Source organism: Bufo bufo, chromosome 2, assembly GCF_905171765.1.
Source record: "Bufo bufo chromosome 2, aBufBuf1.1, whole genome shotgun sequence".
NCBI classification, from domain to species: domain Eukaryota; kingdom Metazoa; phylum Chordata; class Amphibia; order Anura; family Bufonidae; genus Bufo; species Bufo bufo.
This window is the reverse complement of record NC_053390.1, coordinates 166,553,934-166,698,112: the sequence shown is the minus strand read 5'-3', so window position 1 is coordinate 166,698,112 and position 144,179 is coordinate 166,553,934.

Sequence of the window (144,179 nt, the reverse complement as noted above, 5' to 3'; positions counted from 1 at the left end):
AATCATAATTTTTCAAGGGTGTGTATGATGCCCTCCTATATGTGTAATAAAGGGTATATTGGAGTGCCAGTTCCTTGTAATTTTTGGCAGCCCCTTCACTTATTGCATAGGCTTTATGAGTGTAGGAGTCCCACTACCTGAACAATTGTGCCACAATGTGAATGAGGCCCTCCTTTTATTTGATATACAGGTTGTATCGGAGTGCCAGTTCCTTGTAATTTTTGGCAGCCCTTTCACTTAGTGCATAGGCTTTATGAGTGTAGGAGTCCTACTACCTGAACAATTGTGCCACAATGTGAATGAGGCCCTCCTTTTATTTGATATACAGGTTGTATCGGAGTGCCTCTTCCTTGTAATCTTTGGCAGCACTTGCATTTTATATACAAGTAAATATACAGGAAGGAATGTTTCCTAACAATTTTTCCACTAAAATCGATTTTATCTTCGGTTTTGTGCGTATTATTGTCAGTCTGTAAAATTGGCGTACTACTCAGACAACATCGTTCCCAGCAGTGACCTGGGAGTCCAAGATGCATCCAGACATCCTCCCCATGCTGTTCCCCAAACCATTTCAGTGGTGTCTCCATCGATTTCTGACCTTTTCATGTGAACCAGACACCCTCTCCTCTTCAGAGCAGTGGGTGTCTGGTTTAATGCTCGGGTTCTCCCCTTGACTATAATTGTGCTCGCATCCCAAGGTGTTCTACTCGAGCACCTGAGCACTTTGGTGCTTGATCAACACTAATCCTCACCCAACCTCCTGCAAAGGGCTGAACCAGAATTGTTAACCTTGGCTGCCATCCATACACAGCTATGCTGGATATAATACATGGCATATTGGCATAATAATACATAGCATGACATTACATAACATTGCAGAACAAACCATTTACAGATATCCCGTGTATTGTTGATCGCGAATATTCTAATTGCAAATTTTTATCACGAAAATTGACAATTTTCGCAATCAAGAAAATACTGACTGGAAATCACGATTATAGGGATTATGATTTCACATTGAAATCTTTGCAGGAATTTGTCTTCACATAATCCGTAACACATCACGTTTTCTGCACCAGAACTCCATAGTAATACATTAGGAACTATTTATGATGCAGATTTTTATGCCATATGTGAAGGCTGCCTCACACTACAGTTACACCTGTGTGATAATGACATACACAGGACAGGAACTGACAACTTTCTTTCTTTAAATGGATATAATATAGGTTCTCACTTATTATATTAGAAAATTAGAAACTTTATCATCATGCATTTTTTCTTATAAGCAAGCATAAGCCAGATTCATTTCTAAAGGTGCACCCAGAAGAAGAACCTCATTGTGGAACTATAATACAGAAACTGGCTACAAGACAAAGGGGGAGATTTATCAAAACTGGTGTCAAGGAAAACTGGCTTAGTTTCCCTTAGCAACCCAATTGGATTCCACCTTTCATCTTCCAAAGTAGCGCTGAAAGGTGGAATCTGATTGGCTTAGTTGCCCATAGCAACCAATTTCCCTTTACATCAGTTTTGATGAATCTCCCCCAAAGGGTGAGATTTATCAAAGATCAGTGTTTTACATCGGTCTTTAAAATCTCCAGCGATGCCTGAGGATGCGACTAATTTATAACAGGACGCAGGCCTCGTCATATATTAGGGGCATTCTCTGGAAGTGTGTGTGCCAGAATGAAATCTACGGCATCTCTGACCTGTCGTAAATTTCTATCTTCATGAAAACAGGTGTAAAATGAAGATAAATGCGCCAGACGCATCTGTTCCTGCCCCTCGTCGTGCCCCCGTTTTTTTAAAGTGGTGAGGTCGATGCAGAAATGCCACTTGTGAGAAAATTTGTCATAAGGGTCATTTAAAAAGTCACAACCAAAAAAGAGGCACAGGGAGATGACAAATCTCCTCCAAATTGTCTTTGCTGCCCATAGAAACCAATCGTAGGATAAATTACATGTATCAAGAGCAGAATATAAAATGAAAGCTGTGCAGTGATTGGTTGGGCAAGAAAGACAGCTTCATAAATCTCTCCGTGTGTCTTTCATGGGCAGAATGGGAGTAATTTAGTAATGGACACCAACCACTGTCACCATCATACACTGGAATTAGGTTAATAAAATGCATTTGAGGAACACATTGCATTTGAAAATGAAAAGGGCTCTAACAGGCTTTGGACCCAAGGATGACAAGTGGTTAAGGCTGCCGGGCAGCCTGTATTTGTGGGAGGGGCTGAGGCCATGCCCCCTTTGCCTTTATAACCTCGGCGGGATTTACAGGCGGGACGTGCAGCCAGGTACTTCCGGGTGACGTACGCATGCCTGGTTCCCTGCACGTCCCGTACCTTCGTTGTTCTGGTGGGGTAAGTAGATTAAAGTACTGTCCTGGCGTGGACACCGAGGAGGCCGCAGGTAAGAGGAGAATGCCCGGGCCAGACCCGGCGCCGGCGGCGGTAGAAGCGGCTCTCCCGGCGCGTCGCATGTACTCACCATGCCGGAAGCGGGAGGAGCGGGGGACGGGGCCGCAGCATGTCGGGATTCTGGGGGCGGGCTGAATGACTCAGGCCCGCCCGCGGCAAGTCGCGTGTACAGTGTTCGGCGGTCGGCCACGTGTTGCTGGGCACGCATGGCGGCTTCGCCCCCCCAGGTCCTTATCACACAACGGTACGGCTGTGCAATCCAGTGTGGGTACTGGGACGCAAACAGCTACATACTGGTGGCATTCCCTACTCCTGGCGTCTCATGGCAGGTTTCTCCATTCTGACAAGGAGTCTCTAGACCGAGGTGGCTGAGAATTGAAGGGGAAAAACTTTAATAAAAAATAAATTTAAAAAATAAAAAATAAAACTCCCGATTGATTCCGACCACAAGTGTATTTTATAGAGGCGTATGTTCGGAACATGCCGGCAGTGTATGTATGTTATGCAGAGTTGTGGGTTCTTGGCGTGCCTGCGATATATGTGGGGGCACAGTGCTGTATGTTCTTTGCAGGTCTGCAGTGTACGTATCATGCAGCGCGGTAGGGGTGTTATTTATGTGCCTGCAGTGTATGTATATTATAGAGGGTAGGTTCCTTACATACGGGAAACAGGTCCTGTCCTGCGGGTGCCTGTGGTATGATTGTGGTCCTCGGGTCAGTCCGGTACGACACTCCTGGTTGGGGTCGTAACGTCGGTCCAATCTGGGCGGTGTTTGTGTATGAGCCGGCAAAAGCTTCTATATGCATGTTATGTTCAGATCAGTATTTATCCCGCCTATTCATATGTACTGAATTTTAATGCAACATCGTATTTTCAGTGGCTGCGCTCGGGTCACATAGCTGACGCTTCACGCCGTTTCAAGGACATCCTTTACCAAACAGTAGGTGGTATGTCTGGACTTTTATACGTTATGTTACATGTTATTTCCACAGTGGTGTTAAGGTATTACCGGGATCAGGCATCTGGTGCGGCCAGGTAGCATGGTCCACAAGGCATGTTATGTAACTGGTTGCGGCTGTCCATGTTCACATCAGCGTGGGGGCTGAATCCTTGCATGGCACCAGGGGAAGTTAGGCGGCTATCACGATGGCACCACTGAGGTATGTTCGTCAGTCCTCGTTGCACGTCTGTCTAAGCGTTCACTCGCTATGTCACGTCCGCCACTGCGGCAGCTTGTGGTCTGGCCTGGTCCCTCAGGCTATGTGCATCCATGTTTTGTTTCTTGTGTGCCAGAAGCAGTCGGGCGCAGTGTCACGTCTCCCGGCCGCGATGGCTTGTTGTCCTTCCTGAAACATCCAGGGCAGTATGCTTGTTATACCCCGGGGTGTGCTTGCTTGAAGCGTTCAGGCTTTGCTACATCTGCCGCCCCGGTGGCTTGTTGTCCTGCCTGGAACGTCCAGGTTGTTATACTCGTGATTCTTGTTGCACGTCTGCTTGAAGCGTTCAGGCAATGTTACGTCTGCCGCCCCGGTGGCATGTTGTCCTGCCTGGAATGTCCAGGTTGTCATACTCGTGAATCTTGTTGCACGTCTGCTTGAAGCGTTCAGGCAAATGTTACGTCTGCCGCCCCGGTGGCATGTTGTCCTACCTGGAACGTCCAGGTTGTCATACTCGTCAATCTTGTTGCACGTCTGCTTGAAGCGTTCAGGCAATGTTACGTCTGCCGCCCCGGTGGCATGTTGTCCTCCCTGGAACGTCCAGGTTGTCATACTCGTCAATCTTGTACACGTCTGCTTGAAGCGTTCAGGCAATGTTACGTCTGCCGCCCCGGTGGCATGTTGTCCTCCCTGGAACGTCCAGGTTGTCATACTCATCATACATGTCGCACGTCTGCTGGAAGCGGCTTGGTATGTCACGGCTGCCGCCCGTGGGGGCATGTCATCCTTCCAGGTTCGTCCGGGTTGTCCTATTCGTCAGTCTTCGTCGCTTGTCCGCCTGTAGCGGTCAGGCTCCATGTGTTCGTCTGCCCATGGTGGCGGGTTGTCTGGGCTGGTACCTCGGTAAAATTCCAGTGCATTAAGGTGTTCATTCAGTATTCTTTGTTTATACGGCAGCAACGTTAGGAGGATTCAATTCCTTCGCCCTTTCAAAACAAGGCCTTTACATCCATCGGTGGGTCCGGTCCTCCTTTACGGTACCTATTCCATTCTCGTCCACTTCCATAACCAGGTGAGTATCAGCTCTGGTCCTCAGGGCGCCGGCCACAGTCTGATGGTCGGTCCCCCCAGGGGTCAGGTTTGGGCTCCGGGGTGTCCGCGGTACGCTTGGTCTCCTCACAAGTAACAAAGGTTTTGTTCTCAGGTGGTGGCCCGGGTCGTAGAATCAGTCGGCGTGAGGGTACTTCTAAACCCCGAAACGTGTCTAGCCTAGACAGGACCCCAACATTTGGACCACTTGGGAAGCTGGAGATTTGACTGGAAAGTCGCAAAGAAAGAACCATCTGTCACACGAAAGGTATACTTGGAAAAGAATGTGTAAGGCCTGATTCCATGGTGAAGGCCTGAATACATGTGCCAAACAATTGCCGGTGTGCGAGTTTACTACGAGATATGGGCTGCAAACTCAGAGGTTCATAACTGCATCTTTGTTGACTTATCAAAGGAGACGGTAAGACCGTACGATTTTATCCAGCAATTATTATCCAGCGATTTAAAAACTGCATTACTATTCCAGTGGGACGCTGCTGGTGGATGCTATTAGCGGGACGCCGCTTGAGTTTGTTCTTTGATTGCGTATTGAGATTTTGCTTATTTTCGGATATCCCTGTTATATATCGAAATGGATGTACATAAAGGACATTGGATTATCGCCCAAAATTTTAAATATTAGACTTTACCTTAAGAATATCTGCCGAATATTCGTACGAATTATTGAATATTCTATTTTATTCCTCAAATTTTTGTATTTTATATCTTAGTATTTGCCATATTAGACCACTGCATATTGTGTTTTATCGTGTAGTGGATAGGTATTTTAAATCACAGTTTTATATTATCATTGTCAGTAAGTACAGTTATTCATGCTATTATGTGTTAATACATTTCAAACGGTCCAGATATCCTGAGAGTGCCCAGTTACTTTTGTTCTAGCCTATCTATATCAGGTCACCGATTTGGGCCACAAGTATGGGGCCTCGGCGTTTTATGATTATCATCGGTCCTTCGCGGCTAAAGCCGCAGCCTCCCTAGCACAGTTTCAATTCATGACCAATTGGGCTGTGCTAGATATGGAGCTTTTCTGCAGGCATTTTGCAGGTCTCCGAGCCCCCACTTGTGGTTCGTGCCAGTCCATTTTCCATGCCACTGAATGGTGCCCCAACGAGGCGGCCTCCCATCCAGATAGAGCCCTTCCAGGTACATCAGGAGTCCCCAGGGGTCCAGCCCTCATGGACAAGTTTGGCAGGCCGATTGTGTATCTGGGCAAAAGCCAGATATGCAATCATTTTAACTTCGGTCACTGCATGTTCAGTGGGTGCAGGGCCCTCCACGTGTGCACTGTCTGCTTTCGTGCACATCCCAGGTCCACCTGTCCTAAAAAGTCATCTAAGCAGGCGTGACTGACCGACATCAACATTGATCTCCTGGGGGCACTCCTAAAAGGTCATGGTGATCAACAGTTTGTGGTACATCTGCTTACGGGTCTGTCACAAGGGTTCCATACGGGGTTGGTGGCCCTTCCGCATGCCAACTGGGAGTGTGAGAATCTCCTCTCTGCCAGACAGGATCCAGAGGCTGTGCAAGCTGCGATTTCCTTTGAACTGGACAAAGGGTTCCTCATCGGTCCGTTTGATTCAATTCCCTTTGAAGTATGGAGGGTCAACCCCATTGGAGTGGTGGCTAAGAAGGACTCAAATAAAAGAAGACTTATCTATGATCTCTCGGCTCCTCATTCTTCTCACATACCCAGTATTAACTCCCTCATACCATCGGAAGAGTTTAGTATGAAGTACTCCTCTATCGATGAGGCCATTCAATTTATTCTCAAGGCAGGCAGGGGGGCCTGGTTGTCCAAGACAGATATTGCTGACGCCTTCAAAGTGCTCCCGTTCCATCTGCAACTGTGGCAATACTACGGCATCAGGTGGGCAGGCAGGTACTACTTTGCCAATCGCCTGACGTTTGGCTCAAAAAGCAGCCCATGGCTGTTTGACCGTCTGGCCCAGGCCCTGCACTGGATCCTGGTCGAACATGGGCAGGCTCCCATGTGCATCCATTACCTAGACGACTTCCTGCTGGTGGAACATCCTTCCCGGCAGCCCTCCAGCTTATCCTCCCTGCTGGAATTATTTTCGGCACTTCAGGTTCCTGTCGCCCCAGGGAAGACGGTAGGTCCGTCCAAGATGATCACCTTCCTAGGGGTCATTCTGCACTTGCTGAGGTTGGAAGCAAGGCTCCCCGAGAAGAAGTTGCAGCAGATCCGGTTAGCCATCCTGGAGGCGTCCAAGTTCTGCTTCCTGACCAAGACGAACCTCCAATCGTTACTGGGCCGGCTGAACTTCGCCATGAGGGTCATGCCCCAGGGACGTACCTTTGTTTCCCGGCTCTTGCTGCTCCTGCCATCAGCCCCAGAACAAGACAGTGTTATTCGGTTGGACCAACAGGCCATGGCGGACCTGTCCATGTGGAGTACATTCATGTCTTCATGGAATGGGGTAAGGTTGTTAATTCCCCCCTGGGACTCGTCCTCTCCCACGATTTATTCAGACGCGGCCGCATCCAAGGGCTTTGCAGCCATATTTGGCAATCACTGGCTGGCCGGTGCCTGGCCGTCCCAGATCACGGTGGACAGGGAGGCTCTTCGGTCATCCCCCCTGTTGGAGTTATATCCTTTGGGGGCGGCGGCCCATGTATGGGGCCACGAATGGTCAGACTCGAGGGTGTTGTTTATCACCGATAGTCAGGACTTGGTTGAGATCATCCGTAGTGGCAGAGCAAAATCCCCTAAAATCATGGCCCTCAGGCGCAGGTTGGTTTGGCTGTCCATGGTGCATAATTTTTGCCTTTTTTAGTGCTCCCACATTCAGGGTTCCAGGAATACGGCTGCTGATGCGCTGTCCCGGTTTAACGCTAATGTCTTTTTTCAGAATATGCCACACGCAGACGCAACGGGGGCGAGCATTCCAGCTTACAGCGACCTGGTGTGGGATTAACGTCATTGATCAGGACAGCAAAAGACCTCTTGCACCAGAGCCTTTCTGAGAATACAGTCAGGAATTATCGCACGGGCTGGAACCTTTATAGGGATTTTGCCAAGAATCACCCACAGGGCAACGTGGATGACGTGTCATTCGTGATGGCGTTTATCGCGCATTGTCATGCCAACCTCGGACTCGCTCACAACACCATCCGCCTTTACTTGGCGGGAATTCAACATCAGTTCACATTGAACAACCCTGCCCGAGTCTCTTTTTTCACATCGCAGGCCATCAAGGCCACGCTCCGGGGCATTGAGAAAGCCAGTGCAAGTAGGCCGGTGGTCCGTCAACCTATGTCCGGCTCCTTGTTTAGGCAGTTGTCCTTGGCTCTGGATGGTAATCCTTTTGGGCCCTTGGTTAGCACCGTCATCAAAGCCGCCCTATACCTGGGGTTTTACGGGTTCCTCCGGCCGGGGGAATTCACCACTGCCGTCCGGAACAGCCATCATCTCCAGAAGCAGCACTTGACCTGGCATCACGACCATTTTGTACTGAGCATCCTGTCTACCAAGACCGCTCAAACAGGGCCTCCAACTCTGGTGAGGTTTTACCCCTCGCACAACGACTGGTGCCCGGTCAATGCGCTGCGGCAATTGTCTTTGGGGCTGCAGGCGGCAGCCTCGGGTAGTCCTCTACTTCCCTTTAAGGGGGGTCCATTGTCCACCTCTCAGTTCATGTCGCATGTCCGCTCCTTGGTTGCAGGGTTGGGTCAGGATCCAAAGACCATCTCGGGCCACTCCTTTCGTATTGGGGCGGCCTCACCAGCTTCTAGGCACAAAATACCGCCACATGTCATCAGGAGCATGGGGCGTTGGAGATCGTCTTGTTTCTCCAGATATGTTCCAAATCCTCAATCAGAGATTCGTGATGCATTCTGTTCACTTGCCCTGTAATGCTACAATAAAGTGTTTGACAGTATGATTATGTCTCCATTTTTGGCCACTTTTAGGCCTACCCTCGCTCTGGGCTCCCGGCATTAACCAGCGTTCGGTAAGCTCCGATTAGTACGTTCAAGGGCCGTCGCCCTGACCACAAGTGGTTAAGGCTGCCGGGCAGCCTGTATTTGTGGGAGGGGCTGAGGCCACACCCCCTTTGCCTTTATAACCTCGGCGGGATTTACAGGCGGGACGTGCAGCCAGGTACCGCTCCCACCCTCCCCTTTTTTTTTCAGTTCTATTGGGGTAGGCCCACTTTTAGGCCTACACTCGCTCCGGGCTCCCGGCATTAACCAGCCTTCGGTAAGCTCCGATTAGTACGTTCAAGGGCCGTCGCCCTGACCACAACTAGTGTTTAGCGAATCAAAGCATCTGAAGTGGAATTCAATCTGAAGTTTAGGAAAAATTCTATTCTCAACAAATCCGAATTTCCTTGCGCTTCGTAGTAATGAATGTTTGTTTTGTTTTTTCTAAAATGGCTGCTGCACGTGTTACATAGTGAAAGTAAGAAGCTCGGGAATGCTAGATGATCCAATCCGCAGATAGCCATCCTCTGTAATGTCACAGCCCTATAAAAGCCTCATTCCACGTGGTCTCCGCCATTTCACTGTGAGCTGAGCATAAGGAGAGATGTGACAAGCGCTTATGCACTAGGGACAGTGTTGCAGAAAACAATTAATAGAAGAATATTGGATAAGGAGAGTGCAGGGAGAGTGCAGAGAGATCGTAGAGAGAGTTTTTTTAGACTGTAGTGAGAGCATAGGGAGACAGCAGGAACACTGCAGTTTAAGTGTAATCCTGTGTGCATCTTGTTGAACTGCTGCCACATTCGTAGTTAGGGTCCATTCACACGTCCGTAATTTGGGTCCGCATTCGTTCCGCAATTTGCGGACCCATTCACTTTCAATTGGGCTGGAACGGATGCGAATCCGCATTTCCGGAATCCACATCAGCATTTTCGGGATTCGCATCCGTTTTTTCGGGATCCGCAATTCCATTCCTGAAAAAAATAGAACATGTCCTATTCTTGTCCGCAATTGCGGACCAGAAAAGGCATTTTCTATTATAGTGTCTGTGATATGCGGTCCGCAAATTGCGGATCGCACATTGCAAGTGTCCGTGTTTTGCGGATCTGCAATTTGCGGGTCCGCAAAACACTTACGGACGTGTTAATGGACCCGTAATCTGTTAGTTTATACATAGACTTACTGTGCTTCATTATTAAAGGGCGGTCTAATATATTACTGCGTTTATCTTGTTCAACTGTTGCCACATTCTTAGTTAATCTGTGAAATTACTGATACAGTTACTGTACTCTATGGTCAACAGGGCCTGGGCCCTCCAAAGGAACGGGCAGTGGCAAAAATGTTGCTGTAGCCGGCACAAGTAGCAGCAGAAGAAGGGGAGTTGGTAGCAGCCGTAGCAAGAGGCCAGTGCTGCCACTGTCACCCAGTGGTTGTGTTTTGACCAGCAATCCAGCTGTACTGAAATTGTTGACTCGCTCTTCAAGTAACAACAGATACACACAGCCAGGAATCAGTGGGTTCCTCTGACACCAGTCCTGAACATGCATCTTGCTTTTGCTGCTCCTTCTGCCAGCCAAGTAATGATAGCCGTCGCCTCTGCTCCTCTTTTTAGCGAAAATGAGTTTTGTGAGGATAGTTAGCAGTTACAGACCAGCACAGGCTTCGAGGAGATGTCCGCTGCAGACTCCTTTAGGCGTGCAACTACTCGGATGGGAGCACTTGTTGTGAGAGGTCAGAGACGTGCGCAAAAGACAGGTGAGGGTGACACAAGTGACAACCAAACAGATGTAGATGATGATGTAGCCAATCGCACATAGGAGTCAGGTAAAGAGGGCGAGGGGGCATCGTCATCAGAGGGCGAGGGTGACAGCATGCCCTTGAGACAGCAGAGTGGAAGCAGTGGAAGATCTGCAGCCCAATGCAGGAGGGGTACACCGTCTGCTACTTGGGAGACTACCTGTGAGGAACACACAAGCAGTGCACGGGTTCATAAAAGCAGCGGCATGTAGACATCACGCCGTGGTGGAGGGAAAATGCTATACTCGCCAGTGTGGGAATTTTTCACCAAGTCTCTGGGGGGGAGTTACTGTAGTGTGGAAGTATGAAGAATGTGTGGGCAGAAGGAGAGGCACGGCCAGGGTGCTAATGTTGGCACTACGGCCCTGCGTCAATACATGTAACGTCACCATAAAGTGGCGTGGGAAAATCATGCCACTTGTTTAATGTTACAGGCTGATGCAGCAAATTCTGTATCTCCTACTGGCCTGCCATCCCTTTCCAGCATTCAGGGCTCGACAACATCAGCAGAAGGAAGCTGTCATTGTTTGACTTCAATGTCGTCTATTGCTCCTGATGCTCCTCCTCTTACTCCTCATCACTTGTATCAACAGCAATTGATCACTGAGGCAATTGCAAAAGGACAACAGTATGTGTGAGCTCATCCAACGGTGCAGAAGCTGAACGTGCAACTAGCCAAGTTGCGGGTACTACAGTCCCTCCCTTTCATGTAGTTGACTCTGCACATCTCAGAGAACTGATGTCTTCTGCCCACCAAATGTGGAGAGTCCCAAGACGTTATTACTTTTCCAAAAAAGCTGTACCAGCCCTGCACATGTACCTTAAGCAGAATGTGGGCCAGTTCTTGAGTCTCTCAGTGTCTGATAGAGTTTACACCAGCGCTGACGTATGGAGTTGTAACTATGGTGAAGGACAACATATGTCGTTCACAGCCCACTGGATAAATGTTGTTCTGGACCAGGAACACCAGCAACTTGGCCAGGTGATGGCAATGATGCCTCCATGTTGTAATGCTGGGATTTCTGTGCCAATGTCCTCATCTGCTTCCTCATCCTCCACCTTGTCCTCACTGTCCCCTCTAGGCACAGTTCAGTGGTCCTCCAGCATTTCACCTATGAAAAGCTGGTGTTGTCATGTGGTTCTGCACCTGGTCAGCCTTGGTGAACGGAGCCACACTGGGGAGGAATCGCTACGCATCATCAATAAAGAAATCGAACACTGGTCTCCTCACCAACTAGAAACCATGGTTACTGATAACGGGAAAAACATTTTGTCTTCGCTGCATCAGTGGAGACAGAAGACGTGGCCTGAGTCCTGAGGAGGATGAACTGGCAGAGGAGGAGGACATAAATGCCCAGGAATTTTATACACAACTACAGTAGGTGGTTTATTTGCCCATACAATAGGAGAGGAGCATGAGGAGCTGGAGCGCGATGACAAAGACACAGACCGTGGCAGTATGCAGTCATGGATGGAGGCAGGGAGGCCCGCCAAGTCCCTTGCGCAAATGGCCAGATGTATGCTCTCTTGTATGATTACTGACCGCTGCATTGTCAGGATTTGGCAGAGGAATGACTACTGGATATCCACATTGTTAGACCTTTGCTACCATTTTTTAGACCTTCAGAGAGCCAGCTCCCGTCCTCAGGAAGGTCTGAACAGGGGGACCCTCTGTGCTCACACTCTATTTACATGACTGGTTGGGGAGTGCAGGAGCAGCACCAGCTGTATATGCAGCAATTTCAGTTTGGAGTCTATGATGAGCAGTTTTCTTCAGCCGCCTACTGAAGAAACCACCCAGCAACAGCAGGACATGCAGCAGAACCTCAACCAGCAGGTGGTGAAATACTTGGACTGCACCCTGTCACCTATGATCAAAGTTCCCCTTGACTACTGGGCATGCAAACTTGCGGCCGCAACTTGTCGAGTTTGCCATTGGCATGCTTTCCTGAACAGCCAGTAGTGCAGCAGGGGGCTTAGTTATCCCTAACAGAACTCGCCTTTCCTCCCTAAATGTTGATCAACCAGGATTTCTAGACGCTGGTGCCTGATGCAACAGAATAGACCATTCTGCCACTGAAGATCATACTATAGTGTGCTGCCACACCGGATTATTCTATGCAAAATAGGCCACTACTTCTGGCCATGTCCTGCTGCCACCATTCTGATGCCAGCACCCACATGATGCCACCCGCCTGCTGCTTCTACTGCCATTCCCACAATGGGGCTTCTTGGCCTACTGATATGTAGATGCTAACTTTTTTAAATGATATGCATGCCACTGGGCCTTGCTATCACACTGCTGTTTTTGGGTTCTGCTACTACTGTGATCTACCACCATCTTGTGTGGTATGCCACTGCTGCTGCTGCCCCCCCTCCCCACTCTGTCATGGGGTGACTATTGTCATTGTCACTGCTGTTGCTCGCCTCCCTACTCTGTCATGGGGCCACTATTGTCCCTGTTTGTCCGTGTTCACATCACCAGTTATTTTTCCGTTCTTCTTATCCATCAGAAGAACAGAAAAAGAAAAAAAAAGGATCCTATATTTTGAGCATCCGTAAGGCCTCTTTCACAGTCAGTATTTGGTTAGTATTTGATCAATATTTGTAAGCCAAAAGCAGGAGTGGATCCAAAACACAGAAGAGGTGCAAATATTTCCACTACAGTTTATCTCATGTTTTGGACTAACACCTAATTTTTTTGATCAAATACTGATGCAAAATACTGACCAAATACCTACTGTGTGAAAGAGGCCATTAAAGTCCTGCATGCAGGACCTTTCTTTCCTTGTTAAATTTTTTTTATTTCATATGTAAATGGCCAAAAAGGATGCAAATTGAGCATAAGGCCTCTTTCACACAGTCAGTATTTTGCATTCGTATTTGATGAGAATTTGTAAGCCAAAAGCAGGAGTGGGTTCAAAACACAGATGAGATGAAAAATTATTTCCATTACATTTTATCTCTTTTTTTTGGACCCACTCCTGTTTTTAGCTTACAAATACTGATCAAATTCTGACCATCTGAAATAGGCTTTATGGATGCTCAAATTGCAGACTTTTTTTTTTTTTTTCCTGTTCCTCTGACAGATCAGAAGAATGGAAAGACAAACAAAGATGTGAACACAGCTTCACTGCCACTGCTGCTGCCCACCTTCCCTACTCTGTCAGGGGGACACTATTGTCTCTGTTATTGCCACTGCTGTATGCCTACATTCCCACTTTGTTATGGGGCCGCTATTATTATTGTTACTGCCACTGCTGCTGCTACTCTCCCCATTCTGTCATGGGACCACTATTGTCACTGTTACTACCACTGCTGCTGCTGTCTCTCTCCAAACTCTGTCATGGGGCCACTACTTGAATCTTGGGGCACTGCATGGTTAAGTCCACAGCGATAAATTAGACCTGATGGTAACAGTGACCTGTAATACTGATGTACAGTAAATCTACAGCTAACAGAAGGGATTAAAAAGCATGTGTTTGGACTGCTACAACATGCATTAAAATAAAAAAAAATTCTCCACTACTGTATTGGCACTGCCTCCATTTCTTTATTTCTTTATTTTTTAACTAAGGAGCCATTTAAAAACTCTCCCTGCAGTTTAAGCTCCAAGCCTTCACACTAAGATAGGGCCACCAAGTGGGATAAATATGATTAGGCAGAGTGGCTTGGGTATTTCTTGCCGAATCAAATTTTTCAAAACTTCGCTCTTCTCTATTGCCAACTGTTCAAAAATTTCTGGACAGTCCGTAAAAATAGGTCACTTTTTTCTTGTGTCAGTTTGTCCATAACAAATGTTGACAGTCCTTGATTTTGGTATAAGTTGTCCAGAAAAAAGAGAAATTCTGTTTGCAAACCCTGTTTGAACCCCTCAGGTACTGCATTAATGCCCATCCTGTGTCTCCTAGTGTCCATACTTCCAGTAACCCTCCAAGTCCACAATGTTTGTTCATTTATCCCTGATGCATTCCAACCTGTCTGTGTGCACTGCTCCATTGTGGAGGTAATCATGTTGTCTCGCCTGTGCTGGTTGTGCCTCACTGGAGCCACCTGCAATGCCATGGCACTGGTACTGTTCTTTAGTGATGGACGAACATCGGCCGTGAAGATTCGCGTTCGCGGCAGGGCCCATTTACTTTAATGGCAGGTGAACCTGAAAAACCTTCAGGTCATATTTGCAGCCAGCAAACACTAACTAGAAGTACACAAATAGTCCCACAACATGGACAGTGATATACCAGAGGGGGATCATTGGCAAAAATTCCCACAAAAAATATGTATTTTAATCAGGGGCCATTTTTATGCATCTTAAAGGGAAACTCTCAAAAATGTGCCATGCTGCAGCCTAGAAAATTTTTATTTTAGGCCACGGGAGTACGGGCCCCAAAAATTAGGCATTCACCTGACAGAAAATAACTTGTGATTATGTGGCTGGAGGTACATTAGGCGGTCATAGCTAAAAATTTTACTGTCGGCCAGTACAAGCCCCAAAAATTAGGCATTCACCTGACACAAAAGAACTTTGGCTGATGTGGCTGGAGGTACAGTAAGCTGTCACTGGATAAAAATGTAACTGCAGGCCACTGGAGTAGAGGCCCCAAAAATTTGGCATTCACCTGACACAAAAGAACTTGTGATTCTGTGGCAGGAGATACATTAGTCGGTCACAGGGAAACAAATGTTACTGTAGGCCACTGGAGTACTGGCCCCAAAAATTTGGCATTCACCGGACAGAAAAGAACTTTGGCTGATTGGGCTGGAGGTACATTAGGCATTCACTGGATTAAAATGTTACTGTAGGCCACTACTCCAGAGGCCCCAGAAATTTAGCATTCCCACGGACAAAAAATTACTTTGGCTGATGTGGCTGGAGGTACATTAGGTGGTCACTGGTTAAAAATAGAACTGTAGGCCCCAAAATTAGGCATTAGGCATTCACCTGACAGAAAAGAACTTGTGATTCTGTGGCTGGAGGCACATTTGGCGGTCACTGGATAAAAACAGAACTGTAGGCCACTGGAGTTTAGGCCCCAAAAATTTGGCATTCACCTGACACAAAAAACTTGTGATTCTGTGGCTGGAGGTACATTAGCGGTCACTGGATAAAGTTTTTACTGTAGGCCACTGGAGTGGAGGCCCAAAAAATTAGGCATTCACCTGACAGAAAAGGTCTTTTATGCCGCTGTATATACATAAGACAAGGACCATTCTTTGTGCTGGGTGGTGGCGGATATGTGTGGGCTGGCATGAGGAAATTCAATTACACGTGGTCGTCACGGGTGTTGAATTCCTCAGAGATCCATGCCTCATTCATTTTTAGAATGCGCTTAGTTATCGGTCATGATCCCCCCCCTGCTGCGATGAATGTCCTTTCGGACAGGACACTTGACGAGGGGCAAACCAAGAGTTCCATGGCAAATTTTGCCAGCTCTGGCCACAGGTCAAGCCTGCACACCCAGTAGTCCAGGGGTTCCTCGCTTCTCAGAGCGTCCACATCGGCCCTTAACCCGATTTAGTCAGACAACAGTCGGTCTAGGCGTTCCCTGAGGCTGTATCCGCAGGGCGGCTGTCGATGGGTTGGCTGCAAGAATGATCTCATATCTGTAGTGACCAACACATCTTCAAACAGCCCTCTTCTTGCAGATGCGGTAAGATTGGAACCCGCACCTGTTTCGCTGTTGGTGGAAATTTCTCTGCCAGCGCCCGCAACAGCAATATGCAGAATCTCTCGCAGCAAGGCCTGGAAATGCTGCATTCTGCCAGCCCTCTGTGATGCTGGTAACATGTCCGCCATTTTGTGTTTGTACCGGGGGTCTAAGTACGTTGCCACCCAGTACTGGTCCTTGCCCTTTATGCTTTTTATATGGGGGTCCCTCACCAGACACTGGAGCATGAAGGCCCCCATTTGCACTAAATTGGAAGTGGTGGAGCGCCCTGGCTCCTGCTCATCGCCCAGGAGAATGTTGTCCTTGGTCTCCTCCCCACAGCCACGGACAACACCATGGATCCCCGAAAAGTTTGAAGTCCTCCTCAAAGCCTACTCTTCTTACTCCTCCTCCTCCCCCCAGCCACCATCCTCCTCTAACTCCTGTTCAGACTCCTGCTGACTTGTCTCAGATGGAGTAGCCCCGCTGGGAATTTATTCAGCATTGCGACTTTCTCATCTTCCTGCTTCTCGACGGCTTGATCAATGACACAACGCAATTCACGCTCCAGAAAGAAGGCATAAGGTACGATGTCACTGATGGTGCACTGGCTGCGACTGACCAGTTTGGTGATCTCATCAAACGGCCGCAGAAGTCTGCATGCGTCGTGCATGAACAGCCACTAGGGCGGTGAAAAGAAACCAAGCTCCCCAGAACCTGTCCTGCTGCAGAGATCGTACAGGTAGTCATTAACAGCACATTGCTGCTGGAGCAGCCTATCAAGCATATACAAGGTGGAGTTCCAGCGCGTCGGGCTGTCGCAAACCAGATGTCTGATGGGCAAGTGGTGTCGCTGCTGAACATCAGCAAGACGAGCCATTGCCTGCGGCAAGACATCCTGGACCCTGGGGAATTAGGCAAACAAATCGCGGCATGACTATGGTTAAGGACGTGTGCCATGCTCGGCACGTGTGTCATTTTGCCCTGTTTCAGCGCGCTCAGCAGATTGGCACCGTTGTCGCACAACACTTTACCAACTGTTTGTAAATTGAGCGGGGTTAGCCACTGATTGGCCTGTGACCGCAGAGCTGAAAGCAGTGCAGGACCGATGTGGCTCTTGGCTTCCAGGCACATCAGCAGCACAGCATGGCAACTTCTCACATGGGATGTCGAATAGGTTCTGGGGAGCTTGGGGGCCGCAGCGGAAGAGGCGGTAGCAGTGGAAAAGGAGGAGTCAGCCGAGGAGGAGACGGAGGATGGAGTAGGAGGAGGAGAAGAAGAGGCAGGCCTGCATGCAATTTGTGGCAGTAACACCAAATCCACACGGGAGCCACAGGTTACATGCTTGACGGCCGTCAGAAGGTTCACCCAGTGGGCAGTAAAAGTTATGTACCTTCCCTGACCGTGTTTGCTAGACCACGAGTCTGTGGTCAGATGTATCTTGGCACCGACACTGTGTGCCAGAGATATATTCACTTGCCGCTGAACGTGGCCATAAAGCTCTGGGATGCCCTTCTGGGAGAAATATTTGCTCCCGGGGATCTTCCATTACGGTGTGCCAATGGTCCAAAATTTTGTAAAGGCCTCCAAGTCCACCAGTTTATATGGCAGTAGTTGGCGGGCTAGCAGTTCCGTGAAGCCAGCGGTCAGCCGTTGGGCAAGAGAGTTATCCGGCGTCATCATCTTTTTACGCTCGAACATTTGGGCCGTGGAAGCCTGCCTTATGCCAGATGAACGCGACAATGGCATGGTGGAAGGTGGAGTGGAGGACAAATGGGTGTAGAGAAAAGGAGAAGAGGCAGGACGTAGAGCGCAGGGAGTGTGGCTTTTTGGGTTCTGACATCGTTGCTCCCACTGGGCTCGGTGATGGGAGGCCAGGTGTCTTCTTAAGGCGGTCGTCCCTAGGTGAGTGTTGGGCTTACCGCGACTTATGCGTTGACAGCACAGGCTGCAGATGGCAACACTATTGTCAGCAGCTGACAAGTTAAATAAAGCCCACACTACGAAGCCATGTGCCAGCGTCCTGGAAGCGCCAGAAGTGACCGTGCATGGTGGATGGCTAGCTCCAGATACATTTGCAGTCTGCTTTTTGCCTCCTGTGCCCTGCGAGCTGTGCCTGTTTCTCCTCCTTCTCTTTCCTCTCTGCAGCTCCGTCTCTCCCTTTGAACTCCTTTCCTCTTCCTCTCTTGTGGGCACCCACATAATATACATCGACCAGTCATCATCACCACCACTGACATTTGAGATCTCGGAGTAGGCAGCAACACAGGGGACCTCCCTCCTTGGGCTGATCTGGGTACTGTCTTTAGACCGCTGGGTGACAGCCATTGCTACCTCCTCTTTCTCATCCGATGTCAAGAATGGCTGTGCATCGGTAAGGTCTGGGAATGGATGGGAAAATAATTCATTTGACTCATGTGGAGGGGCTATGGTGGTGGTGGTGGTGGATTTGGGGGTGCACACAGCTAAAGAGTGAGGAGGGTGCTGATACAGAGGATGAGGAGGGTGCAGAAGCGGTAGGCTGAGTGAGCCACTCAACCAACTCTGGTGCGTCCTTTGAAGTAATCGCATGCGCCTTCTCCAAATTCCCACTTAGGCTCCGGCCTGGTGCACCAGCCCGATCCCTACCACCCCTGAGGAACGGCCTGCCTCTTCCTCTGCCTGTCATTTTCAAAATAACCCTGTGCCTAAGTCCCTAGAGAAGAGCAGTATTTGTGGAAGCAGGTATATTGCAGGCCTCTATCAATATTTGGTGGAAGCAGGTATATCTAATGCCTTTATCAGTTTTTTGTGGAAGCAGATATAACACACCCCTCAATCAGTTTTTTTTGGGGGGCAACTGGTATATCACACCTGTTGCAATTAGTTGCTCCTATAGCATTTGTCCCTCTATATAGCTGCGGTATTGCAGCAGAACTGCACACAAGTGCTGCACAGTTCTAATGCACTATATAGAAAGTATATTATAGGTATATCACACCCTTGCCTGAATCATTTTTTTGGGGGTCTACAGGTATATCACACCCGTTGCAATTAGTTGTTCCGATACCGTTTGAACCTCTATATAGCTGCTGTATCACAGCAGAACCGAACACAACTGATGCACAGTTCAAATGCACTATATAGAAAGTATGTTATAGGTATATCACACCCCTGCCTCAATCAGTTTTTTTGGGGGGCAACTGGTATATCACACCAGTTGCAATTAGTTGTTCCAATAGCGGTTGTCCCTCTATATAGCTGCTGTATCGCAGTAGAACCGCACACAACTGCTGCACAGTACGTATTCACTATAATATACTTTCTATATTAGATATGTATATTATAAGTATATCACACCTATCGATAGCACACCTATACCAGTCCTTAAAAATACTTTTGTGACCCTATTAGCTAGTGTTTGGTGTCCCTAACAGCCTGTCCCTGCTCCACAAAGCAACCACACTGACAAAATACAGAATGTAAAATGGCAGCCATATCGGGTTCTGTTATAGGGTGGGGGTGTGTCCATGTGCTGAAACCTCTCAATTGGCTGTCCTGTCCCACCTGATGGATGTGTCATGGGTCAAAGTTCGGCACAATGCAAAATAATATGGCGCGCGCGAACATCACCATATGTTCGCATGTTCAGCGGATCGTGAATGCTCAAAGTTCGTTGCGAACCGACCGTCCCGCGAACTGCAAGGCCATCACTACTGTTCTTCAAGCAAATCATTAGTCGGTGTACAATTAGCTCTCAGCAGGTTTCAGGACATTTATGTGGAATGAGATACTGGTGACTAAATTAAGTAGAAAATGTAAAGGTCGCAGTGACAAGCACCCCTTGTGTGTCATCCAGTAGCTCATTATAAACGGAGTACTTAATGATTACTCTGTCACCCTCAGTGCAAGCCCTAAAACCTTCCTGTACTTTACATAAGGATTCAGGCATTTTAACAGATTATTCGGGTTATCGCATCACAATAGTCATTTTTACATATTATTGAGGCAGTACAAACTAACCGCTTACAGTAAAAAATATTCCCCAAGTTGTGGATAAGTCAGATAGAGATTTGCCGGTCTTCCTGTAATGACACAAATAGGTACTATAACACAGTGGTGCCTACAGGTAGCTTGGGTTTAGCTGCTGACTGACATGCAAGAGAGTGCAAAATGTTTTGAAGGTTTGAGGGAAGTTAGTAAGGTGAGGGCAATTTTCATAGAGCTGCTGAATGCATTCACTTTTTAATATGATTTTGTTTAAAATGTATTCATACAGTATACTGCCTCTGCTCTGCAGAAAGATTGTCAGTATTTCTCATCAGGAAGCTCTTTCTTGCTGGTACTGAATGTTAGAAGCCGTGAGAGAACTTCACACATCTTTCCACCTAAACACCTCCATATTTCATGGAGAGCAGTTAACAGGGATTTTTGGGACACAGCACCATCCTTTATTAGGCCCCCTGCACACGCATGTGTACTTCCCGTTGCCGTATTGCGGACCGCATTTTCGGATCCGCAAAACACGGGTGCCGTTCCATGGGCATTCCGCATCACGGATGCGGACCCATTCACTTGAATGGGTCCGCAAATCTGGAGATGCGGAATTGTACGGAACGGAAACACGGAACGGAACCCTACGAAAGCACTATGGAGTGCTTCCGTGGGGTTTCGTCCCGTACTTCCGTACCGCAAAAAGATAGAACATGTAGAACATGTCCTATCTTTTTGCGGAACGGCCGGATCGCAGACCCATTCAAGTGAATGGGTCCGGGATCCGCTGTGGCTAACCCACGCATTTTGCGGGCCGCAGCATGACCACGGGGTGCACACGTTCGTGTGCAGGGGCCTTAATCATATCTTGCCTGCAGAAAAAAGTTTACAACATACATTACTTAGTTACCATCTCATAATTTCATGGGTTTGGCACTCTGGAACCCGGTCACGTGATGCTTCTCTTCGGAAAATCCTACATCCGCCAACATCATGGTCTTTACCAGGTTTCTGGCCTAGTTTATAGAGGAGGATGTCATTTCTGCAACCCAAGTGGGGAGGTGCTGCGAATGAGGTCAGAACTATTCCTCTCCAGGATGCATGTGCAAACTCCTGAATTTACCTTATCTGCGCTGGAACTAGCAAGCTCCATGGTTCTGGCCCTGTTCACGGCACTTACCCCATGGTGGTCTGTAGAAGAGACATCCCTGTCTTTAATCCAGACTGCAAACCTGGTAAACAATCTAATGTCAGTTGATGGAGAATGTTCTGAAGAAGAGTGTCATGTGACTGTGTAGGATAAGGGGCCTATCCATACAAGTTTGAGACAAGCGTTTGTAGGAACACTCGTTAGTGATAATCTGCTTGTGTAAAAGTGCCTCTGATGAAGTACCCGATGAACTAGGCTCATCAAGCAATTGTCAGGAAGGAACACTTCCCTCTTGACAATTGAAATGTTCATCTGATACAGTCCCTAGTGCAAAAAAAATCACATTAAAGTCGTACAACAAATCACGTTAAGGTGACCATCTTGTTGCAGATTTAGTTAAGATAATGTTGGCTTCATCTGTATTACAATCTACAGTTCTGGAGAGCTGCAGGAGGGAGACAATTTGCATAGTTGGGTTTTGTGGCTTGTTCATGGGTGAACGGCATTTAACAGAATATGCTATTTGCTCTCTCACCTGCCAGGATAAATACTGAAGATCTCAAAATCAAATTCTTATGCTGCACATTAGAGATTATCGAATTTTTTAAAAATTTGATTCAGCCAGTTCGGCGAAAAAATTTGGTTCGATCGGAATTTATTTGCGCCATATCGCGTTAAAAAATGAATATTTCCTGGCTGCAGAGAGCCTTTATAGTGGTGTAGAACACTGTGCCTTGCAGTAACACGCATAGGGAGTCTGCTGTGGTAGTGAAATAATACTGTGAGTCAGTATGACATGCAGATGACAGGTGTCGCTCTGAATCACTGCACACCACTTATTTGAGCAGTCACGGGGCCAAAACTGACCAAATAACTCAAGTATGAACTCAGCCTTACAGATCGATGTTAGCGCCAAGAAGAACCACACTCCTTTTACACCGTTGTCAGCTGATTCCACATAGATGTCTACAGAACCTGTTCTATTAAACACTTATACAAGGTAGAGCCCCCCGACAGAGGGGAGAGGGTGTCAGCAGTAAGTTTGTGTTGAAGTCACTGATTATTTTGCCCTTCCTCTGATCCGTCAGAACAATAGCCCCCAAAAAACTGAACCTGTCTGTTGAGCACCGCTGAACGGCAAATAGGCCCTTATTTTTTTCCACTTATACACACCACAAAAGGTTTTAGAACATATAGCTGCACCACTGAACGGCAAATATATTTTTCTTTTGCCACTAATACACGACAAAAAGGGCTTTAGAACGTATAACTGCACCCCTGAACGGCAAATATATTTTTATTTTGCCACTAATACACGACAAAAAGGGCTGTAATTTTCGCACTTCACTACACAACTGCTAATAAGCCCTTTTATTCCCCCACTAATACAAGCCAAAAAATGCTTTAGAACATATAACTGCACCATACAAGGGCAACTAAGATGTAGAAATATAAATAAACCCTGTTAATGGCTGTATCAACCCAATAACAAGAACGGTTTGCTGGAATTATAGAGCAGTATAATTGCAATTTGAATCCCCAGTCAGTGCAGCAAGGTGTAATAGGATTGTTCCTATTACCCAGGCTGTAACCTCCCCTACTGAACCCTGTTCTACATCTAATGCTGTGGAATGATTCCTCCCTAATCCTTTCTGTACAGCTTGAATAATCTTTCCCTGCCCCTGTAAATCGTTTTTTTAGCACAATGAAGTTTTTTCTAGCACTGTCCTTAGTGCTTGCTGGTCTCTCCCTGCACTAAGTACACTGGAAAATAGCAGAATCCAAGATGGCTGAGGCTATTTATAGGGCTGTGACATCACAGGGCTGGCTGCTAATTGGCTGCATGCATTGCATTATAGGTGATCCCGCCTTCCCAGAGTTCCTTGCTCCATGTCCTCACATGTGCAGCAGCCATTTTAGGAAAAAATGTGATTCGTTACCACGAAGCGTGAGGAAATTCTGATTCTGTGCAAATCAAATTTTTCCAGAAATTTGGATCAAATTCCACTTCGTCAAATTCGATTCGCTCATCTCTATTGCACATCATGGACTTAAAATATACTTAACAAAAAATGGCTGATGGCAGCAAATTATTCTCATATTGTTACCAATCTTGAATCCAATGTAATTCTTTAATTGGTTTAAGTTAAGGCAGCATGTCCATATGTCAAACTAGGTACAGTAAGTACTCACTTAATATATTGGCATCTATGAGGCATTTCCAACCTGCATTTCAGCCAAGCCACATTTAGTTAACTTTTGATCTTTTGTTCCACAACAGCTGTGGCACAAAATATGTATTGGTTGGACCATGGCATTTCAGATATATTAATAAAGAATACAGAATGCAAGATCTAATTACCTTACTTCATATCACTTCCAACCCTAAGGAATGCATCCAACGTCTCAGCTATGAAATATTGGAGCTGCGTTCCTGAGCTTAAGTGGTGTAGGTTATTCATTAAACTGTCAGAAAATTAAGAGTGTATGATGTCAGAACATTACTACATTCTTAATTTCAAGAAATCACAGTCTTACAATCAGTTATCTTAGAAATCTGACAAATTGGGCAGCAAAAATAATATATATTATCAAGTTTGGATTTCTGAGACAGAGGTTACTTTGGTGTGCTTCAGAAATAATTAGCTGATCATTATTTATTTTTTGGTATTTGATGTAAAAGTATTTCTGCTTGTTATCTTTACATAGTCCCCTAATGCCTCATGTACATCATGGTACTATGTCTCTGTGCAACCTATAGGCTCTACTGTAGCTCTGTATGCCTCCAATTTTTTATATAGGCATACTGAGGTTTTTATTTATATTACATTCTACTTTACAAGCTCTATAAGCAAAATACAGTTGACTAAGGATCTGTACTATGGAGCTACTGGGACTGCATATAGATCTGCATTTCCTTACAAGAGCTGTCAAACAAATTTAATCCATGGTAAAGCCTTTGAATCCAGAGAAAATCTAGAGGATCTAACATACCCCCAACAAGTTTGCAAGGTTGGCAGATGAGGGGGATGTTAGTTCAGGGAGAGCACTGCTGCAGCCGGATACTTCCTCTGAACAGTCAGGGAATTGTCGGCTCCAGTAAGCAGGGGACCAGGAAAGCAGGGCAGGCCAGACAGGTGCTGGTAGTGGGAGACTCATTTATTAGGGGTACAGATAGGGCGATCTGTCACAAAGATCGGGATTGCCGAACGATGTGTTGTCTTCCTGGTGCTTAAGTTCGACACATCGCGGATCGGGTTGACAGATTACTGGGAGGAGCTAGCAAATATCCACCATTCATAGTCCATATTGGAACCAATGACAAAGTTAGAAGTAGGTGGAGCATCCTTAAAAATGATTTTAGGGATTTAGGTCACAAGCTTAGGGCAAGGACCTGAAAGGTAGTGTTTTCAGAAATACTACCTGTACCACGAGCCACACAAGAAAGTGGGAGATTAGGGAGGTTTACAAATGGGTCAAGAACTAGTGTAGGAAGGAGGGGTTTGAGTTTCTGGAGAATTTGGCTGACTTCTCTCTCGGCTACTGGCTCTATCATAGGGATGGCCTGCTCCTCCATGTGGAAGGTGCAGTTGTTTTGGCAGAGAAGATGGCTAGAAGGTTGAAGGAGTGTTTAAAATAGGGACTGGGGGAGGGTAATAGGAGGGGAAGATAGTGCAGATAGAAAACTGGGGCAATGTAATGGAACTTGGGGAAGATTGGAAGGAGGGACTGGAACAGTTCATAAGGAAACATGTAGGGTAAAAAATATACAAAAAGACTCTCAATTGTATGTACACTAAGGGTACTTTCACACTTGCGGCAGAGGATTCTGGCAGGCAGACGCAAATGGATGGCATTTGTCGGACGGATCCGTCTGACAAGTGCATTGAAATACCGGATCCGTCTCATCCGAAAAAATGTATCCGGTATTATTTTCTTCCACAGATTTAAAGGTCTGCGCATGCGTGGACCGGAAGAACGAATCCGTCAATGAGGCACTAATACATTTCAATGGAAATTAATGCCGGATCCGGCATTCCGGAAAGTGTTCAGGATTTTTGGCCAAAGAGAAAACTGCAGCATGCTGCAGTATTTTCTCCGGCAAAAAAACATAAGAGGGACTGAACTGATGCATCCTGATGCATAGTGAACGGAATGCTCTCCATTCAAAATGCATTAGGATAAAACTGATCAGTTTTTTTCTGGTATTGAGCCCGGAACTCAATATCGTAAAAGAAAAACACTAGTGTGAAAGTACCCTAATAAAACTGGGGAACTGGAATTAGTGATGTGTGAGGAGGACGATGACCTAGTGGGAATAACTGAGACAAGGAAGAAAATAGAATATGTAAAAGACAAATAAAAGTAGCCAAACTAGAGACAGAGAGATTCATTGCTAAAGAGAGTAAAACTAACCCTAAAATGTTCTTCAATTATATACATGGTAAAAAGTATAAATCTGAAGGTGATGGCCCTTTACAGAGTGATGAGGGAAGAGTTGTAGACAGCGATGAGGAGAAAGCAAAGCTATAAAAAAAAAAATGAGAAAGTAAATTCTCAGATGAAATGCAGAATGTAAAAGTAAATTGCCCATTAAAAGTGCCCTGTCTGACCCAGGAAGAAGTACAGTGGCGTCTTAAAAAGACCAGATAGCCGGGACCAGATGGCATACACCCCCGTATTCTAAGAGAATTAAGTAATATCTTATCCAGACCCTTAGCTCTGATATTTATGGACTCTGCATTGACAGGGAGTGTTCCACTGTATTAGCACTTAGAAAATTTGGCGTCAATATTCAAAAAGGGTCTAAAAACAGAGTCTGAAAACTATAGGCAGGTAAGTTTAACATCTACATGGCTTCATGAGGGATCAGTCATTTCAAACTAATTTAATCAGTTTCTATAAGGAGGTAATTTCTAGACTTGTCCTTGGTGAATCAATGGATGTTGTATATATCCTAGTTTCTCCAAAGCATTTGACACTGTACCACATAAAAGCTTAGTATATAAAATGAGAATGCTTGGACTGGGAGAAAATGTCTGTATGTGGGTAGGTAACTGGCTCAGTGATAGAAAACAGAGGTTATTAACCGTACACACTCAGATTGGGTCACTGTCACTAGCGGAGTACCTCAGGGGTCAGTATTGGGCCATATTGTCTTCAATATATTTATTAGGAATGCACATGGGAAGGAAAAATACAAGTCTCCGGTACATACTAAATGGTAAACACTAGGTAACACTGACATAAAAAAGGACTTAGGAATTTTAGTGAACAGCAAAAAATCTGTAGAAACCAGTATCAGGCAGCTGCTGCCAAGGCCAATAGATGGCATAGATGCCCGTGATGAGAACATAGTCCTGACACTTTACAAATCAGTAATCAGGCCACACATGGAGTACTGTGTACAGTTCTGGTCTCCTGCGAACAAGGAAGACATAGCAGATCTGGAGAGGGTTCATAGAAGGGCAACTAAAGTAATAACTGGAATGGGTGTACTACAGTACCCAGAAAGATAATCAAAATTAGGGTTATTCACTTTAGAAAAAAGAAGACTGAGGGGAGATCTAATAACTATGTATAAATATATCAGGGGTCAGTACAGAGATCTCTCCCATCATCTATTTATCCCTAGGACTGTGACAGTGACTGCCATCTTTTCGGAAAGTGGTGAGGTCAGGTTAGAAACGCCATTTCTGCCTAGACTGAGGAGCAATGGAGTATAAAAAGTCACAAACTCAGGGTTTTGTTTCTTTTACATTAGAAAACTTGTGTAAAGGGATACTAAATCCCCCCAATAAGTTTATGCAAAAGAATAATTTTTTTTCTCACACAAGTTCTGCATGTTTTATCGCAAGATTTACCCCATGGAAATACGCAACCAAATGCATGGCATGTATTGCAATAACTTTTTCATGCAGGGCTTGTCCATTTAAGTAAATGGCAATTATGGCGAAAAAAGATAGGAAGGCGCTCATAGGGTAGTAAGTTTGATAAAAAAATGTGTGGAAGTTAGACATCAATGGTTGTGCTCACCTTATTGTGTTGTGCATACGTAGGCACAATACTCGTGAGGACAAGGGGTCGGTGCAGCCGGTATCTCTCAGTCCTCGTAGGTGGAGTAGCCAATTCTCCAGAGGAATGATATAGAACACAATGGGGAGAGTTTTGTGTACTATAACAGTACACCAATTGATACCTTCTGGCGCAAAGACACGACCTCAGTAGATATAGGATCTTTTATTGATGAGCGAGAACGCGTTTCTGAGTCAATATACTCCTTTTTCAAGTTTAAAAAAAATCACAAAATTAAAAGGGGGGTTTTGTGCATGAATAAGAGAGGAGGGGCTGGAGTCCGGAACTAGGGGCGGGGCCCGGTGCAGTCACTGTACTCTTACACCGGGCCCCGCCGCTCACCGAAGTATTTATAAGCATGAATCGTTATTTCACAATCTGCTCAGTTACTGGGATTTTCACGCACAACCATTTCTAGGGTTTACAAAGAATGGTGTGAAAAGGGAAAAACATCCAGTATGCGGCAGTCCTGTGGGCGAAAATGCCTTGTTGATGCTAGAGGTCAGAGGAGAATGGGCCGACTGATTCAAGCTGATAGAAGAGCAACGTTGACTGAAATAACCACTCGTTACAACCGAGGTATGCAGCAAAGCATTTGTGAAGCCACAACACGCACAACCTTGAGGCGGATGGGCTACAACAGCAGAAGACCCCACCAGGTACCACTCATCTCCACTACAAATAGGAAAAAGAGGCTACAATTTGCACGAGCTCACCAAAATTGGACTGTTGAAGACTGGAAAAATGGTTTCTTAAACATGACAATGAGTTCACTGTACTAAAATGGCCCCCACAGTCACCAGATCTCAACCCAATAGAGCATCTTTGGGATGTGGTGGAACGGGAGCTTCGTGCCCTGGATGTGCATCCCTCAAATCTCCATCAACTGCAAGATGCTACCCTATCAATATGGGCCAACATTTCTAAAGAATGCTATCAGCACCTTGTTGAATCAATGCCACGTAGAATTAAGGCAGTTCTGAAGGCAAAAAGGGTCCAACACCGTATTATTATGGTGTTCCTAATAATTCTTTAGGTGAGTGTATATATATATATATACGTAACCACATATATAGTCAGAATTACTATTGGTAATATAAAATAAAATACTATGAGATATAATAATAATAATAGTAATGTCATATGTTCACAAATCCACATTGGATACTATCAATTAGAATGTCACAAAATGGTCGATAATAGTGGAAAACCGGCAAATCCATTTACAAGTACAAAACACTATATGATGTTAGGAGGGGGCACTGGACGGCTAACACTATGGACTATAGTTAATGGGGAATCTCATTAGCTTAGTATACATACATAAATGAATAAATATATAAATGAATAATTCTATAAATAAATCCGGATTCTCACAACTTCATGAGTAAAGGATAAATATGTATATAAATTGCAGATGATTCTAACGGTGTATAAAAGATGGCAGAAGAGGGAATTGATTAGTTGCATGATTGAGAAGCATATACAGTATATGTGAAAAGATATATAAATATATATTTTTATGGACTAACCCCATACAGGATGGTATTTTGGGGAATAAATGAGGGATATATAGCAGGGATGTGGACCCAGAAAAAGTACTAATGAAGTGACATGGAGCTAGAGATACAGAGCTGACAGGAGGGGATAAAAAAAATATATCTGCTGATGGTACCTATGGGGTCCGTGCTGAGGCTTGTTACGCGGCCTTGCACGTCTGTGAAAAAGCGTGCCTAGAAGAGCAGGAGGGAAGGGGGCGGAGTTGGAGATTGACAGCTGCTCGGTCTGTCGGACCGGAGCTGTCATTGTTAACACAGCGCATGCGCACAAAGGTGTGCTGAGCGCTGTGTTCAGTAGAAACTGCCTGAACAGCGTGCGCACACAGGGAGAGTTCTGGGCACTGTATTCGCTGGGCAGCATGATGGAGTGAATAGGACTTGTGTGAAAAATGATGGGGGCAAGAGGGGTGACTTGATTGTTTGACAGGGACGTTTGGAAATGATTATACGTTAAACTAGGGGAAATGAGTAATGAAATTGTAGACCAAAAACCTGATGGTATAGAGACAAGTATTGTAGGGGAGGATTGGGCTGGGGAAATAAGATTTGATAAATGATAATTGAATGTTGGATGGGTTAACTGATGACATGCAGAGGGAAGGGGATGGGGATAAGAAAAGAAAAGAAAAAAGAAACAAGAAAGAAACAGATCATAAGATGAGCCAATGAGAGTGGGGCAGAGGTGATATGTGATGGGGCCAATGGGAGATGTGGGGGGAGAGGGGGGGAGAATATGATTGGGGGGGATCCTTGCATGGTGTAAATGACGGCAAGGGCCGTGGGCAAAATGGAATAATGGCAAGTAGGGGAGTGGACTCATAAGGATAATATTGTATGATGATGGCGAGGGCCGTAGGCAGTGCGCATTATAATGAAGTGATGGCAAATGAGGGAGTAAACTGATAAGGATAAGGACATAGCCAAGGACCAGTAGTTGAGATACGATTGGTCTGAAAAAATTGCTCTCCAGTGATTCGTTTAGGCCGTACGGTTCTATGGTTTGTATCTTAAAAATCCAAAACATTTCTTTGCGTCTCAATTTCTGAAAACTGTTTGAATGGGTGGCTGGAATTTGTTCAATTGGTGTTATAGAAAGGTTAGTAGGGTCTTTGTTATGGACTTGGAGGAAATGTCTAGATACACCAAGTTTGGTAAAACCGTTTGTTTTATTCCAGCGGTGTTTGTTGATCCTTTCCCTCAACGTTTGGGTGGTGCGGCCTATGTACTGTAGTCCGCATGTACATTCTAATAAATAAATAACGTAGCTCGAGGAGCAATTTAGAAAATATTTTCTCAAATTGTTCTCCTGTAGTATTACTTGCAAATTTTGAGATCCGAGAGGAAAGATTCAAGCAACATTTGCAACAGCAATGACCACATTTGTAGCTTCCAAGTAATTGGGGACAAAAAGTGGTAAGGCTTGTTGTATTATTTTTGCAGTTCCGTAGCCGGCTTGGAGTGATAATGTTTTTGAGAGTTTGAGCCCTCCTGAATGTTATTTGAGGTTTTTGCCGAATGTGTTTTTTTAGAAAGGGGTCCGCTTGTAGAATATGCCAATGTTTACTAAGGGTATTCCGCAGGATATTGTGATTAGTATTGTATGTCGTGAGGAAAGTGGATTTAAAATTTTCGGCAGCTGTCATCTGGTTTAGTTGTACATGATGTAAGGCACTCTATTTGAGTGTGCTCCTGGGCTCACTGGTAGGCTGCTTTTATAATCTCCCTAGGATACCCTTTCTTTTGGAATCTTCTTTTGATGACTTGGCTTTGGTTCCTAAAATCTTCATCATTAGTGCAATTCCTGTGTATACGCTTGAACTGGCTAAATGGAATATTATTTTTCCATTTTTTGTGATGGGAACTCTGTCAATCCAAATAGCTATTACCGTCAACTTTAAAAAAAAAATTTGGGTGTTTTCTTTTGAGGATAGGACCAATAGGACCAGATCCAGGTATTCTATGGCTACCTTTGAGTAGTTTGCGGTATAAGTAACATTAAATGTATTGTTGTTCAGGTGAGATGTGAAGTTGGCAGCATCTTCTATATTTCCATCCCAAATTATCAATGTACCTCCTGTAGAAAATCAATTGGTTGTGCCAATGGTGCTTATTATAAATATATTGGGTTTGCGAAACTTGGCACAAATCGCGTTCCCATCGCGGTCTCTTTTGTTTGTTTGAATATTTAATTTTCAAAGGTAAAGATATTATGGTTAAGAGTAAAATCTATTGCATCCAAAATAAACTGGCTCTGTAGATCAAGTAAGGTTTTATCCTGTTAAAAAGCTGTAATGCACTTATGCCCGCTGTATGTGGAATGTTGGAATATAACGCTGAAACATCAAGTGTTATCCACATATAAGATTCTTTCCATTCGATTTCCTTAAGAGGAGAGATTAAACTTGCTGAATCCTTTAGGTGCGAGGGTAATTTCATTACGTATTTCTGTAATAAAATGTCAATATAGTGTGACGAATTGCAGGTTAAGGAGGAGATGCCGGAGATAATTGGTCTCCCCGGCAGATTATTGATAGACTTATGCACCTTGGGTAGATAATAGAAAAGGGCCAAATTCGGATGGTCCACTAGGATGTACTCTTTTTCTTTTTTTGATATGATTTGTTGTTTCTCAGTGGTTTCCAGTAGATGTATTAGTAGTTTAGTGTCTTCTTTTAGCGGATTCACAGCCAAGACTTGATAGTATTCTTCATCTCCCAAAATTTTGTATCCTTCAGTCAAATAATCACTTTTATCCTGAATCACGATACCGCCTCCTTTGTCAGCACTTCTGATCACGATGGACTCGTTGTTCATGATATCCGTTAGAGCGATCTTTTCCCTCTTAAGGTTATCAGGAATATTTAAACCTTTGTTAACCACCTAACCACTTTATGCGAACAGGTGAACCAAGATCCGGAAACTCTGGAACTCCAAACGACCCACTGGAACTTGAACCATATAAACTGGACACTGAACGACTCTGGTGTTACTTGCCAACGTAGAACTATCCGCATGACGATGAAACCAAGGAAACTCCGAAAAAATGGATCCCGAATGTATCAACCTAAAGGGAAGAAAAGAAAAAACGTGACGAATCAACACCGTCCTACCAAAGAGGGACAATCTGACATGTAGCTGGAAACATGTGCATACAACATAAAATGCAATTCAACATTTCACTTGAGATTATGTACTTACCATACCCAAGAAGGAATCAAGGGCGGGAGAAACCAAAGGGTGGGTCAATACTCGCCTCCGTGTCTTACTAAAATCCTGACTTTGCGTCGTAGAACTAGTAAAATACTACAATTTTATCCCAGACACGAAGGCTTCGTATTGCAAGTTCAAAGCTGCATGACCACCGTAGAGAAAACATGAAGCGACTGGCGAAAGTAAAAATCCCGAAAGGTGGACTCACGCGACCAATCGGCCGCCCTTAAGATGTCTTGCAACCGTGCCCCTGAAGCCATCATGGAGGTGGCCGAAGCGCTACGTGTGGAATGAGCCATAAAGACGGTAGTGTCCACGCCCGCAAGTGAAAGGATCCATTTGACCCAACGTGCCAAGGTGGTACTAGACACCGGAGCAAAGGGGGAACGATACGAGAGGAAAAGATTGGAACAGGCGGGAGAGCGGGGAACCGCCGTTCTGGACTCTGTATTCACGAAGGCAGGCAACCGGGCACAAAGCTGGCCTCGCCGGAAAAGCCGGATAAGAAACCAAGCGTGATGACGTCTTAGTACGTCTAGAGATGTGAAAGGTCACCCCATCTGGAGTAAACGACCTAGCTGCAAAATCCAAGTCTTGCACGTCCAAAACCCGTTTGCAGGATACCAAACACAAGAGGGAAACCAACTTGGCAGAGAGTTGGCGTAGGGAGAGATTCGTGTTGGAAGGCCAGGAAGAAAAAAGTGACAGAACACAGGATACATCCCAGGTGGACGAATACCTAGGTCTGGGAGGGCGAGACAGACGAGCCCCCTTAAGCAGGTGGCACACTAACGGGTGTTGCCCAGCCGGGCAACCATTAAAACCCTGGTGCGCCGAGGAAATGGACGATCTTAATGGTACGATAAGCCCGACCCTCCTCGAACAATGACATCAAGAATCGGAGGACGTCTGAAACAGGGGCTGATACGGGATCCAGGTCTCGTCCCATGCACCAGCCAGCCCATGCCTTCCAGGCGGACCGATATGATCATCTAGTTCCGGGGGCCCAAACATTGGCCAATAAGCGTCTAGTCGAGATCGGAAGTCCCTGGAAATCCCAGGGGACCCCGAAATCCTCCACGCCAGGAGGGGCAAGGAGCCCTCCATCAGAAGGGGGTGAGACTGACCGTGGGGACCCAACACAAGATCCGGAAGCACTGGCAATAGCTTGGGGATTCTATCACCAACTCCAGGAGTTGTGGAAACCATGCCTGAGACCTCCAGAACAGGGTTAATAGAACCAACTCGCCTGATTGGTGCCTGACTTGAAGAAGCACCCTGGGGATCAGGGCAAACGGAGGGAAGGCGTAGAGAAGCGAGTTGGACCAATCCTGGAGAAACGCGTCCACAGCTTCCGCCGCCGGATCCGGCCGCCAGCTTTAAAACCGTGGAAGTTGGGCGTTGAGCCGGGATGCGAAAAGGTCGACGGACAATGGGCCCCACAGAGAACAGATAGCAGAGAAGACTACCTTGAGCTTCTAATCGCTGCTGTCCGACCAGTGGCGAGAGCTCCAATCTGCCTCGATATTGTGGAGGCCTGGAAGATAGTCTGCCTGGACGAGCAGGTTTTTGAAAAAACAATAGTTCCAAAAGTCCTTGGCTAAACGAGCCAGCATAGCGGAGCGAGTGCCGCCCATGTGGTTGACATACCTCACAGCGAACACATTGTCCATGCGAAGGCATATGCACGCATTCACAGTATCGTTCGTAAAACTCCTGATTGCGAAGGATCCAGCCAGCAACTCGAGGGCATTGATATGGAGGTTGGACTCTTCCGGCGACCATAGGCCCCCAGTGGATACCCCGTCGCAGTGGGCTCCCCATCCTAGGAGGCTGGCGTCGGAGTGAAATCCGTCCGAGAGCCAAAGATGGCTCTTCCGTTCCAGGCCGACAGGTTGTGGATCCACCAAGACAGTTTGTCTTGCGTCTCCACATCCAAGGAGACCATGTCTGCATAGGAGGATCCCCTGCGAAGATGGGCAATTTTCAGGCGTTGCAGAGCCCGATAATGGAGGGGTGCTGGGAAGACCGCCTGAATGGATGAGGAAAGGAGGCCAATTATGCGGGCCAGGTGGCGTAGCGAAAGTTGGCGACGACGTAAAGTGCGTCGCAACTCTTTGCGAATCGCACGTACTTTTGCCAGGGGAAGGCTGAGGGATTCCGACTCCAAATCCACAAGGAATCCCAGGAATTCCATGCGCCTGGATGGGGACAGGCAGGACTTCTCCCGGTTGAGAAGGAAGCCTAGTCGCGAGAGGAGGTCTGTTGTCCTCTGAAGATGGGACATTAACATCTCTCAGCTCTGGGCCATGAGAAGGATGTTGTCCAGATAGATGATAAGACGGACACCCCTGCCCAGGAGCCATGACACTACTGGGCGCATGAGCTTGGTGAAACACCAAGGAGCCGAAGAGAGGCCAAAGGGTAGACAGGCGAAACGCCAGATCTCCTTGTTCCAGAGAAACCTGAGAAGGTCTCTGGACGGATCCGCAACCGGGACTGTAAGATATGCGTCTTGGAGGTCTAACTTTACCATCCAGTCCCCAGGAAGAAGCAGGTCCCGCAGGAGATGAATGCCCTCCATTTTGAAGTGCCGGTAGCGCACTAGTGCATTCAGAGCGCGGAGGTTGATGACCGGACGCATCTGACCTCCTTTTTTCTCGACCAGAAAAATGTTGCTTAATACCCCCAGAGAAGTGCAGGGAGCACGCTCTATGGCCCCTTTGCGGCACAGGGCGGTAAGTTCCTCCTGGACCAAAGCGCGGTCCGCAGAGGACAGGACTATCGGGTGGGGGTGCGGAATGCGATCTGGGGAATCTATCAGATCTATCTGAAAACCCCTGACCGTGGAGAGGACCCACCTGTTCGAGGTGATGATCTGCCAGGCAGGGAAAAAATGCCGGAGTCTGCCCCCTACAGGTGGATTGAAAGAAACATGAGGAAGCGGCATTCTTACCATACGGGCGTCTAGATCCGGGAGTGCCTCTGAAACCTCGGGAACGCCATGGTCTTCCACGGGAAGAGAAGAACGAGTTCTGCTGGCGTGACTCCTGAAAGGAGGATCCCTGGAAGCCAGACGACTGAGAAAAGGAGCCTCAGCCCCCGGTACGGGCCTGGTTGGATGACCGGCCGGACAGACGGCCCCTGACACTGCTGGCCCTGTTAGAGACCCGGCCCTGAAAAACTCTTCTCATGGAAGATTGTGCCTTGTCCAGGGCCGTGAAGGCCCTACGTAGCGACCTAGGTCTTTAATAAAAGAGTCTCCAAACAAGAGACCCTGGGCATCCTTGCCCAGCTCAGTGAGGGCAAGATTTGCCAGTTTGGGCTCTATTTTAAACAGGATGGCTTTATGCCTTTCAATTGACAGAGAAGTGTTGACACTTCCAGCCATACAAATTGCCCGTTGCACCCAACCTCGGAGCTCCTCCGGGTTGACCTGTTTATTTTCCGCTCTGGCGGATTCAGCTAGGTCAAATAATTTCGCCAGCGGGCCGAAAATATCTAGCAGCTTGTCCTGGCAAGCTTTAAACGCGGAATCCAGTCCGTTACGGGGGTTCCAACCTAGTTTGGCTAAGAATTGCGTCATCTTAGGGTCCACCGTAGGGGTATCGCAAACCTTATTGGGGACAATAGGTCTAGGACATTCCGCTTTAAGTTTATTACGGGCCGCCTTACTAAGCGGGCGGCGGACCCAGGACTCTAGGTAACTGGACACGTGGTCTGCAGGGAGCCATTCAGCAGACCTAGGATGGTGTAAGGCATCCGGGTCAAATAAAGGATCCCCAAAAGGGTCCGTGAGCACCCCCTCCGCGGAGCGTCCAGTGGGTGAGCTAGAAGGGGGGAACCATTTGTGGTGGTGGGTTAGAAGGACCCGGGTCCTCCATCTCCATGGCGCCCTCAGAATCGTGCGCGTACTCATCCTCAGCCTCCTCACTAGACCCGATTTCTGAGTCGGAGTCGCTCTCATATTGTTGTAGCAAATTTCCACTGCCGCGCCCGTTCTGCCAGGCGTGGTAAGGCACTTTTGCGTGGACGAGGCACGCTATCCTGTGGGTGAGACACGTCACCGCAGGGGGTTCACCATGCCCGAGCGTGAACTGTGTGCTGCCAGAGGAGTGTGCCAGGAGTGCCTGAGACAGTGTGTGGGAGATGGTGGCAGAGACCGAACCCATGGCAGAGTCAATGGCATCAGCCACTGCCTTCTTCGAAAACCGATGGGTCCCCAGAGGTGGTTAAGCTGGGGACGGATAGGGTACTGATTGTCCCAGACTGAAGGACAGCAAGGGCCTGGGGAGAAACGCCTTCCCCAGGAGGGGGTAGAGGAGTGGTCGGATCAGACATGATACCGCCACAAGATGGGAGAATCTAGGGATCTAACCTGATTAAAATAGGCTAAAAGCACAGAAGCAAAGCGCGATGCAGGGAGCGATGTCCGCAGGGCACGGCAGGTAGTGCGACCAACAAGATGGATGCCGAAGTCACGCGAGACTTCCGGCCTCCGGGACACGCGCGCTGCCGCGATCTCGCGAGACTTCTGGCGGTACAGCCGGAGCCATGGCGAGAGAAGCAGAGGGAAGCACGGCCAAAGCGGGGAGAGAGGCGCAGGGGGACCCAGACTGGAGGAAAAACGCACAGAGGGCCAGGGGCGGTAGGCGATAGGTGTACCCAAATAGCCGGAGCCATGGCGAGATAAGTAGAGGGAAGCGTGGCCAAAGCGGGGAGAGAGGCGCAGGGGGACCCAGACTTGCGGAAAAACGCACAGCGGGCCAGGGGCGGTAGGCGGTAGGTGTACCCAAATAGATAAGCAATATTAAGGGTAATACAATAAATCGAATCACAGTAAAAATACCAGTAAAAATACAAGCACTAGAGAGGAATACTCATCTCCTCCTGTGAGCAGCAAAGAAAGAGGAGAACTGTTAGGTGGAGCTGGTTCTTATACTGGCTGGGTCAGGGAGGAGTGGCCTGTTACCTTGGTCACTAGGTGTTTTTTCTCTTCCTGTGTCTGTTGCTGCTATATTTTAAGTAAAGAAAGAGAAAGCAATACGAAGCCTCCGTGTCTGGGATAAAATTTAAGAAAATCTTTTCTAAATTGCTCCTCGAGCTACGTTATTTATTTATTAGAATGTACATGCGGACTACAGTACATAGGCTGCACCACCCAAATGTTGAGGGAAAGGATCCACAAACACCGCTGGAATATAACAAACGGTTTTACCAAATATGGTGTATCTAGACATTTCCTCCAAGTCCATAACAAAGACCCTACTAACCTTTCTATAACACCAATTGAACAAATTCCAGCCACCCATTCAAACCGTTTTCAGAAATTGAGACGCAAAGAAATGTTTTGGATTTTTAAGATACAAACCATAGAACCGTACGGCCTAAACAAATCACTGGAGAGCAATTGTTTCTGACAAGTCCTATCTCAACTACTGGTCCTTGGCTATGTCCTTATCCTTATCAGTTTACTCCCTCATTTGCCATCACTTCATTATAATGCGCACTGCCTACGGCCCTCGCCATCATCATACAATATTATCCTTATGAGTCCACTCCCCTACTTGCCATTATTCCATTTTGCCCACGGCCCTTGCCGTCATTTACACCGTACAAGGATCCCCCCCCCTCAGTCCATCATATTCTCCCCCCCTCTCCCCCCACATCTCCCATTGGCCCCATCACATATCACCTCTGCCCCACTCTCATTGGCTCATCTTATGATCTGTTTCTTTCTTGTTTCTTTTCTTTTTTCTTTTCTTATCCCCATCCCCTTTCCTCTGCATGTCATCAGTTAACCCATCCATTCAATTATCGTTTATCAAATCTTATTTCCCCAGCCCAATCCTCCCCTACAATACTTGTCTCTATACCATCAGGTTTTGGGTCTACAACTTAATTTCATTACTCATTTCCCTTAGTTTAACGTATAAACATTTCCAAACGTCCCTGTCAAACAATCAAGTCACCCCTCTTGCCCCCATCATTTTTCACACAAGTCCTATTCACTCCATCATGCTGCCCAGCGAATACAGCGCCCGGCAATCTCCCTGTGTGCGCACGCTGTTCAGGCAGTTTCTACTGAACACAGCGCTCAGCACACCTTTGTGTGCCTGCGCTGTGTTAACAATGACAGCTCCGGTCTGACAGACCGAGCAGCTGTCAATCTCCGACTCCGCCCCCTTCCCTCCTGCTCTTCTAGGTGCACTTTTTCACAGGCATGCAAGGCCGCGCTACAAGCCTCAGCTCGGACCCCACAGGTACCATCAGCGGATATATTTTTTTTATCCCCTCCTGTCAGCTCTTTATCTTTAGCTCCATGTCACTTCATTAGTACTTTTTCTGGGTCCACATCCCTGCTATATATCCCTCATTTATTCCCCCAAAATACCAGCCTGTATGGGATTAGTCCATAAAAATATATATTTATATATCTGAGAAACATATATATGTGAAAAATCATGCAACTAATTAATTTCCTTCTTTGCCATCTTTTATACACCATTAGAATCATGTGCAATTTATATACATATTTATCCTTTACTCATGAAGTTGTGAGAATCCGGATTTATTTATTGAATTATTCATTTATTCATTTATGTATGTATACTAAGCTAATGAGATTCCCCATTAACTACAGTCCATAGTGTTAGCCGTCCAGTGCCCCCTCCTAACATCATATAGTGGATATGTACTTGTAAATGGATTTGCCGATTTTCCACTATTATCGACCATTTTGTGACATTCTAATTGATAGTATCCAATGTGGATTTGTGAACATATGACATTACTATTATTATTATTATATCTCATAGTATTTTATTTTATATTACCGATAGTAATTCTGACTATATATGTGGTTACGTGTATATGTGTGTATATATACTGTATATACACTGCTCAAAAAAATAAAGGGAACACAAAAATAACACATCCTAGATCTGAATTAATTAAATATTCTTCTGAAATACTTTGTTCTTTACATAGTTGAATGTGCTGACAACAAAATCACACAAAAAAAAAAAATGAAAAACAAATGTTTTAACCCATGGAGGTCTGGATTTGGAGTCACCCTCAAAATTAAAGTGGAAAAACACACTACAGGCTGATCCAACTTGGATGTAATGTCCTTAAAACAAGTCAAAATGAGGCTCAGTAGTGTGTGTGGCCTCCACGTGCCTGTATGACCTCCCTACAACGCCTGTGCATGCTCCTGATGAGGTGGCGGACGGTCTCCTGAGGGATCTCCTCCCAGACCTGGACTAAAGCATCTGCCAACTCCTGGACAGTCTGTGGTGCAACGTGACGTTGGTGGATAGAGCGAGACATGATGTCCCAGATGTGCTCAATTGGATTCAGGTCTGGGGAACGGGCGGGCCAGTCCATAGCATCAATGCCTTCGTCTTGCAGGAACTGCTGACACACTCCAGCCACATGAGGTCTAGCATTGTCTTGCATTAGGAGGAACCCAGGGCCAACCGCACCAGCATATGGTCTCACAAGGGGTCTGAGGATCTCATCTCGGTACCTAATGGCAGTCAGGATACCTCTGGCGAGCACATGGATGGCTGTGCGGCCCTCCAAAGAAATGCCACCCCACACCATTACTGACCCAATGCCAAACCGGTCATGCTGGAGGATGTTGCAGGCAGCAGAACGTTCTCCATGGCATCTCCAGACTCTGTCACTTCTGTTACATGTGCTCAGTGTGAACCTGCTTTCATCTGTGAAGAGCACAGGGCACCAGTGGCCAATTTGCCAATCTTGGTGTTCTCTGGCAAATGCCAAACGTCCTGCACGGTGTTGGGCTGTAAGCACAGCCCCCACCTGTGGACGTCGGGCCCTCATATCACTCTCATGGAGTCTGTTTCTGACCGTTTGAGCAGACACATGCACATTTTTTGGCCTGCTGGAGGTCATTTTGCAGGGCTCTGGCAGTGCTCCTCCTGTTCCTCCTTGCACAAAGGCGGAGGTAGCGGTCCTGCTGCTGGGTTGTTGCCCTCCTACGGCCTCCTCCACGTCTCCTGATGTACTGGCCTGTCTCCTGGTAGCGCCTCCATGCTCTGGACATTACGCTGACAGACACAGCAAACCTTCTTGCCACAGCTCGCATTGATGTGCCATCCTGGATAAGCTGCACTATCTGAGCCACTTGTGTGGGTTGTAGACTCCGTCTCATGCTACTACTAGAGTGAAAGCACCGCCAGCATTCAAAAGTGACCAAAACATCAGCCAGGAAGCATAGGAACTGAGAAGTGTCTGTGGTCACCACCTGCAGAACCACTCCTTTATTGGGGGTGTCTTGCTAATTGCCTATAATTTCCACCTGTTGTCTATCCCGTTTGCACAACAGCATGTGAAATTGATTGTCACTCAGTGTTGCTTCCTAAGTGGACAGTTTGATTTCACAGAAGTGTGATTGACTTGGAGTTACATTGTGTTGTTTAAGTGTTCCCTTTATTTTTTTGAGCAGTGTATATATATACAGGGAGTGCAGAATTATTAGGCAAGTTGTATTTTTGAGGATTAATTTTATTATTGAACAACAACCATGTTCTCAATTAACCCAAAAAACTCATTAATATCAAAGCTGAATATTTTTGGAAGTAGTTTTTAGTTTGTTTTTAGTTTTAGCTATTTTAGGGGGATATCTGTGTGTGCAGGTGACTATTACTGTGCATAATTATTAGGCAACGTAACAAAAAACAAATATATACCCATTTCAATTATTTATTTTTACCAGTGAAACCAATATAACATCTCAACATTCACAAATATACATTTCTGACATTCAAAAACAAAACAAAAACAAATCGGTGACCAATATAGCTACCTTTCTTTGCAAGGACACTCAAAAGCCTGCCATCCATGGATTCTGTCAGTGTTTTGATCTGTTCACCATCAACATTGCGTGCAGCAGCAGCCACAGCCTCCCAGACACTGTTCAGAGAGGTGTACTGTTTTCCCTCCTTGTAAATCTCACATTTGATGATGGACCACAGGTTCTCAATGGGGTTCAGATCAGGTGAACAAGGAGGCCATGTCATTAGATTTTCTTCTTTTATACCCTTTCTTGCCAGCCACGCTGTGGAGTACTTGGACGCGTGTGATGGAGCATTGTCCTGCATGAAAATCATGTTTTTCTTGAAGGATGCAGACTTCTTCCTGTACCACTGCTTGAAGAAGGTGTCTTCCAGAAACTGGCAGTAGGACTGGGAGTTGAGCTTGACTCCATCCTCAACCCGAAAAGGCCCCACAAGCTCATCTTTGATGATACCAGCCCAAAGCAGTACTCCACCTCCACCTTGCTGGCGTCTGAGTCGGACTGGAGCTCTCTGCCCTTTACCAATCCAGCCACGGGCCCATCCATCTGGCCCATCAAGACTCACTCTCATTTCATCAGTCCATAAAACCTTAGAAAAATCAGTCTTGAGATATTTCTTGGCCCAGTCTTGACGTTTCAGCTTGTGTGTCTTGTTCAGTGGTGGTCGTCTTTCAGCCTTTCTTACCTTGGCCATGTCTCTGAGTATTGCACACCTTGTGCTTTTGGGCACTCCAGTGATGTTGCAGCTCTGAAATATGGCCAAACTGGTGGCAAGTGGCATCTTGGCAGCTGCACGCTTGACTTTTCTCAGTTCATGGGCAGTTATTTTGCGCCTTGGTTTTTCCACACGCTTCTTGCGACCCTGCTGACTATTTTGAATGAAACGCTTGATTGTTCGATGATCACGCTTCAGAAGCTTTGCAATTTTAAGAGTGCTGCATCCCTCTGCAAGATATCTCACTATTTTTGACTTTTCTGAGCCTGTCAAGTCCTTCTTTTGACCCATTTTGCCAAAGGAAAGGAAGTTGCCTAATAATTATGCACACCTAATATAGGGTGTTGATGTCATTAGACCACACCCCTTCTCATTACAGAGATGCACATCACCTAATATGCTTAATTGGTAGTAGGCTTTCGAGCCTATACAGCTTGGAGTAAGACAACATGCATAAAGAGGATGATGTGGTCAAAATACTCATTTGCCTAATAATTCTGCACGCAGTGTATATGCATGCACTTTTTATTATTATTATTTATTTTCCGCCTTCATTTTATGATTTATATCCATACATGTGTGTACAATTTTAACCAAGTATTTATTAACTTTTGTGTGTGTGCACATATTTATGTGTATATTTATTTACTTATATATTTATGTGTATATATATATATATATATATAAAACTTATTCTTGCACAAAACCCCCCCTTTTAATTTTGTGGTTTTTTTTTTTACTTGAAAAAGGAGTATATTGACTCAAACGCGTTGTCACTCATCAATAAAAGATCCTACAGTATATCTATCTACTGAGGTTGTATCTTTGCGCCAGAAGGTATCAAATGGTGTACTGTTATAGTACACAAAACTCTCCCCATTGTGTTCAATTTAAGTAAATGGATCAGTGGAAAACTGCACCACACTGATGGACGGTCTGTTGCTGGGTGACTGTTTTATTTTTCAGGTTTTTTTTGTTGTAACTAATGACATCTGTGCAGAAAAAAATGCAAGAACTTTAAGGGACCCTGTTACATTAAACATAGTGTGCAGTATGAGCTGAAGGCACAAAGTTATAAAGCAGGAGTTTTGAGGAGGAAAGATTCAGTAAAACTTGTATGCCATTGATTTCAGTTCCTGCTCATTCTGGGCATTAATGTCAAGGAGACGTCCTATCAGTGATTGACAGCTATCTCTGTATACACAGTGTGGAGATTCGCTCTGATAGACAGGCTAAGCGGATACAGTACAGAGGCACAAGCCAGTTCTTAACTCCTTAAGGACACAGCCATATTTCACCTTAAGGACCATGCCATTTTTTGCAAATCTGACCAGTGTCACTTTAAGTGGTGATAACTTTAAAACGCTTTGACTTATCCAGGCCATTCTGAGTTAGCTTTTTCGTCACATATTGTACTTCATGAAACTGGTAAAATTGAGTCAAAGAAATTCATTTTTATTTATAAAAAATAACAAATTTACCAAAATTTTTGAAAAAATTGCAAATTTCCAAGTTTCAATTTCTCTACTTCTATAATACATAGTAATACCTCCAAAAATTGTTATTACTTTACATTCCCCATATGTCTACTTCATGTTTGGATCATTTTAGGAATGACATTTTAGTTTTTGGAGACGTTACAAGTAGAGTTGAGCGAACACCTGGATGTTCGGGTTCGACGAGTTCGGCCGAACTTTCGAAAAATGTTCGGGTTCGGGATCCGAACTCGACCCGAACTTCATCCCGAACCCGAACCCCATAGAAGTCAATGGGGACCCGAACTTTTGGGCACTAAAAAGGCTGTAAAACACACCCGGAAAGGGCTAGAGGGCTGCAAAAGGCAGCAAAATGTAGTTAAATCCCCTGCAAACAAATGTAGATAGGGAAATGATGAGTTAACATAAAATAAATAAAAATTAAACAATATTAATTGGAGTGAGGTCCCATAGCACAGAATCAGGCTTCAAGTCACCCACCAATGGAGAAGGTCACTTACTATTATTTTGACCACAGCACCCAGACAAAGGAGAGAGGTCCCACAGCAGAGAACCAGGCATCATATCACCCACCACAGGAGTAGGCCACCATTTAGTTACTTTGACCCCTACACCCAGACGGAGGAGAGAGGTTACACAGCAGAGAATCAGGCATTTAGATCACCCACCACAGGAGTAGGCCACCATTGAATCAGACCCCGGCAACCATGTCAGATGGCACAAGCATAAGCTTTATATCAATCAGCACAGGAGAAGGCGACTTTGACAGACTTTGACCCCTACACCCGGACGGAGGAGAGAGGTTTCAAAGCAGAGAATCAGGCATTTAGATCACCCACCACAGGAGTAGGCCCCAATTTAATGGGACCCCGGCAACCATGTCAGATGGCACAACCATCAGCTTCATATCAATCAGCACAGCAGAAGGCGACTTTGAAAGACTTTGACCCCTACACCCAGACGGAGGAGAGAGGTTTCACAGCAGAGAATCAGGCATTTAGATCACCCACCACAGGAGTAGGCCCCCATTGAATCAGACCCTGGCAACCATGTCAGATGGCACAACCATCAGCTTTATATCAATCAGCACAGGAGAAGGCGACTTTGAAAGACTTTGACCCCTACACCCAGATGGAGGAGAGAGGTTTCACAGCAGAGAATCAGGCATCATATCAACCACCACAGGAGAAGCCACCATTTAGTTACTTTGACCCCTGCACCCAGGAAGAGGAGAGAGGCACCACAGCACATATTCTGGCATCATATCAGCCACCACAGGAGAAGCCACCATTGAGTTACTTTGACCCCCGCACCCAGGAAGAGGAGAGAGGCACCACAGCACATATTCTGGCATCATTTCAGCCACCACAGGAGAAGCCACCATTGAGTTACTTTGACCCCCGCACCCAGGAAGAGGAGAGAGGCACCACAGCACATATTCTGGCATCATATCAGCCACCACAGGAGAAGCCACTATTTAGTTACTTTGACCCCTTCACCCAAACAGAGGAGAGAGGTTCCACATCAGAGAATCAGGCATCATATCAACCACCACAGGAGTAGGCCACAATTTAGTATATTTGACCCCTGCACCCAGGAAGAGGAGAGAGGCCCCACAGCACATATTCTGGCATCATATCACACACCACAGGAGAAGGCCTCTTTCAGTGATTTAGGCCTTTGGACCCAGACAGAGGAGAGAGGTCAGAGATTAGCTTCATATCCCCCAGCACAGCAGAAGACCGCTTTATTTGACTTAGGCCTCAGCACCCAGACAGAAGACAGAGGTAGCATGGCAGAGGTTATGGCTTCATGTCACCCGTTAGTTTAACCGGCCACTTTCATCTGGTTAGGCCCCGGCGCCCAGACAGAGAAGAGTTTCATTCAACTGTGGGTTTCATAAAATTTGTATCAAATAAAGAAGTGGCCCGTAGCACAACAAGACATGTTTTAGGCAGTTAATAAGGACTACTCTGCACAAGGGAGGGACAGGTCCTGTGGGATCCATGCCTGGTTCATCTTTATGAAGGTCAGCTTGTCCACGTTGGCTGTGGACAGGCGGCTGCGCTTGTCAGTAATGACGCCCCCTGCCGTGCTGAATACGCGTTCAGATAAAACGCTGGCCGCCGGGCAGGAAAGCACCTCCAAGGCATAACATGCTAACTCTGGCCACGTGGACAATTTCGAAACCCAGTAGTTGAATGGGGCCGAACCATCCGTCAGGATGTGGAGGGGTGTGCAGACATACTGTTCAACCATGTTAGTGAAATGCTGCCTCCTGCTAACACGTTCCGTATCAGGTGTCGGTGCAGATAGCTGTGGCGTGGAGACAAAACTTTTCCACATTTCTGCCATGCTAACCCTGCCCTCAGATGAGCTGGCCGTGACACAGCTGCGTTGGCGACCTCTTGCCACTCCTCTGCCTTCACCTTCCACCTGTTCCCCTGTGACATGTGGGAATGCTCTCAAGAGCGCCTCTATCAGCGTGCGCTTGTACTCGCGCATCTTACGGTCGCGCTCCAGTTCAGGAATTAAAGTGGGCACATTGTCTTTATACCGGGGATCCAGCAGGGTGGCCACCCAGTAGTCTGCACACGTTAAAACGTGGGCAACTCTGCTGTCGTTGCGCAGGCATTGGAGCATATATTCGCTCATGTGGGCCAGGCTACCCATGGGTAAGGACAAGCTGTCCTCTGTGGGAGGCGTATCGTCATCGTCCACCGTATCCCCCCAGCCACGCACCAGTGATGGGCCTGGGCTGCCACCCCCGCTGTGAACTTGCGTCATCCTCGTCCCCCTCCACCTCCTCCTCCTCATCCTCCTCGTCCTCCAGTACAGTGCCTTGGCTGGCGACTTGTGAACCTGTCCTCTGCTGCTTAAACAAACCTCCCTCTGAGCCACTTCGAACAGACTGGCCCGAAAGTGTTAGAAACGAGCCCTCATCCTCCTCCTCCTCCTCCACCTGGGCCACCTCCTCTAACATCATTGCCCTAAGTGTTTTCTCAAGGAGACATAGAAGTGGTATTGTAACGCTGATAACAGTGTCATCGCCACTGGCCATGTTGGTGGAGTACTCGAAACAGCGCAGCAGGGCACACAGGTCTCGCATGGAGGCCCAATCATTGGTGGTGAAGTGGTGCTGTTCGGCAGTACGACTGACGCGAGCGTGCTGCAGCTGAAACTCCACTATGGCCTGCTGCTGCTCGCACAGTCTCTCCAGCATGTGCAAGGTGGAGTTCCACCGGGTGGGCACGTCGCATATGAGGCGGTGAGCGGGAAGGCCGAAGTTCCGCTGTAGCGCAGACAGGCGAGCAGCGGCAGGATGTGAACGGCGGAAGCGCGCACAGACGGCCCGCACTTTATGCAGCAGCTCTGACATGTTGGGGTAGTGGTGAATGAACCTCTGCACCACCAAGTTCAGCACATGCGCCAGGCAAGGGATGTGCGTCAAACCGGCTAGTCCCAGAGCTGCCACGAGATTTCGCCCATTATCGCATACCACCAGGCCTGGCTTGAGGCCCACCGGCAGAAACCACTCGTCGGTCTGTTGTTCAATACCCCGCCACAACTCCTTTGCGCTGTGGGGCCTGTCCCCCAAACATATGAGTTTCAGAATGGCCTGCTGACGTTTACCCCGGGCTGTGCTGAAGTTGGTGGTGAAGGTGTGTGGCTGACCGGATGAGCTGGTGGAAGCAGTGGAGGAGGAAGCTGAGTAGGAGGAGGAGGCTACAGGAGGCAGAGAATGATGCCCTGCGATCCTAGGGGGCGGAAGGACGTGCGCCAAGGAACTGTCCGCCGGGGGCCCAGCCGCCACTACATTCATCCAGTGTGCAGTTAGTGAGATATAGCGTCCCTGGCCGTGCTTACTGGTCCACGTATCTGTGGTTAGGTGGACCTTGCCACAAATGGCGTTGCGCAGTGCACACTTGATTTTATCGGACACTTGCATGTGCAGGGAAGGCACGGCTGTCTTGGAGAAGTAGTGGCGGCTGGGAACCACATACTGCGGGACAGCCATGGCCATCAGCTGTTTGAAGCTGTCTGTGTCCACCAGCCGGAATGACAGCATTTCAAAGGCCAGCAGTTTAGAAATGCTGGCGTTCAGGCCAAGGGCTCGAGGGTGACTCGGGGGGAATTTGCGCTTCCTCTCTAAGGTTTGAGATATTGAGAGCTGAACGCTGCTGTGTGATATAGTGGAGACGCTAGTTGACGGTGGCGGTGGTGGTGGTGTCGGTGGCACATCCTCTGTTTGCTGCTCGGCAGGTGGCAACATTCCTCTCGAGGCGGAAGCCGAGGCAGCAGCGGTAGAGGGAGCAGGGGGAGCCTCAGCGAGTGCCTGGTTTTTAAGGTGTGTACCCCACTGCAGTTCATGCTTTGCATGTAGATGCCTGGTCATGCAGGTTGTGCTGAGGTTCAGAACGTTAATGCCTCGCCTCAGGCTCTGATGGCAGAGCGTGCAAGTCACTCGGGTCTTGTCGGTAGGACATTGTTTAAAGAAGTGCCATGCCAGGGAACTCTTTGAAGCTGCCTTTGTGGGGCTGGGTCCCTGTTGGCGATGTCCAGTAGCAGGCGAACTCTGGGGGCGGCGGCTCGTCTGCTTTGGCCCCCTGCTCCCTCTTTGGCTTCGCTGTTGTCTCGGTCTCACCACTACCTCTTCCTCTGAACTGTGAAAGTCATCGCCACGACCTTCAGTCCATGTGGGGTCTAAGACCTCATCGTCCTCTGCATCGTCTTCCACCCAGTCTCCCTCCCTGACCTCCTCCTGTTCAGTCTGCACACTGCAAAAAGACGCGGCAGTGGGCACCTGTGTTTCGTCATCATCAGAGAGTCGGTGACTCTGCTGTGGTGGTATTCCCATGTCCTCTTCATCTGGAGACATAAGTGGTTGTGCGTCAGTGCATGGTATGTCTTCCTCCACTGGGGAAGGGCTAGGTGGACGCCCCTGGGAAACCCTGGAAGCAGAGTCTTCAAACAGAAGAAGAGACTGCTGCATAACTTGTGGCTCAGACCGTTTCCCTGATATGCTTGGGGGTGATGTGACAGACTGATGGGCTTGGTTTTCAGGTGCCACCTGTGCGCTTTCCGCAGAAGACTGGGTGGAAGACCATGTGGTGAACGTGCTGGAAGCACTGTCGGCCACCCAATCGATTAATGCCTGTACCTGCTCAGGCCTTACCATCCTAAGAGCGGCATTGGGCCCCACGAGATATTGCGGTACATTCTGCCGGCTAGTTGAGGGAGTTCGTTCCCTACTGTGTGCGCCTGGGGCCGAACGGCCACGTCCTCTACCAGCAACAGAGGCTCCACGGACACCACCACGACCGCGTCCTCGTCCCTTAATAGTATTTTTCTTCATTGTTGCGATTCAACTCGCACCACAATGAAATATATTATTTTTTATAAGCAAAATCCCCTCACTGGAATACTTTCAGTCTTTTGACTGTATGGATTACAGATGGAATGACTGTTATATGTGAGTACCGCTTTCTTTGACAGATTCTAGTATGGGTACATATATGTTTTCCCAACCCCAGCACATTAGTTTGCTAATTCCAGATGTATGAAACGCAGGCCTAACTGTATCTAGTATATTGAACGCCAGATAAACTAACTTGGCCTTTTTTAAATAAAAAAAAAATTCCCTCACTGGAATACTTTCAGTCTTTTAACTGTATGGATTACAGATGGAATGACTGTTATATGTGAGTACCGCTTTCTTTGACAGATTCTAGTATGGGTACATATATGTTTTCCCAACCCCAGCACATTAGTTTGCTAATTCCAGATGTATGAAACGCAGGCCTAACTGTATCTAGTATATTGAACGCCAGATAAACTAACTTGGTCTTTTTTAAATAAAAAAAATCCCCTCACTGGAATACTTTCAGTCTTTTGACTGTATGGATTACAGATGGAATGACTGTTATATGTGAGTACCGCTTTCTTTGACAGATTCTAGTATGGGTACATATATGTTTTCCCAACCCCAGCACATTAGTTTGCTAATTCCAGATGTATGAAACGCAGGCCTAACTGTATCTAGTATATTGAACGCCAGATAAACTAACTTGGCCTTTTTTAAATAAAAAAAATTCCCTCACTGGAATACTTTCAGTCTTTTGACTGTATGGATTACAGATGGAATGACTGTTATATGTGAGTACCGCTTTCTTTGACAGATTCTAGTATGGGTACATATATGTTTTCCCAACCCCAGCACATTAGTTTGCTAATTCCAGATGTATGAAACGCAGGCCTAACTGTATCTAGTATATTGAACGCCAGATAAACTAACTTGGCCTTTTTTAAATAAAAAAAATCCCCTCACTGGAATACTTTCAGTCTTTTGACTGTATGGATTACAGATGGAATGACTGTTATATGTGAGTACCGCTTTCTTTGACAGATTCTAGTATGGGTACATATATGTTTTCCCAACCCCAGCACATTAGTTTGCTAATTCCAGATGTATGAAACGCAGGCCTAACTGTATCTAGTATATTGAACGCCAGATAAACTAACTTGGCCTTTTTTAAATAAAAAAAATCCCCTCACTGGAATACTTTCAGTCTTTTGACTGTATGGATTACAGATGGAATGACTGTTATATGTGAGTACCGCTTTCTTTGACAGATTCTAGTATGGGTACATATATGTTTTCCCAACCCCAGCACATTAGTTTGCTAATTCCAGATGTATGAAACGCAGGCCTAACTGTATCTAGTATATTGAACGCCAGATAAACTAACTTGGCCTTTTTTAAATAAATAAAAAATTCCCTCACTGGAATACTTTCAGTCTTTTGACTGTATGGATTACAGATGGAATGACTGTTATATGTGAGTACCGCTTTCTTTGACAGATTCTAGTATGGGTACATATATGTTTTCCCAACCCCAGCACATTAGTTTGCTAATTCCAGATGTATGAAACGCAGGCCTAACTGTATCTAGTATATTGAACGCCAGATAAACTAACTTGGCCTTTTTTAAATAAAAAAAATTCCCTCACTGGAATACTTTCAGTCTTTTGACTGTATGGATTACAGATGGAATGACTGTTATATGTGAGTACCGCTTTCTTTGACAGATTCTAGTATGGGTACATATATGTTTTCCCAACCCCAGCACATTAGTTTGCTAATTCCAGATGTATGAAACGCAGGCCTAACTGTATCTAGTATATTGAACGCCAGATAAACTAACTTGGCCTTTTTTAAATAAAAAAAATTCCCTCACTGGAATACTTTCAGTCTTTTGACTGTATGGATTACAGATGGAATGACTGTTATATGTGAGTACCGCTTTCTTTGACAGATTCTAGTATGGGTACATATATGTTTTCCCAACCCCAGCACATTAGTTTGCTAATTCCAGATGTATGAAACGCAGGCCTAACTGTATCTAGTATATTGAACGCCAGATAAACTAACTTGGCCTTTTTTAAATAAAAAAAATTCCCTCACTGGAATACTTTCAGTCTTTTGACTGTATGGATTACAGATGGAATGACTGTTATATGTGAGTACCGCTTTCTTTGACAGATTCTAGTATGGGTACATATATGTTTTCCCAACCCCAGCACATTAGTTTGCTAATTCCAGATGTATGAAACGCAGGCCTAACTGTATCTAGTATATTGAACGCCAGATAAACTAACTTGGCCTTTTTTAAATAAAAAAAAATTCCCTCACTGGAATACTTTCAGTCTTTTGACTGTATGGATTACAGATGGAATGACTGTTATATGTGAGTACCGCTTTCTTTGACAGATTCTAGTATGGGTACATATATGTTTTCCCAACCCCAGCACATTAGTTTGCTAATTCCAGATGTATGAAACACAGGCCTAACTGTATCTAGTATATTGAACGCCAGATAAACTAACTTGGCCTTTTTTAAATAAAAAAAATTCCCTCACTGGAATACTTTCAGTCTTTTGACTGTATGGATTACAGATGGAATGACTGTTATATGTGAGTACCGCTTTCTTTGACAGATTCTAGTATGGGTACATATATGTTTTCCCAACCCCAGCACATTAGTTTGCTAATTCCAGATGTATGAAACGCAGGCCTAACTGTATCTAGTATATTGAACGCCAGATAAACTAACTTGGCCTTTTTTAAATAAAAAAAATTCCCTCACTGGAATACTTTCAGTCTTTTGACTGTATGGATTACAGATGGAATGACTGTTATATGTGAGTACCGCTTTCTTTGACAGATTCTAGTATGGGTACATATATGTTTTCCCAACCCCAGCACATTAGTTTGCTAATTCCAGATGTATGAAACGCAGGCCTAACTGTATCTAGTATATTGAACGCCAGATAAACTAACTTGGCCTTTTTTAAATAAAAAAAATTCCCTCACTGGAATACTTTCAGTCTTTTGACTGTATGGATTACAGATGGAATGACTGTTATATGTGAGTACCGCTTTCTTTGACAGATTCTAGTATAGGTACATATATGTTTTCCCAACCCCAGCACATTAGTTTGCTAATTCCAGATGTATGAAACGCAGGCCTAACTGTATCTAGTATATTGAACGCCAGATAAACTAACTTGGCCTTTTTTAAATAAAAAAAAAATTCCCTCACTGGAATACTTTCAGTCTTTTGACTGTATGGATTACAGATGGAATGACTGTTATATGTGAGTACCGCTTTCTTTGACAGATTCTAGTATGGGTACATATATGTTTTCCCAACCCCAGCACATTAGTTTGCTAATTCCAGATGTATGAAACGCAGGCCTAACTGTATCTAGTATATTGAACGCCAGATAAACTAACTTGGCCTTTTTTAAATAAAAAAAATTCCCTCACTGGAATACTTTCAGTCTTTTGACTGTATGGATTACAGATGGAATGACTGTTATATGTGAGTACCGCTTTCTTTGACAGATTCTAGTATGGGTACATATATGTTTTCCCAACCCCAGCACATTAGTTTGCTAATTCCAGATGTATGAAACGCAGGCCTAACTGTATCTAGTATATTGAACGCCAGATAAACTAACTTGGCCTTTTTTAAATAAATAAAAAATTCCCTCACTGGAATACTTTATGGCTTTTCACTGTATGGATTACAGGTGGACTGGTATTAGTAGGGGTGACACAAGCACACCCAAGTCCCTGATGTAGGATTTCTATGGCACAGACCACTATTACAAGTGATTAATGGACGTTGGGAGAGATTGTGCTGCAGCACTAGTCCCAAGATGGCCGCCGCCTATCAGCCCAGTAACATGTGCCACAAAATGGTCTGCACAACCTTTAAAAAAAATAGCCTTGGACTGTGCTGCTAAATCGCTATTGGTCTGAATCCCAGGTGTAGATGTCTGACTTGTTTGGAGCTTTGGAATGCACACTGTGGCAGCTTCTGCTGCAGCACTACAAGTCGCAAAATGGCGGCCGGCGGTCAGCCCAGGTACATGTGGATGGAAAAATCACTCTGGCCACTCTAAAAATAGCCAATCCCTATCAAAAAAGCAGCTCAGCTGCAGTTGTTCAGATGAATCACAGGTGGAGGAGAGAAATTTGCTTCCAGTTATTCAATTATCCCTGCCTATTCTCGCCCTAGCATCAGCTGCGTCTATCCCTGTTCTATTCACATCGGGAGTGAGCACGTCCCGACGTGCGCACAAGCTTATAAAGAGGCTGAGTCACATGCTGCACTTGGCCAATCACAGCCTTGCCAATAGTAGGCATGGCTGCGATGGCATCTTAGGGCAAGTAGTATGATGCATGTTGATTGGCTGCTTTGCAGCCTTTCAAAATGCGCCAAAATACATGCCGAACGACGAACCCGAACCCGAACTTTTACGAAAAAGTTCGGGTTCGGGTCCGTGTCACGAACACCCCAAAATTCGGTACGGACCCGAACTATGCTCGAACTGTTCGCTCAACACTAGTTACAAGGCTTAGTAGTTTAGAAGCAAATCTTAAAATTTTTCAAAAACCAAATTTTTAGGGACCAATTCAGGTCTGAAGTCACTATGTGAGGCTTACATAATAGAAACCACCCAAAAATGACCCCATTCTAGAAACTACACCCCTCAAGGTATTCAAAATTGATTTTACAAACATTGTTAACTCTTTAGGTGTTCCACAAGAGTTAATGGCAAATGGAGATAAAATTTGAGAATTTAAATTTTTGTTCAAATTTTCCATTTTAATCCATTTTTTCCAGTAACAATGCAAGGGTTAACAGCCAAACAAAATGCTATATTTATTGCCCCGATTCTGTAGTTTGCAGAAACACCCCATATGTGGCCGTAAACTACTGTACGGGCACACAGTAGGGCGTAGAGGGAAAGGTGCGCCGTGTGGTTTTTGGAACGCAGATTTTGCTGGACTGGTTTATTTACACCATGTCCCATTTGAAGCCCCCCTGATGCACCCCTAGAGTAGAAACTCCATAAAAATTACCCCATTTTGGAAACTACGGGATAAGGTGGCAGTTTTGTTGGGACTATTTTTAGGGTACATATGATTTTTGGTTTATCTATATTACATTTTTGTGAGGCAGGGTTACCAAAAATAGAAATTCTGAAATTTCATCTCCATTTGCCATAAACTGTTGAGGATCACCTAAAGGGTTAATAAAGTTTGTAAAATCAGTTTTGAATACCGTGTGGGGTGGAGTTTCTTAGATGGGGTCGCTTTTATGGTGTTTCTACTCTAGGGGTGCATCAGGGGGACTTCAAAAAGGCCATCAAAATCTGCCTTCCAGAAACTATACGGCGTTCCTTTCCTTCTGCGCCCTGCCGTTTGGTCATACAGCAGTTTACGACCACATATGGGGTGTTTCTGTAAACTGTAGAATCAGGGTAATAAATATTACGTTTTTTTGGGCTGTCAACCCTTGCTTTATTAGAAAAAAACTGATTAAAATAGAAAATTTGCCCAAAAATTGCTGTTTTGGCACCGTTTTTATTTAATTTTTTTGACCGTGTTCATCTGAGGGGTTAGGTCATGGTGTATTTTTATAGAACATATTCTTACAGACGCGGCGATACCTAATATGTCTACTTTTTAAAATTTATTTATGTTTTACACTATATTATCTTTTTAGAAACAAAAAAAAACAATTCAGTATCTCCCTAGTTTAAGAGTCATTTTTTTTTGTTTTTAGCCGATTATCAAATTTTTTGCGGAATGAGAGGACGGTCACTAGTGTTGAGCAACAAACTGTTGGGCGTACAGGTTAGTTTGCTCCACCATTAGACTTACAAAGTGATCACTGAAAAAAAGACAAAAGTAGTCGTATTCAGTGACGCCCACTGTGGAAATCTGGATTCCTGGTTGGCCTACAAAATCAGGAATCACGGGCTCAAAACGCTCTGGGGTATACCAGACAAGTTCACCGACAGGGGGTTCCGGTGGATTTAACTGGTGATAAACTTTATTTGGTGTGCGTGTGTGGTGGGGCACGGGTGTTCGCGAACTTACCCTGAACCTAACAGACAAAAAAAAAAGGTGTGCGATGCGCTAAGAGTGCCGGCCACAGTCAGCGTACGCAAGAAAAAATAAATAATAAATGCTTGCGCCCCAAAAAAAGTTGTGGGGGGGGGGGGCAGGGGGGCAAGCTGCAGCACCCTTGTGGGGTCTAGGGTCACACAGCTGTGCTGTGGACCCCAGACACCCGATTTAGGGTGATGCAACAAAAAAAAATTTTTTTTTTTTTTCTTACTAACTTTCCCTGAATATCCCTGCCTAACCTAACCTTTCTCTAACCTTTCCCTAAATACCTGGGTGGTGCTGGGGGTGCTGGGGCACAGATGGGGTGCTGGCTGACGATCCCTGCACAGATGGGGGTGCTGGCTCTGAGATCCATGTGCAGTGCTCCTCTCTCCTCGGCTCCCGGACTGAAAAGGAGGAAGAAAGGAGCGCTGTAGTAATTTGAACTGCCCGGCCCTGCAGCCGACCAATCAGAGCCGATCCTGAGAGGTGATGTCATATCACCTCTCAGGATTGCAGGATGGTGATTGGTGGTGTATTATCACACCACCGATCACCATCCTGTTCCGGGTTATCGGGTCCCCAGAGATCACGGCGGTGATCAGAAATACACATGACGTACCGGTACGTCATGTGTCCGGAACAGGTTAAATCAAAAAGTTCAGTGTTTATTCACACATTAGCAAGTTCATAAAACAAAAAGTCACTTTCAAGCAAAAAGTCACCTTGCAGTATTGGTGTTAGTTCACACCAGGCGGGCTATTCTGCCACAAAGTCCATCAGCAGGCTTTAGTCGGCCTGTTTCCCCTCACACGGGTCTCAGCCCTCCACCCCAGCACAAGCCTCAGATGCCAACACAGAGATTCCTTCTGAACCCAGCTGTTTTTTAAAGTCAGCTAGGTGTTGCTAAACCCCAGACTGGCACTTAAAATCCAGTCCGTTGTTTGACCCCACCTGGCTGCAAATCAGCCCAGCAGCACACGTTGGGAGGAAAAAAACTGTTTTCCCAGACAACTCCCTTTACTGTGTCACAGAGGGAAGGCTGTCATCAATGATAGGGCCGTCTCCCTGACTCCAAAGCCCAGAATGAGCGGGGACTGAAATACAAGTTCCCATAAAACTATATATCAATCTGCTCAGCTCCTCCTGCTCTATAACATGCTGCCTGCAGATTGCACTGTATTTCATAGTGACAGGTTCCCTTTAACAGATTCGTCGAAAACAATGAAGCAGAAAATTGAGGGAAAAATGTACGTTTTCACTGACAGAACTCGCACGTGTTTAATATTGCTCAAGTGCATGAGCGCTAACTGAGCTAAAACCCATTTAAGCCATGCAGAATCCATTTAATGCTGATAGCAAGAAAAGTCCATAATGTTAAATGCAGGTCAAAGTGAACAAGGATTGTGAGAATCATGTGTCAACTGCTCTTTCACGTAAAGTGATTTGACATTAGCGTCATGGTGACTTGGCCGGTGATGAAATGTAAACCTTTAGCTCATGACATTTACTGCACCACAACAAGCAGGGGAAATACATAGTGATGGACGGACTATGTAGTATACACTGTGACATGTCTCGCAACATTTAGATAATAAAAGCGGATGTAGTACATTAAACCATTTGTCAAGCTGTGTATAACAATCTCAAGTATCTTTTTCTCCTAGCAGTTAAAAAAGAATGGAACATTTATTAATATTGGTGCCTTGCCACACCAAGTGTTTTCTGCAACTTTTTTAAACAGTGGTGCAAAACGTTCATAAATGAGTTGTGGCAGGTGCAGCTCTGGAAGCTAGAAGCGCTCATTAGATAGTATTCACCTGGGAAAATCAGCGGGGGGGCAACCAGGGGGGCAAAGAACAACATAGGGGGGGCGATTGCCCCCCCTCGCCCCCTCAAGCGACTCCACTAAGCGGCATCACTGTTTATTATCCATGTACTGTGACATGACTGTTTATTATTCTTGTACCATGACATCCAGTGCTGTAACTAGAAATCACTGGGCCCCACATCAAATTTTTGAACGAGCCCCACTCCCTCAGCAGCTTCTTTGCAACTCCCGACTCCTGTGCAACCCAAACTCTTGAGGCTAGTGAAGATCCCACTCTCAGATGAGGCCCGGTAGCCACTCCGTCCATTTCCTATTGTGTCACTTTATATAATGTCATTGTATAATACTGTTGAGAGGGCCCTGTATATAAAACCTTTTAGTCCTCCTCCTAGGTGGGCACCTTCTCAGTTCCCTTCCCCTGCTTCCCCTATAGCTACGCCCCTGATGACATCACTGTTTATTATTCATGTACTGTATGATCACTGTTTATTATTCATGTACTGTATGATCACTGTTTATTATCCATGTACTGTATGATCACTGTTTATTATCCATGTACTGTGGCATCAGTGTTTATTAGCCATGTACTAAGACATGACTGTTTATTATCCATGTACTGTGTGATCACTGTTTATTATCCATGTACTGTGACTTCAATGTTTATCAAAATTGAAAATTGAAATCCCCCCCCCCCCCCCCGATGCCAAATTCTCAACCTATTCCATTTACTCCAGTTCTACTGTTAAAGATGTACTTGGAAAGCATTACATACAGCACTACAAACATACAGGAGAATACAGCAATACGTACTTCTTACATCTAGTGATGTCTCCTCTGATGTAGACATTCACTTTCCTTATCTTCCTCTGTTTGGACCAGACAATCATGATGAATTATTTTAGCCATCTCTTGTTTGACAAACAGACATCTTAGTTTCCTACTTTTCATCATCCTCCCATGTTCTGAACATCCCATCCTGCCACCGCCCCCATATTGTGCCCATTGTGCTCCCCAATACTGTACTGCTGAAACAGATAATCCCCCTGAAAATACTAGTACCACACAAATAGTGCCCCTTTCAATAATTATTGGCACACAGTGCTCTCTAAAATAATGGGGCCTAGCAAATAGTGCCCCTAACACAAATAGTGCCCTAAACATAGTGTCCCCCAAAAATAATTGTGCTAAGCTGATACTGTGCTAGGATACCCCCCACAGCAATAGTGTCGGGATTCGAACCCATGACCAGCCACATCCCAGGCGGTAGCCCTGCTTACTAGGCTACCGTCCTCTCTGGACATTACTCCCTGAAACCTATTATGTAACCTCAGTCTTGCCAAGCCTTGCTCATCACCCTTGATTCCCCACACCTGGTACTTCCCTATATAAGTCCAGCCCCTTGCTGATTATTGAGCTCCTGAGCCTTGATCAAGCTTCTCCTCATCTGCTGCTCTTGCTACAACTGGAAGTCCACTGCTGACCAGGAATTGCCTACCGACTACTCTTCTGCTTGTCCCTATCTACTGAACTGCTACCACCGTTGCCATCCGGATTGTCTGACTACGCTTACTGCCGCCTGCCCTGACCCACCGCCTGCCTACCGACTACTCTTCTGCTTGTCCCTATCTACTACCTGCCTGCGGTCCTTGCCACTGGGCTCCACTCCTACCTCCAGCCAGCGGTCCTCTGACTCAGGTGAGCCTATAGGATTGTTACAAATAGTTTTCCCAAAAGTCTCACCAATAGTAATAATTCTCTCCCGAAGTGCACTTAGTGGTAACAGCAATTTCTGTACTTCCCCTTTAAGAGCAGGGATATGGTGTGTTAACCAACATACACTACTACTAATGTCCATTTGGACTGAATACCACCAATTTTCCTGCACCTACCTACTTAACTAAGACTTAACTTTTATTTCCTATTGATTAATATTACTGGTGTGAAAAACTAGTTAGGTTAAAAATTTCAGTGATCACTGGCCTTTATATGTCTCATAGTCCACCTTGTCAGGACTGTCACCTGACTAGGTTAAGAGGGTTGATGCACACTTATGCCACCAGGTCGCGCGCTGCCTGTGTATTCAATATGCACTGTGCAATTCTTTTCCCTAATAACACTAGGTCTCAGTGATTAACTGCCATAAAACTTAGAGCTTCACACTGCACCCCGACATGTTTCGCCGTAACTCTGCCCTAACCCCTGAAGACGCCGTGATACGGTGAAACATGTCGGGGGGCAGCGTGAAGCTCTAAGTTTTATGGCAGTTAATCACTGAGACCTAGTGTTATTAGGGAAACGAATTGCACAGTGCATATTGAATACACAGGCAGCGCGCGACCTGGTGGCATAAGTGTGCATCAACCCTCTTAACCTAGTCAGGTGACAGTCCTGACAAGGTGGACTATGAGACATATAAAGGCCAGTGATCACTGAAATTTTTAACCTAACTAGTTATTCACACCAGTAATATTAATCAATAGGAAATAAAAGTTAAGTCTTAGTTAAGTACTTAGTGGTAACAGTGCACCTACAGTGCCCCCAATAGTCATAATGTTCCCCTTTGTGCACCAGAAGTAGTAATGACTCCATAGTGCCCATACTAGTATCGTAATTATATTCCCCATAGTCCATCAGTAGTAATAAAGCTCACCATAATGCCCCCCAGTAGTAATAATTTGCCTTATAATGTGTACCTCCTAATAATGTATCCCAGCACAAAAAGTATCCCCTTATAATGTGTGCCAGTACAAAAAATTCTAAACTGTAGAAACTAGGTATGACGCCAGTTGCGCTTGCAACTGGGCAACATTTTTAAGGGTTAACCAATGGGTTTTTATTTAAATAATAATAAAAGTTAAATGTTAATTTATCGCATAACAAACACATAATTGGAGTGATAAATGGGAAAAGGAGTTAATGTAAGTTATGTAACTGCTTTTAAATAAATATATGAGTAAAGGTCTAATACCCTGCACTTATCAGGCTGTGTGCCTCGTCATCAATTAGGCACGTCCTTCCGAAGTGCATGGGTTATCAAAGACCAGTGCAAAATGCCGGTTTGATAAATGATCCCCAATAGAAGACCACTGGAAAGGGTTAACATTTGCTATTTGGGTTAATGTATTTTCTGTATGCTAGTGTTATTCCAAATGTTGAAGATGGTAGCACTATTTAGGTTATTGTGCCCTGCTCAGAAGGAGGAAGGTTGGACCTGTCCCCTCTGAGGGAGGAGTGGAGGGGTGCAGTGTAAGGCCTACTCAAAAGTGTCTCCACCCTCGCATGCTGAGGAAAAAATACCCGAGAAGATTTATCAAACTGGTGTAAAGTAGAACTGACTTAGTTGCCTGTAGCTACTTTACACCAGTTTGATAAATCTCCCCCACCATCTTCTGAGAGAGAACAGAATATATAGACTACTGAGGGCCAATTTAAAGGACTAGTACAAAGGCGAGACAGTAAGTGTAATCGCTTGTTTATGACAACAGGCCTTACTGCTATTGGAAAAGGTATATTGATTCAGCGCCCACCATGCTTGTACAATGGATTAGCTACCAGTAGGAGGATCTGCACCCTGCTGTGGGAGCTACAGTACACTGAGGAAGGGGCGTAAGACCCTGAAACGCGTCTGACATTACAGAGTGAGCGTGGAATCATCGAAAAGGAAAAAAGGAAAAAAGGAAGCAAGCGACAGCTTGAAACTAAAGGATAAAGGAAAAAGATCTGCTTGAATCCAAAGACTGAAGGAGCAGTCGACTAATAGTGACATCATCCGGTCCCCTAGCCAACCAGGTCACGTGGGACGCCATGCACAGGCCCAGCACACCACGCTGGTGTAAGGCCACCTGGGAACAGCGCTGCGGTGAAGCGGTGAAGAGGGGTAAGACCGGGCTCGTATAAGAGCATTACAACTCGCATGAAGAGACTGTGAGTAACGACACCTCTAGTCTAATACTGATTCTATCCGATATCCCTCAGTGAGCGTGCATGATTTTGTTGCCAGATACCGGAACTTTTGTTGCAACACAATTATTGCTCAGCCGTGCTTCGGCTGTATTGCTACGCCTAACGGGAATAGTACTCTGATTGGGACATGTGGATACTGCCGCCACGCTGCCAGATGGTTCAATAGAATTCACAGTGACTGTTTTATGCTATATTAGTCGCTTGGCACAGCGGCTTCACTGAGTGGTTGTGGACGCAGGAATCTCCATAATATTGTGTGTATGAGTGGGGATCCCATACGCCATCCACTACTTATGTGTAATATGTATGTTTTATGTTATTTTTAGGGGTATGGTTTTAGAATATTAAAGTATATTATTACTATCACTAACTGTGTTTCCCTTCTGTGTGTGCTTACACCTCATTTGTTCTTTGTGGTCCTGAGGGTGAGCACCTTATCCATACGGTGAGGGGGTGAGCCGCTGTATTCCTCTGTTTTACATCTTGCAGTTTTATATTCCTTGTTCAGCCTTGGGAAGGTTGTGTATATACTCTGGAGAGACTATACTGAATGCCACCACTGTCTTTATTTATGAACTATCTCAGTAAAGAACATTGTATTTGTTACCCCCATCTTGGCCTCATCATTGCACTGTCTACATGAGGGAGCCCTGCCTGCACCTAACACCAGGCAGGTCCACTAATACCAAGATGTGGCCCAAGAGAAGAAAAGGTGCTCCCTTTATTCACTGCTGCAGAGCCCCAGGAAGCGCCAGAGCGAGGACAGCCACTGTAAACCACTACTACTCCTATCTGTGCCACCACTACCACTCCTATTCTCACATCTTTCGACTGCAGGCTGCCTGATGCATATACAGTATTTGTGAATAGCCCTTTAAAATAAATGTTCTTCTAATGTATCAAACGGCAAAATCTCTTTTAGTAAAACTGTAGCAAAACAGATTAGGTGCAATCAATCAAACGTGAGTTAAAGCCATTTTAATTTTATACTGAAGCATGATTTATGTTGCCAGTATGTATTAAATGAAAATATACCACAGTCGCATGATTGATCAGAAATGTTTGCTAGTGTGTAGACAATCTGCTGCAACTCAGCAAACAGTAAGGGTGTTTCTACTTAATAAAGTAACATGCTCCATCCAAATGTACGATGGAATTGATATACAAAATGTAGCAGGCACAATATATTTTTAGAAACTAGAATATATAAAAGAGACAACCAGTTTTCCTGGAAAATGCCAGTAAACAATAGCGTTGTATATTTACAGTGCTTTTCCAGGCTAAACTGCAGGCAAAATGAAGACATGAAAAACATAATTTAAAATAGATCCATCACAGTACCAAGTCCGCATGTGTTTACTTAAAGGGAACCTGTCACCTGGATTTTGGGTATAGAGCTGAGGCCATGGGCTGCTAGATGGCCGCTAGCACATCCGCAATATCCAGTCCCCATAGCAATCTGTGCTTTTATTGTGTCCAAAAAACGATTTTATAGATATGTAAATGAGCCTTAGATGAGTCCTGTCTCCTCCATGCTTCAGAGATGAGTCCAGCGTTCTCTGACTCTTGGAGTGCAGCCATGCCCACTCTGAAGGAGGCCAGCACCGCCCCACATTCTCCGAATCTCCTCCTTGCTCCCTGACGTCACAAAGCTAGAGCGTCGTAATCTCGCGATGCGTGAGCTAGCGCATGCGCAGTTCGTTCCCTGAGGCTGATGCCAGCACAGGGAAGCAACACTATGCCGACACTGCGCATGCGCTAGCTCATGCATCGCGAGATTACGGCGCTCTAGCTTTGTGACGTAGGGGAGCAAGGAGAAGATTCGGAGGATGCGGTGCTGGGCTACTTCACAGTGGGCATGGCTGGGCTCTGGAAACGTTAGTAACAGCTCCTTGGGCTTCTTACTTGCCCCATTTACATATATATAAAATCACAATAAAAGCACAGAGATATAGGAAGAATGGATATTGCGGATGTGCTAGCGGCCATCTAGCAGACCATGTCCTCAGCTCTATACCCAAAATCCAGGTGACAGATTCCCTTTAAAGCTGTCATGTCTTCAGCAATATTTCTTATATTGCATATGTATCATAGCAGTGGTGGCGAACCTATGGCACGGGTGCCAGAAGCAGCACTCAGAGCCCTCTGTGTGGGCACCCGCACCCTGGAAAAGTCTATGGTGTACCAATATGCCTTAGACTTTTCCTGCCATTCATCAGCGCAGGGCGCACTATGAACATTACAGGCAGTGCACTGAATGTAGGCAGGCTATTATACCTGAATTATAAAGTACATGGAAGATATAAAATATTGGACTGTAGTATTCAGGTTAAATTGCCATGTTGGCACTTTACAATAAATATGTGGGTTTTGGGTTGCAGTGTGGGCACTCCATCTGTAAAAGGTTTGTCATCACTGTATTATACTTTGTGTTCCAGATGTAATTGCTCCATCTAGTGGTTGTCTGTGTTCAACCAGTTTAGTTAGCTAGCATACAATTCCCTCTATGTATCTGTCATATGACTTGGTGGTCATATTGGAGCCAATTTTTATCTCAGTACCTGCTGAACTAGCAGCATCTGAAGTAATTCTCTTCATCAAAGCCTAAGGCAGCATCACTGGTATGTCCAGATTACCATCTAGCATTTTACGTTTATATGTCAATGCATATTGTGTATATTATTCTTGTGCTGTGAATGTCGTAACAAAAAAATTTGCGATATGCAATTTTTTGGCCACCTTGCCACCCCCCCCCCCCAAAAAAAATATATATATCAAATAGTGATCAAATAGTTGTATGTGCCCCAGAGTTGCACTAATAAAAATTAAAGCCTGGTTCCTAAGGGGTTAAAGGCTATAGACACCTTTATATATTTTACTCACTTACAGTATAGAGCACAACATATTCCACAGCGCTTTGCAGACATTATTATCACCCCGTCCCCAACGGGGCTCACACGGGGAGAATATACAAACTCCATGCAGAAGAGGACTCCAGGACCCCAATTGTTTTCTCAGTTGGTCTTTAGTAAATAAATGTAATAGTTTTTCCTCTATAGCTTTCAGTTTCATCGCATTTGCACATTGTTGCTTTTCTTTCTCAGTGAATCAGCTGCTCTGACACCTCAACCTTATCTTTACTTTCCTAACAGCCCATACTTCCCTGCAAACACTCCCTTTAAGGTAAATTCTTATTAAACTGATAGGAATGTATATTAAATGAGTGTTTATAAGCTGTTAGGTGACAAAGGATAAGGGGTCGAGAGGCTCTTTGTTTCTTTTCCTTCTCAATGAAATCTGTCAGTCTGTAGATGCAGGGAAACTGAAAGCTGCAGAGGAAAATTGTTAAAAAGTTTTTAATAAAGATCAATTGGAAAAATTTATTTTACCCCAAAATTAGTAGAATGCTACAAAAAAGCCCAAAACCATCCATAACCTTTAAAACCTACAGTACAGTTCAGGCTAAATTTATCCTGTATATCACATGTAAATGTGTCTTCACAGTTTAAAATACATTTTTTCAAAATTCCAGTTGATGGGCCACATGAGTTTCAAATATGATACAATACACCTGTGTCGCACAAACTGCCCCTGAGCTTCACCTCAGCAAGCCACTCCCAGGAATGACACCAAGAAGTACTCTAGTGGTGTGAACAGTGGCTGAAAGAGAGAGCAATCACAACTTTTTTGTGGCATTGTAATCAGTTTTCAAAAATACATTTCACATGGCTAGACAACTCTTAATGCAGAACCCAGATGGGGCCCCAACCCAAAACGAATACAGACTCACAGAACAGACCCCAGAATTAATACAAACCCCCAGACTAGACCCTAAAATTAACACTGACCCCCAAATTCGTGCAGAACTCAGATCAGCCCCCAAATTCATACAGACCTATACAGATTAAATCCCATATGAGCCCCCAACTTCATAATGACCCTAGACCTCAACTATCTGTTTGAGGAAGGCACAGGATTGTGCCAAAATGCATCACATTTAACTAACGTGGCAATAAACGATTTATGCAAGCAGACTACGAATGAATGCTGGTCCTTCATTGCTACTATTCAAATCAAGTGCCTCACTGGCATGTGTTTTTTGCCGCTGAATATCGGAAAAGTGCGCCATGGCCGTGTAGGAAAGCCTGAAATGGCCACACACCTTCCTGGCCTGCTTGAGGACGTCCTGTAAGCCTGGGTACTTATGCACAAAGCGTTGTACGATCAGATTCAACACATGTGCCATGCACGACACATGTGTCAACTTGCCCAAATTCAATGCCGCCAACAAATTGCTTCCGTTGTCACACACCACTTTGCCGTTCTCCAGTTGGTGCGGAGTCAGCCACTGATCCACCTGTGTGTTCAGGGCGGACAGGAGTGCTGGTCCGGTGTGACTCTCTGCTTTCAGGCAAGTCAACCCCAAGACGGCGTGACACTGTCGTATCCGGGATGTGGAATAGCCCCTGGGGAGCTGGGGGGGTGCAGTTGATGTGGAGCAAAATGCAGCAGCAGAAGAGGACTCAGCCGAGGAGGTTAGCGAAGAGGATGGAGTAGGAGGAGTAGAGGAGGTGGCAGCAGGCCTGCCTGCAAGTCGTGGCAGTGTCACCAACTCCTCTGCAGAGCCATGCATTCCATGCTTGGCAGCCGTCAGCAGGTTTACCCAATGCGCAGTGTACGTGATATACCTGCCCTGACCGTGCTTTGCAGACCAGGTATCAGTGGTCAGATGGACCCTAGCTCCAACACTGTGTGCCAGACATGCCATAACTTCCTTTTCCACAATAAAGTACAGGTTGGGGATTGCCTTTTGTGAAAAAAAAATTTGGTCGGGTACCTTCCACTGCGGTGTCCCAATAGCTACAAATTTTTGGAAGGCCTCAGACTCCACCAGCTTGTATGGTAAAAGCTGGCGGGCTAAGAGTTCCGACAAGCCAGCTGTCAGACGCCGGGCAAGGGGGTGACTCTGTGACATTGGCTTCTTACGCTCAAACATTTCCTTGACAGACACCTGACATTGGGCAGATGAGCAGGAACTGCTGAAGGTGAGAGGCGGAGTGGCGGATGGTTGAGAGGGGGCAAGGAGGACAGCAGTGGTTGACGTGGCTGAAGATGCTGGACCAGGAGGAGGATGGTGGCTTTGAGTTTGTGTGCTGCTTGTACTCATCATGTGTTGATCCCATAGGCGTTTGTGATGTGAGATCATGTGCCTTCGCAAAGCAGTTGTACCTAGGTGGGTGTTGGACTTCCCACGACTCAGTTTCTTTTGGCACAGGTTGCAAATGGCATCGCTGTTATCAGAGGCAGACCCACAAAGAAATTGCCACACTGCTGAGCTTTGCAATGATGGCATTCTGGTGGTGGCAACAGCATGCGTTGATTGGCCTGCTGTCTGGCTGACCCCGGGTGCCGATACATGTTGTCTGACTGTGCCACTAGCTCCTTGTGATGACCTCCCCCTGCTTCCAACTAGTCTCCTCCTCCTCTGTCTCCCCATCTGAACTTTCCCCCTGTTCTTCTTCTCTTCGAGCGGGCACCCACGTGACATCCACGGACACATCGTCATCATCAACCGCTTCACTTGTATCTGACAACTCAGCAAAGGAAGCAGCAGCGGGTAAAACATCATCATCACACCGTACGTCCAGGTGTGTAATGCTGCCTGACTGAGACATATGCTTGTTATCTACAGTCGTGGCCAAAAGTTTTGAGAATTACATAAATGGCAGACTTGATATGTTAAAAGGAGGGTGATGCTTGAAATCATTGTTCTTCCATTGTTAACCATCGTGACCTGCAAAGAAATGCATGCAGCCATCATTGCGTTGCATAAAAATGGCTTCACAGGCAAGGATATTGTGGCTACTAAGATTGCACCTCAATCAACAATTTATAGGATTATCAAGAACTTCAAGGAAAGAGGTTCAATTCTTGTTAAGAAGGCTTTAGGGCGTCCAAGAAAGTCCAGCAAGCGCCAGGATCGTCTCCTAAAGAGGATTCAGCTGCGGGATCGGAGTGCCACCAGTGCAGAGCTTGCTCAGGAATGGCAGCAGGCAAGTGTGAGCGCATCTGCACGCACAGTGAGGCGAAGACTTTTGGAAGATGGCCTGGTGTCAAGAAGGGCAACAAAGAAGCCACTTCTCTCCAAAAAAAACATCAGGGACAGATTGATCTTCTGCAGAAAATATGGTGAATGGACTGCTGAGGACTGGGGCAAAGTCATATTCTCCGATGAAGCCTCTTTCCGATTGTTTGGGACATCTGGAAAAAGGCTTGTCCGGAGAAGAAAAGGTGAGCGCTACCATCAGTCCTGTGTCATGCCAACAGTAAAGCATCCTGAGACCATTCATGTGTGGGGTTGCTTCTCATCCAAGGGAGTGGGCTCACTCACAATTTTGACCAAAAACACAGCCATGAATAAAGAATGGTACCAAAACACCCTCCAACAGCAACTTCTTCCAACAATCCAACAACAGTTTGGTGATGAAAAATGCATTTTCCAGCACGATGGAGCACCGTGCCATAAGGCAAAAGTGATAACTAAGTGGCTCGGGGACCAAAATGTTGACATTTTGGGTCCATGGCCTGGAAACTCCCCAGATCTTAATCCCATTGAGAACTTGTGGTCAATCCTCAAGAGGCGGGTGGACAAACAAAAACCCACTAATTCTGACAAACTCCAAGAAGTGATTATGAAAGAATGGGTTGCTATCAGTCAGGAATTGGCCCAGAAGTGGATTGAGAGCATGCCCAATCGAATTGCAGAGGTCCTGAGAAAGAAGGGCCAACACTGCAAATACTGACTCTTTGCATAAATGTCATATAATTGTCGATAAAAGCCTTTGAAACGTATGAAGTGCGTGTAATTATATTTCACTACATCACAGAAACAACTGAAACAAAGATCTAAAAGCAGTTTAGCAGCAAACTTTGTGAAAACTAATATTTGTGTCATTCTCAAAACGTTTGGCCACGACTTTACATCCTCTGGCAATAATGGTTGCGCATCACTCATTTCTTCCAACTGATGTGTAAATAACTCCTCTGACAGATCAAGTTAAGCAGCTGTGGTGCTAGTGTTAGTGGTGGCGGCAGGCAGGCGAGTGGTAACTTGAGAGGTGCCCGAAGCTGAGCTGGAGGAGATGATGCGTCACGGTTCCGAGCGGAAGCTGTAGAAGATTGGGTGTCCTGTGTTAGCCAGTCAACTATGTCCTCAGAACTTTTCGAGTTCAGGGTACGTGGCCTCTGAAAACTGGACATTATTCTAGGGCCAAAGGAAATCACAGCACCACGACCACGGCGGCCCCTGCGGGGTGGCCTGCCTCTGCCTGTCATTTTTTTTCCGATTAGTGGTACTATGCGTGCAAGCTACTGTGACACCAGATATGAGTGGTGGGCACTGGCAGTAGTAGGCACAGTACACGCTGTGGGCCTGACACACCCGCTGGCAGGCAACTGCAATTATATTAGTGAAAAAATTGTTGTACTGTTTTAAATGCAAGTTACTGTGACACCAGATATGAGTGGTGGGCACTGGCAGTAGTGGGCCTGACACACACGCTGGCAGGCAAATGGAATTATATTACAGTGAAAAAATTGTTTTACTGTTTTAAATGCAAGCTACTGTGACACTAGATATGAGTAGTGGGCACTGGCAGTATTGGGCACAGTACACGCTGTGGGCCTGACACACACGCTGGCAGGCAACTGCAATTATATTACAGAGATTTTTTTTTTACTGTTTTAAATGCAAGCTACTGTGACACCAGATATGAGTGGTGGACACTGGCGGTAGTGGGCACAGTACACGCTGTGGGCCTGACACACACGCTTGCAGGCAACTGCAATTATATTACAGTGATTTTTTTTTTTACTGTTTTAAATGCAAGCTACTGTGACACCAGATATATATATTATTATTTGTAAATATAGAGCAACCAAAAATCATATGTACCCTAAAAATAGTCCCAGCAAAATTGCAACCTTATCCCTTAGTTTCCAAAACGGGGTCACTTTTATGGAGTTTCTAATATTAGAATTTCTTAAATTTCATCTCCATTTGCCAATTACTCTTGTGGAACACCTAAAGGGTTAACAAGGTTTGTAAAATCAGTTTTGAATACCTTGAGGGGTGTAGTTTCTTAGATGGGGTCACTTTTATGGAGTTTCTACTCTAGGGGTGCATCAGGGGGGGCTTCAAATGGGACATGGTGTAAATAAACCAGTCCAGCAAAATCTGCCTTCCAAAAACCACACGGCGCACCTTTCTATCTATGCCCTACCGTGTGCCCGTACAGTAGTTTACGGCCACATATGGGGTATTTCTGCAAACTGGAGAATCGGGGCAATAAACATTGAGTTTTGTTTGGCTGATAAACCTTGCTTTGTTATTGGAAAAAATGGATTAAAATGGAAAATTAGGCAAAAATTTTTTAATTCATAAAATTTCATCTCCATTTGCCAATAACTCTTGTGGAACACCTAAAGGGTTAACGACAATTGTAAAATCAGTTTTGAATAACTTGAGGGGTATAGTTTCTAGAATGGGGTGGTTTCTATTATATAAGCCTCACAAAGTAACTTCAGACCTGAACTGGTCCTTAAAAAGTGGGTTTTTGAAAATTTCAGAAAAATTAAAAAATTTGCTTCTAAACTTCTAAGCCTTGTAACATCCCCAATAAAATCTCATTCCCAAAATTATCCAAACATGAAGTAGACATATGGGGAATGTAAAATAATAACTATTTTTGTAGGTATTACTATCTGTTATAAGAGTAGAGAAATAGAAATTTGAAAATTTTCAACATTTTGGGTAAATTTTGTCTTTTTTTATAAATAAAAATGAATTTTTTTTACTCCATTTTACAATATGTGACGAAAAAACAATCTCAGAATGGCCTGGATAAGTCAAAGCGTTTTAAAGTTATCACCACTTAAAGTGATATTGGTCAGATTTGCAAAAAATGGCATGGTCCTTAAGGTGAAAATGATCCCGGTCCCTAAGGGGTTAAAAAAAACACCCATTTTTTGGAAGACTCTACATCTGGGGCCTTTGCTGCATTTGTCACAGTGAAATACAAGCTTTAAATACTGCAATTATATTTTGGTTTTAAAAATACACCCATTTTGGGCAAGTTAATGCATTTCTGACAGTCCAATATAAGCGTTAGATACTGCTGCTATATTCTAGTTTTAAAAATATACCCATTTTTTGCAAGACCCTACATCTGGGGCCTTTGCTGCATTTGTCACAGTGAAATACAAGCTTTATATACTGCAATTATATACTGGGTTTAAAAAAAAAACACCAATTTGTTTGCAAGACCCTACATCTGGGGCCTTTGTTGCATTTGTGACAGTAAAATACAAGCTTTAAATACTGCAATTATATACTGGGTTAAATAAAAACACCCATTTTTTGCAAGACTCTACATCTGGGGACTTTGTTGCATTTGTCACAGTGAAATACAAGCTTTAAATACTGCAATTATATACTGGGTTAAATAAAACACCCATTTTGGGCAAAATAATACATTTGCGGCCTTTGCTACATTTGTGACAGTGAAATAAAAGCTTTAAATACTGCAATTATATTTTGGTTTTAAAAAAAACACCCATTTTGGGCAAGTTAATACATTTGTGGCATTTCTGACATTTCAATATAAGCGTTAGATACTGCTGTTATATTCTGGTTTTAAAAATACACCCATTTTTTGCAAGACCCTACATCTGGGGCCTTTGCTGCATTTGTCACAGTGAAATACAAGCTTTAAATACTGCAATTATATACTGGGTTAAAAAACACCCATTTTGAGCAAAATAATACATTTGCGGCCTTTACTGCATTTGTCACAGTGAAATACAAGCTTTAAAGAGGACCTTTCACTTGTAAAAACTATGTGAACTAAGTATGCTGCCATGTAGAGCGGCGCCCGGGGATCTCACTGCACTTACTATTATCCCCGGGCGCCGCTCCGTTCTCCCGTTATGCCCTCCAGTACCTTTGCTCCTTAAGTTATAGTAGGCGGGTCTTCCCTTGTCCTGTGGGCGTCTCCTTCTCCTAGGCTGTAGCGCTGGCCAATCGCAGCGCACAGTTCACAGCCTGGGAGAAAAAAACCTCCCAGGCTGTGAGCTGTGCACTGCGATTGGCCAGCGCTGCAGCCTAGGAGAAGAAGACGCCCACAGGACAAGGGCAGACCCGCCTACTATAACTTAAGGAGCAAAGGTACCGGAGGGCATAAAGGGAGAACGGAGCGGCGCCCGAGGAAAATAGTAAGTGCAGTGAGATCCCCGGGCGCCGCTCTACATGGCAGCATACTTAGTTCACATAGTTTTTACAAGTGAAAGGTCCTCTTTAAATGCTGCAATAATATTTTGGTTTAAAAAAAACACCCATTTTGGGCAAGTTAATACATTTGCGGCCTTTGCTGCATTTCTGACAGTCTAATACAAGCGTTTGATACTGCTATTATATTCTGGTTTTAAAAAAACACCAATTTTTTGCAAGACTCTAAATCTGGGGCCTTTGCTGCATTTGTCACAGTGAAATACAAGCTTTAAATACTGCAATTATATAGTCGTTTTTAAAAAAAACACCTATTTTGGGCATGTTAATACATTTGCGGCCTTTGCTGCATTTCTGACAGTCCAATATAAGCGTTAGATACTGCTGTTATATTCTGGTTTTAAAAATACCTACATCTGGGGCCTTTTCTGCATTTGTCACAGTTAAATAGAAGCTTTAAATACTGCAATTATATACTGGTTTTAAAAAAAACACCTATTTTTTGAAAAACCCTACATCTGGGGCGTTTGCTGCATTTGTTACAGTGAAATAAAAGCTTTAAATACTGCAATTATATACTGGGTTAAAAAAAACACCAATTTTTTTCAAGACCCTACATCTGGAGCCTTTGTTGCATTTGTCACAGAGAAATACAAGCTTTAAATACTGCAATTATATACTGGGTTAAAAAAAAACACCCATTTTGGGGCGGAGCTAGCGCCGGACTGTGATGGCTGCTTTACTCTGAGCTCTGCTGAAACGACTCCCCTAGCACAAGCCAACAGCTGCTATAAGAAAGAAGGATGGTAAAGATCGGCAACCCCAAAGCAGGGGACCATTCCTCTACCAATAAATCGTTGCCAGCGAGCGGTGACATGGACAGATTTATCAAAAAAGCTGCCTCCTCATTTCTAGCGCGGGAAACAAATATGGCACTGACACATCCCCCACAAAGCAAACAAGCTCCTCACTGAGAAATCAGAGGAGGACAGCGACAATGAAGAGCCGCAAAGCAGAGGCGCACTGCCGATTACCAGGCATTATCTGAAGCAAGCCCTCTGCAAGGCAATGGAACCAGTCCTCAGCGAGATTTTAGCGCTTCGTCCTGACATGAGGCAAGTTGGGGAACGTTTGGAGGTTCTGGAGTCCCACCAAACCGCGATCCTGGCTCACCAGTCAGCTACAACAAAATCTTTTGAAAGGTGCAGTACCTACCTAAATGATTTGCACAATGCCCTGGAAGACCAGGAAAACAGGGGACGGCGCAACAATTTGCGTTTCAGAGGGATCCCAGAGACTTTGCCAACAGGTGACATACCTGCAACAGTTAAATCAATATGCAATTCCCTACTGGGCCCAGAAGCACCCCCTGATATCGTCATTGAGAGAGCCCATAGAGCGCTGCGCCCCAAGCCAAAGCCTGAAGACCAAGGGATGTGATATGCAAATTCCTCAATTTCCAGATTAAATCGGCGATCCAAGATGCCGCAAGAAACTGCGCGAATATATCATTTGAGGGCGCGCAAATTGCAGTGTACCAAGATCTCGCACCATCTACACTGAGAAAACGCAGAGCCCTAAAGCTGTTAACCGACTGGCTAAGATCCAACAAGACCCAATACAGATGGAACTATCTGTTCGGTCTCTCCTTTTTCTATGAGGGACGCTGCTTTAATATCTCTGCCTATACAGATCTAGATGCAGCATACGACCATCTGCAAATCCCACCGCTGAACATAGAAAATTGGGAACTCTTTCAAGACTTAGCGGCACTACCTGATGTCCCTACAGTGGCTCCCTTTGCTCCACAGCGTACGCCAAAAGCCCAGAGAACCAACAGAAGAAACCGCCCATTGACGCCGAAGAGACTGGAGCAGGAATCCTAAACGCTGCTTCATAACCAGCTCAGAAAATGCCTTTTCTCCCATATTAATAACCTTTTTTTTTTACTAGCAGGTTCCTTTTGCTCTTAAGGGACTTATTATTTTCTACAAGTGCCTGTCCCTTTAAACATGCTTTTTCTTAAAGGGGATAATACTATCCTCATATCCTGCTCCTTCTTTCCATCCTTATTTCCTTTCTCTTTAAGTGCTGGGGAAGTCATACTAGGGTCTCTAGACCATTCTACCCCCATTATGTCTTTTTCCTCTAATTGCATTGTTACTTCAATGTTTACGTTAGTTTATTGTTTAGTTTTTTTCTTCATTTTGTTTTATAGTACTAGGTGGTACTTGCAGTACAGAGAATCTTTACACTGGCTTATCAAGACATTCTGTGTTTCTCCTTGGGCCTTTGCTCGCCCCCGCGGGGGGCTGAACCTCTACCAACTCAAATATGCGTCTACCTGGATGGAGCCTTCACTACATAAAGGTACAATAAAATACCTTAGTCCCCATGGCTGATCTACATATAGCATCCTATAATGTCAAAGGCTTCAACTCCCTATCTAAACATAGTCAAATCTTTACTATGCTACGTAAATCTGGGGATCTGGGGCTAGTGTCCTGCTCCTCCAGGAGACGCATTTTAGATTTAATAAATACCCTAACCTATCCTTCTCACATTTCCCATTGTGGTATCATTGTGGGGAAGGGGGGGGGGGGGGTTCTTCAGCCTGGGGGGGGGGGGGGGGGGCATCGGTTTCCAGAGGAGAATCCCTTTCAAGTACATCAGACACATCCAGGATGAGGAGGGAAGGTATATTATGGTAAAGGGTCAGATTGGTCCTCAAATCTACACATTCATAAACATTTATATGCCGAACACTAAACAAGCTATCTGGCTCTCTAACATATTGCCTGTTATTGACTCCTTTAGAGAGGGAATTGTGATAATGGGTGGGGACCTAAATGTCACCCTTAATCCGCAACTCGACTCTTCATCTCATAAGTCTGCCCTATCCGTGAGCTCCTTAAAGACAATTAGAGAAGGTTTTTGGAGCTTACACCTGGTAGATTCATGGCGTTCCTTACACCCTAACACAATTGACTATACCTTTTATTCCCACATCCATGGTACATATCACCGGTTAGACTATGTTTTTATCTCAAAGGAACACCTTCAACTATGTGCTGAAGCCAAAATAGGATCCATTCACTTATCAGATCATGCCCCAGTTCTTATTTTGGTTCGTGTGCCAATACATTGTTCGAGACCCGCCAACTGGCGTTTAAATGAATCCATACTAGACGATGTTAAAACAAGAGATAAAATCGCAACCTTATTAGAGGAATACTTCTCCCTAAATCAGTACTACGTACAATCAGCGCAGTCACTGTGGGACGCACACAAACCTTTCATCGGGGGTCACTTTATTAGCATAGGTACCCACCTAAAAAAGGAAAGAGAGAAAAAGATAGACGCCATTCACTTAAAAATCCAGGCCCTTGAATCCCTACATAAGCGTTCTTTCTCAGATTCTCAACTACAAGACTATTAAACTTCAAGAGCGGAACTAAAAGCCCTTCTGCAAAACAAAGTTGCCAAATATTCATGATGCACAGGATTCATGATGCACAGGATGCATCTATGTTCACCAGCTCAATACCCCTTCTGGGGACACAATCTTTTCCTCTACACAAATAGCGGCCCAATTCAGGGATTTCTCCGAAAATCTAAACAACCTCCCTTCCCCACTTCCACCAGACATTCATGCTTCCCGTGTCTCTTCTTTCCTGGATTCACTCCCTTTGCCAAATCTTTCGGCTCCTCAGAAAAGGTCATTAGTCTCCCCTTTCACTGTGGACAAACTATCTAATGCTTTACATCAAATTCCTACAGGTAAAAGTCCAGGCCTTGATGGCCTCCCCGCTACGTACTATAAAGCATTCCAGAAACAGCTTTTGCCTCGCCTCCTTGATGTCTGCAACACTTCCTTAAAAGGGGGCACAATGTCTAGGGACATGACAACAGCTCACATTACCCTTATACCTAAGGAGGGTAAAGACCTAAGACAGTGTTCCAATTACAGGTCCATCTCACTCCTTAACATAGACCTCAAACTACTAGCAAAGATGCTGGCTATTCGCCTTGCCAATTTTATCCCTCAGATAGTACATGGGGACCAGGTGGGTTTTATTCACAACAGAGAGGGGAGGGAAAATACATCCAGGGTGATTAATATTCTATGCCACGCTTCCTATTCCTCTAAACAAATGCTCTTCTTGAGCACAGACGCTGAGAAAGCGTTTGACAGGATAAACTGGACATACTTGAGAGAGGTACTCAGGCGGTTTGGCCTTCCTGATCCCTATGTACAAGCTGTTTTTGCAATGTATTGGTAGGCCTCAGCTCTTGTCATGGTCAATGGTAACCTGTCTACCCCTTTCAGTATACGCAATGGTACCCGTCAGGGATGCCCTTTATCTCCATTGCTCTTTCTCCTAGCTTTGGAACCTCTTCTAGTTACACTGAGGGGTGATGCGGGCATCAAGGGGGTGAGGCTGGGGTCAAAAGAACACAAACTTGCCGCTTTTGCGGATGATGTCCTTATAATGACTACTAATCCATTATCCTCCCTTCCTATAATACAAAATCACCTATCTGTTTATAGCACAATCTCTAACTTCAAGATCAACAAAAAAAAAATCCCTTGTACTATGCTCAGGGATCCCCGATTCGACTAAGAAAAAATTAATGAAAGACTCTCCATTCGATTGGACATCCTCATTTTTGACTTACCTGGGAGTTAAAATCAGCCCTAGCATTCCTGCACTCTTTTCCCTCAATTACATCCCGCTACAACAATCATTAGGGGGTCTATAGTCTTAAATAAACACTAACCTTCCAACACTTTCCTGGTTTGGCTGTAAGAATCTGCTTAATTCCCTTATCCTACCCCGTCTCACCTATTTACAACGTGCGCTTCCAATTCCAATCCCCAAATCCTACTACGAATCCATCAGGAAAAAATTTAGAACCTATATTTGGAATGAAAAAAAAAACAGATTATCACTATCCCTTCTCTCAAGACCAGTAGGTAGTGGAGAAATAGGCCTCCCCGATCCGGAACTCTACGGTAAAGCAATGCTTTTGTCTAGAGCGGTGGAATGGTTAAGTTTCAATCCAGATAAGCAATGGGTCCCTCTTGAACAACATTTAATAGGCATCCCTTTGCGCTCCCTACTTCTAGGGTACCCTAGCTTGCCCTCTACTCCCCTTTCCTCATACCCTGTGTTTCGGGCCACTCTGGATGCTTGGAAATGGTTTTGCACCTCGCACTGTGCCGTGCCCTTTCCATCTCCTCTCCTCCTGGTTAGAGATATAGTGGGCACAACCACTCCAATTAGGCTCAATTCTACCCCACGGGAATTGAGGGACTCCTCTATCCCTTTTAACCTCATTCATGGGGCCCGATGGTAAAACTATGGGTATGAGGGAAATGGAGAAGGTTTTGAACCCCAATCCCTGTGGCTTACCGCTCATCCCTTTTATTAGGTCCTTTATGTTAAATAATAATTTAAAGGGTGAGCTTCTTCGTCCGCTGGGATAGTTTGAGTCTTTGATAACGGATCCAAAACCCCCAAAAAAGTTAGTCTCACAATTATACAACAGACTGAGGTCAGGCCCCTTACTCATAAAGCCAGCATTCATTTGTAGTTGGGAGAAAGACTTAAGTAGAGAACTTCCCCTTCCTATTCTCCCTAAATTTTTTAGGTCCATCCAAAAAGACTCAAGGTGTGTCAGGATACAGGAGAATAGCTACAAACTCCTCACTAGGTGGTATATGAAACCATACAGATCCTGCTTGTTTTCCAAAGATGCGTCTGATAGATGCTGGAGGTGTCATGGGGAAAGGGGAACCTTTATACATATTTGGTGGGATAGTCCCTTAATTAGGAGTTGGTGGAACGACATTTTCTCGAATCAGCAATCGAATCTGCCACACCTCCATACAAGCTTCGCCTTTCAAAGCCCTTCTTTCTTACTTTGAAGAGAAGGAGTCATCCCCCCACCTCCGATCTTTAAACAGCTGCTTATTGCGGCCCGTCTTATTATCCCAAAATTCTGGTTACAGACTTCCCTTCCATCAATTGAACAATGGAAACTGAAAATAGGCCAACTCTATCATTTTGAAGAGCTGTCAGCTTGGGAGTCACGTACTCATGTTCGATTTGTGAAGCAGTGGCATCTATGGTCTGCTTATAGATTTTCACTCAATACACACCCTCACTAACTGACAGTTGTTTACTAATTACTAGCTACACCTGTATTCTATCTCTTGTCTAGGCCGAGTGTTTTGGTGTTTTGGCCTCCTCATACCCAGGTCTTTTGAGACTTGATTTGTTGCTCCAGTTAAAATGAATTTGTCTTGCTCATGCCTCACCAATCAGGCGATGCAATGCTCTGTAACTGTTGCTTGATATATGTACTTCAGGTGTCTCTTATCTCACACAAACCTTGTGATGTACTGCTCTGTATGATTCTGTACTATTCTATACTAATGTTAATTTTTTACCTGTTTGGTAAATAAAAGATTTATAAATAAAAAAACACCCATTTTTTGCAAGACTCTACATCTGGGGTCTTTGCTGCATTTGTCACAGTGAAATACATGCTTTAAATACTGCAAATATATTTTAGTTTTAAAAAAGCACCCATTTTAAGCAAGTTAATACATTTGAGGCCTTTGCTGCATTTGTCACAGTCAAATACAACCAGTCAATACTGCAGTTACATTGTTGGTCCACAAATAAAAAAAAATTGTGACTGTGAAGTAATTGTATAAAATTCGCTTGTCATACTGTTGTGTGACCTCAAGAAATGTTTCATCTTTATGACACCGGCACTGCCTTACCCTCAGTGAACTTAATTGTTGAATATTGGCGGTTACATTGTCGTCTGACATAAACCATCTTTAAGTTTGGTGGGTGAACGCAAAGAATTAGGAGAGTGTCAAATAAGGGACATGGCCCCGGTCGTGGTGCTGCTGGTGAAGCTCCTGTTGCAGGTAGAGGTCGTGGTCGATCTGTGCCAGCTACACGCGCAAGTAAAACACCTTCCTAAGGTGCGAGTAGGCGACAGAACTTTCAGAGTTATTTGGTAGGGCCGAATGCGGCTCTACAAATGGTGAGGCCAGTAGATTGGGAGGCTGACAGTGCCCCCAGTTCCTTCACATTGTCTCCCACCCAGTCTCTTTCTGAAAGATCAGAGTTGGCACCTGCAGCCCATGTCCATTAGTCCTTCACCTCACCCCCTTGTAAATCAGCAGAGCAGGCTGAGCCCCAAGTCATGGAGCAGTCTCTTCTGCTATTTGATGACTCTGCTAGCAGGGTTTCCCAGGGCCATCCACATGGCCCTGCCCCAGAAGTGGAAGAGATTGAGTGCACTGATGCCCAACCACTTATGTTTCAGGATGAGTACATGGGAGGACCGCCGCAGCACGTCTCGGAAGATGACGAAACAGGTGCCAACTGCTGTGGCTTTCGAAAGTGTGCAGACAAGGAGGGCAGGGGTGAAGACTGTGGGGAAGATTATGTGGAGGACGGTTAGGTCCTCGACCCCACATGGAATGAAGGTCATGTGAGTGACCTATGTAGTTCGGAGGAAGAGGCGGTGGTCGCACAGAGCCACCAGCACAGCAGAAGAGCGAGTAGGGTGCAAAAGCAGAGCGGCCGTCCCCTAGACAGTACGCCTGCTACTGCTCACCGCAGCAAGGGACCGAGCACACCAAAGCCAGCTCCAAGGAGTTCCCTGGCATGGCAGTTCTTAAGACAATGTGCTGATGACAAGATAAGAGTGGTTTGCACGCTGTGCAATCAGAGCCTGAAGCAAGGCATAAACGTTCTCAACCTGAGCACAACCTGCATGACCAGGCATCTAAGTGCAAAGCACTAGCTGCAATGGAGTAGACACCTCAAAAACAAAGAAAGTTCTCTCGCTCCTCCTGCTTCCTCTTCTGCTGCAGTCTCGGCCTCTTCATCCACCTCTGGAGTGACAGTGGCACCTGCCACCCAGCAAACAGAGGATCTGCCAGCAACACCACCACCTGGGTCACCAAGCATCTCTACAATGTCCCATTGAAGCGTTCAACTCTCTATCTCCCAAACACTGGAGTGAAAGAGGAAGTACCTCCCTACACACCCACGATCCCTTGCCCTGAATGCCAGCATTTCAAAACAACTGGCCTTTGAAATGCTGTCATTCTGTCTGGTGGAGACAGAGAGTTTTAAAAGCCTTATGGCGGTGGCTGTCCCACAGTACGTCGTGCCCAGCCACCACTACTTTTCCAGGTGAGCCATCCCTTCACTGCACAACCAAGTGGGGGACAAAATCAGGTGTGCACTGCGCAACACCATCTGTGGCAAGGTGCACCTCACTACGGATACGTGGACCAGTAAGCACGGTCAGGGACGTTATATCTCCCTAACAGCACACTGGGTAAATGCAGTGGCGGCTGGGCCTGAGACGGATAGCAGTTTGGCGCATGTGCTTCTACCACCGAGGATTGCAGGGCGCTTCTCTTTGTTTCCTGTTGCTCCCTTCTCCTACTCCGCTTCCTCATCCTCTACACCTCCTCATCCGGTCAGCGTAACACCTTCACTACCAACTTCAGCACAGCCAGGGGTAAACGACAGCAGGCAGTTTTGAAACTTATCTGTTTGGGGGACAAACCCCACACCATGCAGGAGCTGTGGACGGGCATGGAACAACAGACCGATGAGTGGTTGGTGCCAGTCACCCTCAAGCCCGGCCTGGTGGTGTGCGATAATGGGCAAAATCTCATAGCAGCTCTGGCCTGGCACATGTGCTGAATTTGATGGTGCAGAAATTCCTTAAGAATTACGCCAATATGTCAGAGCTGCTGCATAAAGTGTGCTCCTCCTCCCACCGGTTGCTATTGCACATGGAGGTAACTAGGAGCAACACACTATATGTGCGGGGTCTGCGCTCCTGAACAGAAAATGCATAACGGCATAGGCAGGTTTAGCGTAGGACCCGCCTGAACTGAGACCACCTTGTCGCTTGGTAGGTGGGCTTAGATGTGTTTTGATCAAAACGTATTGACCAAGTGTCTCAGATTTTATCAAATGAATGAGGGCTTAGTCCATATGTTATGCTTGCATCTATAATTATAGTGCATTATTTTCTGTGATTATATATTTGTCTGTTACATTGTCGGGTGAAATTCACCAATTTTTACTGTGATATACCCCTGCTCTACCTAGTAGGCAGGGAAATACATTTCACTAATTTGTCTGTTACATTGTTGGGTGAAATTCACCAATTATTGGCTGTGATAAACCCCTGCTCTACCTAGAAGATAGGGAAATACATTTCACTAATTTGTATGTTACATAGTTGGGTGACATTCACCAATTTTTGGCTGTAATATACCCCTACTCTACCTAGTAGACAGGGAAATACATTTAACTAATTTGTCTGTTACATTGTTGGGTGAAATTCACAAATATTTGGCTGTGATATACCCCTGCTCTACCTAGTGGACAAGGAAATACATTTCGCTAATTTGTCTGTTACATTGTTGGGTGACAAATGCTCATCTTTTGCGCTAGAAAGTACATTTGCGGCCTACGCTTCATTTAGGACAGTACGAATGGTGAGGCCAGAACAAGTACAGACTATAGTAGATTGGGGGCTGATAGTGCCTACAGTTCCTTCGCATTGTCTCCCATCCAGTCCCCTGCTGAAAGATCAGAGTTGGCACCTACAGCCCATGGCAATCTGTCTTTCAACTCACCCCCTTGCAAATCAGGCAAGCAGTCTGAGCCCCAAGTCATGCAGCAGTCTGTTATGCTTTTTGATGACTCTGCTTGCAGGGTTTCCGTGGGCCATCCACATAGCCCTGCACCAGAAGTGGAAGAGATTGAGTGCACCGATGCCCAACCACTTATGTTTCAGGATGATGACATTGGAAGACCACTGCAGCACGTCTCTGATGATGACAAAACACAGGTGCCAACTGCTGCGGCTTTTTGCACTCTGCAGACCGACAAGGAGGGCAGGGGTAAAGAGTGGGTGGAAGATGATGTGGAGGATGATGAGATAGTAGACCCCACATGGAATCAAGGTCATGCGAGTGACCTGTCTAGTTCGGAGGAAGAGGCGGTGGTCGGTCGCACAGAGGCACCAGCAGAGCAAAAGAAGGAGCAGGGTGCAAAAGCGTCTGTTACATTCTTGGGTGACATTTTAGCATTTTTGCCGTGAATAAACCCCTGCTCTGCAAAGGTGACAGGGACCTAAATTTCCAAAAATCGTATGTTACATTGTCAGGTGACATTTTACCAATTTTGCCGTATACAAACCCCTGCTCTGCATAGGTGACAGGGACCTCATTTTTGTAAAATCGTCTGTTCAATTGGTGGGTGACATGAACACAGTTTTGCAGTGAATAAACCCCTGCTCTGCATAGATGACAGGGACCAAAATTTCAAAAAATCGTCTGTTACATTGTCAGGCGACATTTTACCAGTTTTGCCGTATACAAACCCCTGCTCTGCATAGGTGACAGGTACCAAATTTTAGTAAAATCGTCTGTTCAATTGGTGGATGACACGAACACAGTTTTCCCGTGAATAAACCCCTGCTCTGCATAGGTGACAGGGACCTAAATTTCTAAAATTCTTCTTTAATTGACAAGCGCCCCCTCCTTTTATTCTTGTCCCACATTTCAGCTCGATTACATTGCAGCCATTGACCTCCCTTGGATGTGGTATCCCTTTCTCACGCTCCTTCTCCGGTGTGGAAGCCTGATTCACCGCTAACCGTGATCAACATGGTAGGCGCAGAAAACAACATCGAAAGTTGATAGAGAAGATATCCAATTGGATTGTGAACGTCACAGGGACGTGCGACATGGTTGAGCAGTATGTGTGCACACGCCTTCAGGTACTGACTGATGGGTCTGCCTCCTTCAACTTCTTGATCTAAAAATTGGGCACATGGCCTGAGCTTGCCCTTTACGCCTTGGAGGTACTGGCCTGCCCTGCAGCCAGTACATTGTCTGAACGTTTGTTTAGCACAGCTGGAGGGGGTTATCACAGGTTATATTTCCCAATGTTTTGGGGTCTACCCAAATTTAAACAAAAAAATTAAATTAAATAAAGAACATAACCAAAAACCAGTGTAGGCTACCTCCTCCACCGTTGCTTCCACCTACACCGCCACATCCACAGCCTCCTCAACCTCCTACTCCATATGGACCTCCTCCTCCTAGATCAAGATTATTATTTTTTATTTTTACATATTTGATGTTATTTTAAGTCATTTCCCTATCCACATTTGTTTGCAGAGCACTTGCCATGCTCTTAACAACATTTTGCTGCCATTTGCAGCCCTCTAGCCCTTTCCATTACTTTTTTACAGCCATTTTAGTGCTCCAAAGTTTGGGTCCCCATTGACTTTAATGGGGTTCGGGTCAAGATTGGGTCCCGAACTCAAACTTTTTTGTGAAGTTCGGCCGAACCTGTCGAACCCGAACATCCAGGTGTCCGCTCAACTCTACTTGCTAGATTTCCTGTGAAAGTCTTATATGTTTCATTGGATCACTCATTCCTGTCCTTTGGCTGACTACTAGATCTTGACCCTTTGCTGCCTAACCTGAACTCTGCCTGACTCTCATATTGAGCCTGTGCTGCCCACCTGACCTTTGGCATGATTGTTGGATTTAAACTATTCTGCCTGCCCTGACCTTGGCTTGTTCCTTGATTCCACTTTTGCCTGATCCCTTTGTGCTCTGCACCGTATGTCTTGACCTCCATGGGTCAGCAGTCACTTGAACAGACAGTCTACTCCCAGAAGTGGTTCCACTGCAGCGGAGTCCATATCCCTGGATAACGGTTAAGACCGGGAGGGCTACTTATATAACACCCTTAGGAGTAAACCTAAGTCAAAGCTTTTCAAGTGACAGAGCTGATCCACATATTTTTCATAGCAGCTGCATGCTAATCGTGCAGCTGCAGGAGCCAGGAGCTCATTTTCACAGCAGGGTTCTCAACAGAGAAGGCAGAGATTGTTTTTTAATACCCCTGTGTTCCCCATTAGTGTTGATCATGAATATTCGAATTGCAAATTTTTATTGCGAATATCGGTACTTCGAGAATTCGCGAATATTTTGAATATAGTGATATATTCGTAATTTCGAATATTCTAGATTTTTTCTTAATCAGTACACATGATCCCTCCCTGCTTCTAGCTTGTGGGCCAATGAGAAGGCTGCAATATTTTTGACTTTAGGAGTAATGTTGATTGCGAATTTTCGTAATGCAAATTTTCATAATGAGAATTTTCATAATGCGAATTTTTGTAATGAGAATCAAAGAGATCGTGAAAACTCAGATCCGATGGTATATTCTAACCCCAGGCGTTCCCATGGTAACGGGGACGCTTGTCGGGGAGGAGTATGCCAAACAACTGTACAGATAAAAAACAAAAAAGACGAATATTCTAAAAACGAATATATTCCTTTTTTATAATATTCGTAATATTCTAAAACAAGAATATATAGCAATATAGCGAATATTAGAAAAAAAACTAATGTAGAACAATTTAGCTAATATAGTGCTATTATCTTTTTTTAAATAGTTGCAATTTTTTTCCAATCTGAACTTCAGATGAGAAAAAAACTACAACTATTACACAAAGAAGATTATAGCACTGTATTAGCTAAATTGCTCTATATTATTTTACTCAAATATTTGCTATATTGTTATATATTCATTTTTAGAATATTCATAATATTCTAAAACAAGAATATATAGCAATATAGAAAATTATAATATTACGAAAATTCGCATTACGAAAAGTCTCATTATGGAAATTCGCAATCAACACTACTCCTAAAGTCAAAGATATTGCAGCCTTCTCATTGGCCCACAAGCTAGAAACAGGGAGGGATCATGTGTACTGATTAAAAAAAAATCTCGAATATTCGCTATATTGCTATATATTCTTGTTTTAGAATATTATGAATATTCTAAAAAGCTAATATATAGCACTATATCGAATATATTAGTTTTTTTTAATATTCGTCTTTTTTTCCATCTGAAGTCATGATTCCTGCTTAAGTTATGTTTTAAACCCTTTTTTGTGTGTATTTGTGGGGGAAAAAATTACAGATTTTTTAGGGGTGTTTTCATTTCCTTTTTTATTTATTTATTTGATCTAACAGTATGTCAGACAGAGAAGGACCTTCTATCTTCAGCAGGACCTGCGCTGACGTGGTGAGCGCGATGACTTCAGCGAAGGTCCTTTTACAGGTCCTTCAAGAAGAACAAAGAGGATCCCTGCTGCGCGATCAAGGGGAGGAGGTGAGTAATGTTTTTATTATTTTTTTACCCTCCATTGACATTTAACTTTGGATTCAGTATTAAAGAATGCTATTATTAAAGAATGCTCTACAAATAGTGAAGCTTATTACACTGATGAGATGCTTAAACCAGTTCCAGAATGGGCTATTTCCCCACCATTAATGACCAAAAACAGTGTCAATTTTTAGTACATGTGGCTTTGAAAGCAATAACTTTAATTTAAATAATTTTTGCATACTTCTTTTGGTGATGAATGGGGCTTTATTTTTCAATTGTGTCCACTGTCCACTACAGTTGTTTTTATATGAGCGGTGTATTAAAAAAAACTGTTTTATTGACAGATGCAGAACATTTCTTGTTATCTTCATAGACCGCTATGGGCTTAAAATAAGGTTCTTCATTTAGTAACCAGTTTAGATGATTATTATTCAAGTGGACTATCATTTAAAATAACATTATAGTCTATAGCAGGCATCCTCAAACTGCGGCCCTCCAGCTGTTGCAAAACTACAACTCCCAGCATGCCCAAACAGCCTACAGCTATCAGCCTACAGCAGGGCATTGTGGGATTTGTAGTTTTACAACAGCTGGAGGGCCGCAGTTTGAGGATGCCTGGTCTATAGCATTAGAGATGGCCTTGCAGTTGGCCCGAAGGTCGGTTCGCGGCGAACTTTGCTCATCGCGATTCGCCGAACATGCGAACATATGGCGATATTCGCACCCGCCATATTCTTTTACATTGTGAAGAACTTTGACCCATGACACATCCATCAGGTGGTACAAGACAGCCAATTGAAAAGTTTCAGCACATGGACATAGCTTATAAATAGACATTCTGTCTTTTACATTCTGTCTTTTGTCAGTGTAGGGAGAGGTTGCTGTTAGGGACACAAATCGCTAGCTAATAGGTCCACAAAAGTCCTTTTAAGGACTGGTATAGGTCCAATATACTTTCTTTATAGTGTATTTGGGTACTGCAGCATTTGTTTGCTGTTTTGCTGCGTTCCCTCTGCTACACACAGTGAAAAAGTGGTGTGCGACAACAGTGCCAATCTGCTGAGTGTGCTGAGCCAGGGCAAAATGACACACGTCATGAATTTAGTCGTGCAGCAATTCGTTGCCAAATACCAGGGGTCCAGGACATCTTGCGGCAGGCCAGGAAAATCTCTGGCCATTTCAGAAGATCTTACACGGCCACGGCTCGCCTTGTTGACATTCAGCGGCGACACAACCTGTCCGTCAGATGTCTGATTTGTGACTGCCCGACATGATAGAACTCCACCTTGTATATGCTTGATAGGCTGCTCCAGCAGAAACGTGCAGTTAATGACTACCTGTACGAACTCTGCGGCAGGACAGGTTCTGTGGAGCTTGTTTTTTTTCACCGCGCCAGTGGCTACTCATGCGCGACGCATGCAGACTTCTGCGGCCATTTCATGAGATCACCATACTGGTCAGTCGCAGCCAGGGTGCCATCAGTGACATCGTACCTTACACCTTCTTTCTGGAGCGTGCATTGCGTTGTGTCATTGATCAAGCTGTCGAGGAGCAGGAAGATGAGGAAGTCGCAATGCTGTATGAATTCCCAGGGGGGGCTACTCCATCTGAGACAAGACAACAACAGGAGTCTGAAGAGGAGTCAGAGGAGGATGGTGTCGGGGCGGATGAGGAGGAGCAAGAAGAGCATGCTTTAAACCTTTCTGGGATCCCTGGTGTTTTCCGTGGATGGGGGGAGGAGAACGAGGACGACATTATCCTGGATGATCAGCAGGAGCCAGGCCACTACACCGCTTCCAGTTTAGTGTAAATGGGGGCCTTCATGCTCCAGTGTTTTAAGAGGGACTACCGTATAAAATCATAAAGGGCAAGGACCAGTACTGGGTGGCAATGTACTTAGACCCCCGGTACAAACAAAAAGTGGAGGAAATGTTACCATCACAGAGGGCTGTCAGAATGCAGCACTTCCAGGCCTTGCTTCGAGAAATGCTGCATTCTGCTTTTGCCGGCGCTGGCAGAGGAATTTCCACTCACAGAGAAACAGTTGTGGGTACCTGCAAGAAGAGGGCAGTTTGAAGATGTGTTGGTGACTTCTGATATGAGATCATTCTTTGAGCTGACCCATCGACAGGTGTCCTCCGGATACGGCCTCAGGGAACGCCTAGACCGACAGGTGTCCGACTAAATCGGGTTAACGGCTGATGTGGACGCTCTGAGAAGCGATGAACCCCTGGACTACTGGGTGGGCAGGCTTGACTTCTGGCTAGAGCTGGCACAATTTGCCATGGAACTGTTGGCTTGCCCCTCGTCCAGTATTCTGTCCGAAAGGACGTTCAGCGCAGCAGGGGGATCGTGACCGATAAGCGCACTCGCCTAGCTTACGACAGTGTTGACTACCTCACATTTCTAAAAATGAATGAGGCATGGATCTCGGAGGAATTCAACACATGTGACCAGTAGACCATGTTTGAGTCAAATTCCCCATGACAGCCCACAAATATCCGCCACCACCCATAACAATTCATGGTCTTAGGTAAATACAGCGGCATAAAAGGCCTTTTATGTCCATTGAATGCCTAATTTTTGGGGCCTGTACTGGCCGACACTTATTTATCCTGTGAACGGCAAATGTACCTCCAGGCACAGAATACAAAGTTCTGTGCTATCAGGTGAACGCCTGTTGGCTAATTTTTGGGGCCTGTACTGGCTGACACTTACTTATTTATCCTGTGAATGCCTAATTTTGCTGACTGGAATTGAAAATCAATGGGTCTGTAAACGTTCCGCTAAATTGTGGAACGGATGCGGACCCATTTTACAGACGTGTGAATGGACCCTATATGTATTTGACATGTATTTACTGGCTGATTTAGGCTGAGCTATTACACTAAAACAGAGCAATATTACAAAAACCAAAATACACGTTATAACTGTATAAACGATTTATATAACTTATTAGAAAAAATATATAAATTTTTAAGTCAACTTTTCCAATAGCAGGAGCATCTCCTGCACCCCCTTCATGGCCTGACGGTGCCTCTCCTCCATGGCCTTCATCGGCTCCTGAATGGCCCGTATATCCTGGTGGTGCTCCTTCTGCATTTTTGTTACTTTGGCCTTTAATGTCTTCAGTACTGTTGGAAAAAAATATATATGAACATTATTGGCAATTCTTATTTTGTGGTGCATATGACATTTTGATCGCTTGCGATTACACCTTTTTGTGATAAAAGTTGTTCAAAAAATGCCTTTTTGGAGAGTTTTTATTTTTTGTTTTGAAAGGTGTCCTCCTAAGGGGTTACTTGGTATGATATTTTTATACAGCTGGTTGTTACAGATGCTGCAAGACCTAATATGTTTCCTTATTTTTTTGTTATTATTGTTTTACACAATAAAAGCATTGTTGAACTAAAAACAATTCATGTTTTAATATCTCCATAGAAAAAAATTGAAACATAGAATGTGTCGGCAGATAAGAACCATTTGGCCCATCTAGTCTGCCCAATATATCTGAATCCTATGAATAGTCCCTGGCCCTATCTTATATGAAGGATAGCCTTATGCCTATCCCATGCATGCTTAAACTCCTTCACTGTATTTGCAGCTACCACTTCTGCAGGAAGGCTATTCCATGCATCCACTACTCTCTCAGTAAAGTAATACTTCCTTATATTACTTTTAAACCTTTGCCCCTCTAATTTAAAACTGTGTCCTCTTGTGGTAGTTTTTCTTCTTTTAAATATGCTCTCCTCCTTTACCGAGTTGATTCCCTTTATGTATTTAAAAGTTTCTATCATATCCCCTCTGTCTCTTCTTTCTTCCAAGCTATACATATTAAGGTCCTTTAACCTTTCCTGGTAAGTTTTATCCTGCAATCCATGTACTAGTTTAGTAGCTCTTCTCTGAACTCTCTCTAGAGTATCTATATCCTTCTGGAGATATGGCCTCCAGTACTGCGCACAATACTCCAAGTGAGGTCTCACCAGTGTTCTGTACAGCGGCATAAGCACTTCACTCTTTCTACTGAGAGAGAGGCAAGTGGATTACTGTACAGCGGTGGCGGCAAGAAGCGCACGGCGTCATAGCGAGTTAGCAACCAATGACGCCGTGTGCTTGGCCACTCTGCAGGACAGCAGCCTGGGTTTTTACGGTCCGTAGTTGTGAAAAAACACACACGTGTGCATGCGGCCTTACTGTTACATTTAGAAGATGGGATTGTATTACGACTGTATGTGGGTGGGGTCTGAGCTATCAGATATTGTCCAGCTAAGCAGAGATGTACCTGTCTAGTGAAATGACGGTATGGTATTGTAACGCACCAAGTTGATCAGTTAGGATCTCAACTGCGGAGGCAATGGACATCCACTATTACCCCACCGCCCTAGCGTTGGCTGTGAGAATCGCGGTTACTCAGTATGAACCCCAGGCGGCTCTCTCAGTCTTAAGCGGAGAGTTTGGGGTAGCAAAATCATTTACCGCTATCCAACTAATTAGAATTACTAATGGGGAGGAAGATCTCCCAATCCTGCAGGGGTTACGGGTTAGTATATAGCATGTCCTCAGTTCAGGGTTAGTATATAGCATGTCCTCAGCTGAGGGTTAGTATGTAGCATGTCCTCAGCTCAGGGTTAGTATGTAGGATGTCCTCAGCTCAGGGTTAGTATATAGCATGTCCTCAGCTCAGGGTTAGATCATCAATACCGACTCTCACCACCAGGAGACCTCTCCACTCTGAGTTCCAGATTAGTAACCAAGCCAGTTAACTGGTATATACTTGCGGTTAGTTGTCCCTGGCGAGGGAGCCAGCAGTGAGGGAGCCAGTGGCAAGAAGGTCGGAAGTCCTCCACGGCGTTATTAGGGTTCCGGTCCGGATTTAGGGACAGAGTCCTCTGATTCAATGGAGCTGGCAGGGTGCGCACTCCATTAGTGGAACACCCTGTACAGCTCCTGTCTCCTATTTATCAGCCGGACTGTAAGTGGGCGGAGCCACAAGACGGCTCGGCGGCCGCTGCGTTCCACGCTGGAGCGCAAGCCAGCGTATCAACACAGGCGGCCACTGCGTTCCACGCTGGAGCGCAACCCAGCGTATCATTATAGGCGGTGGTTGCGTTCCACGCTGGAGCGCAATCCCGCGTACTGTTACAGTACCCCCCCCCTTAAGGGGACCACTCCGGGGTGCCCCACTAGGGGAGGGTCGGTTGGGAAATCTTCTATGGAACAATCTTTGGAGTCTGGGAGCATGAACGTTTTGCACATCTTCCCAAGAGTCATCCTGGGGGCCATACCCCTTCCATCTAACGAGATACTGGATCTTCCCCCGTCTTCTCCTGGAATCGAGGAGCTGCTTGACTTCAAATTCCTATTCTCCTTGGACATCTATCGGGGGCAAGGGTCGAGGATCCCTTGATGGGAACGGCCTAGGTCTAAACGGCTTCAGTAGTGACACGTGGAATGTGGGATGTACCTGTAATCGAGGAGGAAGGGTGAGTCTCACCGTGTTGGGGTTAATAACCCTTTCTATCGGAAAAGGAATTTGTCTTCCCAATTTCTTGGAAGGTACCCCCAACCGAAGGTTTCTTGTCGATAACCAAACCGTCGATAACCAAAAGAATTGTCTTCCCAATTTCTTGGAAGGTACCCCCAACCGAAGGTTTCTTGTCGATAACCAAACCGAGTCCCCGACCTGGTAGGGAGGATTTTCTCTTCTACGACGGTCGTAGTAAATCTTCTGTCTTTCCTTTGCCCGTTGAAGGCTGTCTTTTAGCGTCTTGAGGGTAGTTTGCAAAGTAGTCAGATAATCGTCTGTGGCTGGAACGTTTGTGGGAAGGCTGATTTGAGGAAGAGACCTAGGGTGAAATCCGTAATTAGCAAAGAATGGACTATGTAATGTGGAGGAATTCGTGGAATTATTATAGGCGAATTCAGCAAGAGGAAGTAGGCCTTCCCAGTCATCTTGGAGAAATGAGCAGTGACATCTGAGAAACTGTTCCAGACACTGATTCACCCTTTCAGTCTGCCCATTAGTTTGGGGGTGATAGGCGCTAGACATTCTGTGGTCGATTTGGAATCTGGAACAAAGCGCTCTCCAGAATTTGGATACAAATTGCGAACCCCTGTCTGATATGACCTGGCTAGGAACTCCATGTAGCTTAATGATGTTGGACAGGAATACCTCGGCTGTTTCCTTGGAGGAGGGTAACTTCTTGAGGGCCATGAAGTGTGCCATCTTAGTCAGCAAATCTACTACCACCATGATGGTGTTGTTTCCTCTGGAAAGGGGGAGTTCAACGATGAAGTCCATCGAGACCCATTCCCAGGGTCTGTTGGCGATGGGAAGACTCATTAGGAGACCATAAGGTCGGTTCCTGTCACTTTTACATGAGGCACAGGTCTCGCACGTGGAAACGTATTCCTCAATTTGTTTGGTCATCTTTGGCCACCAGAAGTTCCTGCGTATCAGGGTTGTGGTTTTAGCAATGCCAGGGTGTCCCGCGAGGGGTGAATCATGGCAGAGTTTGATCACCTGAGTGGTGAGGGAGGGTGGTATATACAGTTGGCTGTCCTTGTAAAGGAGACCCTGTTGGTTCTGCAAAAGACCTGGGGGGGTGTTGGCATGGTCATTAATTAGAGCATCCTTGAGCTGGTTTTCCAGCGCAATGGTGGCGAGGACGAGTTTCTTCGGTGGTATGATCCATGTGGGGGCCGTGTCTGTGGTGCGAAATTCAGCCAGTCGTGATAGGGCGTCGGCCTTCCCATTTTTCGAGCCTGGTCGGTATGTAATTTGGAAGTTAAACCTGTCGAAAAAGAAGCTCCACCGTACTTGACGGCCTGATAGTGTTTTACTGGTTTTCAGATACTGTAGGTTTCGGTGATCCGTATACAGTACAGACCAAAAGTTTGGACACACCTTCTCATTCAAAGAGTTTTCTTTATTTTCATGACTATGAAGGCATCAAAACTATGAATTAACACATGTGGAATTATATACATAACAAACAAGTGTGAAACAACTGAAAATATGTCATATTCTAGTTTCTTCAAAGTAGCCACCTTTTGCTTTGATTACTGCTTTGCACACTCTTGGCATTCTCTTGATGAGCTTCAAGAGGTAGTCCCCTGAAATGGTCTTCCAACAGTCCTGAAGGAGTTCCCAGAGATGCTTAGCACTTGTTAGCCCTTTTGCCTTCACTCTGCGGTCCAGCTCACCCCAAACCATCTCGATTGGGTTCAGGTCCGGTAACTGTGGAGGCCAGGTCATCTGGCGCAGCACCCCATCACTCTCCTTCATGGTCAAATAGCCCTTACTTTCAAAGTTTTCCCAATTTTTTGGCTGACTGACTGACCTTCATTTCTTAAAGTAATGATGGACACTCGTTTTTCTTTACTTAGCTGCTTTTTTCTTGCCATAATACAAATTCTAACAGTCTATTCAGTAGGACTATCAGCTGTGTATCCACCTGACTTCTCCTCAACGCCACTGATGGTCCCAACCCCATTTATAAGGCAAGAAATCCCACTTATTAAACCTGACAAGGCACACCTGTGAAGTGAAAACCATTTCAGGGGACTACCTCTTGAAGCTCATCAAGAGAATGCCAAGAGTGTGCAAAGCAGTAATCAAAGCAAAAGGTGGCTACTTTGAAGAACCTAGAATATTACATATTTTCAGTTGTTTCATACTTGTTTGTTATGTATATAATTCCACATGTGTTAATTCATAGTTTTGATGCCTTCAGTGTGAATCTACAATTTTCATAGTCATGAAAATAAAGAAAACTCTTTGAATGAGAAGGTGTGTCCAAACTTTTGGTCTGTACTGTATATTGTGATGGGGTGTATTGAACCTTCAAGTAAATGCCTCCAGTTTTCCAAGGAACATTTTATGGCGAGGAGTTCCTTTTCCCCTATGGGGTAATTGAATTCGGCGGTATTTAGCGTCCGGGAGTAGAACCCGATAGGATGTAACGGGGTTGAAAAGGAGCTTCGCTGGGACAGGACAGCTCCTATGGGTGCCTGGGATGCGTCTACTTCCAGCACGTAATGATGGTTCGGATTCGGGAGGGTCAGTATCTGTGCCGAAGTGAACCTGTTCTTTAGTAACTCAAATGCTGATTGGGCGTCCTTGGACCAAACGAACTTCGTGTTGACACTAGTTAACCGGGTTAGTGGTTTAGTGGTAGCGGAGAAATCCTTGATAAATTTCCTATAGAAGTTTGAGAACCCTAGGAATCGCTGAAGAGCTTTCCTGGAATCCGGAATCGGCCAATTTTGGATGCAAGTGATTTTTGAGTGATACATCTGGATACCCTTGGGTGAGATTATGTATCCGAGGAAGGGAAGAGAAGCAGTCTCGAATATACATTTTTCCTGTTTGACGTATAACCGATGGACGCTTAACCGTGCAAGAACCCAGCGGACATGTTTCCTGTGATCGTGTAAGTTATCAGAATACACCAGTATGTCATCAAGATAGATGATTACACATACGTCCAGTAGGTCCCTAAAGATGTCGTTAATAAAGTTCTGGAATGTAGAAGGGGCGTTGCACAACCCGAAGGGCATCACTGTATACTCGAAGAGTCCGTACCGAGTGCGTAAAGCTGTCTTCCATTCATCACCCTTTCTGATCCTAATCAAGTTGTATGCGCCTCTCAAGTCCAGCTTGGTGTAGATTGTCGATGTTTGCAGTCTTTCTATGAGTTCGGATATTAGCGGCAGGGGGTACCGATTTTTGATTGTTACTTTGTTCAAGGCTCTGTAATCAATGATGGGCCTTAGGCTTGAGTCTTTGTTTCTTACGAAGAACATCCCTGCTGCTGCCGGGGAGGTTGAAGGCTGAATAAAACCTTTTCGTAAGTTCTCTTCCAGGTACTGTTTGAGGTGAACAAGTTCTGGTTGTGCCAATGGGTAAATTCTTCCAGTGGGTATCTCACTACCCGGCAACAAGTCTATGGGGCAATTGTAAGATCTATGAGGCGGAAGAGATTCCGCCTTCTTTGCGCTGAATACCTCAGCGAACTCTGCGTATTGGCTGGGGACCTGGTTCACTCCCACGTGCATGAGAGTTTTGAGAGGGAAGCAGGTCTCCATACAATAAGGTGAGATAAACTGAACTCTTCCCTGTTCCCATAGGAGGGTTGGCTGATGTAATCGCAGCCATGGCAACCCAAGAATCACGGGAAACAAGGGAGAGTGTATGATATCAAGGGATAAGAATTCTGTGTGGTTATTTTCGCATGTCACCAGGAGGGGTTGAGTCTGACTGTGGATAGGTCTAGAAGTGGTACCGTCAATGAAACTCACGGATATCGGAACGTTTTTTCTCATGTGGGGAATTTTATTTCGCTCTATCAGATGCATGTCGATAAAATTCCCCAAAGCTCCCGTGTCCACCATGGCTTCAACGATAGTCCAGTTTTGGTCCCACTGTAAGGTGAGAGACGTGTATATGTAACCACCAGTGCTATTATTTGTATTGCCTAAGTTACAAGACGTCCTGTTCTTACCTTCATGCTTCTTACGTATGGCGGGACATACATCAACTGTATGGTCGGTAGACGCACAGTATAAACAGAGGTTGAGGTTACGTCTCCTGGCTTTCTCCCTCTCAGTCAGAGGTCCTCGAATCGCCCCAATCTCCATCATCTCTACTGCAGGACCCGGGCTGGACGGTCTTGGGTTGGGCATGAAGCCTGAGACTCTCTCGGCTCTGCGTTCCCTCAAACGTCTGTCAATGGTGGTGGCCTTCTGCATCAAAGCATTAAGTGTATGTGGTAACTCTCCTCGGGCTAATTCGTCCTTCAGGGCCTCGGAAAGACCTAGACGGAACTGATTCCTAAGGGTGAGATCATTCCATTCAGTCTCCCGAGCCCAACGAGTGTATTCCGCAATAAAGTCCTCTACAGGTCGTCTCCCTTGTTTTAGGCCGCGTATGGCGGTCTCAGATTTTCTAACTGGAGATGTTGTACGGTCACATTGAGGGTCTCCACCCTCTTGGTGAGGGTGACGAGGTGTCCTGCAATCTCCGCTGGATCCATGTGGGTTCCACTAATATGTAACGCACCAAGTTGATCAGTTAGGATCTCAACTGCGGAGGCAATGGACATCCACTATTACCCCACCGCCCTAGCGTTGGCTATGAGATTCGCGGTTACTCAGTATGAACCCCAGGCGGCTCTCTCAGTCTTAAGCGGAGAGTTTGGGGTAGCAAAATCATTTACCGCTATCCAACTAATTAGAATTACTAATGGGGAGGAAGATCTCCCAATCCTGCAGGGGTTACGGGTTAGTATATAGCATGTCCTCAGTTCAGGGTTAGTATATAGCATGTCCTCAGCTGAGGGTTAGTATGTAGCATGTCCTCAGCTCAGGGTTAGTATGTAGGATGTCCTCAGCTCAGGGTTAGTATATAGCATGTCCTTAGCTCAGGGTTAGATCAGCAATACCGACTCTCACCACCAGGAGACCTCTCCACTCTGAGTTCCAGATTAGTAACCAAGCCAGTTAACTGGCATATACTTGCGGTTAGTTGTCCCTGGCGAGGGAGCCAGCAGTGAGGGAGCCAGTGGCAAGAAGGTCGGAAGTCCTCCACGGCGTTATTAGGGTTCCGGTCCGGATTTAGGGACAGAGTCCTCTGATTCAATGGAGCTGGCAGGGTGCGCACTCCATTAGTGGAACACCCTGTACAGCTCCTGTCTCCTATTTATCAGCCGGACGGTAAGTAGGCGGAGCCACAAGACGGCCCGGCGGCCGCTGCGTTCCACGCTGGAGCGCAAGCCAGCGTATCATCACAGGCGGCCGCTGCGTTCCACGCTGGAGCGCAACCCAGCGTATCATTATAGGCGGTGGTTGCGTTCCACGCTGGAGCGCAATCCCGCGTACTGTTACAGGTATGGGGTGTACAGATGGTTCGCCTCCCCGTGGTGCACCCTGGGTAACTCTAAATGAACCAGCAAATACTGGCGGTCTGACAAATACTTCTCCTGAGTCCTGACCAATAGGACACAAATTATAATCTATAAACTGTGTGTGTGTGCGGTATATAGTGTGTGTGTGTGGTATATAGTGTGCGGCATGACAATGGTTGTGCAATGTGCATGTGAAATATATTTCTCTGCTTTCCATACAAATATGCTACTAACATAGTGGGTGTGATTCCACAGGAATACTTACTGCAACAATCACTAATATCTAGTGAGACCTTATAAAATGTAAAGTTGAGTGCACTTAAGAAAAATTTGAATCGCAGAAGGTCGCACTGGCGATTTTTTTATAACACTCTTTATGCATATGCAGTGCGCCAGTCCTGCAGGGTGAGAGAATATGAGGTCACAGGGGTAGTTAACAAACCGAGGGTTGCTCTTTGTACTCACAGTTTTTATTTACCCTAGGCAGGCGTACAGCAGTGATGGAGAGGCTGGAACATGAATCCTCTGGGGCACTCTCTGTGTATAGGGACCAGGCCAGGTGGTAGGTGAGGTGCCCTGGGTGTTGGAAGTTTAATGTGCCGGTGGCAAGATCCCTTATAGTTCGTAAGGCCAGTGTCGGTAACGGTGGCACACCGATTTGTTGTAGGAATAATTGAGGTACACAAAGTTGCAGTGAACCAGAACTTCTTTTTACTGAACAGTTCAACTATTTACAGGTTTCAGTTAGTTCCACATGTACAATGTTGGTCACAGGCAGGCTTCACATAAGTGGCAGGCAATGTCTTTGCAAGATACTCAGAGGGAATAACACTTACAGAGCAGGCTGTATTTTCCTCAGATCCTGTCTGGCTTTCTCCAAGGCCCGTATGCCCTATAGCTGGCTTTATCCTTGGGTAGGGAAACCTTCCTCTGGTGTAAATCCTCTTGCTGTAAATATCCTTCTGCCCTTCAGCTTTCTACTTAGCTGGATAAAAGTGGCTCTGCACTGTACTTTTCAAGGTGCTAGATATCTTCAGGAGGCAACTTCTTCTCCTAGGTTAACTTCTGAGCTTTTTTTACTCAGCAACCTCAGGCAGGCTAGACTGAGCTACTTAGCCTCCTGAACTGGACTGCACTAACCCTTTCCTGTCTGGGCCTAACTATATATACTAGGGGGTTCCCTAGCTCCCTCTACTGCCTAGGAGGAGGAATTACACCCCTAACAGGCCTGGCACACAGGAGATAACATAAAATTATACATTACGATGCAATATAAAATACCATATCAATTCCCCACAGGAGGTGGGGCAACATGACCCTTAGTAGTGCCCACCCTTACGTAGTGGGACACTACATACACCGCTACTTTGAGGTTGCCCATCCTCGGCGCAACACAGGGGGCCCGCCTAGCTGGAAACTGTGACCTGAAAGACAAAAATGCAAAGCAGGCATATACAACAAACACTACATTTGCAAGGAAAATATCAGGTGCGGTGAAAAGGGGCGTCAGTCTCTTCACGCAGGATAGTACAGGGAACAGGGGTGCTGACCTGGTACAGCGTATCAGGAATAACCAGGATAGTCAATAATAATAAAATATGCAAATATAACATAAGTTCCTGGAGGCTCAAAAGAACCACATGAGTTCGTACCCAGGTCTTGTAGACAGTTAAACAGGGGTTTCCCGGGGGGAGTGACTCTGATCAACAATGTAGTCTCCGAATCTCACAGGTGGGTGCCCCCTAGTAGGCCGCGTGGATCTCCTTACTGGCAGAGAACTCTTCCTGCCTGGCTCAGGGGGGCCAGAGGAATCTGCAGGTTCTGGAGCCCTTTCAGGTATACCCTGGGACAGGTCCTCCTGGGGTTGAGGACTAGCAGGAACTGGAGCCGGTACCACCAAGTTCAACCAGGGTGTGAGGAACCAATGAAGTGGCTCTTTGTCATGTAACAGGTTCTCAACGGCCTGCATAGGATCAACAGGTTGGGCCGACGACTCTGGCTCAGGAGACTCTGGCTCAATGTCCTCTGTTGCAGTTTCTCCTTCCATGCAGGGCTTTAAACGGTTCCTGTGTACGATCTGAGAGCCTTTACCTTCCCTGGAAATTTGGTACACGTGGGTCTCAGCATTAGGAATAGCAGTAATGACGTAGGGAGTCCTCTCCCACTTACTGTCCAGTTTGCTGGTTCGGGGGTTATTCTTCAACCACACCACGTCTCCTATAGCAAGAGGTTCCGCATGAGCAGCCAGGTCATAGTCTCTCTGCTGCCGCTCTCGGGCACTTTCCATTGGCTCCTGAACAATCTCTTTGGCATTAAGAAGACGTCTTTGATGCTCCACCACCCAATCAGTCTTTGGTAGTGGGTTGATGACATCAGGTATTTGCACGTCCAGGGAGTGATCATGAGGCAGCCTCCCTTGACGGCCAAACATCAAATTGAAAGGCGTGTACCCGGTGGAGCAGTGAATTGTATTGTTATACGTGTACATAAGTTGTGGCAGCAGAATAGGCCAGTTACCGCTTGTCTCAGGGGGCACTGCTCTCAACATTTTGATTCATTTTTTCACAGAGTCCGTTACCTTGCGGATGATAGGCTGTGGTCCGGACCTTCTGGCAATTATGTAGCAGGCACAACTCCTGTAACAACTGTGATTCAAACGCAGACCCCTGGTCAGTGAGGTTTCTCTCTGGGCAGCTGTAGGGCAGAAGGAAATGCTTCCAGAATGCTTCTGCCGCAGTCTTGTGTCACGGCGGGGAGTGGGGGAAACCGTGCGGTGTCAAAGGATAAAGGGGATCAGCCTGGCCAAGTGATAAGGGAGCAGGTCACCTCCTACCGCATCCCTAATCCTCTCCCTGACTCCTCACCGTATGAGCGGACCCCGATGGTAGGACGGCTCATACACGGGATACCTAATATCCTGAGTCGCCCTGGAAATCCCTCACATAGGAGCAGGGGAGAGACTACCTGTTCATCCTCAACACGGAGGAACAGGAGTTTCTAACTAAGGCCAGGCTGCAAGCAGAGGGGAACACATACAGCATATGGAGATGGCAGGTAAGTGAAACCAGACACACTGACTGGAACCCGTCCACAAGTGCTAGTGTCCACACCAACATCAAAGGACACAGCACATACCACGAACCACACAGGGACCCAGGACACCCATAGCTGCAATAAATGTGAAACAGGGGACTGTCTAAACAACATGCTGGACACCAAACACTACCAAACATGTAACACCAAAAATAGACATACCAACACCCTGATCAAAACCCACTGCATACACAAAGGGGCAGGAAGGGAAGGAGACACTGTGATAACATTGACCAGCCTGGCCTTAGTTAGAGACTCCTGTTCCTCCGTGTTGAGGATGAACAGGTAGTCTCTCCCCTGCTCCTATGTGAGGGATTTCCAGGGCGACTCAGGATATTAGGTATCCCGTGTATGAGCCATCCTACCATCGGGGTCCGCTCATACGGTGAGGAGTCAGGGAAAGGATTAGGGATGTGGTAGGAGGTGACCTGCTCCCTTATCACTCCTTTTGGCCAGGCTGATCCCCTTTACCCTTTGACACCGCACTGTGGGGGGTTTCCCCCATTCCCCGCCGTGAAAGTATGACCACAAGGGTGGCCATCACTGGACAGATGGAACAGAGAACCACCAGCATACACCAAGGCTGGAGGAACACTGGGCTACAAGCATCCAGCAGAGACTAAATAGCCCAAGCATCCACACACACACACATAAACCCAGTATTCACAAAACACTAGGAAGGGAGTTAACCCTTCCAACACCAGACAAGGGAAGGCTACAACTTAAAAGGGGAAGTGCACACACAAGCATACTAAACCACATGTTACCACCGGCAACAGCATGCGTGGCAACCATGTCACGGCAATCACCCAGAAGGCCAAGACACTGCCACCGCATGCTCTCACAGCAACACGTTGCCGCGGGCAACCGCAAGTGTGGCAACAGTGTCACAGCGCAAACCAAAACGAAAAGCCGTGACATCTTGGCTGTCAGGTCTTTCACAGGCACTGCTACAACAAACTTAGTGAAGTGATCAATAATAGTCATGGCATAAGTATAACCTGAGCGACTTGGCTCCAAAGTCACATGATCAATAGCAACAAGCTCCAGGGGAGTTTTACTCACGATAGGGTGGAGAGGCTCTCTCTGGTCATGGCGCTCACTTCTCCCGACAGCACAGGCAGTACACTCCTGGCACCACTTTTCAATGTCTTCTCTCATCCCAATCCAATAGAACCTTCTGCGAATGGTGGCCTCAGTTTTCTGCACGCCGAAGTGTCAGGACCGGTTATGATACATCTCTAACACAAGACTAGCGTCTCGACATGGTATGAGGATCTGGTACACCCTATTGCAGGACACTGGATCCAGGCTCCTTCCTAGCAACAGGCCTTTTTGAAGGAAGAGATGGTGGCGAAGTCTCCACAATTTCAATAGTTCTGGGTCTGCACTCTTCCTGGGGACTCTCTCAGGAGTTCTTCCACTAGTAAGGAAGTCAAGCAGTTCACCGAGGACTCTACTTTCTGACTGGAGCTTAATCCACCTTTCTTGTTCGCCCCTGGACTCAGGATTAGTCGGTGGAGAGGGATCAGCAGCTGAGTGATTTTCAGTGTGAACATTATCTTGCTAAGCAAATTTGTTGTAAAACGCCGGCATCTCCACTTCTTCCCAGGCATCTTTTGGTTCATCTGGTGCTTCTGTAGTGGGAAGCCGAGACGGGGCATCAGCATTATCATTTGAGCGACCTGCCTGGTATTTCACAGTGAAGTCATAGTTGGCAAGGCGGGAGGCCCATCTTTGCTCCAGGCCCCTAACTTGGCTGTATTCAGATGCGCCAGGAGATTGTTGTCAGTGAAGGCGACAAACGGAGTGGCAGCAAGGTAGTCCTTGAATTTTTCAGTCGCAGCCCACACTAAAGCAAGGAACTCCAGGATCCCTCAGGGATCTGCTGGCGTAGGTGTAAGAGGCAGCCCTGAATCCACCAGCAGCATTTCCAGCACTTATATCTATGCAGACTGTCATGTTTCCCTCCGGCCACCAGAGGCCACTGTGACTAAACATGAACCTGATTTGTGCTGGCCAGAGGCTAAGAAAGAGTTAAAGGGACTCTGTCACCACTTTCTAACCCCCCCTTTTAAAAGTATTGTTCTCTCCATGGCGCCCTTGTGATTACAAAGGTGTTGTTATAACATAAATTCGCCGTCTCGTTTTGATAAAAATACCTTTTATCTAACCTGTCAATCTTGTGGATAAGGTGCCCAGGGCGTTTCTGAAGGTCTGAAGCTGCCGCCCGCTGACGCCCGCCGCCGCCGCCGTTGGTGCCCAGCTCCTCCCCTGATCCTTTCAGCGCCGACTGAATGTAAAGAAATCCGCCTCCGGCTCTCGCTCAGTGCCCCCTCCTCCTTTTCAAAGATCCCGCGCGTGCGCACAGGCCTGTGCCTGATGCGCCCGTGCAGACATTTAGAATCAGCCTCATTGAGCGAAGTGCGCATGCGCGCACTTCGCTCAACCTCCTCATAAGACGAGCACTGCAGCCAGCCACTCAGAGCCTGCCAAGCGCTGTATGGAGCCGCAGGCTCTGAGTGGCTGGCTGCAGTGCTCGTCTTATGAGGAGGTTGAGCGAAGTGCGCGCATGAGCACTTCGCTCAATGAGGCTGATTCTAAATGTCCGCACGGGCGCATCAGGCACAGGCCTGTGCGCACGCGCGGGATCTTTGAAAAGGAGGAGGGGGCACTGAGCGAGAGCCGGAGGCGGATTTCTTTACATTCAGGCGGCGCTGAAAGGATCAGGGGAGGAGCTGGGCACCAACGGCGGCGGCGGCGGGCGGCAGCTTCAGACCTTCAGAAACGCCCTGGGCACCTTATCCACAAGATTGACAGGTTAGATAAAAGGTATTTTTATCAAAACGAGACGGCGAATTTATGTTATAACAACACCTTTGTAATCACAAGGGCGCCATGGAGAGAACAATACTTTTAAAAGGGGGGGGTTAGAAAGTGGTGACAGAGTCCCTTTAAGAGTTTTTTCCGGGCTGTTGCAGAAGTTGCTGGAACCTTGCTGAGATAACAGGGAGAGATGGACTGCTGAGAGATAACAGAAAAAGACTGTAGCAGCAGGAGGCTATATTAGCTGAGATTTTCCTGAGGAGGACTTCACTGTGTGTGCCAGAGGAGTGGGACCGTGTATAGAGACCAGCCGGATCCTTCCTGCCAGAGGTGGAGAGCTGCATCTGTTGTGACCAGAGAGAGAAAGACAGACAAGCAAGTGACCGGACCTGGAGCCAGACTGCATCTTATTGGATCCAAGAGAATCTGCAGAACTGTGAGTGCCACTGTGACAACCACCCGCCAATCCCGTCGTACTATGCCACAGTTGCCATACAGGTCTCCACTAGAGACTTCTGGAGGCGAATCCACTGTGAGCACAGAAGACGTTTAAGATTGGTTGGTGTGCCCATACATGATACAATCACGATTGTATGTACAATCGGTAAAAATAAAATTACTGATTTCACGCTGGAAATCAACTTAATTTGCTGCCACCACTCTTCGTATTGAATCGGGGCGAAGAGACCCCGGCTAGCTAATCCTAAAGGGACGAAACGGTTATTTGCAACCTAGCTAGTAAATTAACAATTTATAAAAATAAAACAATTTGGTAGTATGTCTTCTGAGGACAGAGTTCTTAGCATAGATCAGTTCATCAAGTAACAAGGGCAAAACTGGAACGATGAAATCGTTAGTTTTTATTCTAAAACTATACACAAAAATATATATATTAAAGCTGACAGATAAATATACCTGCCAGTTGAACAGATTGGTTTGGATAGAAATAGGTAAGAGGTGGAAGGGAATAGAATGTCTGTAAGTTCAGAATTACCGTGGTAGTGTCCAGTAAAAGGCAAAGTCTTTGTATAATAATCCAAGATGGTGGGGTGTGCCCGTGTCCAGCGGGCGGTCGTGATGTTAGTCGACGTCAGATGGTAGAAGAAGGACACAGGACCTGAGTGTGTCACTGTTTTTACCCACTCTGAAGCAGGGAGTGGTTATGACACGTTCAGGTCCAGCCTTGTGTAATTGGAACAGGGGCAGTCCTTTGCCCCATAGGGAGAAAATCTGGCAGAATCTTTGCTTTGCCCATTTCTCCATATCCCGTAAGTCCAATCAAGAAATATAGTTGATTTTGATAATCAGTACAATTTTACGCATCATCTGATAACAAATACGACTAAAAGATAATACAGGGTGCCTGAGAACCTTTATATCTCAGAGCGGAATCTCTGATTTGCCCGTGGGTTTCCTAGAAGGTGGGTTAGAAGAACCAAAACCATCTCTGAAAAGATGGTTCCTTTCACATTTCCATAACCCATGAAATATTAGGAAAATATGGGAAAAATATGAAGCTTATGGATTGAAGGGGACTTTCAGGTCATCTTCCTTCCTGTACCAACCAGCTGTGTGATAAGGATCTGTCCTTTTCTTCTGAAGCTCGCTGCCCAGGCTAAAGGTGTGAGACCCCTGCTGGTATTGGAGACACTATGGCTGCAGAAAGACCAGGTTTATGAGGTTCTGTCATAAGAGAACTAGATTGATGGCTACTCAACTTGGCCTGGGCAGGAAAGGTTTGTCACAAGGTGGTGATAATGGCACCTCTGCTCTGTGAATTACTCCTTTAGTGAAAAGAGAAGATTTTTAGTAAAGGCTCTGGTGTCTCTGTGATTGCGAAATATGGCACATTTGCGATTTCCTAGTATCGCTGTGGATCGCAAAGCGTCACAGCCACCGGTGCTTTCCTGTGATAGGTTATAGAGTCAGGGACTTAGTCAGTGTGCTGCAGAAGCGTCCCCTGGGTAGCAGGGCTAGATAGGAGTATACTAGCTGAGTGTAGCCTGGACTCTTATGTGTATACTGTCGAACGCATTTATTCTAACTCGTGTTCATGTAATCTGTGTAAACCTGTTTATAACGTTAATCCGATTTTACGGCAGTTACATCTGGTTCTTTAATAAAGCCAGTTTTTGCTTCAGTCCCCTTGTCCGCTGTACTGTACTTGAATCCTGCTTTGCGGTCTCTCCCTCCTTTGACCGCTACATAGGCAATCACCCTCTCTTTGTTGTCTTGCACCTGAGCCAACACGGCTCCCAGGCCTCTTTTACTGGCATCCGTATAGAGGTGGAATGGCTTCTGATAATCCGGGTAACCCAGGACAGGGGGTTCGGTCAGCTTCTTCAAGAGCTGGAAGGCAATCTCCCATTCTTCATTTCATTCAACAGGGATAGGAGTCTTTGGACTCTTTTTGGGATGCCCCCTCAAAAGTTCCTGGATTGGATCCGCAATTTGTGCAAAATGTGGGATGAAGCGTCTGTAATATCCTGCAAAACTGAGGAAACTTCTCACCTCTTTCACGGTGGTGGGAGTAGTCCAATTGCGGACAGCAGCAAGTTTATCAGGATCAGGCTGGACTCCTTCTGCACTAACAACATGGCCCAGGTACTTCACAGCTGGTTTCAGCAGATGGCACTTGGACGGCTTGATTTTAAGGCCATATTAAGCGAGAACTTGAAACACTTCGGCCAGATGCTTTAAATGATCCTCATATGTCTTGAAGTAGATAATGACGCCATCCAAGTATAGCAATATAGACTCAAAGTTCTTATGGCCTAAACAACGCTCCATCAACCGCTGGAATGTCCCTGGAGCATTACACAGTCAGAAAGGCATGTAGTTAAATTCGAACAGGCCCATAAGCGTGGTGAAAGTGGTCTTTTCCCGGTCTTCCGGGGCCATAGGCACCTGCCAGTATCCACTGGTTAAGTCAAGAGTTGAGAAGCAGGCTGATGATCCCAGGGCAGTCAAAGATTCTTCAATGTGTGGCATCGGATAAGCGTCTTTGTGGGTGATTTGATTGATTTTTCTATAGTCCACACAGAACCTAATGCTGCCATCTTTTTTATGAACAAGAACTAGGGGCGCAGCCCAGGGACTGTGACTGTCCCGGATTATGTTAGAGTCCTTCATTTCCTGTATCCTCTCTTTTACGGACTGGTAGGTAGTAGGCGGTATGGGTCTGTATCTCTCCTTGATAGGAGGATGAGAGCCAGTAGGTATGGTGTGTTTGATTACACTGACCTCTCCATAGTCCGTGGAGTGCTTGCTAAAGGCCTGGTGGTGCTCCTTCACCAGATTCAGGACTCCCTCTGTTCTGTCTCAGCATCGGTTGTACCTGCGACAAGCTTCTTGTAGACCCAGTCTGTAAGGATGTGTGCGGCAGGTTGAATGATCACTTTAACAGATAGCTTACTCAATGAATAAAGACTCCAGAGGTGATTTTCAATGCTTCTTTATGCTTCAAGGTAGCAAGGATATAAACATAGAGGCTTTTTCATAGGTAAATTTCTAATGAAGTTACACAGCTTCCACACTCTGCAGTCTCCTCATAACAACTCTACAAAATGGAGTTACAGCAGGAAATGGAAGGTGGGAACAACCAACTAGCCAGAAACAGCAGGGGTGTAAGGATCATACCAAATAATATAGTAACATAACATGTAATAACAACTGCTAGACAGTAAAAGCTGCGTGGCAGCACACTCCCCGTCTGGTATCGTGAGATACCACTATACACTACATTATTTTCTTTTAACATACTATTAACATTGCATACAGTAACATGCTATTTAACCTTCTCAAGTCTATAAGCTAGCTATAGTAAAGGTCTTAAGTGACTACTTCACATAACGTTGAATCAGAATTTTTGGACGCAGGCATAAGTAGGACTGTCTCGGTGACGGGTCTCAGGAAGGTTTTTGATGCCCCATCCTTAACGATCCTGACTTCCACACTTCGGACTCTTCCTAGTAGAAAACCGACATAGGATCTCCCGGAGGGATCTATGATCTTGAGATAAGCCACAGCCGCTATAGCCTCGGTAGATGCATCACAAAAGATATGAATCTCTTTCCTCAGACTTCTTGAAATTGAAGTGGGTGAATAGCAGCGCGGGATATTAAGTTCTTCAAGTACTTTCATGGAGTTTCTCCATTTCTCCCATTTAGGCAGTAGGTCTACTGGCAGAGGGGCATCCCAATCTGTTACTCTCTCAGTAAGCTGGCGAAGTATGGATCTCCCTTGGACGGTAACTGGAGTCACAAAGCCTAGGGGATTATAAAGGCTATTACCAGTTGACAGGACTCCTCGTCTGGTAAATGGCTTCTTGGCGTCAGAGACCTGAAAGGTGAATGTATCTGAAGTTATATTTCAGAGAAGACCGAGACTCATTTGAGTGGGTAGGGCATCTACTCCCAAGTCCAAATCCTTCAAATCCTTAGCATGATCTTCTGGATTGAAAGACCTCATTACTTCACTGCTATTAGATGCAATCTTATGAAGCCTTAAGTTAGCAGTCAACAGGAGCTGTTGAGTTCTTTTTATCAGATTGACGGCTTCTTCAGGTGTTGAAAAGGATTTCAGGCCATCGTCTACATAAAAATCTCTCTCAATAAATTGCCTGGTGTCAGATCCGAATTCCTTTTCACCTTCCTGCGCTGTTCTTCTCAGTCCATAAGTTGCCACGGCAGGAGATGGACTATTTCCAAAGACATGGACTCTCATGCGATAATCTATCACCTGATCATTAACGTCATTGTTGCGGTGCCACAAGAACCGGAGATAATTTCTGTGGTCCTCTTTGACTATGAAACAGTGGAACATCTGTTGGACATCAGCTGTCACGGCAATTGGTTCCTTCCTGAACCGCATCAACACTCCTACAAGGTTATTTGTTAGATTTGGACCAGTTAGAAGAACGTTATTTAAAAAGGTTCCCTGGAACTGAGCGCTTGAGTCAAAGACTATTCTGATTTGCCCCGGTTTACGAGGATGGTAGACTCCAAAGGATGGAAGGTACCAGCATTCTTCACCTTCCATAAGGTCTGGTGCTGGCTCAGCATGAAGGTTATCTAAAATCTTCTGCATAAATGGTTTGTTACAGAGAGTTTTCTTAAGTGCAGCAAATCTGGTTAAAGCTTGTTGTCGATTGTTAGGGAGAGTAAGCCTTGGTACTCGGAAGGGTAATGGAGCTACCCAACTGTTGGAATTGTCCTTGAAGAACTCTTCATCCATAATCTTGATGAACTCCTTGTCTTCGACTGAAGGGGCAATCTTGTTGTCATCACAAGTAGTCTGATACACTGAATCACCAAGGTCCTTCTGAGAAGTGAGCTTGCAGTTTATACCTTGGAGTGCTTGATATGGAACTTCATTTTTAAAATCAAGTCTTTCCTTCACATAATAGTGCAATGGACATTTCATCGACCGATAGGCAACATTAGTTTTGTAGGAAGCTACATCCAAGAGCTTGTGAGATTGATCTAAACAGACTTCTCCTATTATCACCCATCCAAGATCAAGTTTCTGGGCCTGAGGAGCATCATCTGGACCGTTACATAACTCTCTTATTTTATGAACTCTAGGAATGTCTCTTCCTAGTAGAATCAAAATCTTAACATCCTTGTAAAGAGGTGGAATGTAGTCAGCAATGTGGCTCAAATGAGGGTGATGACGTGCAACTTCTGGTGTGGGGATTTCTTCTCTATTGTTCGGTAGCTGATCACATTCGATTAGAGTTGGAAGAGGAAACTCTATGTCCTCATATTCTGATGCCACTATGAAGCCATGGGCTCTTCTTCCAGAAGCATTGATCTTTCCTGCACATGTCTGCAAGGTATAGGACCAGGTCTCTCCATGAATGTTGAATAGATCAAAGAATTCTGTACTGGCCAATGAGCGATTGCTCTGATCATCGAGTATGGCATACATTTTTATGGAATTTTGTGGACATCCTTCAGGAAAAACCCTTACAAGACATATCTTGCTACAAGATTTGCTATGAAGCCCTTCTCCACATACCTCTGTACACCTTGTGGTTACGGGATTGGCACGTTGCTCAGTTCTCTCCCCGCCATCATCTGATGTATTTTTGGGGTTGCTGCCGGGTGAAGGTTTCCTTTTGAACAGGTCTGAATGAAGAGCGTCCACATGTTTGGCACTGCTACACAGGGAACATCTGATGGCGATCTTACAGTCTCTAGCTAAATGATCGGAGGATGCACAACACTTGAAACAGATATTATGCTCTTTGAGAAATGACTTGCGTTCTTCAATAGGCTTGTCCTTGAATGCACGACATTTGGAGAGAGAATGTGGCGCATTATGAATAGGACACTGTTGATTAAGATTGCTTGCCTTAATGTCTGTAGCCAAGACGTTGGATGCTATCGCAGTCTTCCTCACGGCAATAGGATGCCTTAAATTCTTAAATTTACTGTTGGTGGCAATATCCCTTGAAGTAGTTAAAGGAATGGTGGTTGTATCTGGATAGAAGAAGCTTGGGTCATTCTTGGATCTTGCAACCTTCTGCACGAACTCTGCAAAATAAAAAAAAGGAGGGAAGGAAACATAATGTTCATACTTATACTTTGATCCTACACTAGTCCACTTTCCCTGAAGATAACTAGGCAACTTTGCTACAATAGGATTTACGCCCTGAGCAGTGTCTAAATAGCTAAGACCTGGTAAACTAGGATCTAACTTAGCAATTTCAAGTTCATGAAGGAGGTCACCTAACTCTCTAAGCTTATGATTGTCCTTAACAGAGATCTTAGGAAAGTCGTTTAGTCTCTGGAATAAGGCAGATTCAATGACTTCGGGGCTCCCATAGTCTTGTTCTAGACGTTCCCAGGCAGCATCAAGGCCTGCTTTAAAGTTATAAATGTAAACAGATTTAAGTCTCTTTACTTGTTCTGAAGATTGACGCCCCAACCACTTTATTAGTAAGTCGAGTTCTGCTTGAGGTTCAATGTCCAAGTTCTTGGTTACCGCCTTAAATGTAGATCTCCAACTTCTGTAGTTCTCTGGGCGGTCATCAAATCTAGACAGTCCAATAGTAATCAACGCTCGTCGAATCATATACTTGCTGAACTCTGCAGCATCAGTGCTTTCGGTTTTTATAGCCACAGGGGATACTGATGGTGCACTGACTTGGACCATGGTTGGTATCAGATGTTGGCTGGTAGGTGAAGAGAAAGGTGTTGCAGATGGGTTCAAACTAGGTAAGGGTCTGTCGTCTGACGGTCTCTGAGCATTTGAAGCTGAAGAGAGCTGTATCACAGGGGGTATAGAGTTCATTCTGTAGTTTTCTGCTGTGCCCTTGTAATCTCTATTCACATAGGGTTGTGGTGGCACATGAGCTGCGTAGGTTGATTCACTTGATTTTGTGACATGCGGTAGTTGTGGAGTGTCTCTGTTAGTAGGTGTGTGTAGTTGACGAGCTTGATTTGGCAACACGTTGCCTTCTGATCCACTTGCTGGATGATTATGAGAAGAATCTCCAACTGTAGGTGGGACTGTATTGTCGTGGTTCTGGGTTAAGACAAACTGTAGGGTCCTTTCAACAGGGTCCTGACAAGCAGCCAAGCTGGGACATGCTGCTCCTTCTTCTTCCAATAGGGCTTGTTACAAGACAGATAATTCAGCTAAGGCTACTTCCTTTTCTTTATTCTTCTGAAGGATTTCTAGCTGAGCTTTGATGGCTGCTTCTCTTTCAGAACAAGCGGCTTGAACCTGGGCTGCTGCAACCTTCTGGCGAGCTTTGACTATTTGGTCGCTCAGTGTTGACCTTACAGAGCAGGACCGCAGTGACTTAGAAGAGGATTTATGATAGGAGCGGGCAGATATAGATGATTTTCCTGAGTGTCTGGAAGAAGCAGATTTACAGGATGTAGTTTCATGTAGCTGTGCTAATCTACCTTCTATCTGTGCCTTTGCTTCAAGATATGTGCTATGCCTCTGCTGGTCAGTAGAAGTAAAGTCCTTTAATTCCAATGCAGCTTCCTCTATGTTGGAATGAGACAATAGGGAATAGTACTTCTCAGAAAGTCTTTTATAGTTCTCAAATGCCTTCTTAACCCTTGAGAGAGCAGTGTTCAATTGCTCAGAATTGTTGCTAATTTCATTAGTGGTCTTTATACAACTTAAAGTCTTCTCCCATAATGCAGTCAGGTTACTAGATGTTTCTTCCTTACTTGCTTCATAAGCCTCCCTTGCCTTCAAGGATGGATGAGGGGCTCTAACAGGACGAGCAGGATGAAGTAAGGAGTCTGCTTTATCTTGATTAAATACAGGTAACTCTGTGGGATCTCTGTCAGACATAATGACAAGTGCTGTAGTTTTGGTGTCTTGTTAGAAATCTGCCAAAGCTCAGCTCTGTAGGTAGTGATTTCTGTTAGTAAGCAGGCTGAGCTGAGGAGCTGTATATTTGTGACAATGAGCCAGCTAGTGCTGCAACTGGTTCAGACTGGATAGCTCAGCTCAGTGCACAGTTCAAAAGGTACTTATGGCTCCCCAATAAAGGCAAAACTTGTATAAGCTGGTATTACTAGAGAAATGGGTTCACAGCACAGACCAGAAATCTCTGGCAGTAAAGGCTGTAACAGTTATGGAGCATTCAGTAGGTGGCTGGCTTCATATGCAGAGTAATGCTTCTGCTGACTGCGGCAGTGACACACAGGCATTGACTTTCAGTGCACGGCCTGAAGATGGCTTCCTGTCTTAGGGTGTTAGTTCTTCACACAGGAGCGTGGTTACTCACGTTTCTGAAGCTGCAGAGATAGCCATGTGATGGATTCTTCTAGAAATTTACTGTTCTTTCTCAGCATCGGTTGTACCTGCGACAAGCTTCTTGTAGACCCAGTCTGTAAGGATGTGTGCGGCAGGTTGAATGATCACTTTAACAGATAGCTAACTCAATGAATAAAGACTCCAGAGGTGATTTTCAATGCTTCTTTATGCTTCAAGGTAGCAAGGATATAAACAGAGGCTTTTTCATAGGTAAATTTCTAATGAAGTTACACAGCTTCCACACTCTGCAGTATCCTCATAACAACTCTACAAAATGGAGTTACAGCAGGAAATGGAGGGTGGGAACAACCAACTAGCCAGAAACAGCAGGGGTGTAAGGATCATACCAAATAATATAGTAACATAACATGTAATAACAACTGCTAGACAGTAAAAGCTGCGTGGCAGCACACCCTCTATTTGATCCTTCGGGGTGGATTCGTTCCCCACATGAAGTTCCTCCCACCAGGATACTGAAGAGGCGCTGCTGCTCTGTGCAGTTTGAGACGTCTCCGTGGCAGGCAGACGGATAGCATCCTGGAAGGATACCTGGAAAAGCTGAGCAACAGGGCAGTGCTTAGAGAGAGCAGCAGGGTGATCACTGAAATTAATCAAAACGGACAGGCACTTTACCTTGAGATACGGTCACCAGGCTCTTGGCTGCTCACATGAAGGGATGATTTTCAATTTGGATAGGCTCCACCAGGGCTTGATAGTCCTGGCCCTGGATCCCTAGTACAGCACGGCACCACAAAATGATCTGGGAATTCAGTTGCAGGATTACCGGCCGGTTATCCCGGATCCGGGCAGTGCAGATTTCTCCTTTTCCATTTGCAAATTTTTGCTGAGCACACAGCACACTGATAGTCTTTTGAATGACTCTTTTAGAAGCAGGTGAAGCTGAGGGTATGGATTGGTTCAGGGCCTCAAGTTCCTCAGAGTAACAATTTTTAAAGACATTAGTCCCTAAGATCACGGGGTGTTTCCCTTTATCTCCGGCTTGCACCACAATCACACCTTGCTGTGGTAAGGTGGCTTCTCCCACCTGGAGGGTAGGTTCCCAGTACCCATGGACTTTCACCGGCTTGCCGTTGCTAGCAATGATATCCAGACAGGATTCCGGTGGCTGGGTGAGGAGACTTGAATCCCAGAATTTGTCAAAGGTGGGTCGTTGGATGGTGGTGACCTGAGACCCAGTATCCAGCAGGGCTTCAAAAGGTATCCTGTTAATGCATATGTTATTTTTGGACGAGATCCCACGTATTTGGGCATCCAACTTGGATATTTGGACCTACTGTTCTACCTCCCGAGGGGCGGTCCTCGGCCTCGGGGGTGGCCCGTTTAACTGCCAACACGTTGTCTTAGTATTTTTTACAATAGGTGCAGACAGGCTGCTTGCGATTCTTAGACCGGTAACTCGGTGGTCCATCTGGTTCTTTGGGGTAGACCTCTTTATATGCAGGCGGGAGGAGCCTTTGAGGTAGGGGGCTTTCGTCTTCCAATAACAATGGTCTTTCCCATTCCTCTATTTTCCTGCACACCTTTTACAGGCTCTTAGTGAGATGGTTAACTTGCTCCATTAATGCTGCCACCACATCTGTTACTGGAGCCTGGGTGGCTTGACTGGCTCCGGACGTTTTCACATCAATAATTTTTGGCTGGCAGGCCTGAGGTTCAAGGGAGGCCACCAGCCCTGTGGGCGGGTTTTGACCCAGGATACTGATGGCCAGCTCTTTAAAATCCAAAAACGCACAATTGGGGTGTTGGGCCGACAGCATCCTCAGCTGGCCTTTTAAGTGTTCAACGTTTACACCCGCAATGAACTGCTCTCTGAGTCCGTTCCTGGTCCTCAGCCTCCCGGGGGTCCACCTGGACCACGGCCCTCAAGGTCTCTTGCAGGGACAAAGCAAAATCACGGAGTGACTCACCGGGCTGTTGCTTTCTGCTGAAAAATCGCATCTTAACTTACGACACAGTCCTGGCTTCAAACGTGGTGCCGAGGCGATCAAAAATCTGTCCCATGTTATTTTTTTCAGAGCTAGGCCAGGACATGACCTCCCTGCAGGCGGCCCTTCTAACTGTGCTAAGAGGATCTCCATCTGTTGCTCCGCGGAGATAGGATAGAGCCGGAATAAGGCCATGATCTGGTCCTTAAAGTGTTTCAGTTTGTGGGCTTCCCCGGAGTATCGCGGGAACCAGGGGGCCCCAAAGTAATATGGCATGGTCAGCGGCATTAGACTGGATGCTTCTGCAGCGGCGGGCGCCCTGTTCTCATCTGCGTGAATTATAGAAAGCTCGTTGGGGGCCACCTGCCGGGTTTTCCTCAGATGCGGACATGGCGTGGTCTATGGAGGCAAGTTCTGTAGGCAGACTCACGCTGGACTTCGCTCTCTCAGGCCGTTGCTAAGGGTGACCACAGAGTGGGTATGGCCCTTTAAGAAGTGGTGGAGCAGGCCAAAATCCGAATTGGATGTATTTTTTCCCCGAATCACGTCCTTTATCACTAACTATGGGCCTCCCCCCAGTCTCCCAGCAAGGATTGGAATCTTCCCGGTACTTAAATACAAAGGGGGGCGGTTAAAACCTTAAGGACTCAGCCCTATTTCACCTCAAGGACATGGCCATTTTTTGCAAATCTGACCTGTATCACTTTAAGTGCTGATAAGTTTAAACCGCTTTGACTTACCCAGGCCGTTCTGAGATTGTTTTTTCGTCACATATTGTACTTCATGACATCCGGTGATGTGCAGTCCAAGTCTCGCGAGGTACGTGATTACGTACCGTGCGGAGGTCCCACGCGCAGCGTCAGGAGATAGGCGCGGCCTCTCGGAGCTTCAAGATTCGAGGTAGGCGGTATCTTCTTTGTAGGCAGGACGGTACCTCCGCTTCTTTTTCGCGCCAGACGGACACAACGATGGCGCAACGATAATTCCAGTCAGCTTAGGCGGCCATCTTTAAGCATAAGGCTGTCAATTCACTGACAGCAAGCGGTGACTCAAAAAGCAGCAAACAGTCCACAATATACAGTTTTTCACACTGCGATTGTCCACAGTTCTTTGGCCCAACTTTTTCAAATAAACGGATAGGGCATTTATCACTTAATAGGCAATTATGGCACACAGTTCAGATTCCACTATGGCGTAGGAATATTTTGTATCCTGGTGGTGACGCCAAAATATGCAGTGCGCCAGTCCTGCAGGGTGAGCGAATATGAGGTCACAGGGGTAGTTAACAAACCGAGGGTTGCTCTTTGTACTCACAGTTTTTATTTACCCTGGGCAGGCGTACAGCAGTGATGGAGAGGCTTGCACATGAATCCTCTGGGGCATCTCTGTGTATAGGGACCAGACCAGGTGGTAGGTGAGGTGCCCTGGGTGTTGGAAGTTTAATGTGCCGGTGGCAAGATCCCTTATAGTCCGTGAGGCCAGTGCCGGTAACGGTGGCACACCGATTTGTTGTAGGAATAATTGAGGTACACAAAGTTGCAGTGAACCAGAACTTCTTTTTACTGAACAGTTCAACTATTTACAGGTTTCAGTTAGTTCCACATGTACAATGTTGGTCACAGGCAGGCTTCACATAAGTGGCAGGCAATGTCTTTGCAAGATACTCAGAGGGAATAACACTTACAGATCAGGCTGTATTTTCCTCAGATCCTGTCTGGCTTTCTCCAAGGCCCGTATGCCCTATAGCTGGCTTTATACTTGGGTAGGGAAAACTTCCTCTGGTGTAAATCCTCTTGCTGTAAATATCCTTCTGCCCTTCAGCTTTCTACTTAGCTGGATAAAAGTGGCTCTGCACTGTACTTTTCAAGGTGCTAGATATCTTCAGGAGGCAACTTCTTCTCCTAGGTTAACTTCTGAGCTTTTCTTACTCAGCAACCTCAGGCAGACTAGACTAAGCTACTTAGCCTCCTGGACTGGACTGCACTAACCCTTTCCTGTCTGGGCCTAACTATATATACTAGGGGGTTCCCTAGCTCCCTCTACTGCCTAGGAGGAGGAACTACACCCCTAACAGGCCTGGCACACAGGAGATAACATAAAATTATACATTACAATGCAATATAAAATACCATAGCAATTCCCCACAGGAGGTGGGGCAACATGACCCTTAGTAGTGCCCACCCTTACGTAGTGGGACACTACACATATACAGCGATTCAGTCAACACATTGCCATCATTTTGCTACACAATTTACCTTTTTGTCTTTCTTTGCAGTTTGTACTGGAGGTGTGGCTGCCTCCTCAGTCATGCACTCCTGACCACCCTGTCTGCCCTATAGGCTGATTTTAATTAGGTAGGAACCTACACTCCCTGAAGTGTATGGTAGCCATCATGGCACCTAACAGGTAGAATTTAGTGTTAGGAACCCGTCTAACAGAGATCGCCTTGACGTGCGGCAGACGGGCTAAAATAATTTTGTACAAAACAATTTGACAAGTATCTCTCACTTACAGTGTAGCACTTGTAATTATTATGCAATTTTGTACTCTATATTGCAGTGAGTTGTCGCATTGCATGTTTTTGTCTTTTAACATACAGCGATTGTTCAGACATGCAGGAGAAATGTAATCAAATACACTACTTTAATGTAAGATTACTTACAGTCACCAGGAGTTCTTCCTCTTCATTGCTGAACTTGGTTCCAACCATCGCATCCATGTAATTTCTAGTCGGTGCAAACCAGTTGCTGTAGGTCACGCCTTTCTAGCGCATGTGCTCTTGCGATTAATACTTTGCTGAAAATTCGCATATAAAAAAATAATGCTTGTAGATCGCAGATTTGCTTAATACCTCTGGTATGTCATTATTCATGTTGTGGGACTATGTGTGCACATCTATTAAGTATTTTGTGGCTGCAAATATGACCTGGAGGTTTTTCAGGTTCGCCCGCCATTAAAATGAATGGGACAAGCCGAGAACCGTCCCAGCAGATGTTCGTCCATCCTTATATAGCATAGGATAGGTCATCAATAGTAAAAGCCCGGACAACCCCTTTAACTGCTTATGACACTTAAGTGTAGCACTTCATCGCTTATTACAGAATCAGTGACCCTGGCTGCCTGTGTCATAGCGCAGGCAGACTCAAATGTTGTCATCACTAGGCATGATGATGTAGTCACACTGAATGTGACCCGGCTTAGGGGGTCATGCTGATGTCATGGCCACTGTCCTGCCCTGTACCATTGCTTCATAGGCCACAAAACTAGCAGCCTCGGACTACGAAGATGAACTGCAGGGGCACAGGAGCCAATGTTTCCCTTCCCTGCTGTTCAATTCTGGAGCCCAATACCGAATGATTCATGGCCCTGTACTGGTATGCGACCATGTGGTTGGAGAGCTCTGGTCTATAGCATAGCGTGAAATTTATAAATCTGTCTTTACCCTCTTGTTAAATTGGACATTGACTATTACTTATAATGTTGATGACCCATTAGCCTTAATAATCCCTGCCATTTCTGTAATAGACTTACTGTATATATCCTTTGAATATAAATTGCCACATTACGCATATCAGCACAATACAAAGAAAGGCCCAGGGATCAGAGCATTTGACTTCTTTTTTTATAGTAGGAAAATGCAATTGCAAATCACAATGCATAACGATTTGCTGTCTAAGCTGCTCTTGTGTTGCTTATAAAAAAGAAAAATAGAAAGTTAATGCAGCTAACACAGAATAATAACAAACTTGTTGGTGCAATCATTGGATTTGCAAGAGCAGTGTCAGTGAATGATCACAGGCTCAAGAATGCCCACATTTGTCACATGAAACATCAATTAGTCCAGAGAGGAGAATACCGTATAATAAGGGAACTACATGTAATTATAAGAAGCAAAATGTACAGTTGTCAATGCTTTAAGGGACGACATAAATTTGATTTCAATCGGCGAAGAACGAGGTCACAACTTGCTCCAGCTGATTTTCTTTTACATTTATTTAAAAAGGTAAATTGTGTAGCAAAATGATGGCAATTTTTTATTTTTTTTTGGCCCACTAGAATACTGTGCAGAGCAATAAAATAATAAAAAGGTATTCCCATCTGAAAAAAATTACGGAGTATTCTTGGAGACTCTCATACCTGTGGGGCCTTCAACTATTGGTAGGACAGGAAATCTGGTGGCGGTGAGCTGCTCCACTGTTGCATGTTGGTCCTCCCTCATGCACCTTTGTAGCCGACGTTTAACTCTTACATCAATGGCACATGGTGCTCTGCAGTTTCCACGTTTCTTATTCGCAATGGTGCCATTTGTCCACTCACGATACACTGTCACCACAGCAGCATGAGAACAGTTCACTAATTGCAGTTTCAGAAATACTGCCACATTTCGTCTGAAAGACAATAATCATCCATTTTTGTAAGGGCTCCTGCAAACGGCCGCATGCATTTTGCAGTCTGCAAAACGCGTATCCGCAAAAAAAAATGGATGACATCCATTTGACATCCATGTTGGGTCCGTTTTTTTTGCGGATCCATTGTAACAATGCCTGTCCTTGTCCACAAAACGGACCAGAATTCCAGTTCTATTTTTTTGAAGAACGGACATTTTTTGCGGACCCGTTGAAATGAATGGATTGCATACGGACCTGTAAAAATACGGAACGGAAATGTAAAAAAAAGACGTTCCGTGTGCATGAGCCCTAACGCTGATAAATGAACCCTTTTACCCATGACAGCAATGAGGGATATGTGTGCAGACAGCCTATTGCACACCTTATATACCCACCAAGCCAGCTCACCACACGTGATTTCCTTCATGAGCTACATGCTGCTGATGTCAAAAGTAGGAAGTGGTCATAATAATCTAACTCGCCTTTGTATTTGAGAGGTCTTGTCTGAGGGAGCCTGGCAGCAAGTGTTCGACATTCCTACAGTGCCACCACAGGTGCAATGAAGTGTTACAGATTAAAATCAATGGGCTGTGCATGGAATGCACAGATGTGTCTGATCTATCAGAATGAGAGATGATCATTGTTTGTGCTCTTAGCTATAAATCTTGGTGCTAAATTGGGGACCCCACCCTATTAACGTAGAATTACTAAACAAGATCTTTGAAAGACCAGACAACCCTTTTACGTTTTTATGTCTCTAAAAACTCCTAAAGTAAAAAATTCATCGCACTCGGATATATAATGCAACTTAAAGTAAATTATTTATTCCACCCACATGTAATTTTAAATGTACATGGCCTACGTTTTGGTCCGTCCCGGTAGTAGAGCACCGGAACTTCGGTAACGGTGGAGTGCCAGCCAGTTATATATATTTTGATCTAAAAACTCATAGACATGCCACCTATACATACAGTATACCAACAAAGTCAGACTGGGTCTAAGCATCAATTCTGATTAGACAATTTTTTTCTTATTTTTCTCTGTGTCTGCTTTTTTTCAAGCAAATAATTGGCCTATATGTTAAAGGAGTTTTCTGGGAGTACAATATTGATAGGCGAAATTAAAAAGTGTTGGCCTCCTCACAGCTTTTACATTGTATAGTGGCAGTGCTTGATATTGCAACCCAGGCCTAATTACTTGAATGGAAGTGAGCTGCACATAGTCCATATGAACGATGAATCTGACTTCACTCGTCCAAACAAGGCAACGCTCAGTTGAGTGTTGGGGCCTCTTCAACAAGCTGATGAGAATAGACTACCAAAGAATAGGAAAATATTCAGGCGGCACTCACCATTCGGTGCAACAGGCTTTTTATTCCTCCAGAATTGGTCGCTGAGTACCTCAAAAGCTGAACACATGAAAGCTGTAACTGGATGCATCAATAGCTGAATACATCGGAAAGCTGGGTACATATGAAGCTAAGTACATCAATGACTGGATACAAAAGCTGAGTACAAATAGGATGTGGCATGGAACGGACTTACATACGTGCAGTGAGTGAACTTCGGCGACTGCCGTTTCGTGCGTCAGTGCTTCATCTGGTCTTTAGTTTAACTGCGCCTCGACGCCAGTTATTAAAGCGTCGGCTCCCGTGTCTCACATCTGTGACGTCACCAGCTGCACCGCAAAACCCGGTGCTCCCGTCTGATGTCACCTCGGAGCCGGTGCTATGTGGTGTGTTAAAACACAAATATAAAAACGAAGAATCTCTTTCAGACGTACTAAATAGTCATAGAAACACTTGCCAGTCTATTTTATCATTTAAGCCTAGCGGACCCATTGCTCCTGTGCACAGGATCCACTTGCTCTCTCTCCTCAATAGTTTGCGGTGCCTATCTCCTCCTTGTGAGGGGTTCTGTACTATTTCTATGCCTGCAAATTTCAGTACATTGACATTTCCATTATGTTCAGAGTTTACGTGATCTATTACACGTGGGCATCCCTTGCCTGTGCTGATGGAAAGTATATGTTCCCTAATCCTTTCATTTAGACTTCTGATGGTTTTGCCGATGTAGAATCTGGCACATATGCAAATTAATAAATAAACAACAAACTTGGTTTTACAAGTAATTAATGTTTTAACCCTATGTTGGATTCCTCCAAAGTATAGGGTTTCCCATTGGGAATTAAATTTGCAACATATGCAGTCACCACAGCGGCGATTGCCCTTAGGTCTCCACCCGTCTAACCAGGTTTTTTGTATTTCCTCCCTAAAACTGCTACGTACAATCCTATCTTTAATCATATGGCACTTCCTAAATGCGATAGTAGGGCGGGGGCCTTTTATATTTGTAAGATTGTCATCCTCTTCCAAAATGTCCCAATTACTGCGTATCGTATCACTCTTTTACTGTGTTCTGCCATGGGACTAAATTTGAAGGAGAAGACAAATGACCTTGAGTCTTACTGTTTCTGTTTCTTCTTTACACTGTCAGAAAGGGGGAAGGTTAGCAGTGCCACTCAAAACTGTTTTCTTTAAAAATTGTCATAAACATGGACATTGCTATTTCTCAAGGAGCAGAGCACACAACGAATTTATCCCCAGCTATGGAAGTCACCACAGAAGAACTGCACCTGGGTGTAATAGAAGACAGAGAGGGGCGGACACATACTTTATGCAGTGTAATCAAAAAGACGTATATGAAACACTAAGCACAAAAGCCCTAGAGATTAAGACAACACAGTTGGCAGAAAAGGAAGTACGCCTATACTGGACAGTCAGCTCTCTCAAATCTTATAGAGACAGCAACAGAGTGCCAAGAGACCTGCGAATTTACAAAGATATGTCACAGTATCAAGAAGACAAGGGATTTACAAAGGAATGGCAGGCCCTACACCAGGACTTTTTAATGAGAGTACTAGAAACTGTACTAAAAAGAAATGAGGAGTACCTAATGGTAAAAGATGACCTATCAAAGGCAAGAGGAGAATTGCAAACATGCCTCACAAAAAGCCTGTTACAAACATATAGTAAACGCCTTGAAAAGAAATTAATAGTGATCCAGGGTGAAATAAAAGAAAAGAAACGGGATAAGTTCCTTAGAGATAAGCAAGATTATGATCACGGACGAACCTTTGATTGGAACCAAAGGAAATTAAGCCAAAAACGCCAGCAACGACGTCGGGTCAAGAGTGACTTTTGGACAACAGACTCCAACTCCAGCATCTCCGATGACCCAAAGGGCGGAACAAGTGCAAAAGGAAACAACAAGGGGGCCCCCTTTTGGAGGAACACCAGACGATAATAGAAGAAGATGAAAGTCCTGTTATGCCTAATTTGGTAATCAACTTGACCGACTCCGTGCTTCCACCAGACTGTGAGATAGTCCTCAATAGGGGGCTCAATTACAGTCTGGTGGAGCAGTTTGACCCAGTCAGCTTTGAAATTGATCTCTTCAAAGACATAAGAAAGTTAAATCTAAATAGGATGTTTAGGAATGTGACAAAAAAACATGCTAGCAGATATGGAAGGAGAGATAAAAGCGGCCATAGGACCCTTGGGGTTCACGGTGACCGCTGGTTTCAATCCAGCTGAAATATCCTGTTTAGAATGGATGGCAGACATGTCACTAGAAGCACCTACACAGGTACAGAAACAAGAGCGTTTTAGGGGGGAGTCTCTTCCACTTTCTGGCCCCCCTTGCCCGCCAGTTGTAGTATAGAAATTTTTCAACGTAGAGTGCTAGAAGGGATTAAGGCTTTGATCTATCCCCAAGCACCGAAAAATATAGATAAAGGAGAAGAAAAGGCACTCAAGTGGCTACAATCTTAAAACAATCTAGTGGTCAAACCGGCGGACAAGGGTGGAAATGTAGTGGTAACTTGATGACCAAAGATTACTATATATTTGAAGCACGAAGACAGTTGGAAAATGTTCAGGTGTATGAGGAACTGAAGACAGCCCCATATATAAAATACAGGGGCAATTAAGAAGTCTTCCATTTAAATACACTCAGTATGAAGTACTGTCACGCAAAACAACGGAGAGACTCCTACCTCTCTTTCCACAAATGCCCAGTTGGTACTTTGTGCCAAAGGTTCACAAGTCACTGACCCACCCCACCAGGGAGACCAATTAACAGTCAGTTTACTAAACGATGCTATGTTGAGGGCCACACAGTGGCACCAAAATGGTAAAACAGGTGACACTGACAGTGTAAAGAAGAAACAGAAACAGAGAGACTCAGGGTCATTTGTCTTCTCCTCCAAATTTAGTCCCATGGCAGAACAGATTAAAAGAGTGATACGCAGTAATTGGGACATTTTGGAAGGGGATGACAATTTTACAAATATAAAAGGCACCCGCCCTACTATTGCATTTAGGAGGTGGCATACGATTAAAGATAGGATTGTACGTAGCAGTTTTAGGGAGGAAATACAAAAAACCTGGTTAGACGGGTGGAGACCTAAGGGCAATCGCCGCTGTGGAGACTGCATATATTGAAAATTAAATTCCCAATGGGAAACCCTATACTTTGGAGGAATCCAACATAGGGTTAAAACATTAATTACTTGTAAAACCAAGTTTGTTGTTTATTTATTAATTTGCATATGTGGCAGATTCTACATCGGCAAAACCATCAGAAGTCTAAATGAAAGGATTAGGGAACATATACTTTCCATCAGCACAGGCAAGGGATGCCCACGTGTAATAGATCACGTAAACTCTGAACATAATGGAAATGTCAATGTACTGAAATTTGCAGGCATAGAAATAGTACAGAATCCCCCACAGGGAGGAGATAGGCACCGCGAACTATTGAGGAGAGAGAGCAAGTGGATCCTGCGCACAGGAGCAATGGGTCCTCTAGGCTTAAATGATAAAATAGACTGGCAAGTGTTTCTATGACTATTTAGTACGTCTGAAAGAAATGTTTTATTTTTATATTTGTGTTTTAACACACCACATAGCACCGGCTCCGAGGTGACGTCAGACGGGAGCGCCGGGTTTTGCGGCGCAGTCGGTGACGTCACAAATGTGAGACACGGGAGCCGACGCTTAAATAACTGGCGCAGACGCGCAGTTAAACTAAGGACCAGATGAAGCGCTGACGCGCGAAACGGCCGTCGCCGAAGTTCACTCACTGCATGCATGTAAGTCCGTCCCATGCCACATCCTATTAGTACTCAGCTTTTGTATCCAGTCATTGATGTACTCGGCTTCATATGCACCCAGCTTTTCCATGTATTCAGCTATTGATGCATCCAGTTACAGCTTTCATGTATTCAGCTTTTGATGTACTCAGCGACCAATTCTGGAGGAATAAAAAGCTTGTTGCACAGAATGGTGAGTGCCGCCTGAATATTTTCCTATTCTTTGAAATTACATTGTTGTGGGCAGAGCACCATCAGGTAGCATATCAGCGCATCCAGTGTGCAGAAAGTTACGTTTTTCCAGCTTTGAAGAAAGGGGGAAGGTTAGCAGTGCCACTCAAAATGGTTTTCTTTAACAATTGTCTGAGAATAGACTACCTCTGATCTGATATCGATGACCTATCCTGAGGATAGGTTATCAATATTTTACTCCCTGAAACTCCTTTAATGCATTACAGTTCAGGTAAGTGTGAGATGTAAACATAGCAGGGGAGACAACTTTGGTTGTATGAATCGAGAACTGTGTATTGCCATCATATAATGATGAATGACAATGGCTTATGATCACCAGGTTGTTCTGATAATTCATTGTGAAAAATACATGAAGTGGGAAAAACTGAAGTCTCATAAAAAGGATGTAGAATGGAATTATTGTTTTATAGTCATCATAATGCCAAGATCCATCTTTCTCGTATGACTTTTATTGTCACTACAGGGTCCTTACAGTATGTTTTTTTAATAAAAGTAAAAGGGAAAACCTCTATTACAATGGTTTATGGTGTGGAAAAACACAGGCACACTCAAGCATTGTTGTGGGTAATCTTTAAACCAAAGACAGTCCTTTAGTTAATTTCATCTTGTTTTATTAAGCTTATGTCAAACAAGACTTTTATCTTTCTTTGAACACAATGCGACCGTCTCTGGTTTGCCCTTTTTCGTTTTGAGCAACTTAATATAGGGAAATGAAGCACTGATCTGTTTCTCTTTAGATATTCTTTTACAGCTATAATTAAAGTACCACACATCAAGATACAATTTTGCAAGGTTCATTCCACAATTGACATCAGATCAATCCAATCCAGAACAATTGGTGACTATCCTGTTGCTCTATTACATTGATTGTAGGATGGGTTGATGCTCATAATAATATCCTGAATTAAAAGTACCTCAAGAAAGGTACCAATTTGTCTGACAAAGGTCTAGTTGGTAGGGAATCTTTAGGGCAATGCTATCTGGGGAAAACTAGCAAATTTTCACGTATTCAGAAGGAAGAAAAATGTATTTCTGGCTCCCCTGTAAGTCAATGTTTTAGCCTTTAAATTGTGCTGAAACTTGAGTTGGGTTATGAGTAACACCCACTTATAGAGTGTAGTGATGAGCGGCAGGGGCAATATTTGAATTTGCGATATTATGCGAATATTTGGTAGAATATTTGTCATATATTTGCGAATTCGAGATTATTTTCTTGATCGCGAAAAATAGGCAATATAATATTTGCGTATTGCGTGCGAAATACAGGCGTGGGTCTCTATAGCCACATTTTTCAAGCTGCTAGAAGTTTCCTGAGACTGGAGAAAATGGTTGGCACGGCAGAACATTACAATATAGAGTGCTCCAATATATTCGTGATTGCGAAATCGGCACTAATGATGCGAATATTTTGGCACAATACGTGCAACTTCACATTTTAACAGGTCTGACTACTTATTAGTGATTGGTGCACTAAGTATTGTTGTGAACTTGTGACATCACAGCACTATGTATGTATATATGTATTGACAGCAGAACCAGCTACACTATATCAGGATATAACCTACACTGACTATCTCCCACTAACTATCTGTATCATATATATATATATATATATATATATATATATATATATATATATTGTGGGGGATTAGCTCTTTTCCGGTGGTTGCAATCACACACTTCTTCACAGACACCAGGATTTAGGGGCCAAACTGTGCTTTATTGTGGCACACGGCATAAAGAAAACACACAAAGCCAAAATAAAATACCTTGCCCATCTGGGCCCTATCTAAACACATAGGTTTCCCTGACTCACCTAAAGCGTACCACAGTTCACACCCGTGATGAGATGCGGCTTTCCCAGCCCAACCTCCAGGCTGCCCCCACACCAGGGTCTCTTGTGGGATAGTGGTCTCTCAGCCCTCCCGGCTCAGACCACACGGAGCCACTCCAGCCTTCTGTGTGCAAGTCCCCCAAAGTCCAGGCTATTGCCTAGCCTCGTGGCCCCTCAGCCTTGCCTAGCTGAGACCACACTGACAGAGCCTCACCAGGCCTCTGTCTGCACACTCTCCAGAGTGAGACACACCCAAGATCCAGTAGCAGGATTAAATAGGATCCCTGGACATGAGCATGGCCTAAGTCCCGGACTGGAACCTGGGGAAACACCACCTCAATGTTCACATTGCCACATATCCCCCCCCTCTGTTCAAACCTGTGGGGGTGAACACATGTACTAACTGGATGCTCATGACAGGGCATCCACATTTTCTTGTCATCGCCTGGCTCAACCTTCCTCCTGGAAGATGTGGTCAGCGTCAGAGGCTTCCCTTTATTTTGCCAGACCCACGACAACAGCGCTTGGTTTGTCACCCTCATGAGTTTATTACAGAGCTGACAAGGCCTCTGGGATTTTCTTGCCCATCTCATGAGCAGGTACTGTCTTTTTAAATTTTCTGGCTTCTGCACAGGCCCCTCACGTCCTTTCTTGGACTGTAGCAACTCTTGACTGAACTGTTCCCGGTCATGGTCGTGTCCAGACCCTTTCTCTTTTGCCTTGTGGGGCTCCTTCAGCAGAGAAGGTTTCTTATGTCTCGCTCCTTTTCCACGCATCTGGACCCCTTTTCCATTATTCTCAGCAGGGGTTTCTTCGGGTTTGGAGCCAGCTTCAGAGTCTTCTGCGTCTTCAGTGGCTGTTCCCACTTCAGCAGTCGCTCTTTCCACCCTAACCTTGGTCTCTGGGACATCCAAGGTTTTCTCCCATTTCAAGACCTCTGCCTTAGCTTCTTTGGCCTCTATTTCTTTGGAGTCTCCAATTTCTTTATTATCCTTTTTATCCTTCACGGACTTGGCCTCATATCCTTGCCATCTTAACTCCTCCTCCTTCTCATCAAGGTTGGAGGCACTGGGGACATCAGGATCTTCACCAGACTCGTTTCCTTCCGTTGCCTTCTCCAGCAGACCGCTGGCTTTCTGTAAGGCACTAACGGCAGAGGGAACATCTTTCATGACCAGGTCCTGGCTACTTATTGCCACGAGTCTCTTGGCCTCTGCATTCACATCAGCTGGGTGAGCAGAAAGATCTTCTGTCTTCTCCGCCTCGGTCGGCACCACGGCGCCACCATCTCCAGACCCATTCTTAACAGGCTCTGGCTTAGACTTCTTCAACTCATAGACGTTCTTCCTGACATCATCCTTTGAGCTCATGAGATCTTCCATCCCTGCTCTGAGTTGTCTGTTCAGCCTCTCACATTCATCTCGCTCCTCAAGCGCTTCTTCAAGGGATCGAGCCGAGGAGAGGGTCTCCTGTTACAGATGCTCTTCACTTGGCTCTGCTGCAGCCGATGTAGGAGTATCACCATTACCCCCTGTGGGCGTTTCACGCAGGGTCTCTTTAAGCACTTTGTTTGTATCTACTGCAGTCTTCTTCGGTGACTCTGTGAAGACATCTAGTCCCTTCTCTATCATATCTAGGGACTGTGTGGAGAGAGAAAAATCTTCAGGATTGCAGCTGTACTGACGTGTCAGGTCATCTACCCCTGCCTGGGTATGGGTCTCAGACACTAGGCTGCAATCTCCCCACTCAGCTCTCGTCACGTCATGTATAACTGTCGTCTGGTCGCTACTAGTGACCACCTGAATTTTGCAATACCTTGACTTGGTAGCTTCCTTCTCAGAGTTGCTAATGGTCACAGCGCATATATCGCCTATGTCACTGGTTCCATTATTAACACTGACTTCTAGAGGCACTGCCGAGTTAATCCATACCTGGGACATTACTTTATTGACCATAAAACACTGTGGAGACTGCATGTCCACCTCTGGCACGTGTGATACTCCCTCTAGGACTGCTACCCTTTCTTGCACGTTCACCAGAGTAGGATTGCTCCACTCGGTGCTCACAACATTTATCTGCACTTCTGCATCATTCACATGTTTCTTATCAGCACCATTGTTTTCTATAGGCAATATTCTTTCCCCATGACAGTCAATGTGCAGCTCCCTTAGACCTTCATTTACACGGGCAAGTACAGGTTCTGCAGGAGTTTCGTCACTATCTGCAGGAGTGTCTACCTTGCCCCATAACAACGAAACGTTATCACAACCCAACATCACATCATATAAGAACATATTGGTAACATCAGGTCCACAAGACCCAGTTCTCACTGGAGACTCCCCCTCAGTGAGAACCACCTGCACTTGCTCAGGCTCTCTTTTAGGTGCCTGGTTCACATTACTTATATGCAATTCTTCAAACACCCTGATCATGTCATAAAGTTCTTCATGAAAAATAGCAGATGAAGAAAATAAAGCTTCATCATCATTTACATTTTTATCACCAGGGGGCGCTTCTCCCCTGACCACAGCCTGCAACAGAAAAGGCATGTTATCAACATCAGATATTTCACATGACATCCCACTTTCATTATGCATTTCCGCCAACCTGGCACAATCACCTTGCACCTTATCCGCACCATTGTCTCTAATGGTCACTTCACTTAAAGGATTAGATACCAGTTCTGCAGGAGTGTTTCCACCTCCCCACAAGTCACGGAACAACGGGAAATCATGGCCCAACAGTCCCTCCTGCATGAGCGTAGTTCTACCAGCAAGTCCATAAGTCCCAGTTCTCACGGTAGTCTCACACTCAGTGAGAATCATCGGACAATTCTTATTAACTGCATGACTGTCCCGTACACTTAGCATTATATTACTTTTCATATGGTCACACACTTTTGAGACAGTTTCTAGCCTCGGTGACATATCACCCACCGGCCCAGCGGGTAGCAACTGCCGCCTGCTCAATGTCACTGGGTCTGTTACACACAGGATAATTGGAACGATCTTACCGATTGTCGTCACGGATTCGGCACTCACGGGAGATGAGGGGAGTCCAGGAATATCTCCAGCACGGTCATCACCCCTCTCCTTAATACAGTAGTTGCCACGGGAAACGCCTTGGCCTTGACTCCAACCTTTATCCAGACAGTCACTCCATCCGCACCCTTTAGGACTTTGCGCACACGTGCAAGAAACATAGGATCTCCTGAGAGCTGCACCACTCTCCACCTCCTTTTCTTCCCGACGGTTGCCCTTGGCAACGGCATATCTTTGCGTTTTCTCCGGCATTCCCAGCACACTGCCGACCTCTGGGAACTTTGTGCAGGGTCCATACAGTGTTGAGGACCCTCTATTCAGGGCTAGCTGCAGCTGCGCCTCCAGAGCCTCTCGCTCAGCATCAAATTTTGCCAACTCACGTGGGGTACAACCCATCTGTTTTACCAGTTTTTCCTGCCGTTTAATCTCCCACGTCCGTCGGACGTATTCTTCCCCGAGACCCATGGCAACAGTCAGTCTCGTAGCAGGAAAAACTTTTAGCAGCCAGTCCCCTTTTTCTGGGCTACTGGCCCTTTAATTCACTGCACAGTAACTCCTTTGCAACCCAGCAAAAAGTGTCCAGAACAGCATGAGCAGCACCTGCTCCTTTCAGTGATGTCGTTGTCCCTAGCAACCACGTTGTTTTTTTTTCTTTTCAGCACGGACATGTGCCCGCATCCGACACCAATTGTGGGGGATTAGCTCTTTTACGGTGGTTGCAATCACACACTTCTTCACAGACACCAGGATTTAGGGGCCAAACTGTGCTTTATTGTGGCACACGGCATAAAGAAAACACAGAAAGCCAAAATAAAATACCTTGCCCATCTGGGCCCTATCTAAACACATAGGTTTCCCTGACTCACCTAAAGCGTACCACAGTTCACACCCGTGATGAGATGCGGCTTTCCCAGCCCAACCTCCAGGCTGCTCCCACACCAGGGTCTCTTGTGGGATAGTGGTCTCTCAGCCCTCCCGGCTCAGACCACACGGAGCCACTCCAGCCTTCTGTGTGCAAGTCCCCCAAAGTCCAGGCTATTGCCTAGCCTCGTGGCCCCTCAGCCTTGCCTAGCTGAGACCACACTGACAGAGCCTCACCAGGCCTCTGTCTGCACACTCTCCAGAGTGAGACACACCCAAGATCCAGTAGCAGGATAAAATAGGATCCCTGGACATGAGCATGCCCTAAGTCCCGGACTGGAACCTGGGGAAACACCACCTCAATGTTCACATTGCCACAATATATATATATATATATATAAAGTGATGAAAGTTCAGGGCAGCACACCTAGTAGAAAATGCTGGGTGCCAGCGGTGTCGACATGAAATCCAAAGGCGTCAATAAACAAAGAAATAAACACACCGTAGCACATCCATCTGGTGAAAAAGTGGTGGGATCCTTTATTCACCCAGGTAGCGACGTTTCGGTCCGCTTACTGGGACCATTTTCAAGCAATGCATACATTACAATTGTGGGTTTTTATGTGGTCATCTCAAATTAACATACATAAGTGATACTTAAACAAAATAGTAAAAATAAAATACAATACATATTAAGTGGACGCATCCGGACATCATATCCGAGCGGCAATGCAGTCAAATACATGAATACATATAGTTCAGACATAAAGAGCCATCGATACATTAAATATATACTTATAACACTAAAGTGATAATCAAAATTGAATAATTGTCACCTGTGTATGTGACGTTGTAAGAGGGCCTGGCATGGAATCGGGCAAGCTCAGATTACAGGTGGATGCAGGATACCGTGCTGTGTCTCGTGGATGCAGCGTCCCGGAACTAGACCTGCGCATGTCCGTGACGTCATTGAAAAAGCGGTCACGTGTTCATAGTAATGTATCACATGATCACCGCGTCACAGACACCGTAAACAAAGTGCTTTGGTGTCAGTACGGAGCAACGTTTGAGGTCAAATGTCATTCGGGATACTTTTCCCAGGGTACAGAATCAGCTGATGTGCTATCAAACGATGCACTGTCGCTCAAAATGTGTAGATGGGGTAGGAGGGAACAGCGACTGCTGATACCCTAACACTCCCCATATTAACCCTTACCGGGCCAAAAGTATCTAGAATTGACCATAATAAATGAAAAAAACGCATACAAGAAACGCATTAGTATAATTGCAAAAAGAAGATGCAGTATAGTCCGGGATGAACCGTGCAAATCCAGAACATCTGTCCTCCTGCTGAGCTGAACCCTTCCATCCATAGGTCCTGTATGTGAGAAAAAAAGTGAAAATTGTGAATTAAAAAATATATATTATCCAAATATATTTTCAATTAAAAACAAAACGAATTTCTCATTACTGGGGTCAACAAAGGCACAAGAACGTATGATCATATGAATAGCCATGGTTTGTACTCTACATTTAAGCCGTTCGGCTTAATAGATTGTAATTTGAAGATCCACTCGGACTCGCGTTTTTTGAGCATTTTAATGCGGTTACCTCCTGTACGTGGCAGTGGGACATGGTCTAGGATCATGAACTTCAGATCACTTTCTCCATGTCCCATATTCGCAAAATGATGGGAGACTGGCAAATCCTTTCGCTTTTTTCGTATCGAAAAACGATGCTGATTAAAGCGGGATTTGAAGTCACATGTAGTTTCCCCTACATATAAAAGCTTGCAGGGACACCATAAAACATATATAACGTAACAAGAATCACAAGTTAAATAAAATTTAAGTGGATAAGTAACTCCAGTATTCGGGTGAATGAAATCACGTCCCTTCACCATGTACCTGCAATTTACGCAGTGAAGGCACGGATAACTGCCACATTTTTTGGGAGCTAAGAATGACTGATGTACTTTTTGGGAGCTAAGAATGACTTAATGTAGGATGTAGTTACATCTAAATCCTACATTAAGGATACTACGGATTTTCTTGGTAGGTTAGCAGACGTGACGATGCCGGAGGACTCCATTCTGGCCTCCTTCGACATCGTCAGTCTGTATACCTCTATACAGCATAACATCGGTCTAGCAGTTGTAGAATCGGCACTGGCACATTCTAACTACTCTACTGAGGCTCAAACTTTTTTTCTTGGATTATTACGGTTGATCCTGTATAATAATTATTTCCTTTTTGCCGATGATTATTACATGCAGGTAAGGGGGACGGCCATGGGGACGAATGTGGCCCCCACGTACGCCAACATGGTCGTCTCTCATTTGGAGGAACAATACGTCTATGTGTCCCACCACTTCAGCCATGTGCTGAGGTGGTGGAGATACATAGACGATATTTTTGTCATCTGGACGGGCTCAGCTGCCGAACTACATATGTTTCATACATACTTGAACAGTCTGGTTCCGGATATACAGTTCACTTTGGAATTTTCCATTAGTGAGCTGCATTTTCTGGATGTCAGTGTTCAACGCATCGGTACATTGTTAAAAACTGAGGTCTATACGAAGCCCACTGACCGCAACACCGTCCTGAGGTATGACAGTGCTCATCCCCGGACGATGGTGCGGTCATTGCCGTATAGCCAATTTACTAGAGTCAAGAGGATAGTAAGCGACACTAATATGCTGGACAGTACTTTAGAAAAAATGACACAATCTTTCAGACAGAGACCTTATCCAGTATCAGTCTTACAACAACAATTGAGCCGCATCAACCAGAAAGAAAGAAGGGATCTATTTCATGGCACTAAGAGGGATCAATCTCAAAAAATACCCTTCGTATCTACCTTTTGTGAAGCCAGTACTTATGTAGGCAAAATTATCAATAAACACTGGCCAATTTTAGGCACTGAACACAAGAATATCCCTGAATTTGGTAACAGACCTATAATGTCATACAAGAGAGCTAGTAATCTTAAGGATAAACTAGTGAAAAACGACATAGGCTCACAAAAGGGTGTACATCAGTCATTCTTAGCTCCCAAAAAATGTGGCAGTTATCCGTGCCTTCACTGCGTAAATTGCAGGTACATGGTGAAGGGACGTGATTTCATTCACCCGAATACTGGAGTTACTTATCCACTTAAATTTTATTTAACTTGTGATTCTTGTTACGTTATATATGTTTTATGGTGTCCCTGCAAGCTTTTATATGTAGGGGAAACTACATGTGACTTCAAATCCCGCTTTAATCAGCATCGTTTTTCGATACGAAAAAAGCGAAAGGATTTGCCAGTCTCCCATCATTTTGCGAATATGGGACATGGAGAAAGTGATCTGAAGTTCATGATCCTAGACCATGTCCCACTGCCACGTACAGGAGGTAACCGCATTAAAATGCTCAAAAAACGCGAGTCCGAGTGGATCTTCAAATTACAATCTATTAAGCCGAACGGCTTAAATGTAGAGTACAAACCATGGCTATTCATATGATCATATGTTCTTGTGCCTTTGTGGACCCCAGTAATGAGAAATTCGTTATGTTTTTAATTGAAAATATATTTGGATAATATATATTTTTTAATTCACAATTTTCACTTTTTTTCTCACATACAGGACCTATGGATGGAAGGGTTCAGCTCAGCAGGAGGACAGATGTTCTGGATTTGCACGGTTCATCCCGGACTATACTGCATCTTCTTTTTGCAATTATACTAATGCGTTTCTTGTATGCGTTTTTTTCATTTATTATGGTCAATTCTAGATACTTTTGGCCCGGTAAGGGTTAATATGGGGAGTGTTAGGGTATCAGCAGTCGCTGTTCCCTCCTACCCCATCTACACATTTTGAGCGACAGTGCATCGTTTGATAGCACATCAGCTGATTCTGTACCCTGGGAAAAGTATCCCGAATGACATTTGACCTCAAACGTTGCTCCGTACTGACACCAAAGCACTCTGTTTACGGTGTCTGTGACGCGGTGATCATGTGATACATTACTATGAACACGTGACCGCTTTTTCAATGACGTCACGGACATGCGCAGGTCTAGTTCCGGGACGCCGCATCCACGAGACACAGCACGGTATCCTGCATCCACCTGTAATCTGAGCTTGCCCGATTCCATGCCAGGCCCTCTTACAACGTCACATACACAGGTGACAATTATTCAATTTTGATTATCACTTTAGTGTTATAAGTATATATTTAATGTATCGATGGCTCTTTATGTCTGAACTATATGTATTCATGTATTTGACTGCATTGCCGCTCGGATATGATGTCCGGATGCGTCCACTTAATATGTATTGTATTTTATTTTTACTATTTTGTTTAAGTATCACTTATGTATGTTAATTTGAGATGACCACATAAAAACCCACAATTGTAATGTATGCATTGCTTGAAAATGGTCCCAGTAAGCAGACCGAAACGTCGCTACCTGGGTGAATAAAGGATCCCACCACTTTTTCACCAGATGGATGTGCTGCGGTGTGTTTATTTCTTTATATATATATATATATATATATATGCTAACTAACTATCTAATGTAATGACACAGCAAAGCACAGAGCACAGCAATAACACTGCTGTCTCTCTGAGATCTGCAAAATACTGCATACAAAGGCTGCTGGGGAGGTTCTTATATAGTAAGGGGTAGGCAACTTTCCTATTGGTTGCTAGGGATGTTGCTAAGCTCAGACAAAGACATTGCAGCCTTCTCATTGGCCTACACGCAAGAAGGGAGGTTACTGATGAAATAAAAATCTAGAATATTCAAAATAATGAATATATATCACTATATTCTAAATATTTGCGAATTCTCGAAGTGCCGATATTTGCGATTAATATTTGCTATTCGAATATTCGCGCCCCGACAAAAAAAACGGAACGGAAGCGGAAAGAAAATACGTTCATGTAGTAGTGCACTTCAGAGTTTTGCTTATTGTCAGTACAGAGTATGGTCTGGTTGGTCATGTGAAATACAATATATACTCCCTTACAAAAGTTCTTCTTCTTGCAGAAATCTGGCTAGTAGCAAAGGAAAGTAGAACTTCTTATTTTAAGGGCTCATGCTCATGAACGTATTTTCTTTCCACTTCTGTTCCGGTTTTTTTGCGGACCGTATGTGGAACCATTCACTTCAATAAACAGAATATGCATTATACAAAATACAGAAGTTACTCTGTGCTTTCCGATTCCGTTTGTCCGCATGGCCGTTCAGCAAAAAAGTAGTGCATGTCCCATTATTGTCTGCAAATCACGGTCCGAGTCCCCATTCAAGTCAATGGGTCTGCAACACATACGGAGTGCACACAGAACACATCTGTATGTCATCCGTTTTTCATCCGTATTTTGCGGATCCATACTGTAGAAATGCTATGCCCAGCCCAAATTGCTCATGTATTTGGTGATTAATAAGTTACTGTTTCCGTTTCCGATCCGCAAAATACGGATCAAATATGGAAACCATACAGATATGTTTTGTGCAATAACGGAACGGAAGAGGATTTAAATAAGAGGGGAAAAAAACTCAGATACGGAACAACGGATCAGTGAAAAACGGACCGCAAAACAACAACGGTCATGTGCATGATTTTTGCAACTATCTCACTAAAAGTAGCATATTTACCTGTTTGTTTCCATATCCATCAGTTCACTTGAAAAAGGCAACTTTAGCGTTTGAATAATATGTCAAGCAAGTCTGCATACGGCCTTGACCATGCTCAAAAACACAAAAAAGATATAACTATCACTTGCAGACTTTCTATTGAGTTGTACTTGTGTCTATCAGGGAACATCTACTCATCAGAACAATTATAGGGAAGGAGTGTTCTTAAGAAAATTCATTTCCTATAATTACTCTTTTGTAAAGGAGCTGCCCATCACCCAATGATTGAGCAAATGCTCACTCATTGGCTGAAGGCATCAATGGTGCTGTAGTGATCTCTCTGTCCTCATACAGCAGAAGTGATTGCAGCATGTAAATAGTTCTCACCTACACTGAAGAGCAGGCAATTATTGGGAATGAACCGGTGGGGGGACTTTTCTTATAGGACCTTATGGGTTTATGGATTTCCCTGCCTTGTTGTTGATCTCATGGACCCGGGTATGTAACTCCTTTGTTAGTATATTCTGTAAGCATGAAAGGGAATGAAAATACTCTGCATCAGCAGGAAATACATTTTGGAAAGTACTAATAATACCACAAAGCACATCTAGCTTCTAATCAACAAATAATGTAATGAAAACCAACAAACAAGTTACATTAGCATTAGAAAAGGTATTTTTAGTAGCAACCAAACCCCATGATAAAGGCGTTCTGTCAATCCTTTATCTTGTTTGGATTTAGTTCTTGACACTTCCAATATTTGAATTGAAGTTAATGACCTGACCAGACAGATTAAGTACTGTCCACAACAGATGGCCATAAACACCACTAATGAAATTCTCAATGAAATACAATTCCCTCTGTCCCTGTCATGTCTCCATGTTACATTTTCATCTTGATACACAGTGTTAATTAAATTTGAACTTAATAACACTTATAATAACATTCTCATAAAATTAGCCCGTGGGACTTAAGTTGTCTGACTCATTCTTGAAAATGAGAATTCTCTTGAAGCATTTTCCATCTAAAAAGTGAAGGAATACAGTATTGTTAGGAATTATCACTTGGTTATCTGTGGGAGTCCAACTAACCCACCTTGATCCTGAGTATAAAGGGGCAGCATTTCTGGTTTAGCTATGCAGAGGGCCCTATTTCTAACTAGGCACTTGAGGGCATGTGCTTAGGGTGCCGCCCAGGAGGGAGGTGGCGCCAGAAAGGAAATTGATATATACATTTTTTTACATGTTTCCCAGCCTTCCAGGTAACCAGGTTGCCGGGGAAAGGAATTGGGGGGGGGGGGAGGCTTGGGGGTTGTGTTAGCTACAGTGCACAGGGCTTAACCTTTCAGGCTGCAGTGAAACCCATAGACAGTTGCTGCTGCCAGGGAGTACAACAAGGCAGAGGATAGAATCTCTATGACTTGCCTCTCTGCCTACACACCTTTGAGCGCCTGTGCTGATATCACTTAAAGGGAGCCTGGTGCCCAGTCAGCTACATGCACTTGAGTGAAGAGGTCAACAGTCTATGAGCTGAGTCCCCTGAGCAGCAATACAAACACAGGGTGAGTTATTACCACTAGTGACTGTGTTTTATTAGATTCTGGGTGTAGTAGCTGACATCTCAGTCATCCTGGGACTTACAGTAATTGTATGGTCACTCATTCACTTGTCATAGTTGCTGTCATATGGTACTTGATGTGATACCCACTAGTCATATACTGCACTTTGCCACTTTATTACACCCCGTGCTGTGCCCCCTCATCATACAATGTACTGTGTCCTCTTATTATACCCTGTAGTGTTTTCCTTTGTCATACCCTGTATTGTGCTCCCTTGTACCCTATACTGTGCCCCTAGTTATACATTGTACAGTAACCCATTATACCCTATACTGTGTCCCTAGTTATGTACTGTGCTGTGCTCCTAGTCATACTCTGTAATGTGCCCACTTTTCATACCCTATACTGTGCCCCATTATTATACCCTATAGTTCTTCCTTATCATATGCTGTACTATGTTCCCTTGTACCCTATTCTAAGTCATATTCTGTACTGTGCTTCCTTATACCCTCTACTGTGCCCTTAGTCATATAATGTACTGCGTCCCATATCATACCCTGTATTGTAACCCCTTATTAAACCCTGCACTATGCACCCTAATCATGCCCATAACTGTGCCCCTAGTTATATACTGTACTGTGCCTCCTTATACCCTGTTATCTAGTCACTGTATAGCGTTGTTATGCAGTCACTGTCATGTACTTACCTGCCTTGCTGCTGGTGTCACACAGTTGCCAAACCAACCATCCCCACTAACAATGGGGCTCTTTGACCTATCAGGGAGCACAGCGCCAGCATCTTTTTTCTCCTGTCAGAGGGTTATTTAAACAGGTAACTGCTAGCCACAGTGACCTGTGATTGGTCGTTTTAGCCTCTCTAGTGTATTCAGATCACTGGTATTCTGACTTTTGGATTGTCCCTGACCTTGCTTTTGACTAAGATTATTCAGCAGACATTGTCTCCTGGCACTGACCCCGCCTGGTGTTTGAATCTGTGTTTTTGAATTGTGTATCTTATGTTGGCTCTGACATATCTCTGTGGTTTGAACTCTGGTCTGATTTTGACTTGCTTTGGATTCTGATCCAGTGCTGGTTTTGCCTGTCTGTTTTTGACCTTTTCCTGTCTGACTACTTTTTTAACCCTCTAGGTTAAGGCGCTCGCACTTGGTCAAGTTAGGGATTGTTGCCAAGTTGGGGGCCTACATTTAGGGTGGATCATCCAAGTAGGTAAGGACAAGTTTGCACTGTTCCCTATCCTATGTGACAGTCACTGTAGGGTGGTGTTATCCAGTCATTGTGTGGTGGTTATCCAGTCACAGTATTGTAGTGTTATTACACTATCACAGTGCAGTGTGTTATTTTAGCCCATCACAGTATCAAACTATTATCCAGTATAGTGGTATTATTTATTCTCTGTATGTTGGTAATATATAGTCACTAAATGTATTATTATAAGGAGTTAGGGCTAATCTATGTACAGTAAGTAAATTCCAATACATGATGCTGTAGTGTGCAGTGTATTTCCCCAATAGAGCAAATTAGCCTTTGGGAAAACAATCTACACAGTGTACATTTATGGCACCACGACTAAGGATGCAGTGTCCATCAGAAACGCGTTAGTGTATTAAGTGGTAATAGAGGTGGTGAGTCCGAAGACAGATGTATCAATAAAGGAGAAGTTTTATTCATTCTGGACTGATCAATTTTTGGATATGCAAATACGTTGAAGCAGGATGGTGATTCCCAGACATTGACTGGGGTCATGCTTCTACCTCAACTACAAAGGGGAGAAGATGTCTCAACTTGCTGCAGGACCACTTTATGGGCCAGTTTTTAGAAGCTCCCACTAGAGGCAATGCTCTGTTGGATCTGTTAATTTCTAATGATGCAGAGATTGTTGGAAATGTAACTGTTAGAGAAACACTTGGTAATTGTGACCACAATATAATTATATTCCCCCTGAACTATAAGAAGGGAAATCGTAGAGCAAATGGTATAACAAAAACACTGAATTAAAAAAAAAAGCCAATTTCCCTGGGTTGAGGGCAGCATTTCAGAGAATAGACTGGGAGTAGCCAGTACGGACCGACACTCGCTGTTAGTATATAATCTTGTGATTTATTGTCACATTCCAGTCATGGCGTTTCGGCATACAATCTGCCTTTATCAAGTTTGATAAAGGCAGATTATATGCCGAAACACCATCACTGGATTGTGACAATAAATCACAAGATTATATACTAACAGCGAGTGACGGTCCGTTCTTCCTTTGATCTACTGTACATGGGACGCCTGCCCTGGGACACGCGCACCGCCACTCTATCTCCTGCTGTGACGATCGATATATTGTACACATGGGAGTAGCCAGTGTCACATAATAATACTGAGGATAAATGGGAGAGCTTTAAATCCACATTGAGTAACTGCACTAAAAAATGTATTCCTTTAGGTAACAAGAATAAACGGCTAAAATTAAACCCCCCATGGCTTATAGCTGCTGTAAAAAGAGCAATAAATGACAAAAAAGGGCATTTAAAACATCCAAATCTGAGGGGTCAGCTGTAGCCTTTGAAGTTTACAAAGGGCTTAATAAAATCTGTAAAAAGAAGATAAAATCTGCAAAAATATAAAATGAATAGTGGGTGGCAAAAGAGAGAAAGAAAACAAATCCCAAAAATTCTTTAAAGGGGTTTCCAAGTTATATTTTTTGATGATCTATCCTCAGGATTGGTCATCAATATCAGATCGGCGATCTCTTCAAACAGCCGATCAGCTGTTTGAAGAAAAGGCGTGCGCTGTGCCAGCGCTGCCTCCTCTTAATTGTTTACCTGTTAGCCGTTTCATCTGCAGCGGTGAGCAGGTGTAATTACACCCAAGCCGCCCCATTCATTGCTTCTATAGCTATCCGTACCATTGAAATGAATTGGACGGCTTGTTGAGCTGAACCTCTAAAAAATTATATGAGAGGGCCTGCTGGTGAGCTGACCCTGTAAAACATTGTAGTTGAGGGCCTGCTGGTGAGCTGACCCTCTAAAAAATTATATGCAAGGGCCTGCTGGTGAGCTGACCCTGTAAAACATTGTAGTTGAGGGCCTGCTGGCGAGCTGACCCTCTAAAAAATTATATGCAAAGGCCTGCTGGTGAGCTGACCCTGTAAAACATTGTAGGTGAGGGCCTGCTGTGAGCTGACCCTGTAAAAAATTATATGCGAGGGCCTGCTGGTGAGCTGACCCTCTAAAAAAATTATATATGAGGGTCTGCAGCTGAGCTGACCCTGTAAAACATTATATGCGAAGGGCATATATGCGACGAATAAGCATGTTGATATGATGGAAGAGGAGAAAGAGGATGAGAAAAGGAAGATTCAACCATATACCCTTGTTTGTGGTGGAAGGGGTGCATGGGAATACAGTGTATTTAGTACATTATAAACAACACATTTAAAGTGCCTTTATCAATCCAGGCTTTGTTTATTTTCATTTTCAGTTGACAGGCGGATATGCTTATCTGTTATAATGCCACCAGCATCACTAAACACCCGCTCAGACAAAACACTGGCGGCAGGGGAGGCCAGCACCTCCAAGGCGTAGAGCGCCAGTTCGTGCCACGTGTCCAGCTTGGACACCCAGTAGTTGTAAGGCACTGAGGGATCATTGAGGACTCTGACGTGGTCTGCTATGTACTCCTTCACCATCTTCTAAAAATTTTCCCTCCTTGTGACACTAGGGCGCATCAGGGTGAGGGTGCTGGCGGGGTGTCATGAAACTGTCCCAGGCTTTAGAGAGTGTTGCCCTGCCTCTGTAGGAACTGCTGTGTGTTCCCCTTGTCTCCCCTCCTCGGTTGGCCAAGGAACTACTTACTCTGCCGCCAGCGTTGTCAGATGGAAATTTTTGGAGCAATTTTTCAACAAGGATTTTCTGGCATTGCACCGTTTTGCTTATCCTCTCCACCAGAGGAATGCGAGATGAGAAGTTCTCTTTGTAGCAGGGGTCGAGAATGGTGGACAACCAGTAATCCGTGTTGTCTAAAATGCGTATAACGCGCGTGTCACGGGAAAGGCAGACTAACATGAAGTAAGCAATGTGTGCCAGAGTACCAACAGGCAAGACTTCGCTATCGTCATCAGGAGGATCACTCTCAATCTCCTCATCCTCTTCCTCATCTTCGCTGAACAGATGGAATTAAACTTCCATGGGTACTACCCTCTGTAGCGGAGGCAACTGTCTCCTGCTCCTCCTCTTCATCGTCCAATTCGCGCTGAGAAGATGAACTGTGGGGGGAAGTTTGGCTGTCACCTGTGTAATGTTTTCTCCCATTTCCACCTCTTCCACATGCAAAGCGTCATCCTTAATTGTTAGCAGCGAGAGTAGACACAGAAGTGGGATGGTTATGCTGATGATAGCGTTATCGCTGTTCACCATCTGTGTTGATTCCTCAAAGTTTCTTAAAACCTCACAGAGGTCAGACATCCATGCCCACTCCTCGCTTATGAGCATGGGAAGCTGACTGGAAAGGCGACGCCCATGTTGCAGCTGGTATTCCACTACTGCCCTCTGGTTCTCACAAAGCCTGGCCAACATGTGGAACATAGAGTTCCAGCGCGTCCTCACGTCGCACAACAGCCGGTGAGCTGGCAATTTCAAGTGCTGCTGCAGCGTTGACAGACCGGCGGAAGGTGTCGATGACTTGCGGAAATGTGCCCACATGCGGCGCTCTTTGACCAGTAGCTCAAGCAAATTGGGGTAGCTTTTGAGAAACCGCTGAATCACTAAGTTGAACACGTGGGCTAGGCATGGGATTTGTCTGAGCTTGCCGAGCTCCAAAGCCGCCACTAAGTTATGGCCATTATCATACACAACCATGCCTGGTTCTAGGTTGAGTGGCGAGAGCCACAGCTCAGTCTGGTCTCTTAACCCCTGCCACAGCTCTGCGGCGGTGTGCTGTTTGTCCCCTAAGCATATGAGCTTCAGCACGGCCTGTTGCCGCTTTCCCACTGCAGTGCTACACTGCTTCCAGCTACCGACTGATGACTGACTGGTGCTGCACGCAGATAATTCAGAGGTGGAAGTGGAGAAGGAGGAGGCGGAGGAGGAGAAGTAGGGGTTGGAGCCACTAAAGTAGGTGCTAGCAGAAACCCTGATCGACGTAGGGCCCGCAATACTTGTTGTCGGTAGCACCTGTGGCATCCCAGGGTACGACTCGCTCCCAGCATCCACAACATTCACCCAGTGTGCCGTTAGGGAAATGTAGCGAACCTGGTCGAATGCACTTGTCCATGTGTCTGTAGTTAAGTGGACCTTCCCAATAAGTGCATTGGTCAGGGCACGTGTGATGTTAAGGGACACATGTGGGTGTAAGGCGGGCACGGCACAACTTTAAAAATAGTGGCAGCTGGGGACTGCGTAACGCGGGACGGCCGCCGACATCAGGCTGCCCGAAGGCCTCAGTGTCCACAAGCCTAAATGGCAACATTTCCAGGGCCAATAATTTGAAAAGCTGCGCATGCGTTCTAAGGACATTTGGACACTGCACTCGGACACAGAAGTGGATGTGGTCGCTGATGGTGCTTGCAAAGGTCCAGGTGCAGGGCGGGAGGCATCCGGGCCTGTGTCTTGGACAGGTGATTGTCCAGCATGTAACACAGGGGAAGAGGAGGCAGTGGTGTGACCCGCAGACACTGATTGTGGACCCAGGCATTAAGCCCACCTATTACGGTGCTTTGATGCCATGTGGCGGATCGTTCTGGTGATGGTGAGGTTGCTAGTGTCCACGCCCCTTTTGTCGTCCGCACTTTCCTCAAAAAAGCGGCATACCAGGGAACACCTACCCCTTGGCAAGGGATATTTCCGCAAGGGGGTACTCCGTGGAACAGTTACGGCCCTGTTTTGTGTGGTCAGTCTTCTCCCTTTTGCCACCCACCCCACTGCCTCTTCCAGCCTGTTGCAGTGCAGCAGAGCCCTCCCCCTCTGTACTGCTGTCCTCGCTCGGCTTTCCACCTTCCCCGGTTAGGTCAGTGACTTCATCGTCCACCAGCTCCTCTTCCACTTCCTCACTCTGCTCATCCTGCTGACTTGTTGACCTAATCACTACCTCAATGATTGATAACTGTGTCTCATCCCCTTCATCAACCTCTTGAGACAGTAATTGCCATTGAGTTATTGGCAACTGTGTCTCATCATCATCCACCTCATTAAACATTAATTGCCGTTCCCCACCATCATCATCTTGTGATTGTGGATGCTCGAGTCTGGGAATCAGGGCAGAAGATCTGTCCCTCTTCAAGCATGCTTGGCGAGAGGGCCAAATCAAGAATGGCACTGAAAAGAGCTCCTCAGAATATCTGAGTGTGGGATCACTTGTTTGCCCAGACTCTCCATGGTGGGAGGAAGGAGGATCAGGGTGAGGATTGGGTTGAGCAGACTCTTGGCTACTGAGACTGGACTTGGTGGAAGGCAGGGTGGTGCTTAACTGACTGGAAGCATTATCTGCTGCAATCCAACCGACCACCTATTCGCACTGGTCTGACTTCAAGAGTGTTGTACTGCGCCGCCCTGCAAACTGGGACATGAGGCTAGGTATCGTGGATGATTGTTTTTCTTGTGCTCTGGCAGCAGGCACAGTTTCACCGTGCCCAGGGCCACGGCCTCTGCGTGCACCATCAGCATCACGGCCACTGCCCTGTCCCTTACTGCTCGTCTTCTTCATATTAACTGTTATATATGATTGAAAGTCTGTCACACGTACAGTAGCGTAGGATTTGGAAGTGGTATGCACAAACAAATTTAAAAAGGTATTTTGGAAACGTCACATAGCAGATATCCCGCAGATAATGTCAATGCTGTCACCAGCGGCTAATGAAAAATACAGGGAATGTCACAGGTATTTGGAATGAGGAAACGTTATACAGGAGAGGTGCCACCGGTAATGTCACTATCCGTAGCGTCAAGCAAAAAAGTACATTGTATGTCACATAAAAAAAATTTTAGCACACACATTACACTGCCCTGGTAAGGTCACTGTCAGAAGCGGACACTGTATGTCACAAAAAATGTTTTGAAGCGCACACGTTACACTGAAGATGTGGCCCTGGTAATGTCACTGTCAGAAGCGGACACCGTCTATTGACAAAGTACACTGTATGTCACAGAAAACTTTTTGAAGCGCACACGTTACAACTGCAGATGTGGGCCTGGTAATGTCACTGTCAGAAGCGGACACAGTCTACGGAAAAAGTACACTGTATGTCACAGATACATTTTAGAAGCGCACATGTTACACTGCAGATGTGACCCTGGTAAGGTCACTGTCAGAAGCGGACACCATCTATTGAAAACGTACAATGGATGTCACAGATATTTTTTGGATGTGCACACTTTACAAAGTAAAGCTAATGTCACTATCCACAGCGGACACCTGAAGAGAAATGTGACTCCATCTTGTTTGCTCTAAATATGTAAAGAATTGTAATAACATCTCACCCACACACTGTTTCAAGTTCCTCCGCTGTAAGTTTCGCTTATCTGTCCCAGGACAGATTCTGGGAATCCCCCAGAACTAGTACAAACGTTCTTGCCTTATTCAGGGTCATTCGGCACAACTGCGTACATTCTTATATGTGACTGTTCTTTTTGCTTACTGCACGTACACATACCATATAAGGATGTTCCGGTAGTATGTGTATGAGCAACAATGTTTATCTTTATGATTGGTTTAACGCTGTTGTTATGCAAACTTTTCTACTGCCTATATAAGGCCAAGCTATAGCATAATAAAGTTAGAGTATTTCTCAGTGATGCCTGTGTGTGTGTCATGTTATTGCCGGCTGAGAAATATCTCTCCTGACGTCAGTAAGAGCAAACCAAGGTGGTTGTAGAGGTCCAGAAAGGTCCAAATCCTTTCAACACAGTTTACGGAAAAAGTACATTGGATGTCAGATATTTTTTGGATGTGCTCACTTTACACTAGAGATGTGGTGCAGCTAATGTCACTGTCCGCAGCGGACACCGTCTACGGAAAAAGTACACTAGATGTCACTGATATTTTAGGGATGCGCACACTTTACACAGGAGATGTGGCGCGGATAATTTAACTGTCCGCAGCGGCCTATTAGACACTATTTGGCGCAGGATGCGCTAAAAATATATATTGCTGCTGTCGCACGCAATAGTCCTTAAAAGGACTTTTGGGTCTCTGAAAAGTTTTTCAAATAAAGATCTTCCAATAACACTCCCTACACTGTCTGTCCCTTCCTATGCTCAGCTCTCCCTGACTAAGACTGAGCCGAACTCGTGTCATCGGGTGCTTTATAGCATTACAGTGCTTGCCTGTCACGAATCAGTGGAAGTGGACCCACTATGCTACAGACTGGCTGTACCCTAGAGGGGCGTGATAAAGCAGCTAACTGGTCATCGCTAGAGCCTCTGGTGGTGAGGATAGACTTGGGCCATTAGGGTAGCTTCCAGGTACCACTCCCAGAGTCGGTAGCAGCTGGTCTGGGCAGACCTGGAGTTACCTGCGAAGGTACCAACAGTATATACGTAGTTAAACAGGAAGGGTTGTTACCAGGAGCAACCAGACAGGACCGGTGGCCGAGACAGAGACATAGTCGAGACAAGCAATGCGTCAGGGCAGGTGGCACAGGAACGAATTCAGACAATCCGGGTCGGCAACAGGAGATGTGATGCAAGCAAGCAGGGATCAGACGAAGAGCGTAGTCTAGGAACAAGGCACGTAGTCAGGAGCACAAGTGGTAGCAATCTCAATTGCACAGAATAGGACCTTGACTCTGAGGCACTTGGGTAGAGGGCTAAGCCACTTAAATACCTCCAGGAGACCCAGAGTAGGTCAATAGAATCACCTGACAGAACACAGCCCCGCCCAAGGAGTGATGTATACAGCAGCCGAGCACAAGCAAGCGTTCAGGTTGACTGGAAGCTGCGGAGCGGAATCTCCAGAGCAGCAGCAGAGACAGGGAAGCACAAATCATGATCACAAGTGAGCACAGCGCCCAGAACCGTGGCGGCGAGCAGGGGGACAGAGTCGCACTGAGGACGCTGTTACAGTGCCAGTACCTCCCTGCATGTTTATTGGGTGGGTAGCAGCCAAGAAACATGCGGGGAGGAGACTCGAGCTTTGCGCTCGAGCACATGCAGTACTCGGCCGAGTACTGCCATGTGCCGAGCATCGAGATGCTCCAGCTGAACTGGTGTTCGGCCGAGCATGCTCGATCAACACTAGTTTTTAGCTCTGTATATACATAAGAAGGGAAATGAGCTGATATAAGTGGTACCAGGGCTGTTAGTACATCCAGTAATATACTGTCACGGTGGGGAGTGGGGAAAACCCCCTCACCGTACAATGTAAAGGGATAAAGGGGAAGCAGCTAGGCCAGGATGCCTGAATCAGGGAGCAGGTTGCCTCCTATAGGGTCCCTAATACTCACCCTAACTCCTCACCATATGGGCGGACCAGGATGGTAGGACGGCTCATACCAGGATACCTATGGCCCTGAGTCGCCCTGATAATCCCTCACATAGGAGCAGGGGAGAGACGACCTGTTCTTCCCAGACATGGAGGAACAGGAGTCTCAAATGGGCTAGCAGCAGGGAAAAGGGTAGCTCATACACAGCTAGAGGATCGGCAGGTAAGATCAACAAGACTACTCACTTACCTGCCGAAGCCTCCACAACTGGAACCCGTGCATAAGTACAGGAGCCCAAACACACAGCAGGTCACAGTACAAACTACCCCACAGGAATACAGCATACTGCCAGAGTCCCCCATACTCACACAATGCATGGCAGCCCCAAGCAGCGCTGCATACAGGCTTATGGTTCACCCCTCCGGGAAACCAGCCCCCTCGTGGATGTAACACACACAAAGGGAAACGTCTTGCACAGATGCAGGGACAAACACCAACAACATCCCAGACATGCAACATCAAACAAGACGTACAACAAACCTCCAACTCCAACCCACACCATAAACAACACACCAGGAGGGG